The sequence below is a fragment of the Podarcis erhardii genome (genome assembly GCF_964252035.2).
Source record: "Podarcis erhardii genome assembly, chromosome: 12".
NCBI lineage: Eukaryota > Metazoa > Chordata > Lepidosauria > Squamata > Lacertidae > Podarcis > Podarcis erhardii.
The window spans coordinates 24,283,463-24,427,641 of NC_138513.1; the positions used below are offsets into that span (position 1 = coordinate 24,283,463).

At 45.7% G+C, this 144,179-nt stretch overlaps 2 protein-coding genes and 1 long non-coding RNA gene across 4 annotated transcripts; 1 reads left to right on the forward strand and 2 right to left on the reverse strand.

Annotated features, from left to right (window-relative positions):
• Positions 1-36,194: 36,194 nt before the first annotated feature.
• On the reverse strand, positions 36,195-102,558 carry LOC309325762. 2 transcript variants are annotated; one of them, XR_014149973.1, is made up of 3 exons: positions 102,362-102,558; positions 41,707-41,925; positions 36,195-36,828 (listed from the first exon to the last, which is right to left on the reverse strand). It is a non-coding gene; the product is annotated as an uncharacterized lncRNA (long non-coding RNA). The 2 variants fall into 2 exon arrangements; XR_014149974.1 differs by lacking the exon at positions 102,362-102,558 and adding an exon at positions 92,652-92,861.
• DLX6 (distal-less homeobox 6) lies at positions 94,514-100,487 on the forward strand. The gene is made up of 3 exons (XM_081834685.1): positions 94,514-95,625; positions 97,550-97,743; positions 99,935-100,487. Exons 1-3 carry the CDS (start codon positions 95,031-95,033, stop codon positions 100,184-100,186), a joined length of 1,041 nt encoding a protein of 346 aa, XP_081690811.1. The 5' UTR covers positions 94,514-95,030; the 3' UTR covers positions 100,187-100,487.
• Positions 102,559-112,346: 9,788 nt separating the features above from the next.
• On the reverse strand, positions 112,347-117,393 carry DLX5 (distal-less homeobox 5). Its single transcript, XM_081834699.1, has 3 exons — positions 116,893-117,393; positions 114,870-115,054; positions 112,347-113,232 (listed from the first exon to the last, which is right to left on the reverse strand). The coding sequence occupies exons 1-3, from the start codon at positions 117,251-117,253 to the stop codon at positions 112,906-112,908; spliced, it is 873 nt and encodes a 290-aa protein (XP_081690825.1). The 5' UTR covers positions 117,254-117,393; the 3' UTR covers positions 112,347-112,905.
• Between the last annotated feature and the right edge of the window lie 26,786 nt (positions 117,394-144,179).

Consider the following 144,179-nt stretch of genomic DNA (forward strand, 5'->3'; position numbering starts at 1 on the left):
TTTTTGAAGCTGCTGTTGATAAATAACTGATTATCGAAAAGCTGCTGACTTTTCTTACTGCCATTCTTCCCATAGATCCCATTCTTCTGCCCTTCTGACTCTGCAGCGCTTTCTGCTTAATCTGACATCTCAGGAGCTAAATCTGACATTTTCACCTAGTATGTCAATTGATCTTCTTGCAGATCATTTAAAGGTACTTACTTCAGTGAGCTAGATAGGTACCTGAGTATCAGTGATAAAGTATGTACTAACAAATTATACAGTGGTACCTCGGGTTACAAACACTTCAGGTTACAGGCTCCACTAACCCGGAAGTAGTACCTCGGGTTAAGAAATGTACCTCAGGATGAGAACAGAAATCGCGCGGTGGCAACGGGAGGCCCCATTAGCTAAAGTGGTACTTCAGGTTAAGAACAGTTTCAGATTAAGAATGGACTTCCGGAACGAATTAAGTTCGTAACCAGAGGTATCACTGTACATATTATATATATATATATATATATATATATATATATATATATATATATATATATATTCATATGTGAGTCCCAGTGAGTTACTCCCAGGTAAGTAGCTACAATCCTAAATCCACTTATGGGGAAATTAAGCCCCATTGAACTCAACATGGACTTCCACTGAGTAAATATGTATTGGATTGCGCTGTCAGTTAACCTGCACTTTAAACTTAACTGGGCATATGTTATTCTAAGACCCTGTTTTCCCAACTGACTATCTCAGTGAAGCATTTTAATATCTGTTGCCAAAGGTCAGAATGAAAATCTGCAACAGACCTGAAACGAAGTACAGATTTGCTAAGATGTCAAGTGCCTGGATGGACCACAAGGGAGTTGAGTGAAAATATTGGGTGCCATCCAGAGCCATCAAAATCAAGGGAAGTTTTGCCATTGATTTCAAAGCATAGTTTCCAGTCATTATGTTTGGTACTTCCTGGATTTCTGAGCTTTTGTTTTCATACTTGCATTTAGCATTAATAGGGTGATATCCACACATGATATGTACACATTACTGGCTTAAAACTCAATGAGGTCATTCTGTACCTCAATTTGGATTGAAGCTCATTTTAAGGAAGGAAACACATCAAAAAACAGTACTTCATATGAAATGATGGGATAGATATAGAGTGTGGCTAACATTGTGTGCACATTGCAAAGTAAATGGGAGTGTGCACACAGCCCAATTCATGCTCAGAGCAGACCCATTCAAATAAATGGATTTAATTTACTTAAATTGGGTTCAATGTGTATGACTTAATTGGATATATTTCCAATTTCAATACTGAAAAAGGCAAAACTCAGAAGAGGTTGAGGAATAAGTGTTTCAGGATCAGCCCACAAAGAATTCAGCAGTACATTTATATATAATCCATAATGATACAATCCTTGCAAAGTTATGTTAGGAGAATCCAGCAGCACATCTTATAATAAAACCATCCTACTGATATTCTTATAGGGCCGCCACATACTTTATGGATCATATTGTAAGACTGCCATGTTTCCACTGCTTTTCCTTAAACTATTTTACAGTTAGCCCAGACATAGTAGGTTTTTGATGGTACAGACACACAATGTTACATTAAATTGTAAAAATCGTGTCACACATTCACAGAGAATAAAAAGGAGTATGGAGGCAAGATGTGTTTCCTAAAATGAGGGGTTAAACAAGATGGATGTTCATAATTCCATATAATATACCATTATTCAGTGCTAATTTAATCCGCCCTCAAAGCTCAGAGAAGATTAGTAGCTTCGTGAAGCTTAATGGGCCAACTTGGGACCAGAATGCATCACTAATATTGCACACACACACAGAGAGAGAGGGAGAAAGATATAAATAAAATAGAGCAACAAGAAAAGCAACAAAAACTACTAGTTGCACAATTTGATATGGAAGTGCAAAACTTGATAAACACAATACTGAGGTGACAGGTACTGGTTTATGCTGCTTCTTGACAAGATGTTAAATCATGGAAATCAACAAAGAAGCTGTTAACAACGAGGAAAGTAAATGTATGTTGCTTGCAAGAACCCCCCCCCCCAAATACTTAAATGTTAGGTTTTAATGAAAAGCGGTGAAGTGCATTGAGGGAGAAGGGAATTTGGAGATGTGGACACCCAGAGCATTAAGAGGATGACAAGAAGAGAAAAATAAAGAAGGAAAAGGTAACATCCAAGAAAGATGCTTAGGACAGCAGCCTTAAGGCACGAACTAGCATTTCTGGCTTGGCTGAAGGTTATAACATTTGCTGATAATCTAGAGCCTGAATCTATATATGAGCGACATACACACGTTTCTCACTAGCACAGTGTGGATCAGGACAGGTCAGGTGGTAAGGCTCTAAACTGACAAAAATTGATCAAGGTACACTGTTGGCTACATTAACATTTTGCTTTGCTGATTTAGAGCACAATCCCCCTCTCCTCCCGATGCTAATGACTGGAGGGAGTCAGGGTTGATACACTGGCTTCTTGTCAACAAAGAGAAGATCGTCTGGGGAAGCGAGACTTTACCATAGTGGAGACCACTGTTGTACTCAGGAGTGCAGAATGATACCATCAATGCTTATTCCACCAGTAGAAACAGATGAACTACAGTCCAACAATATATTGAGGGCACCATCTTGGTACCCCTTATTATTCATGGTAAAATCACTTTTCTTTTCATGATCTCACAATTTACACTACCACACATTTGCATAGTCTGAGGCAAATGAAGAAGTTGCCCAAAAATCAAGCATCTACAGGAGAGAAAGTGGCTGGCTGGAGATATCTAGAAATCTACAGTTGGGTACCTCTCAGCTCGCCCAACACCAATCAGAAACACTTATTACCACTATTTTTCAATCCCCACCCCAAATAAGCAGGTATTTTTAGATTTGCCAGTGTGCCTTTGTAGTTTGGGGTTAGCCACAAGACACAGATACTCAAAGGAGTTGATTAAAACCACACTTACAGTTCTGGTCCCCTCATCGCAAGGAGGATATTGTAAATCTAGAAAAGGTTCAGGAGAAGTTTTTCTCCCTCTTGTACAATACCAGAACCCAGCACCATCCAATAAAATTGAATGTTGGAATATTAAAAAAAAGAAAAAGAAAAAAAAAAGGTACACTGTTGGCAAGAGTGGTTGGCTTGGTTTATTGTTCCCAAATGTTTTTAGGCAAGATAAATGTGAAGCCCGCAATGGTTGTGTTCAGCCCTTGCTGAAGGCATGGGTGGAAGAATGGAAGTAACCTCAGGCCCAGGGATGGAGGAATTCACGTTTTCACTCTCCACAATTCACCCTATTAACAAACAAAAGCCAAGTGTCAGAAGGAGAAGGCAGCTCAGCACTGCCCTTTACAAAACATTTGCATAATGAGCTTTTGTTCAGCCTTAAATGGCCACATACAGTGCTTTGTGCACAAGGTACAAAAGGTGTCTGAGGTAAAAGGTTCATACTTTTTTCTTTTTTAAAAAATGTAGCTCTTACCTTTACCAGAGGCTTCTTCCGTTGGCATGTGGGGAGCTGCGGAGAGAGAGAGAGACTTATCAAGGCTGGCGTCAAATGAAGATTTGAATTTTCAAACCCACACAAACGATCCCATCCATTGCATTTATATGCTGACCATCCAGCTATGGTCAATAATGTATTGCATGAAGGAGAAAAGTGTATGTTTGTGGCTCTTTCCATTCCATGACAGCTCCATTCTGTTTCTACTGTCAGAAGGAGCCTGCCTTTGAATTGCCAGTTCCTGGACTAGTTAAAACTTCTTCTTCTTCTTTTTTTAAAAAAACAAGACTTTTTTAGTCACTGTGCCCCCCCCCCTGTATTTTGACTGCTGTATTATGTTGCTTATGTTGTTCTACTGTTTTTAAAAATATGCCACTCAGATCTCTTTGAGGTGGAATACCAGGGTATAAATGCAGATAGATATATTGATAAATAGACATGCCTTCATGGTGGGGGGGGGAGGGAGAAGGAAATAAAGAAAACACTAGAGTATTTTTCATTTAAATGCTCATAGATGCTTATCGGGCTGATGAGCTGCTGCAGGGTTAATGCCTAGCCCTGCCCAAGCTTTGATGCAGGACACCCACTGTGACCCAAGCCTTCCTACCTCTTGGGTCTTCCAACAGACCCCGCTGGGAAAACATTATACAGCAGGGATAGGGATGGGGATGGCATACCCTCCAACATTTCTCCAATGAAAATAGGGGCGTCCTATTCCATAATGATAATTTTACTATTTATACCCCACACATCTTACTGGGTTGCCTCAGCCACTCTGGGCAGCTTCCAACATATATAAAAACATCATTAAACATTAAACATTTTAAGAAAACTTCCCTATAAAGGATTGCCTTCAGACAGCTCAAGGGTTGGATAATTCCATACCCTCCAACATTTCTCTAAGGAAAAGTGGGCCGTTCTGGGAACAAATAAGAAACCGGGACAGCTTCTCTAAATAAGCAATGTCCTTGGAAAATAGGGACACTTGAAGGATCTAGGATGGGGAGACTGTTTTAAGGGATTCTAGCTTTTTTAAAATGCTCAACGTGCAACTGCAAGGAGATACATACATTTTTTTGTACGCCTCTTTGAAGCCACTGCTGTGCTGACCAAAGAATTCAACGGTTCTGCAGCACCATTTGATCAATTTATCATCCTCCGGTTTCTCCACAGAACACTTTTGTTTTGCCAGTGTTCTTCCTTGAAGTCTGATGCCCAGAATGTACATCGGTTTGTTTCTGCAGTCCTTTTTGGATTCCCACTCAGCTGATTTAATATATATATATATATATATATATATCCCAGAGCTTTCTTCACACAATTTCACGTTATACACGTTGCAGGTGTATCACACTGGGGGCTTTGCAGGCTGTGAATAAGAGGATGGTGGCAATTCTGCTCTGCTCTCTATGGGACAAACGTATTGAATAGGCTTTTTGGTTGGCGACTGATATCTCCATCTGGCTGGCCCCTCCAGTTTTCTTAGGCAGGTAAACAGAATAGCTTATTTATTGCATTTATATCCCATCTTTTTCTCCAAGGAGTGCATGGTTCATCCCTTCCTGTTAATCCCTACAATGACCCTGCAAGGTAGATTAAGAGGTTGTGATCGGCCCAAGGTCACCCAGTGAGCTTCAAGTCTGAGTGGGGATTTGAACCCTGATCTCCAGGGTCCTAGTCTGACACTCTAACCACTACACCATGCTGGATTTTCCTAGAGTACTTCTGCTATGGGGCAGCTAAATAAATTAAGTAGGTAAATAAATAAGGGGCAAGCACAATGTCACGTAGAGAAGGATCTGAATTTTTTCCTTGAAGCTTGAATTTGCTTTATTCTGTATTGTTTCCTTTGATGTTTTAATGTGTTGTAAACAGCTTTGAGATTTTTTTCTTTAAAATATAGATGTGCTCTACATGGGGCTACCTTTGAAGGTGACCCGGAAGCTGCAACTAATCCAGAATGCGGCAGCTAGACTGGTGACAGGGAGTGGCCGCCGAGACCATATAACACCGGTCCTGAAAGACCTACATTGGCTCCCAGTACGTTTCTGAGCACAATTCAAAGTGTTGGTGCTGACCTTCAAAGCCCTAAACGGCCTTGGTCCTGTATACCTGAAGGAACGTCTCCACCCCCATCATTCTGCCCTGACACTGAGGTCCAGCGTCGAGGGCCTTCTGGCAGTTCCCTCACTGCGAGAAGCAAAGCTACAGGGAACCAGGCAGAGGGCCTTCTCCGTAGTAGCACCCGCCCTGTGGAACGTCCTCCCATCAGATGTCAAGGAAAGAAACAACTACCTGACTTTTAGAAGACATCTGAAGGCAGCCCTGTTTGGGGAAGTTTTTGATGTCTGATGTTTTATTGTGCTTTTAATTCTATTGGGAGCCGTCCAGAGTGGCTGGGGAAGCACCTAGACATTCCATGATGACGACTGTAACATAGGTTTAAGGTGCCATTTTGCTATTAGCTCATATATCTGAGTTTCTAACACTGCTCCTTTGTACAGCCGAGAAACCTGAACTGATCAAGGGATTTGTCCTGCGATGCTGGAGGCTGTCATTCTTACGTGGTTTGGACTTGATGTGAACAAGGCTGCAGTAATCTCTATTCTACATATGGTCAAGTGATGCTTAGGCAGCCAGTATATTACCTTAGACCACCCAAAAAGTTGAAGACTACACAAAAATATGAAAATAGGGCCTACATCTAATCTGTCTAGTACAGTGGTTACCAAACTCTCTCCCTGCTCCAGGAACAACTTGCAAGTTGTTGAGGATCTTGTTAAACCACTTAATGGTTTATCTTACTGCAGCAGCAATTGTGCTGTGCTGTGCTAGATGCTGTCTGATTTTACTTGTGCTATAGGAAATGAAAGAAGCAATAATATACAGTTAAAACCAATACATATATTTAAAGCAATCAGTGTGCTGCTGCCTTCCATCTTCAGCCCCAAATCCACAGGCCCACCATGGACCACTTGAAAGAAGCTTGTGGAACATTAGTGATCTGCAGACCACAGTTTGGAACCTCCGATCTAGCAGATTCCACTATTTTCCAGCCCTTACTATGTATGCAAATAAAGGTTCTGCTAACTAACCTCAAGGTTTTCAATGCACAAAGCAAAAGCTTGTGGTAATTGTTTGGGTTACGCAAGTCATTTTATTAAGTGCTAGGGAAGTAGAAGACATGAATTACCCTGTTGTTTATGGAACATCTTGATATCAAAAATTAATGGTGTCTCCACCGTTTCCCACAATGCCACCCTGACCCTATCTCAATCGCATTCCCATATATACATATGCGAACATTTTGCTTGGGAGGACGCTGCAAATAACTAAAACATTTGTAACCGGTATGTATATATATTCAAAGACAAAGAGCATTCGGTAATAGCAGCTCTCTCTCTTTCTTTTGTTTGAACCCCTTAATTATTTTAGCCCTAGGGCAAGATAATATAATAATTTCTATCTCTTGGTGGCAGCTTTTTAAAAAATAAAATCAAACCAAGAACTTTCTTCCTCTCACCCGTTTCCCTCCCCTCCAGTTTTCTATTCCTTTATTTTGAACAGAGATATGAAATGTTAGCCTAGTTAATTTTCCCCCGTCTGATTGCCAGACCTCTCAAAGCCTTTGTTTTTCCCCAACATGTGTGCAATTTTCACTATTTTTGTCCAACAGTGACCTTTGGAATTCCAGAATAATTTTCCCTCCCCTTCCTGGTGCCCTCACGTGACCCAGGAAAACAAACATCTGAGAGACCTCTGGGCATCTCCTCACATCTGCTGGGGGATATGATGAAGGCCATTGTGTGATGTGTTTTGAACAGCAGGTGTTGGGCTAGGGAAAGGGTGGGTTGGTTTTGGAGGGGTTGGGCTGGATCTGTACTTAATTCTTAGTTCCCAGGCTATTTAGGAAACGGCTTAAAACACACTTAATCTGTTTGTACAAATTTAACATGGCAAAACCCACAATCAGGAATGGCTGAGCGAATGCCCAGCCATATTCAGTTTCCAAGTGGCTAAATTTTGAATTGTTTGCTGTCTGCAAATAGAGTAAAAATGCAACTCCACATTTAAATCTGAACCTTGTCCCCAAGAAATAGCACTGACTGGTTAGTTTAAGACCCTTGATTTTCATTTAGGCATAGTTTTCAACCAGAACAAAAGAGGAATGGTTTTCTTACTTGCCTAGTGACACAATTGTAAACATGGTTGCTTGCAAGATGAACATTTATTATATAATTACTGTTTGTAAATTTACTTATACTTCTAACTTTCCAGGGACAGCTCTGATTTTCTGGTACCCATCCTTGATAAATCTCTATCTCCATTTTATCTCTTGTGGAGATTTCTGACTGTTTCTTTCAAACTGTTTATTATATATTGTGAATTCCTAGAGGTGCCATTCTTCAGCTTTCAGCCCCCCGCCCCCTCAATGCACCACATAGTTTGCCACTTATCTTCCTGGGATGGAGGCTTGTTGGAGGGAAGGGCCCTAGCTCATTGTAGAGCACTTGCTTTGCATGAAAAGGCCTGATTTTTTAAAGGATTATCTCCCAAACTTCTAGTTTGGTACTAAAAGGCAGGAACACAGACATTTCCTGGACCATGTTATTACGGTACATCTGGGTTGTGGCTATGGATGTGAAAATGGTACAAGAATGGTTACTTCTGGAGGTGCTTCCAGTCAGCCATTGAATGCGCAGGGAGGCTGGTCCTCCTCTTTACCTGACCTTGTTGCAAGGGAGCTTTTCTCCTAGCACTTCCACTTCACTTTGGGGAGGCCTCAGGGTAGAGGCTCCGCCATGGAGGACTCGGAGAGGGAGGTCGACGTCTCGGAGCTACAGCGCCTGGTGGCTGCCAAGCAGCAACAAGCCCACCTCACCACCCATGTTCACAACTTCATGGAGGTCTGCTGGGAAAAACATGTTGACAAGCCAGGTTCCAAGCTGGACTCCAGAACAGAAACCTGTCTCACCAACTGCATCAACGGCTTCATAGACACAACACTGTCCATCATCACCAATTGCTTTGCAGATAGTACAGAAAGGAGGCCATTGATTACCGCATGGAGGAGGTCCGCTTTGGTCAATGGAGTGAACAATACTCAGGTCTCTCACTGGGCCCCTACTCTGTTGGTTGTTCTACCTCAGTGTAGAAATGCTTGAAGAGCCATTTGTGCAAGATTGTTTGGGCCTAAGTAGCATTAGCCTGGGTCATGCAGAACAGAATCTTGGCTACTTATAAGCTTATAAGACAATCAAGACTTGTCTCAAGAAGTTGACTAAAAAAAAAGAAAGGATGGTTACTTCTCTCTCTCCCATGTGTGTGTGTGTGAGAGAGAGAGAGAGAGAGAAAGCATAATACTTTAGAATGGACCTTTATTTTATTTTGCACTAGTAGTAGGTATAAAGCTGCAGTGTTTTTCCATAAATATCATTGAAATCCTATTTCTATAGAATCTTTCTATTTCCTATCAAATTTTGTCAGGCAAGTACAGAGCGTTGCTGGGTGTTCACACTTATCTGCCAGACATAAATGCTATAAATGGATGATTACTTTAAATACATCTACTTTAAGAAGAGAGTTATGGGACTGCACAAAAGCATCATGCTGTGTCTACTTGCGGCGAAGCACCTGGAAATAAATAAGTTGATGTAATAGTTGTTAGCAAACCCACAAAATACTCATTACCTCTTTAGCCAGATATGTTACCTCTCCTTGAACTGAGTTCAAATTGCATTTCCTTTGGTTGTCACAAGAGGTGGGTCACACTTATGAGAGGCAGAAGGATGCATGAAATGGTGCATTTGGATTGTTGCCATGCGTATCTTTCCTCCTAAACCTTCTCTTGATACACATATTCTGGAAAACATGGGGGGGGGGGCACTGACAGTGAATCCCTCAAAAACCTCAGTGACCCAGCAGAGATATAAGGGATTAGGTGGTCCTTGAGGTATCCTGGACCCAAACGGTTAAGGGTCTCATAGATTGACTGGCAGTGGCTCTCCAAGGTTTCAGATAGGGGACTCTCTTCCAGTCGTACCTGGAGGTGCTGAAGATTGAAGCTAAAGCAGATTCTATGGCCCTTCACTTAACAATCCGACCCAGTATAGATCTGATGATATCACACATATCTAAACTCTTTTGTTCCATAATGTGCCAGTTTTTTCACCTTAAAAGTACCGGTAATAAACAGTTTGGAGGAAATGTTAATGCTTGCCAAAAACCAGCACTGGCTTTTTTTGTGGGAGACGGAGAACAAAACAAATTCTTGCAGCAGCCGCTAGATCCCTTCTTCTTGTCAGACAAAACTCAAGAGTGTTATTGTTGCGGTTTTCTCAGTACCAACTTGTGGAAAAGTCACAGAAGTGGATGGGCTGAATATTCCTACCCACCCATGGATTGTAAATAGAACAGTAGCTGCAAAGAACCTGTTAATAGGTTCCCTATTGCTGAATATTCCCGCTGTCACCTTGAAATGGAAAATTAGAACCTGAAACTGGAACCGGTGCTATGAAAAGACAAGTCAATCCTCCTATTTGCTTTGAACATTTTTGCCACTCTTTATTAGTATAATGAGATCCATTCGGCACATTAACAATCATATGTCTCCTTAATAAAGACCGAGGAGTGTGGGCTCTCTCTTCTTGAGTATCACATTCATTTAAAATCAAGTAGGAAACTCAAAGGTTAAGAGGCTTAATAGTCCCGAACTCTACAATTGAAGCTCTGTATGGTCCACTTTATTGTTATTAATTATTCAGGAGGCTGATGGGCTCCATTAGAAACTTCACATAGTTGGAAGAAAATCCCAAACACCTTTTTTGGCCTGCTTCACAATGAGACTGTTTAATATTGATGCGTAAAACCCCACACTTGATCTTAGCCAAAAGGCCGAGAAGCGATTGATGTGTAAAACCCAGTCTCCCAAGGGGGAGAGACTTCAGGGATGCCTGCACCTTTCAACAGCTCAGTTTCCTTGGAATGGAGAGTGTGGGTGTATGGTGGTTGGTTGGCTTTTAACACATATATACAACCTGAGCACAGGATGGAGGGGCTCATAGCATTAACCCTCCAGCAGATCTTGCTTCCCCATTAGGTTTCCAGGGAAGCTCCAAGCTACAACTTTGGGACCAGCACAGAGCAAGACAGGTCCCTGAATCTTCAGTTTCCAGCATCAGCCCAAACTCTCTCACACACCCAGCCCCCCTTGAAGCATTGTTCTCCATCCTAGCATGACATGGCATCCAGCCAGGTGAGATAGTAAAAGATCCACCCATTTGTCTTTATGACAGCCCCACAGTTATCGCTCATTTGTTTCCTTTCTGTGCAAACCAATATTTTTAGTGTTGCGGCGCCAGTTCTTTGGAATACTGTTCCTTCTGAAATCAGTCAGATGTCTACCATTTTGATATTTCATTGCCTGCTGATCTTGTTTCTGTTTCACCAAGCATATTTAGAGAATTAACTTGACACAGTGTTGGTCATTTGTTTAGTGTGTAATTATTTACGGTACTCTTGCATCACCTTTTTATTTATTTTTTAATGAGTTGGCGGTTTAAAAATCTTCTTATAAGTAAATACAATAAATACAGTGGCACCTCTGGTTACGAACTTAATTCGTTCCGGAGGTCCATTTGTAACCCAAAACCACTCGTAACATGAGGCATGCTTTCGCTAATGGGGTCTCCCGCTGCTGGCACACGACTTCCACTTCCATCCTGGGGCAAAGTTTGCAACAAGGGGCATCTACTTCCAGGTTAGAGTCAGTGTGGTGTAGTGGTTAAGAGTGGTTGACTCGTAATCTGGTGAACCAGGTTTGCTTCCCCGCTCCTCCATATGCAGCTGCTGGGTGACCTTGAGCTAGTCACACTTCTCTGAAGTCTCTCAACCCCACTCACCTCACACTGTGTTTGTTGTGGGAAAGGAAGGGAAAGGAGAATGTTACCCGCTTTGAGACTCCTTCGGGTAGTGATAAAGTGGGATATCAAATCCAAACTCTTCAAACTCTTCTTCGTAACCCGCAGTGTTCGCAAGGAGGACGGTACGTAACAGAAGGTTCCACTGTAAATCAGAAGCAAAGAAAATCAGTAGGTACAGACTTAGTCCCTGGAAGTCCTCCAAGGCAAGAAGAAAAAAGAAAAAGTGGGGGGAGCTATAGAAAGAATGTGGTTGGTCAAGGGAGCTGTGGACTCAAAAAGGTTGAAAACCTCTGCTCTGACTACTCTGTTTGAGATGAAGTCAACACCCACCAAAGAACTGCCAAGGGATGGCAAAGACAATTTTTAAGGATGTTGCTAATACAGACATTAAATACAAATATGCTTCAACTGAAAGCAGGTGCGGAGAATGGGGTAGTGATAATTATTTGGTGAGAAGGATGCTCACAACTCCTTACTATTGTTTTGAGTTATCAATGTTTTGTGGTATCTGATGTACAGAGGATTTTGCCTCAGCACATAGGTGGCTCTGAAAGAAGATGTTCAAGTCTCTCCAGTCCTCGACATTCTTATGTTTAGAAAGAAAGCCCCAATTAATTGTAGTTAATAATCTCAACTCTCCTGCTGCCACTATAGGACCTAATTGGCTCTTGTGCGTCTCTCTGTGTGTGCTGAGATTACTACAGTAATTCATTTCAAAATGATTCATTAATTCATTATTACAACAGAATTAGTTGACACTCTGAGAATCTAATTAATTTCCAGTTTGAAAGTGCATTATGTGCTCATCTCTGCCTTATTATCTTCCCTTTCTTTCCTTCTCTCTCTCTCCCCCCCATCCCCCCAGCTCCCCTTTCTTCCAGAAGTATTTTGTTTTACCTCTTCTGGACAGGATTTGAATGTTGCAAGAGGATGTTGGGGGCCAACATTTCAAAACTAAGGGGCATGGCAGAGACGTGGCCTCTTATCTTGTAGCACTCCATGAAGCTGTAATGTTTCCAAACATTACACCAGCCTTTGCCAACCTGGTGCCCACCAGATGCTTTGGACTGCAAATCTGGTTAGCTGCAGCTCAGAGCTGATGGAAGTGGTATTGCTAAACATCTATAGCAGGGGTCAGCAAGGTTTACCTTGTCTGGGCCGGTTCACTGCAGTGGAGATCCCTCTGCGGGCTGGATTGTGAGCGTGCGAGTGTGCGCACCCACAGTTTCCGACGTCTGTGTCTGCGCAGATGCGATTTCCAGTGTCTGCGTCTGTGCAGATGCGATTATCAGCATCTGCGCATGCACAGACATGATTTTCGGCACAGCAGAAGTGAGTCCCTGCACTGCGCTACACAGGTTTAGCGCAGTGCGCAGGGACTCGCCAAGCGGACGGCTTGGTTTGGGGTGGCTCATGAGCCGGTTAAATGACCCCCATGGGCCAACTGTGGCCCATGGGCCTTAGGTTGCCTACCTCTGATCTAGATGGTGCCAGGTTGTCTTAAGCTGCATTACTGCTTCATGGTATATTGGAGTAAGAATCAATGTGATGTATTTGCCGTCCTGGCTGCATAACCATCCCACTTGTTGGTTTCAACTCCTCAATAACACCTCAAGTAGCATGCCAAAGACAGCCCTTTCCCCCTGCTGCACCTTCTTCTTAGGCTGTGGCAGCAGCAGTGGCAGCAGCAGGAGTGGCAGCAGTAGCAGCAAGGATGCTCTCCTCTCTTTCATGCCTTCATCCTCCAGTGATGCTGCTCCTGCCCTGGAAAGGGAGGCAGATGTGTGATGCTGAAGGAGAAAGGGTCAAAGTGGAACCCTGACTCCCTGTTGAGGGGTAGCCAAAGAGAAGGACAAAGGAGCAGAAAAACTGGCCCAGCACCAGTCACCTCCTATACAGTCTTGCTGCCTAGCCATACAATATACACGCTGACCTAGGGTGCTTTGCAGTGACTTCCAGAAGGTCCAGGATGGTTGCTTAATCCAGTCTTAGGAGAACTTCTCTCCTTCTCCATGAAAAAAAAACACACTGTGTTTCTCCAAGGTCTCCCATTCTTATTGCCAGTGAAAAGTACCAGAGGACACATAGCAATAACATTTTATGCAAAACAGTTTGAGAGAAGCAAGCTGCTGTTTGTAATTCGAAATTGAAAGTCAGAAGGGGTGTAGCCTTGTTCGTGAGCTCATTAGAGAGGCCTGAAAGACCACATTCAGGTCCCAGGCCTGAGGTTCCACACCCCTGGCTTTTCTTATCTTCCTATATACATAAAAAGGTAAGGTTGTCATCGCTCAGACCCCATTGGAGGATTTGTAGTGCCACGTCACTGGATTTGCATGATGTCGGTGGGGGAGGGGAGCACAAGAGAAGGAAAAGGAGGCTCCATAATAGGAGTGAGAATCAGACATGGAAATGGTGGGTGGTCTGTTTGCAAGGGACAGATGAGAAAAGTAAAGAGGAGGGTGGAGGGGGAAAGGGAGTGAAGGTGAAAATTGGAGTGCAAAGGGGGTTGCAAAAAAGGAGGGAGTAGGAGGCATGGGATTTTGACCAAATTGCGGAAGGCAGTGGAAGACAGGAGTCCCTGGCGTGTTCTGGTCCATGGGGTCACGAAGAGTTGGACACGACTAAACGACTAAACAACAACAAGGAGGCATGGGATTGGGTTTGAAGATGGAAGCAGAGGAATGAAAGGGTTTGAAGAATTGGAGGGGAAAGTGGCTTTGTTACTGGGCAGAAGATGAAAAGGGTGCTTAGTAGAGCCAACGTTGGGGGAGGGGCAAGATTCAGGAAGTTTGTGTGCAAGGGGGCATTCCACCGAAGGAGTGAGAGAGGCAAGGCCATGGGAGTGAAGGTGAAAACAGGGGTCTAAAGACTCTAGTGCCATAATATTTGCATTAGTCTTTAAGGTGCTACAAGCCTCTTCCTTGCTTCTACAAAGCAACAAGAGTTGGCTGGAAATTATCACAGATGGCGAGATCCTAAAGCAGGAATACTGGTTTGCTTAAAGCCAGCCTGGTATTCAAAAAGTGCAAATACGTAGTTTGTTCTTCAAAAGCAAAATAAAATTTCTCCTCCATCCCTACCAACAGATTGTGCCTTTTAGCTACTATCTAATGCAGGCTTCACCTCTGTACTGTTTTTCTGTGAAACCAGCGGCCGTTCAGCAAAGGGTTAATTATATGCTCCCACTTTTACTTTCCTCTCCTCCATTTCTTACAGTGCCTGGCAACAACCTTCTGCAAAGGCGGTGGCTGTGAAAGCCCCACCCATCATCTTCATAGTCCTTTCCCTTTTCTCAGAAGCACAGCCGCACCAGAGTGTCTCCAGAGAGACTGCTGTGCATAACATTGTGCCCCAGAGGAGTAATTTATATAAAGCTCTAAATGATATTTAGTCAAGTTCCCACAACGTTTTAAGAGCAATTTGGCCTTCATAGATGGTGGCACAGAAGAGGTTAGACTCAAGTCCAAAACACACCAACCTAACCACTTGGTGAGGCACTCAAAGCAAATGATCATGAGATTAAAATTCTGCTGTGAAATGGTGGGAAGTCACCGGGATGGTCAAAAGTATAGTGGCAATAGCTAGAAAATGTGTACTAGGTACGCCTGTTGGGTGCTGTCACCCCCTGGTTTAAAGACCAGCCTTGACTCCTGCTGTTACTTCAGGCAACCTATTTACTGAGCATTCATTCTGATCTGCTTGCACAACGCTTATGTGGAGATTACGGTATATTATGTCCTGTTTTTACTGAACATTTGTTTTAATTTGTTTTCAGGGTGGTTATACAACAACAAGCATTCAACCTACACTCTTCCTGATTTGCTTGAAGGATGTTTATATCTCTTTCTATTAATCATTCATTAAGCCCACATTTTTCAATGCATTTCCCAGTCACTTTCTGAAGGTTGTTTTTTTTTAAAGGCCACCCCCATTTCTTCTTAGAATGGATTTGTTGTGCTAGGGTAGCAGAGTAGACAGCTTTAATCCACTTTGATTTAAAGTTCTGGTTTGCCCTTGAATCCCTCTTGCAAAATAGTCCGAAGGCTTCCCTGGCCTAACTCAGCCTTGGTGATAGTCAATGGGTAATTTTATGCATGTCTATATGCTGACTGGTTCAGAAATGGGCAAGGGCTCTTTTCGGGGGGGGAGGGGGCGTAGCCCTCCTCCCATGAATGTAAATATTTAGGCTCTGTAGCCCAATGAGTTGCTTATTATATATAGTATGGGGGGAGGCAACAACATTGGGGGTGGAGAGTGGAATTGCAAATGTAAATAGATGTATGTATTCACTCCTAAGAAGCTACCTTGTGCCAGGCAATTTAGCCAGCTGACTCACCATTGCATACTCTGGCCACAAGGGACCTGATCAAAAGTCTTCTCCATCGCTAACTGCTTGGTCCTTTAAACTGGATCCACTAGGGGTTGGCCCTGGGGCCTTCTGTCTGCAGAGTTCTCCATCTCTCCTTTACCATCCCTTCAGAGGAAGGGCGAAATATGCATTTAATAAATAAATAACAGTGATGATTTTTGTGAGCTAGTGACTTTTTGGAGCATTTTTAGAAGGCTGACTTAAACGCTTCATCCTTTAATTCTGCTGCACCAATGAAAAATTGAGTCCTATGTATCTGCATATGCATATATATATATATATATATATCTCCAGTCATCGATCTTGGGCAGCAGATGGGCCCTAAGAGACAGATCGACAGATTGGGACATCCCTTGTTTGAATCTCACTCCCATCATAGTAAATGCAGGAAGTCCTCTCCTGTATAACACAATTGTTGATTGGGTATATAAAGGGTGAGATGAACAGTCTTTAATGAGCTATATACAAGCTAAATGTGCATTACACGCTAAGCATTGGATGGTGTTTGCTTGTTATTTACGGTAAGTTTCATTGTTTTCAGTATGCCTTATTCCCAGGTAAGTGTTCATAGGGCCTCTGTCATCCTGTTTCAAAAAAGCCATCATGATTCATCTTAGTTTAGTCCCTGGGTAAAATTCAGATGAGCCTACAATTAAATTTATGTACTGAGTTGTGTTGGATACTGATTACATTTATTTATATGTGGTATGTATAACAGATAATAGCATGCTATTATGTCTTTGCTGTATGTATGTTGTGGATTATGCACATTTCATCATGAAGAGAGACTCCAATTTATGTGTAAACAAATGGAGGAATAGTAAAGATTTATAGTTAATATACTTCATCACGCTTTTAACAAGTTACACATTGCTTAGTGCTGCAGCAGATGTGATATTGTGAGGCTTTCTGTCATATGCAGACTGGAGCCGTTTGGGGTTATTCGGCTTCAGTCACCAAAGTGTCTTGCCAAATGGTGAGGCAAATGTGACCTCATCCCTGCTCGCCCCACATTTCCATTTGGTTGCAAAAGCGTGGTATGAATCGCTTTGCTGTATGACTGGATGCTGCAGATTACCAGCTCTTTGAGTCATTACATCTGTCCCACAGTGAGTTTGTAAGCAGCTCCCTTCTGGTAAATACCCCTTTTATATGTGAGGCCCGGGGCAGCTGCTCCCCTACTTTAAAAGTACTGAATCTTAGTCCATGCCCTTATTTAACTCCCATCCCTTTCAATATGGCTCAAGTACGGTGAGTGCCTGCAAAACTGGGCCCAAGATGTCCACTGTCTTTGCTATCAACACAGACAAAGTTTTCTCCAAAACAAACGAAAGAAAATCCCCACAACACTGACAGGTTCACACAGTCCATGCTTAAAGCATGGAAGGGAAAAGCAGGCTAACTATCCCCATCTCCACTAACCCCCCAGGCCTATCACCCACTATTTCAACATGCAGCACAAAACTTCTAGATAAAAATCTGGCATGGCCAAGGCCTATACTGTCAAAAAGACTTCTGCAAAAACAACAAACCCATGCCAACACAAGAAATGCAAGACAACCAAGGGACACCCAAATACCTAGGCTAACACACCATCAACTACATGCCTTTTTAAACAATCCAGCAGTAAAATCAGCAGCCACTAGGCCCTTGACCACCTTTAAAAACCTTCTCCTGACAGCAGAGTGACACGGCAAAGGGATAACATCCACAATATACAAAATACTGCTCCAAAGTCCCACAGAGCCCTTGACGCAATCAAAGAACAATGGGAGCATGGTATAGGCTATGAAATTAACCCCACCCAATGGACTAGAATGTGGTCTAAACCTCCCTTTAAGTCCATATCTTCCAAAAGAAGGGAACTCACAATGAAACTCACCTACAGGTGGTACTTAACACCACAGAAACTGGCACTGATATGCCCAGGAACCTCACCAAGATGTTGGAGAGGCTGCACCTTCACAGGCACATACCTCCACATGTGGTGGGAATGCTCTAAAATATAACCCTTCTGGACAGCAGTCCTACAAGAGATAGGCAAAATAACTAAACAGGTATTAGAACTCATCCCAGAACTGGCCCTACTGAACATCTTCCAAGTTCATAATGACTTCTCAAATTATTCAGAGCTTATAACCCACCTACTCTCAGCAGCCAGAAGCTTCATAGCTAGACACTGGAGAGACCTGTCAGGAGTAGACATGGACCAATGGTATCCAATTGTATGGGAGACAGCCTTACTAGAAAAGCTAACCAATAAACTGAAACGGGGACAAATAGAAGAGGACGCCTTCACCCCAGTATGGCTCCCCTTTATCACATACACAGCCCAACAGGACAACAACAAGAATCCACCAACAGCATACAAATCAATCTGGTTTACCTCACCCAACAAGCCCTCCCCCCCCCCACAAATGCAAACAAACCCCACTGCAGCCAACCAGCCACACCCTGCCCTCCAACACCTCTCACTACCAAGGCAATGTAATAAATGAATAGAAATGGTTGACCTACCCAGTCGATGCTGACACAAAACCCCACCCGTACACTATACAAAAGAATATAAGGCTCACCATCCATACCCTTCCTCTCCCCTTTCTTCTTCCCCAACCCTATACTGTACTCAACACTAATGTCTCACAACAAATGCAACTGTTTTGTAAGGAAGACTGTACAGCCTGAAAAAAGAGACAAGGCATGTACTTTTGTAAACCAAGAAAATCTTTATTTTTTATTTTTTTTAAAAACCCATAGACGCAGTTTTGCTGAGCTCTGCATTCTAGCCACGTTCTACCAAATGAGAATTTCCAGAACAGCTCTACCCATCCTGTTCCAACTCCCTTAGGGAATATTACATGCTTGAAGGATGTTCTTAGAGGAAACACCCTTCGAGATTTATAATTATAACATACATTAACTCTTTTTACAAGGCAGAAATATGCAGCAAAGCGGGGAGGGGGGAATAGAGGTGGAGGTATAGAAGTAACGCTGCAATCCATCCATGGAGATATTGTTCTGGATGTCATAAAGTTTAGTAGGAGAGAATAAAATTTACAAATGGCCATGGTTGCTGATCCCTGCCTCAGCTGTCCTTGTTGAGGCCGCAAGCAGGTTGCAGCCTGCGAGAACACGTGGGTGTGAACTTCCAAAAAGCTTTAAACAAAGTACCTCACTAAAGACTTCCAAGTAAGCTTAGCAACCAAGAAATAAGAGGAGAGGTCTTCTTGGGAATCAGGAACTGGTTAAGTAACAGGAAGCAGAGAGCTGGAATAAATGGAACATTTTCCCAGTTGACAGATTTGTTCATCCCAGGTCTTGTCAAGAAGAATTCACAACAGCTTTCCACAGCAAGCATCTACAACATACATCTGGAGGGGATGGATACCATAGACATAGAAGGTCAAAAGATAGTCAAATCTGATCTGCTGAGAACTTAAATGAGCATCAGATAATCTTTCCCCATGTGGTGGATGAAAACATCAGGGTCTTTTATAGGGTTTTATTTTTAATTTTTTTTACCAATTATGGGATCTCTAAGATATTAAGATTGGAATACTTCATCCTTGCCTCAGTAACAGGGACATGAAGACACTTTTGCAGAACACTGTATCTTACAAATGCACATTGACAAGTAAGGCTAGACTATCCTTGGCCAGGAACAGCTGTAGCAGGTGACTCATATGCAGTGCAAACAACCAATCTATCATTTATTATATGGACATTGACCTGTTAACGTGATGCAACCCTATCTCATTCATTCGCCTGAGTCTTACTCAAGGGCACGGTGCCAATAACATAATATACACTATTACACATGCATGCAGATAAGATCTACTTCTCTATCATCTTGTGAGTTGTTTTAAACTGTTTTCAATATTGTAATAGCTATTATTTCAGTATTAAATATGTTTTAATGTTTCATCCCACCCTGGGACCTTTGTGTGAAGGGCAAGCTATAACTAAATAAAGAATACCCGTCTGTCTATGGGTGCAGCATTGCAAGTAGAGCTTCCTCACCTTCCTTGAGGGTAGTTGGGTGCATTCTCCTTTTCACTCTAGGTGGGACTGGGAAGGCCTCCTGCCTGAAACCGTGCACAGCCACTGCCAGTCAGTGTAGACAATGCAGACCTAGATGGACCAATAGCCTGGTTCTGTTTAAGGCAGTTTCCTATTTTACTTTGGCTTAGTGGTGAAGAAGCTGAGGCCCAGGGAGCACGTATGGCCCTCCAGGCCTCTTGGGACTTTCCAGAACCCCCCAAAAGTTGCCCTGCTCCTGCTATAGGTGGAACAAGAGGAGCGAGTGAACATGTGATCTGTGCATCCACATACAGTCATGCAAAATGCTTGAAGACACCCTGACTCTTGCTTAGCATAATCAGTTGTGGTCAAAGAAAAGGCAACCTGAGTGGTACACAGTGGCGTAGCTAGGTGCTTGGGTGCCTGGTGCAGGGGCATGTCCTGCAGCCGGGGGCAGGGTGATCCACCCATGGGGGCGGGGCAAGCCTCTCCAATGTTTGGAGCTTCTCCACCACCTCCCCCTCAGCTGTAGGGCAACTGAGGGAGAGGTAGTAGGCAGACGCAAGTCCCATGCTGTCATTTCAGGCAGCGCGGAACCTGCAGGCACCTAAGCCACCACGTCACTCCTAAAAAGTTTAGTGAGCCCTTTTTAAAAAAAAACAAACTCATTTTGCCAAACCCCCCTCAGTAATGATACCCAAGGTGGACCGCACCCCCCCCACACACCACACACCACTTCCTCTGTCACTGCATATGCAGAGGTTCTCAGCCATGCTCTTGGACAGGGGGAAGCTACAAACATTTTGCTGAAAGACCATGAACCAGCCCACCTTTTGCATCTGTCCCATTCAGCAGACAAAAGGGAGAGAGGCAAGCAAGGAACTGCGATACCAGCCACGCACAAAATGTTCTAGACTTTTAAGTGTGCAGTTGGCGCACAAAACAGGCTTGCAACATTTTCACTGCCTGAGTGACTAGAATAGGATTGGCTTGGCTGGGTATCTTGCCTTTAAAGTGCAGTGAAATCCTACGGCTTTTATTTTCTTGGCGAACACATGTAAGGACTCTCCTATTTTTGACCCCATATGGAGTCCTATAATCTAGTCTCGCCTGGGGCACCAGAACCTTTTAGGCCATCACTGCTGAAATTGGTACTGGAAGGGAAAATAACATCTCTTGGAAGAGTCAGAAGAGACTACGAGGAAATTCACCGAGGGGAATGTTATAAAAGAAAAGGGGAGGCTAGTTTCCTCTCTTTTTTATTCCCTTTCTGAGTTTAACTCTTTCCCATTTATAGTAATGTAATCAGTTTAGTCTTGACTACAATTTTGCCTAAATTGAATCGCTGTCGGTATACAGCTACGCGTTCACTGGAAAATAAATTCTAAGTCACTTTTAGAGTGCCTGAAAGAGAAACAAGCTTTTGTACAAAAGTCTGATAGAACTAGGAGAGGCAATTGGTTGGTTTGGGATGACCTGGAAATTGATGTTCTTTTTTTGTGATCGTTTAAGCGATTTAGTTTTAATTCATTTCTGCATTTAGAGCCTTTAATGAATTTGGCACTGATGGTGCAAAGAATGGCAAGGAGATAGAACAGTGACTTTCATTTATGTACATCTACTCAATTATCTCTTTACTCCATTCAGATTCTGCTGATAGGAAGCATTAGGAAAATGGTGGCTTCATCAGGGTTTGGGCAGTCTTACTTGAAATGGGGATTAACCTGTGATTTCTAACTTACTTTTGTGTTTGCTTTTAGACAAGAGCATTCATGGGCATACTTTCCCTAATATCAGAAAAGCATGCCCTAGCTTTATTTCATGTTTAGCATTATACTCTTGCAACATCTGATCTTGCAACGGTAATGTGGGAGTTGGCCTTTCTGGGGAAGAGTAATATTTCTGCAATGGGAAATCCATGCCTCTGCTTGCAATTTTTTCTTTCTTTCTTTTAAACAAAATATAGGACATGGTGAGCGCTCTTTGTTGATTTTGCAGTGATGGAAGATAAGCTACAGAAACCTAGCATTCTTATAGGGTTTTGTGTACTTATCTCTGAGTTGTTACCAAACCTGTAAAGTAGAACAGCATTGTTATTATTCCCATATTGCAGATGGGGAAGTTGAGGCTGAAAGAGAGAGTGACTTGCATAAGGATTTCTGGTAAGTTCATCTCTGAGGAGGTGGCGTTTGGGCCTCTGGGTTCCTAGCTAACATTCTTAGCCATTCACTGGGTTCTGAGTTATGGATAGGAGGCTTTCAGCAATAGAATGGAATACCTCATAAAGTGGTTGACTTCACTGGAGGTTTTTAAACAGACGTTGGATGACCATCTCTCAGGGATTCTTCAGCTGTGATTCCTACATTGTAGGGGGTTGGACTAGAATGAACATTGGAGTCCCTTACAACTCTGTGATTCTATGACTCAAAGGTGTAAATTGTCGTATCTATAGCTGTATCTGGAGATTTGTTTGCCCTGTGAAAGAGAAAAATAATGATTGCATCTCAGTTTCTCAGTTCTTGTATTTTTAATAATTATGCAAGTCTGCATGCATGCAACACTACCTAAGATACTGTCCTCCGGGAATTTATTCTGCCCAAGAAAAGTGGCACAGTGCTTTTTCATGCAAATGTACAGCTACCTTTTATTTCAGTAGCTGGTATATTACAATGATTGTTAGGGAAGATTTCAGTTCTAGCCATTGTTGCTCTGATACCCCAAATCCTGTGTAAAACTATGCATGAATTTTAGCAAGAAGACAGAGAGGCAGAAAAGTAGCTTCCTTCAGCATTTTGCTATTTATTCTGGGCCTTTACTGCTTCAAAAAAAGGGGTCAGAGTGACCTTTTACTCATCAAAAAGGCATGTACAGTGCTCTCTGAATTTTTTTTTTCAAAGCCACTGCCTCATTTGACCCAACAGTGTGGTCTGTGAGGGACATACAGAGGCGATCCTGTAGTCTCTGCTATGCTGATCACATTCCCCAAACTTAGGAGAAGAGACTGAAATTCCACAACTGGATGCTCTTCTTTCAAAGAATCAGTTATCACACACACACCATGCTGGATACATGTACCCCATGATTGAAATTAAGAGTTATCATCTCAGCTTGTTCACACGTTTCCAATATAGCAAAAAATTAGACTTAAGATTGGGGTGCAGTGATATCACCCAGTCCAGCTTCTGCCAATATGACACTTTACAAAACTACAGTAGAACCTCTGATAAACCAGACATCACTTTAAGTCTCCCTCCCCACTCTGGAACTAGTACCATTGTCTGGTAGACAAAAGCAATGGCAAAGGGTTCCGTCATCATGATCCAGCAATAATCATGGATGATGGGATGTTGTGTGTGATGATCATCACATGAGGAACAGCTGCTTGCAGTGACATCAGTCAAAGTTTATAGGCACATTCTCTCAGCTGTGGGATAAACTCACTAACATCTGTGTCACTGTATTGTACTTGTTGGGTGTACATGAAAATGGCCATGTGCATGGTAATCTGCATGCGTATTTACGCCAGTGGATAGGCACCCACATCAATGCACAGGTGTCTGTTGTCCTATCCTCATATAGCAGCAATCAAGGCTCTCCTACACACATGTAAGGTGGGTCTTTGAATGTGACTTCACTCTGTCTAACGGTAGGGCTGGCCTTGCTTTCATTGTATTGGCTTGCTTAAGAACGCTTTCTAAAATAAATTGGTGCTTCAGTATGGAGCCAAATGCCCGGTATAATATAGTAGTACAAATAATCAGAAGCAAAATATAAGTGGACAGCCATCTGTAATGGAAGGTTTAAAATTAAGAGCATTGGAACATAAGAGCTCTTACAGATCAGACCAGTCCATCATCCCATTCTCACAGAGGCAAGCAGGAATGCTTCCAAACGCACTGTTTTGAGGGTGAGATTCAGTCACATGCCAGCAAATTAAGTTATTTTTCATTCTGCTAAAAAAAAAATAATGATAGTTTTTCCAGATAACTGAAGATTGTTGGATCCCTTGTGTTAAGTATATTTTCCACTTTCATCTCTGCTAAGCAAATTTTGCAGACTTTCATGTTGTTTCAAAAACTTACAATGTTAGACTATACAGTACACCGTTAGGTGTGGCTTCCGTCCAAAATATTCACCTCTTAAAAAGCAATTGCCTGTCTCTAACCTTCATCTTTGGCACAAATCCACTATCCTGAGGGACTAGTAGCTTGCTTTTGTGAAAGCTGGGAAAGTGAAAGTTGGAATTGTTAGGGCTCTGCTAAGTGACTACGAGTTGCACAGAAGCGGTTCAATACCTTGCCTACCTCAGGACTTCTAAATCACTGCCTCTCTCATTTAGTTCAGTGAGCATTTTGTCTCTGCGAAGGACCGAGTGCCAGTTCCTATATAAGCCCTTAGTAGTCATTTATGTGCAGATTCCCACCAGGAGTACTCAAAAGCCTAAGGGTTTGTGAGAGCGAGCCAGAAAAAAGACTTGCAAGATTTAGTCTTCCTGTCGTTTTTCCAATAAAAATATATGTAGAGAAATCTAGAATTATATGTAAGTCCATTTACTTTTTGATATTACCACATCATTTCCACTTCTGGCAAAGGGGACTTTGCTGAGGTTAGTTTTGGGCACGGCCTCCCCGAGCACATTGGCACCCTTCTGCAATTTCGATAGAGGCCTCATTCACGGGAATCGCCATGGCGACCTCGCTGCCCTCCATTTCTTCTCACAGAGTTATTTGTTGAGTCTCTCATGCCGCTGTCTGAGGACATAAACATGTTACACAGGCAGCGCATTAGATGGAGGTGAAATACAGATGATGATATTTAAGGGCTTACAATAGTCATTAAGAGCTCTTTAACCACAGGGCCAGGCTGGGCAGAAGCCAGGGCCCTGACTGCATGTTTTGGCTACTTTCTTCTTCAGATTTATCTGCTTCTTTCTACCACTGAAACCTGGCCAATTATGTCAGCCCGGTGGCAACGAGAGCAGGGAGGTGCAGAGGAGGACCCAACGAAAACATCCAACCCCTGTTAATAGGATTATAAGATTTGAGGACTATAATATTGTTGCAGCTGATGTATTTTGAAAGTTGGTTTTGTTTTAGTGAAAAACAAGCCCTGACTGACACCCATGGGAGTTAGAGCCACGTTGCCAAATACAATCATTTCTGGTTTGAAAGATGTGATTGCTTTTTAATGTGGAAATTTCACAAGGTTACGTTGGGGTGGGGGGAAGGTGAGACTAAACGCCTTTTTTATAACAAAGTCACTTTGAGATATGCACTACAACACCCTGACAGTGTCCAGATACTGCCCGGCAACTTTTTTCCTTTCCTTTTTTTTTTTTTTTGGTATCAAAACAGATGGGAAGCACAAACTTCACTACTTCTGAAATGCAACTTCTGTTATGGCTCTTTTTTAAAAGGGGGGAGGGAGAAAGGAGGTGTGTGAAAGAAGGGGGATTAAGCGCGTGATTTAAAAAGAAAGAAGGAAAGAAAAATAAATAAAGAGAGACTTCAACTGCAAGCCACACACACAAATACACCCAAAGGGGCAGCGGAAAGGGGATATAGGAGAGAAGAATGCAGTCAATCCAATCAAGCAATCGGGACAAAATAATCTCGCTCATTCTCTTTGATAGCTCCGGCGGCCAAACTTGACAGCCCACAATTTGGCATATTCAAAAGGAGTTTGGTTTTTGAGGCTACAAGACATCCTTCTTCAAATTGGTCAGGAAAATAAGCGATATTAATAATAACCATAATAAAGAGGCCTGTCATTTTAAAAAGCAATCTTCCTAAGGACATAAAGAGGATGCAAGAAAGGGTAGAGAAGCCCTCTTTCATTCTCCTTTTAACAAATGTCTGCTCCCGGCTCTGGGGGAAAAAACCCCTCCACAGTAGACCTAACTATTATTGGCAGAGAGGGAAAGTTCAGCATTTGTCAGATTTCTTCATCTTCTTCTTTAGCACGGACCAATTTTTCATGGATGAAATCCGGTACAGTCACAAAACGCTCATTGCTTAATATGACCTCAAGAGATTGAGTTTTTAAATTTCATTTCTACAAGGGTAAGAAGGACTCACAACTTCCATGGTAATTTTCTCGCCCCCAATATTGCTTGCTTACAGAGGACACCCCCCTGTGTATTATATATATCTGAACTTTTATCTAAGTCTGTAGGAAGCTGTCTCGTATCAGGTCAAAACCATTCACCCATCTACAGCTCCTCAGAGTTTTAGGTAGACGTCTTTCCCATCCTAACCAGAGACCGAAATGTCCGTGTGCAAAGCTCTGCCACCAACACACTGTATCCACTAAAGAAGCTCCAGCTGGGGCCTTGGGCAAGGATAGGACAGGTTATCACATAGTCTTGGTAGGGTCAGGGTGCCAGGAAGTCTTTGCAGATAGTTAAGAAGTGCATTCTGAGATGACTGCATCTTTGGTATTTCTTCTTCAAAGGAAAAATGGGGTGGACTCAGTGCCGGATTTATGAATAAGCTAAACAAGTTATAGCTTAGGGCCCCACTCTCTTGGGGCCCCCCAAAAAATTAAAGGGAAAAAACTGGATATACATTTCCAAAATATAAGATAAAAAACAAATAAAATAAAACCTGCATACAGCAACAGTGTTTTGTGTTGTGTAGGCTCCTGTGATGTAAGTAATGGGCCCCACCTGCTAGCCTGCTCCCTAAAATATCACATATAAAGGGCCCCATTACCTTCAGTAGCTTAGGGCCTCATCAAACCTAAATCCAGCCCTGGGTGGACTAGTTAGGCCACTGGGCTGGAGGTTCCCCACCATAGCACAGAAAGCAAGGCTGGGGAGAAGTCATAGGGTGGATCTGCATTTGCTAGCCTAGGTGTGTCAAAATGCTGGGCTTGTGTCAAGTACGGGAGTTCCCCTCTCCCTTCGGGTGGCTCACCGATAAGGATTAAAGCACATCTGGCAGATTTATAGTCCTTTTATTCCAGCATTATGTTACAAGCACACACACAGGCAACTCTCCACAAGGATATCAGTTGCCTACTCTGACTCCTCCCCACTTCTGTAGCCAAGAAGTGCACCAACAGGAAGTTCCTCCCCCTGCATCTCCTTTGTTTCCTGACACGCCCCCCTCTCAATTATGTATCGCCCAGCTGCTCCCTCCCTTCTGGTTGCCTAGCTACTATCTCATAGCTGAGTAGCTCCTCTCTCAACTGTGCAGCTTCTGTGTCTGCCCATCTTTCTGCTTCTGGAAACGCTTGACTGGTGGGGGCGCGCGCGAATATTTCCCCTCCTCTTCTGTTAGGAGCTGATCTCCCTGTGATTGCATTCCCCAATCTTCCGATCCAAACCAGCCCCTGACAGTTGGAGGCAGCCTGAAAACAAAACTGGGTCAACGTCAGAGGTTGGCTTCACCGGGCATATGCCAAGGCCCACACCTTAGCAGGGGACCCACAACTGCCCACAAGTTGCTCCTCATGCTCACCCCCTCTTGCCCTTACCAACTGTTTGCCATTACTGACTGCTTGATGCTGACCTCAGGTCCTTTTATGGTGCATTCATGTCAATTTGTGCCCATGATGGTATTGGTGTGTTATACATAATTCCACTTTCAAGACTGTTTGCTCCTGCAAAAATTCAGGGCTGGCATACTGCTTCATTTCCAATCAGTGCATGTCCCATTCCTTCTTTCTGTAACTTTTTATACCAGGGGCATTCTGGTTTATTTATTGTCCTACAGTGTATGAGCACTCATCAAGATGGCAATAATGTGGTAGCACTGGGGAAGCATCCCAGAATAAAGGGAAATGATATGCGGACAGCCCAGTATAAATCCACCACAAATGCACTATTATTGTATCAATGGTTTGTTGTGGAATGCACACACACACACACACACACACACACCAGTCCGGAGAGGTTGCTTGCTTCTCTTTTATCCCTAGTGGCTATTTTCTGGGGCAAAGCACAAGTGGTAGGGGACCCACCATGGACATCTGGCTTGAGGCCTCACAGAACTGGCACTGTAGGTAGAGAACAGAAGGTACAAAGTCCCTGGGACCACGACCAGAGAGGCAGGCAGGGAAAGATGCACCAGGGATAACAGACCCAAGCAAGCTCAAGGTTAACAGTTGCTGAAGCAAAGCTCATTCCTGAACTGGAAGCTTTTATAGTCCTTCCAGGTCAAGGGAAGCCAGGTGGCCCTCTGGATAGGTGGATCCACCCTGGAGGCTGGGCTGAGAGAGGCCATCATACTCCTGCAAGCTTTCCCATCCACAGCTGCCCATAATCGCTCCTTATAAGCAGCGTCAGAGTTCAGTTCCACACAGTTCCTGATTCTTGCTGTGCTGGTTCCTGACAACAAAACAGTAGCGCACAAGGAATGTTTGCCAAAGATGCAAATGCTTGTGACTCTTGGTTTTGTTTTGCCTCTCTATTTTGTTGTGAGATGTTTTATTGTATTGTAATTTTTAAAGGAAATCTTAAGGAAATCAGCCCTGAGTGCTCACTGGAAGGACAGATCGTGAAGTTGAGGCTCCAGTACTTTGGCCACCTCATGAGAAGAGAAGACTCCCTGGAAAAGACCCTGATGTTGGGAAAGATGGAGGGCACAAGGAGAAGGGGACGACAGAGGATGAGATGGTTGGACAGTGTTCTTGAAGCTACCAGCATGAGCCTGACCAAACTGCGGGAGGCAGTCCATGGGGTCACAAAGAGTCGGACACGGCTAAACGACTAAACAACAACAATTTTTTTTTAATGTACATTGTCCTGCAACCCTTGGTCATCTTAATAATTAAATAAGTAACATTGTGTGGACTAGATTTTTATTGTTTATTTACAAATGGGACTGAGAGGGTTTCTTACCTCTGGCTAATTCAGCTACTTGGACTGAAGAATAAGGATGAAACAAAAAATACGGAACCGTCAGGCATTTACACTGAATGATGGCTCCCCAGACACAGTCCCAGGTTTGAAACGCTGGCAATAACTATATTGTACTTAAAAACCATCTGTGTGTGTGTGTTTTTTAAAAATTATTTATATAGTGGAAAGTGTCTTAAAGGTTTGTTTAACATAATTTGATTGGTAGCATACCTGAATTCCAGGTTCTGTCTTTCATCAGTATACAAACATAAAGGAATCACACTGTAAAATAATATTTAGAGGGGTTACCTAATACTCTGAGGATTAAAGAGGAAATCCTACATTTACTCAGATGTATGTCCCTTTATGTTCAACGGAGCTTATTCTCAAGCAGGTGTGCACAGGATTGCAGCCTAAGTACCACTCTGGGGAATTGCTGAGGAATACATGGTCAGCTTCGTACATTGATGCATACATGATGGGAGGGATGCCTTAAAATCAAGTCTTGATGAAAAGGTGTGTTGAAAATAAAATATATAACCATCCATCAGCTTTATAAAGATCCCACTGTTTTAGACCTAGAGAATGTTAGGTTAACAGTAAAGAAAAGGAGTGGATATATTGTTTACTAATTGCAATCTTGTTTCACTATTTTTACTGTATGCTTAGATCCTTGCCTTCGGTTACTTTTTGGATCAGTAGTGTCAGATTTCTGTAGAACTGATTTCAAACTTTTATCAAACACTGAAGGCATACCACAAAAGATTAACTTTTAAAAATATGGGTGTCTTTTAGTAGATAGTTCAACAACAACAACAGCAACAACAACAACAACAAAAACAACAACAGGATTTGTGTTGCCCATTCTGAATATGCTTTTGGAGAAATGGCTTGCCATTCTGTCCATTATTGCAAAAATGAAGGAAATGATGGTGACTATTCCTCCCCCCCCCCCAATTTAAATAAAGCCTAGTTGCTGTGTCAATGAATATGAGTTTATTTAAAACACACACAGAGAGGACCTTTTGTGTAAGTCAAAAGTGGTCCAATTCCAAATGTGTTTAGGGTTCTTTGCAATTTATGCCATGCCTCAGGCATCTGACTTGCATCCATAGGAGCTACAAATAGGGTTGGAGGTGATGGCATCACTTATAGTGTGGGGTTTCTGTGGCTCATCCTGTGTGACCTATAGCATATACTATTATACTACTGTATCTGCTAACAGTCCACAGGGGAGACACAATATTATGACCTACTGTATTTGCTCATTGTTATTCCACCATAGGCATCAGGGTGGAGCTGGATTCACATCTAGGATGAGCATGAGAACTGCTCTTGAATGACTTCAGAACTGGAAACTCTGGCTTTCAGAAATGTCCCTTCAGTTAGTGGTTGGCAAGCATCCTTTGCATCTAGCACAGCGTCTGCACCACGTGATGCTGCTTGCCAAGAATTTCATGAAAGATCAGCATGTATGTTGCATACTTTCCAATATCTGGCAGCCCCAAACTGGGATGCTTACTTTTGGGTCTGGGGCTCTGCACGAGCCAGCTGATTCCCACCAGAGCACTGGACCAAAAGATGGGACATTCCAGGATCCAATCAGAAGCTGGGATGGCTTCTTTAATTCCAGAATATCCAACTTAAATTGGAGCAGTTGATATTGGTGAAGGGCCCTGAGGCTCCTGCCCCCTGTTAGGAGCAGATTAAATAAGTTTGCCCCAATACAGAGTGACAAGATGACACATTGCATGGTCAGGAAGAAGAGAAGGACAGAGGAATTTGAACCCGTAGAATCGTAAGAGACCCCAAGGGCCATACACATGTGGCCTCCCATCCAATTTGAAACCATCCCAGACCCTGCTCAGCTTTGCAAATGTGCTAGCAGTTTTATTGCTGCACCACTAGGAATGGTTCCAAAAGCTATCCATACTTCTCACATTCACTCTTAATCTGGTAAAAAATAATATTAGCCCTGTGGGTGAAATGTGCATACACAGAATAATTGCACCTGGTACCTGCTTTTCATGGCCTTCCATCAGAGGTTCTCCTACTGACCTGCTGTGCCAAACTGGTCATTTCAAAGGGAGGCACAAGAGGAACACAAATGACGCTGCTCAAACGCTTCCTTGTCAGAGTGGATTGAAATAACACGGATGCCATGGAACCTTTTACTTTCCCATGTAATCATTGCTATCATTACACTGGTATGGTGCATTCGGAATGCATGTCAGCCTGTTCTCTTTTTAACTCAGAGGAGAGGAGAAGGTGCTGTTATTGCAGGGTGCCTTGTGAAAAGCTCAGCAGACGGTGTTATTATTATATCTGCTGGGCGCAGCACAGAGAGCACACAATAATGCATGCTTATTAAGAGGCAGAGGAAGCATGGAGGAAATGCATTCGGCTGTTGTCAGGGAAGCCGGGGGCCTGGAGGCACCGGAGGAGAGTTTAGTACTGTAAAAAAAGAAAGGGGAAAGAGAGGATGGATTCACTTTTTCCAGCTAACACCACCCAGTGGTACCATTGGAAATGGTGCAGTGGAAGGCAGGGAGGCCGGCAGTACATAGAGACAGTGCCAATAGCAGCTGGAGCCAATTAATTCTAGTCTTGTTCCCATCGACCTCCCTGCTGAGTTCTACAAGGGGCAACACTGAGACTAAGAAGGAGGAAGGTGACAGGCAGAGCTACCTCCTGCAATGGATGTAAGGTAAAGTAAAAAAGTAAAGGACCCCTGGACCGTTAAGTCCAGTCAAAGGCGACTATGGGGTTGTGGCGCTCATCTCGCTTTCAGGCCGAGGGAGCCGGCATTTGTCCACAGACAGCTTTCTGGGTCATGTGGCCAGCATGACCAAACAGCTTCAGGCGCAATGGAACACCGTGACGGAAACCAGAGCGCATGGGAATGCTGTTTACCTTCCCGCCACAGTGGTACCTATTTATCTACTTGCACTGTTGTGCTTTTGAACTGCTAGGTTGACAGGAGCTGGGACAGAGCAATGGGAGCTCACTCCGTCATGGGGATTTGAACCGCTGACCTTCTGATTAGCAAGCCCAAGAGGCTCAGTGGTTTAGACCACAGTGCCACCCGCTCCCTCTAATGGATGTAAGACGGCAGGCAGGCAGGGGCTGGCTCAGGGTGGACTGAGGTTTGTGAGGCAGTGCCCCAATCATCCTAAGGAGTGAGTCTCTACTACTGAAATCCAAGGTGCTAGCCAACTCTGAAATCAGTAAGAATGAAGAAGCCTCACTATCAAAACCATTGCTTGGTATGATGGCCTCAGGGGGTAGGCACCTATAATCAGGGAGGAAATGTGGACATAAGAGGTAGAGTTTTATAACTAATTCAAATCAGACTTGCACAAATTCTTTCAAAGAGCTTAAAGGCACATTGGGGCAAGTAGCAGTTTCCTAAGGAGCTTTAATGTGTCAGAAATGGTGCTCTGGTGGGTTCTGGTAGCTAGGGGAGAGGAAGGCCACTTCTAGCCTCTGGGTCTGCAGTTCCCTACCCCAGTATAGACACACTGCTGAAGGCCCAAATGGTCTGGCTTGGTACTAGCTAGCAGTTTATGCTCCAATTCCCCTCGCAAGCCCAGGCCAGCTAGGATGGCGTTTGGAAAGGGAGGACAGAATTTGCTGCTCTGTGGTTTGTCATGCTATCCTGAAAGAGGGGTGTGTGTGTGTGTGTGTGTGTGTGTGTGTGTGTAATCTTCTGCTCTCCTTCTCTGCTCTCTCCCCTCCTTCCACCCCCTCTCACTTGCTTCTGTACAGAAGCCCTAACTAGCCTAATGAAAAACGCAGCCTGGAAGGGAGACCGCAGCTCACACAGGTCTCTCTTGGCATGACAGACTATCTCGGAGGCCTAATGTCAGCAAGGGGCTGGACGAGAAGCAGCCTTTCATTGGGTTTGTCTTACTGAGAGGAAAAACAGCTTTGTGTAATAACTTTATGGCAACTGTTGGCAGAGGATTTTGCGCTGCATACTGAAAAGGGAGACATTTCTGACCGCAACCCGACGAACCGCACTTGTTTACTCTGGCTCCCGGCCATTAGTTGTTCATAGGCTTTCTGTCTCTGCTCAACATGTTCCAGTCTTGGGGGCTAAAAGTTATTGCCAGCAGTTTCCAGGACATTCCGCTAGGCTAAGCAAATTTGCCCTGAGCAATAGTCAGAAACCACGGGGGTAGTACTTTTTAAACATAGGCCATTTTCGGAAGAAGGAGGAAGAAGGAAGGAAGGGGGGAGGGCAGTGAAATGAAAGATACTGAACATCCTCCCTGCCTGGCTTGTGGTCTCTCTCTGTGTGTTTTAGAATACCACGTAGGAGGAGAGATTAACACCCTCCATCTGAACAATATGCAGATATGTCTATGTCACACAGAGTGGCATCCACTCATGCCACTGCGAAAGCCTTGTGGACGGAGGCAACAAGGGAGAAGATTGTTTGGTTACTTTCAGCTCCATCATAGCAGATGAGTGCCACATGTCTGGCAGGCTTGCCTGTGCGGGGAGAGATGGCTTCATGTGGTGCCTGAAATGCTGTGTATGTACATGATTCATCCCTGTGTCAGTTGCAGTTGGCTATTTCATCACAGTAGGCCTGTGTTGCCCTTAGGAACTTCATGCCAGAGATGGGGAAGCCTGAGGCCCTTCTAGATGCTGCTAGGCAACAACTGCCATCATCCCTGACTACTGCAGGCATCTGATGGGAGTTGGAGTCCAACAACTTCTGGAGGACCTGTACACCTCTGAATACCTGTAAGGATGTTGCCTAGTGGAACTTGGAAGGAGTATTCATGGAGGAGAAAGCTATTGGTGGCTACTAGCCACAATGGCTGTGCTCTGTCTTCGCTGTCGGGGGCTTTAAGCCTTGGAGTACTGGATGCCTGGAATTGCAAGGAGGCAGAGTATGTTGCACTCAGACCCAGATTGCAGGCTTCCCATCAGCATTTGGTTGGTCCTTGTGAGAACAGGGTGCTGCATTAGATGGGCCTTTGGTCGATCCAGCAGGACTCTCCTTATGCTCTCATGACCTGAGGTTCCTTACTTTATGATTCAGCTCCCACCTAAATTAGCATAAGTTGTCACAGAAAGGGCAGGGGGCGTGTCAGGGATGTACTATAGCTCTAAGGGCTTTTTTGCACAATCACAGGAGCATAGGGCCTTAGACCAGGCCGGAATGTTATGTTAATAAAATATATGCAAATTTGAAAAGAATGACTAAGGCCCCCTCCAGACATATTTTTCTTTTTCATACATTTATTAGGATCTGTACTCATGACACTTGGGGGGGGCAGTTACGTGCAATCCAACTTTCAATACTGTTTGTGTCTGCAAATATTTTGGGGCGGTCACACAGCTTCCTGTCTAATTGGTGCATATCCCATAACTTCCTGCTGAAACCCCATCCCTTTTTATACCACAGATGTTCAAGTTTCTTTCGGCCCTGCTTTTGTTGTGCTTTAGCCTCTCTGGACAGCAATCCTGTGGTAGCACTGGGGACTCATCAATGAACTATTATACACTATTATCGTATCCAGAAAATGTTACAGAATGCACCGTCAATAAAACTCCACTCTGGAAGGGCCCTGTAATTGAAACAGAAGTGTACTACACTGTGGCAGAGAATACTGAAGTAACCTGTGTGCTTTCTCAGTCTGCTGACTGTTGGCGGGCAACTTCAAGAGCCCTCCTGCTCTCCCTCAGTATGGTTCTTCATCTCCAAAATGGACTTTGGCTGGGCAGCCCTTCAAATAGAGGAATGTCCACTGCATGGTAGGACACTCTAATAGGCAATACAGGACCAGGTGAATAAATGATCTGATTTGGTGTGCTGATAGCTTTTCAGTGGCACCCAGCCACTGGCGTAGCGTGGGTTGTCAGCACCCGGGGCAAGGCAAGTAATTTGCGCCCCCTAACCCATGGATTTGCGCCCCCTAACCCTAACCCCCAGATGTTGCGGCCGGTGCGGCCGGCCCCCCCTGCACCCCCCACGCTACGCCACTGCACCCAGCTGAAGTCTCTCCCCCAAGTGTTAAGAGTGAACAGGCCCAAAGTATGTCTTGTTTATGCTTTGAACCTCTATGTCTTTCAAAACCCACCCCAGCCCTATTCATTGATTGGTCTCTTCCACATTGGTTGCCATCTGCTTAATGCAGCTGTCTTTTGAAGTAAAGGAAAAGAGGCTTCTCTGGAAAAGGAGAGCCAAGGCAGGGGAAATTCACCAAAAGTTTGTAGCTATTTGTGGGCTTCAGAGAAAACTGTGGAGTCTAAGCCAGGTTTCTGCAACTCGGTGCCCTCCAGATATTATATGACTACAACTTCCATCACCCCTGACCATTCGGACTGGGGCTGGTGGGGGGTGGAGATCAAAACATCTGGATCACCAGACCGAAGAAAGTTGACATTTCATTTCTTCCTTTCCTTGAATGTACTGCAATCAACTGATAATAACACACCAATTAAAATGTGTGTGCACCCCCCCACTGTCCCTCCTGCAATTTTTATTGACGTTGGACATTTTAGCTTTCAAAAGTAGACAGCAGCCAAGGAGGAAAGGTAGACAGGTGGGGGGGTTTGAGGGAAAGCAAGTGGTCACATCAAACTGGAGGCGAGGAGAAACATTTGACACCTCCTCCAGCTCTGCTCTCTGTTTTTCATTCCCCTAAATCACTCCCGGCTGGGGATTGTATATTTTCAGTGGCCTCTCCCTGAGATGTGGAGATGGCAGGGCTCCGAACACCAGCTAAACCCATCTGAGGTGCTGCTACATATTTATAGGACATCGGTCCATACCAAGCTTTGGGGGACTCAGATCTGGAAACTCAAGGTCGCCGTCCCCTGTTCCACCTCCCACCTCCCTGATATCCTTTCTGATTGTATTTGTGATGATTTGTGCTCAATATATTTTTATTTATTATGTTCATGTCCCACCTTTTTCTCCAAAGAGCTCAAGGTGGCATACATTGTTCTTCCCCTCCTCATTTAATCCCCACAACAACCCTGTGAGGTAGGTTAGGCTGAGAGGCACCCAGTGAGCTTCATGGCCGTTGGGGGAATTTGAACCCTGGTCTCCCAGGACCTGGCTCTTATAACAAGGTGGTTATATACCTTCAATTCTCTTTTCACCTGCAAAAGTTTCCGAGTGGACATGTTGTTTCCTATTGCTGTGGGTGCATGCCCCATAGCTTCCTGCAAAAATCCTGGGACATTTCACTTCACAAATGCTACAGTTGGAACTGTGTGTGTGTGTGTGTGTGTGTGTGTGTGTGTGTTTCTCCTGCTTTTGTGGTACTATAATGCAATAATATCCCTCTTTGCTATCTGTTTATTTGTTGTGTGTGTGTTGTTTATTAATTGAGGTTTCTTTTATTTTGTTTGGTGGTAATTGTTTTTCTTGTTTGTTGCAAGCCGCTTTCAGAAGCCCAAACTGTAAAAGTGAGATGTAAGCAATTTTAATAGTAATAATAGTAATAATAATAATAATAATAATAATAATAATAATAATAATAATATCCCCCTCCCTTTTCACATTTAAAGGATTTTAGTTCATACTATGAATTTATGAATGCACATTGTTAATCTGGTTTTACAGTAGCTATAATCCAGCACTAATTGCAGTGGCTTCAGTCACAGAATATAACAACTGAAAGCTTGAATGGTGCAACCAAATCTGTCCTTCATTTGCACAAACTGGTGTCTGGATTCCATTTCTCTCTGCTCTGTGTGGGCTTCCGTCTTACTGGAAGAATTATGAATGGGTGTACAACTGTTTGCAGTTACATAAATAAAGCAGACACTGTTCATTACCATTGCTGTCATCCATTTGTTGCCACATTCTCAGCAGATGTCGGTGGGTAGCATGTTTACTTTCAAATAAGCAAATAAACAAAGTTCCATGTTTTAGCTGGTGAAAATAATGTATTTATTATGAATCGTGCCTATTAATTAGCATGGTGCTAATGATGAAGTCCGGGTAGATTAGCAGGCACCCCACAAGAAAGAGACATATTTACACAGAAGCCTGCTGATTGATATAATGTCATAGAGTATCAGAAGGTTACAGTTGTGATTTAGCATTTCTGCATTATTTATTGCATGTTAAAACATACATATTTGTGCATCTCCAACTTGCTTTCAATCGGCGTGAACTTCCCTCATGGCTCTGCCTTGGGAAGAGAGAAGAAGAAAACATGGATTATTGTACAAAATTCTGGTACACATTGGACCTGAGGATTTCCCTGAAGTGACCCTGCTCTTCTAATGCCCAATTCTGTGTCCTGTTCTATATATGAAGCCTTTCACTTTGTGGAACGAAAAGGGGGAAATTATTTGGTGCATGGCTGTTGCAGTTTAGGGCAGGAGCTGCCAACCTGGTGCTCAGGGTCCCACAGAGACACCCTTGGCACCCACAAAGTCTTCTCCGACTGCTGAAATTAGGCTTGAATGAAGGATTGCATCTCAGGCAACAGAACAGGCTGTGGTGTGTGCCTGACTGTTGCATGTGTGTGGTGATCACAGCACACACACACACACACACACACACACACACACAACAACAACAACAACTAATCAACAATGTGGCAGCCAGACTGGTGACTGGGAGTGGCCACTGAGACCATATAACACCGGTCCTGAAAGACCTACATTGGCTCCCAGTATGTTTCCAAGCACAATTCAAAGTGTTGATGCTGCCCTTTAAAGCCCCAAACAACCTTGACCCTGTATACCTGAAGGAGCGTCTCCACCCCCATCGTTCAGCCCGGACACTGAGGTCCAGCTCTGAGGGCCTTCTGGCAGTTCCCTCACTGCAAGAAGTGAGGTTACGGGGACCAGGCAGAGGGCCTTCTCGGTAGTGGTGCCCGCCCTGTGGAACACCCTTCCATCAGATATTAAGGAAATAAACAACTATCTGACTTTTAGAAGACATCTGAAGGCAGCCCTGTTTAGGGAAGTTTTTAATATTTGATGTTTTGTCATGTTTTTAATATTCCATTGGGAGCCACCCAGAGTGGCTGGGGAAACCCAGCCAGATGGGCGGGGGGTGTGTGTGTCTGTGTGTGTGTGTGTGTGTGTGTGTAGTATGTAGTATGTAGTATGTAGTATGTATATGTAACTGTAAATGTAAATCTAACCCAGTTTTGAATACGCTGGCTGGCTGGGAGTGACTCTCCAAAGATACCGGAGAACCATTGGCAATATTAGTAATGATGGACCAGTGATTTTACTCCAATATAACGCAGCCACATCTATTTAATTCCCATATATATTTTCCGAGGACAGTGTCATAGACACAGTCTAGTAGGAATGCAAATGCTTATTCCAGAAGGTCCCTTTTGAGAAAAAGTATGTGTATAACCAGTTAGAATATCATCCCGCCCCCATGTATGTATTCTGGGATCATCTCCAAATGTCATCCCGTAGGTGCCAAGCATTACAGCAGCGTTAATTCTCCCTGCGGTTCTATCACTGTGGGATATGGGATTCAGAAGCATTGGGGATTGGGAATGTTACAGATTTTGGCTACCCAGAGATTACTTGGTGTCCAGTGCAGTGTTAGCAGACAGAAGAAAATTTCTGGCATTCAAGCATTATGACCTTCATCTTGAAAGGACTGAGTGGGGGATATGATGCCAGTATATGATGCAGAAAGGTGGTGAATGGAGAAAAAGGCATATTTGTGGTGAAGAAGACAGGGGAAGCTATCAAGAACATGATTATCCTCCCGCCATAGCCTAGTCTAGAATGTTGATCGTATAACAGAAAAAGTTTGCCCACTGCTGGTCTAGACATGTCACTGAGATACAATGATTGAAGCATTGAACTAGGGCCTGAGGAACCAGGTTTCAAATCCCCACTGGATGGCCTTGGGCCAATCACTATCTTTCAGCCTAACCTACTTCACAGGGTTGGTGTGCAGTTAAAATGGAAGAGTGGAATCATGTCCATTTAGGAAATGTGAGTTATAAATGCCATAAATATACAGACAAACAAATGGGGATATAAGTGTCCTTAGGGTATAAGAGGTCCTGACTTCTGTGGGGTGTGAAACACAGAGCAGTTAAATACAACATTCCTAGAGTGGACATGTTTAGACATGAAGAGGGATGTTTGTCCAGCCAGTAGATAAACTTCCTGTTTCCTCCTGTGCCTGGACAAACTTCCTCTACATGTGACCAGAGGTGAGTGTGACTTTACCTGTGCAGGTAACAAAAGCACAGGACTGGCCACCACATCTCTCTCTTCTCCATTTTTGCTTTCATCGAAGAAGCATCAGCCTGAGATGCTCTCTTAGCCAAAGAGGACAAAGGAACTATCTCCTTATGGGATGGATTCCAAGTGTATATATTTTGTAACTTAAGCCTGCCTTCAGGGATCCTTTTGTGAACTGAATGAAACTGTGAGTAAACTATTTTATACAAGACTGTGTTGCGTCTATCTTTTTAGGAGGGAATAAAAAGGGAATTACCAGGAAACTTATTTTAGAGGCTTAAACAAGCCTGGCAAAAACATTATCCGCTGTGTAAGTTTTAAATTGGGAATGTTACTCTGCTAAATTGTAGAACTTGTTAACACAAATTGGGAAGGATATAATTAAACAATATATCCTCTCCTGCCTCCCTGAACATTCCCACAACTTCAAATTCAGCTAGGGGGATAAAATGGCTGTATTTTTGTAGTTGGGGCCCAGAGCTGTGTGGCAGAGCACATATGTTACATAGAAATCATGCCAACGTTCAATCCCTTGGCAAGGAGCAGGAGGTAAGAATGACTTCTACTCTACCTGAGTCTCTGAGGAGACTCTGGATGATAGACAATACAGGGCTAGATGGACCTGTTGCTCAGTTTAGCAGATTCCTATGTCCAGTCTGAACTGAGGATTCCTGGCTGATATGTGACTGAGATAACTCTATCTCATAACCTACATGAATGTGAGTGTCCTGACTCTCCCTACCATCCCAAGAATCCTATGATCTGTAGTTTGGCAATTCCCTGCTCTTTCATAACTCTAGGGAGAGGTAATGGATGTTAAACCAGTCTGAACTGTAGTGTGGTCTCACCACCCAAACCAATCCCAGGTCAAAGTCAAACACTCTGCCTGTTAATAAATGCTGGCTCTGAATCAGCTCCCTGTCACATCTGGGAAAAACTTGGTCCTTTCACAGCTGCTGACAGATGGTTTTGTCCAAAAGAGTTAAACCATAGCAAAGAAGAAGAAACTTCTTCAGCCAGTTAGCTGGGCCCAAGAGAAGAGTTAAACAGGCCCAACTCCGAGAACACACAAGATATATAAAGGAATCGCCAGCAGGGAAGGAATGTGTGCACATTCTCTGCCAAAACCAATCCCACCATGGGAAGGAGAACAAACCGATGGCTTCTTTTGCAAAGGCAGATTCTAGAACCTTCTAGACCACAGTGGTCTCTTCAGGCATGGACTTGTGTCAACCCAGCTATGCTGACAGAATGAAAGAGCTCAGTTCCCCTGCTGAAGGGGAGCATGGGGGATGGTGTTGTCATCAGACAAACATTTTTCCAGGGGTGTTCTCCACATAGATTCATTTATGGTCTGAGTCACTGGAATTGCTTCACATGGATCTCCATTGCCTCATCCAGTGACCCAGTTTAAACATGGACTATATGCACACAGTACACTTAAAATACAGTCAAAGCATGTGGATTTCCCCCCAAGAACCCTGGGAACTGTAGTTTACCCCTCACACCACTACAGTTCCCAGCACCCTTAACAAACCACAGCTCCGAGGGTTCATTGGTGGGAGCTATGTGTTTTAACTGTGTTTTAAATATATGGTGTGTACACAGCTTAAATGCTGTTATACAAAAAGCAGTTATCTGTATTGGCATCTGTCAGAGTTGCCTCTAGGTCCCAGCTCACAGAGGACCAACGCTAGTCAGTAATAACTTATAAAAGTCTTTATTGAAGATTAGTTTCCATTTCCAAACCGCAGCGTGCAACTCCATGTCTTAGAACCTAGACCGGCGAAGCTCCATCTGAGTCTCTGCCTCCTAGACACCAGTTTAAGACTCTAGCCTTACTCCACCTCTTCCGTTGTTCTTTCCTCCTCTGGGTCCTTCTGCCCCCTGGGGTTTCCTCCTTTCTGGACTCTTCTGACGCTGACCCCCCTGAGTCTTGCCCCTCCTTCCGGCGGGCTTTAGGACCTGGCTCCCTATCCGGGCTACCTGCTGTGCCGCTCGCCTGTACATTTGAACTTGGCGCGCGCGCCCAGCCGGTAACTTTCCTCTTGACCGTTTCCCCACTCTCCGATGGAGGCGTGGTCAATCCTGACTCATCTCCTCTCGCTGGTGGTGAGAACACTGGTCCCGATGCCTGGGACTCCTCCCCCCCACTGCGCTCTGGTGGGGAAGCTGGTCCTGATTTCCAACTGCTGCTCTGGGAGTCCCCGCTGGCCCCTTCCTTCTGGTGTTTCCCCCTTGGCACCCCCCTTGCCCTGGCCATCGGCGCTCCCTTCTGTGAATCTTCCGATTCGCTGGAGAGGCTCATGGAATCACTCTGACCACTGTCACCGCCTACGCTCCCCTCGGATTCCTCCCCCTCGCTCTCCATTTCCTCCCTCTCCTGTGCCTCTGCGCCTGAGCCCCTGACAGCATCTTATGTAGCCACACCAGGGCTATTGCTAGAAGTGCTTAAAAGGCTTGGGGCACAGGCCCATGATACAAATTTGCATAATATTTGCATATGTTGATGTCCCCCTGAGGCTCCCCTTAACAATGCCCCTGACCCACACCATGGGTAAAAGGCACTTCTCACATGAAGCAGCCCATGCTATGCAGCATTATTTGCACTTCAAAGATCCATGGCCCAAAGGAATGCACTGACTGCGCACAAATCCTTCCCATGTATATGATACTCCAGTTACCCTGATAAGTGATGTCGGCAAGGCAGCATCAATCATGTTTGAATCAGGACATAAGATATATTGACATTTCAAATTGCATGGCCCATTTCATTTCAGGTGACTTGCGCAAGCATCAAGGTGGGTATTTTGAAATCAATGCAGTTACGGTACCTTGGCCGACACATTAGATGCACAATGAATGAATGCAGCTTTGCTGAAAGAAATTGGAGTCCAACACACTCCTCATTACTTAGAGGACTTTAAAATATCCAAGGAATTGACTTTCCTCTGCTGAGACACTGGGAGCAGCAGATAAAAAGAACATGACGGAAGGATGCTCAAAGATTAAGGATGTGCTGTCCAGGAACGGCAATTTCTTCTTCAGCAGCTCTAAAATAAAATAATAATAATAATAAAACGAATTTGAGATGAATCTGTTATTGGTGAGTGCAATTCAGAGAGCTTGATACATTTGCAAGCTAATTCACCCATTGTGTTAAATTAGTTTTTTAATTCTTACTCTGTCCTGATGTGAATGTTTGAAACCCATTGGTTATTACAGGTAGATCAAAATACTTGGTCCAATCAGATTGCCTTTCAAAAAAAATTAATGCTCTTTAATGGATCTTCTGTTTTTCTGTCATCTGACTTGTAGATTTTTAATGGTGCAAGTACAGTGTAATGGTTAGAGTAGGGATGAAGGAACTGTGACTCTCCAGGTGTTATCATAGTACAGCTCCAATCATCCCTGGCCCCTGCTCTCATTCAATTCCCAGTCATCTGAAGCGACTTCTGCTGAAGATTGTACCTTTGGTCTGTTGCTTTTGCACACAAGAAGCAGATATCCCTCCCTGCTGGACACACCAGTGCCAGCAAAAGGAGCACTGTGGATGACATGGCCTGTCACTCATAGAAGCCTTGTCATGGGGCAGCAGAAGATCAGAGGAGGCTGATACCAGATGATGTGCTATATAAGCGCATTGGTTACTCAAAATAACTCCGATATAGGCTTCCCCTACAAGGTGTTATCAGCACTTCCAGGTGTATTTCTCAGTCCCCATCCCACTTTAAGGCACCATGTTTGGTACAGGATTCACCATCCAGAGAATCATTTGCCTGGTCTACATGAGCAGAAGACAAGATGTTGAAAGAGTTTGTGGACATTCCTAGGCTAGAATGCATTTCTACATAATATAAAACTACCTGCATGTACAAAACTAGGTGTCAGGGACAAAGATTTTGATATAGATTTCTCCTGGAGAGGCTAATTTTCTGGCCTGTGTGTGTGATTTTTTGAAAATGAGACTCTACTCCCACCCCACCACGACATGATGTGATAAAAGACTTAAGCTGTCACAATTTGTCCTCCTACACGCTGTTTACATAGACCAGGTATAATGAGCCTGAGTTTGTTTGACAAGGCTACTGCCATTTTTCTTGTGATGGGCACTCTGATACCCTGGAGAGCTATGCCCAACATTTTTAGACAATGCTGTGTTTGAAGGACCAGTGACACGACTCTGTGTCAAGCTGCACCCTGTCATTCTAAATCTCAGAAGTTAGGGTACAGGAGAGGTTGCTTGGCCTATAGCAAAGGCTCCCTCTGCCATGCAAAATCATTTCTGCAAACCAAGACAACACACACACACTTGATTTTTTTGCAGAATGTATACAGGTTACAGAATTCATCATGGCATGGGGATCTTTTGTAAGCACAAAGTTTCCATTGGTCTGATTACAGCTGAAATGGGAGGAATACACGAAGCTACCAACCACCAAGTCAGAGTTTTGGTCCATCTAGCTGAGCCTTGACAACTCTTGGCTGACAGAGGCTCTCCAGAGTTCCAAAGAGAAGTCTTCCCCAACTTCAACCAGAGATAAGAAGAGCCTGTTCAATTTGATGCCTGTGGGAAACCCACAAGCAGGACCTGAGAACAAGAGCACTTTCTTCTCCTGTGGCTTCCAGCAACTGGTATTCAAAAGAATTACTGCCTTGGATCATAGAGGCAGAGCATAGCTATCATGACTAGTAGCCATCGACAAGCTTTTCCTCCATGAATTCGTCCAATCCCTTTTAAAGCCATCAGTTTAACCATGTGCTGTGTGAAGATGCCAAGGAACTGATCTGGGACCTTCTACCTGTGCAGAAAGTGCTCTCCCATTGAGCGAGGACCTATTCCCTGAATGCCTATGTTATGTGGACCAGCCCTTTGCCAATAGGAGCTACAGCACAAGGGCACAAGTGTCTTGTGGTGCTGTCTCCATAACTGACCCTAACTGCAGTGTGTGGTTCAAGAGCACAGCAGGAAGCTTGTAGTATCTGAGACTTGCTGCTGCTATAGATGCAGCACCAAATGAAGGAGCCTCAGGGGTTTCTTGCTCTTCTTTTTTTGCAAAAGCAGCCTCTCTCTGCTTGGTCTTTTGAAGAATATCCCCTGTCTCACAAATAAAGGAGCACATTACATTGTTGATGTCAACACTGATTGGTGAAGACACCAATAAGAAGGGTGCTGCTAAGGAAAGAGAAATATTAACTGACACAGACTCTGAATCGATGGCATCTCTCTTCCTGCTGGAGGGATTTCACCTCATTTAAAAGCAGCAGGCTTTGATGAAATAATGTATTCCTCCTCACCTCTTCCTCAGCTGTGCACCCAAATGAGAAGCTATCAGCTGCACGATCTTTTCAAAGCAACTTTTAAGTCAAATTACATTCAACTGGCAAAACCTTTCACTCACAAAGATCCTTCAGATGGCTGATGTCTTCTGACCTCCCCAAGTCAATGTAGGAGCCACTGTGCACATGGTACATCCTTTAAGAGCTACCAAGGGGTGGAAGTCTCAGGCATCTTGGCTATCATATCAGAGTTGCATTTGGGCAAGGAGGACAACATAACTTATGAATATATTTATTTCGCAAGTTTTCCATACTGCCTGACAGCATTTCAGACACAACTGCCTGTGAGTCATTGAGGACTGAATATTGAACAATTGATGGCTGAGACATGTGCATGTGTGAATCAGTCAGTGGGTTTTTAAAAGAAGTAAAGTAAAGTTATTGCTGTAAGCCCCGATAATTTGGCTTAGAAAGAGTACTGTAAGTCTCAGGGGAAGCCCCACAAGAGCCCATTGAAGTAGTCATGAGTTACAGTGGCCAAGCTATCCATGTCCTGGAAAGGTCAGAGGCAGAGTATCAGCCTATGTTGATCATAGGCATTCTTCACCACAGAGGCTTCTTAACCCTCCAGTGAAGAGAAGGTTCTAGGTAGAAACTTCCCAAAATCATATACCTGATATGCCTGGAAGAGCACAATGATTTTGAGCATTTTCAGTCTGGATTCAGGTCCTGTCTAGGGACAGAACTGGCCTTGGTCACTCCTTTTTCTGGAGAAGGGCGGAAGTGCAACCTTGTTGCTCTTGCTCGATCTCTCAGCAGCTTTCAATACAATGGACCATTATAACCTCCTAGGACTGTTGCCATGAGGGCACTGTTTTACAGTGGTCCTATTCCTTCTTGTAGGGACACGGGTGGCGCTGTGGGTAAAACTTCAGTGCCTAGGACTTGCCGATCGTATGGTCGGCAGTTCGAATCCCCGCGGCGGGGTGAGCTCCCGTCTTATGGTCCCAGCTCCTGCCCACCTAGCAGTTCGAAAGCACCCCTAAGTGCAAGTAGATAAATAGGTACCGCTTTATAGCGGGAAGGTAAACGGTGTTTCCGTGTGCTGCGCTAGTGCTGGCTCGCCAGAGCAGCTTCATCACGCTGGCCACGTGACCCGGAAGTGTCTCCGGACAGCGCTGGCCCCCGGCCTCTTAAGTGAGATGGGCGCACAACCCTAGAGTCGGACACGACTGGCCCGTATGGGCAGGGGTACCTTTACCTTTATTCCTTCTTGTAGGGCTGTATCCAGTAATGGCTGCGAAGCATTATGTGTCTGGTTTCCAGATCCAGGAGCTGAGGAGTTTATCAGTTCTGGAAAGAGCTGCACTGAGGAGTGACCAAGGCCAGTTCTGTTCCTAGACAGGACCTGAATCCAGACTTAAAATGCTCAGTCATTGTGCTCCAGGCATGTCTGCAACTGAACCGCCACTGCTCTCTTTAACACCTTACCCAGAAAATGGAAATATTTATGTTCAGGGGACAGCTGTCAAATACCTCAAGGTCTAGGAAGGCTTATTTTAGGAGGGTCTGTATTATTGCCTCCTTCAATGTGGCCACACTGCTCCCTCATGCAGAGATGTGTTGACCACTCCCTGGACCCACCCAGCCAACCCCATCAGCTAGTTTGAAGAAGCCGTGATGGGCAAAAAACAAGAGCATGTCATGAGTTCAGCTGCTATAAGCACCTCATCCACATCCTCAGACCTCATCAGCTGAAACTGGTCCCTCAAAATCAGGTTAGATGTTATACAAGACATCTCACCTGACTCCGTAATAACAGCAGCATTCAAGTCAGCATGGAGAAAAGCAATTTTGCCCTCAAATAAGGCGTCCACTTACACCCAAAAAAGTGGGCAAATATATGCATACACGTTGCATAATTTATATGTACAGGTGCAAATTTAGAAGTAATTAATTTAAATAGAAATGCAGTATGTCTCATCATAATGGAGAAAACTGGGATTACTGGGATCAGGTGACCCATGCCTGCTCAATCTAATGTCCAGCTTCTAATTGTTGGTGGTCCACTTCAAACTCTCCTGCTCTTCCTTCTTGCAATTTTTATTATTATCTTAAACCGGACTTGAACCACACCTTTCTTCAACTAGAGGACTGTATTCTGACACTCCCTTGAAAGAGAGAACTGTTCTTTGTAAAATAAGAAACATGGCCACCCTATCCTCAAACTGCCTGGCAAATTATTTCCAGCAAAGCTCTAATAGTTCCAACACTCCATTGTTTTATCTGCCTAGATATATGCTGTCAGAGAAGATCATGTGTAGCTGGCATTGCTGCGTTGTAGATGACCTGGAAGCACATGCAGTACCTTGGCACCTGAGATAAACAAGCTGTTTTATGTGGACTCAAACTCTGCTCACATGTAGGTTCTGCCTCTAAGGTGTGTGTGACACAACCTCTGGCCCTAGACCCTACCCAGGTACCAAGATTTTCATTCCAAGATGTTATGTACTGAGTTGAATAGGATCCAAAAGGCAGCAGTCTGATTGGTCCACAGGAGCCACCCAATCCAGCTCCAGGTGGAAGTGAATCCGCAACCTGATTGGCCTACAGGTGAATCCCAGAATTAGCCAATCACGTGGGGCCCATTGTGTAAATAATCTATATAAAGCAGACATTCTGGGGGAACTTCCATTCCTCCTCACCAATATGAGCTGAATAAAGAGCATGAAATCCACTCTCGACTCTGAGTATATTTCACAAGAGTTGGCAACTTGTCCACATCACCACATGAACCCCTTGCCTTCCATTCTTTGCTTAACATCAGATAGAGGAACCTGATGTTTTCGGACTCCTCCTTCCCAGCTGGCATAACCAATGGTCAGAGCTGATGGGGGTTGTAGTTTAGCAACAGTTGGAGGGTCACAGGAAGTGCTGGCCCAATACATTTTGCTGCCTGAGGTAAAGAACAAAATGGTGCCCACCTTCCATGTCCAGAAGGTGGTTGGCTTGAGAGCTGACTCAAACTTCAAAGCTGGCAACAGAATAGCAGAATCCCCCTGCACATCTGAGGGCTGTGGTCGAGTTTAGGAGGTGCAGGGCACTCCTGCTTCTGCCCTCCAACATAGGGGAACAGCCAAGGAGGTGGTGCTGCAGCCACTCCTCAGCTTCTGCCACCTGAGGCAGTTGCATCCCTTTGCCCAATAGTTGCACCAACCCTAGTCAAAGGTTCGCCACCCCTGCTCAACAATATGGAACAGGAATGGCCAAATGTCCAGCATGAAGATGTCAGAGTACCAGATACGTTCTACTACATGAAGCCACTATAAATGTCTACAAATATGAGGTCGCTGTCAGTCCCTCATGCCATCATTTCTTCACTGTGTGCTCTCTTTCAAAGTAGTAACCAAAACTATTGTACCCGATCAGTGGTAGGTAATCACTGCTAAATTATAGTCTGTTAATAGAGATTCTTCACATTACAAGAATGCGTAACAAGTACTTAAAAGTATAATTTAATCTTAGAAATGATTAATGATAAGATATTTTCCTCTCTTGTCAAAACAAATGACTTGCTGAAAGTGAGACGGTGGTTCATCAACTTTTTTCGCAGGATAGTCGCAGATTTAGCCTACACATTTGGTTCTACACAATCACTCACTCAAATCTGCTTTCAAGAGGGAGGAGGGTTTTCTCAGTATAATCTCACCCGGAGGGGGTCAGTGGAAATAAGCAGGTTTTTCAGGCGCTTAAAAAGGCAACAACGGTATACAGTATAAAAGAGTGAGAAGCGTCTAATTCATTTTCGTCTTCAAAACTATAGATATATAATTTAAGTGGAAGGAATCAATATTAATTTAGAAAATAATGAATATGCTCTCTTTCTAGCCTGTTCCACCCCCTCCTCCTCCGCTTTTTTCTGGCTGTGTGTCTGTTGCCATGGCAATGGGGTTTGCTCACTAAGGGGAACAGCGCTGGGGTTAATTCTGCCAGTACTTGCCACTTGTCTTTGCTTACCCTGGTTTGCTTCTCTTGTGTTTTGGCTGGGTCCACCAGGGTCAGTGGTGGTTGGGTAATTTAAGACTCTGGGCCTCGCATTCTCAAAGAGAGCAGTACCTCTTTAGATGGCATTGTGCATTCTGATGACATTCTCCAGGCAAATGCATCTCTGGGGATGATCAGAAAGCTTCCTGCACACAATGGTGGCTGGTGCCCATTGGGAATGGTGATACCAGTGGTGGACTTTGGGTGCTCAAATTTCAGCGGTGCTCTGGGTGATGCTCAAGTTCAGCACCACCCCCACTGCTCATGCTCCATTCTACAGCATGATTGATTGATTGATTGATTTTATATACCGCCCTAAAGCCACCTGGACAGGATGTAAGACGACAGACAGATGGAACTGACTGAGGACAGATGGAAGTTAAGAACATAAGAATAGCCCATCTAATCCAGCATCTGGTTCTCACTGGCTAACCAGATGTCTATGGGAAGCCAGCGAGCAGAACATTAGCCCAAGAGCCCTCTCTCCTCCTCTGCTTTCCAGCAACTGGTATTCAGAAGCATTACTGTGGAGGTAGAGCATAGCCATCAGAGTTAGTAGCTGCTGAGTAGGGCAGTGTCCCTTTCATCCTAATGAATGCTCCTCCACTACACCTCAGATAAATTCAGAACATAAACTAGGCCTTGAAGGCCTACCTTAGAACATCATAGCTCTGGACGATCAGTGATGATGACTTTGAAACTTAGCAATGTGTTGGGTACAACCAGTGCTTTTTTCTAGGGGTATGCAGGGGTACACATCCCCCTAAACATTTTGTGACTCTTTGTACTTTTGTCCATTTATTGTATTTATTTTTCCCAGTTTGAACCATAAAATGGTGATTTTTCTTGAGTCAAAATGAGAGTACCCCTCCCCTAAACATTTTTTTAAAGGAAAAAAGCACTGGGTACAACATCAGGCCAGCCTGAAGGGCCAAGGGGACCTGTGTGGTGCCATTGTCCATGCTGCTACCATCTCTGTTTCCAAGAAGCCTCTTAATTTAGGATGGGCTTAGAGGATTTGCATCTGGTATTGGGCCACAGAGACAGATTGGGGATACTGCTGGACAGGCACAGGGTTGGGCATATCTATATGTACTTCTGCGTGCACCTTTTTTAAACAAAAAGACAGTACAATTGTACAATAGAAAGATTAAAATATCACACCCAAATTCCATGGCCATTCCTCTTGCAATCCTTGCACATTGCCTCTGTTGTTGAAATTCTATATCAAGGTATTGCCAGCTGTACTCTATTAAACAATAACGCCTATCTTTTTGAGTCTTCATAGGCCATTTACATGGCTGGTGAAAGCAATTATCCACCTCTCTTTTGTAATTTGGGGGATTCTGTTTACTTCCAAACAGATAGCTGCAATTTTCCTCTTGGTCATACTGGCTGGTGACTGAGAGAAGGTTAAGAGGAGTCGGTCTGCCACTGAGAAGTAAGTTTTATACTGTAGATATCGAGGTTCCCCCATAATCCTTCCAGAAAAAACATTTCAGATTTCATTCTGAGAGTATGGAAACTCGCAAAGATTCATTGAAGCCCTAAGGCCCACTGTGGAAACATTTGAGACTGCAAAAGCAAAGTATTCTTAGAAGAATTATTGTGGTTGTTTTTTGTTGGTTTTAACATAGGGCATATATGCTACCTTTTATTCTTCTTCTTTTATTAAAGGAAAGGGTTTATATCTTTGAAAATCATACTATAAACACAAACTCCTTAAATCTGTGCACCAGCCAGATCTATAGCATGCCTGTGGCAGAAACCCACTTCTAAATCTCCAGCTTGCTATGGGAGAGGAAGACCTCTATCATGTGACTTTGCTGAACATAGAGATCTCCCCAAGCTAGATAACTTCTACATTCCATTCTGGAACTACAGCCTTGTTGTTTTATGAATGGACACAACACACATTTGATGACTGTCCTCCAGAAGCAAACGGGTGCTATGAGTGAGAATAAGGTTGGGGCCCTAAGCACACTTGCTAGGGAGGAAGCCCTGTTGAACAAAGTGGGAATTACTTCTGAGTAATGCACAATTGTGCTGTAGCTCAGTGCCCTGGTTATACCTCAGTCTATCAGCAAATCAAGAGATGTGTTCAGAGAAGAATTGAATCACTAACAATCCAGGAAGTTTGCTTTTATCTCACAGCATCTTAGGCCTAGAACATATATGAAAACATTATTTTGAGATAATGAAATTAAATAGTAATATCTGATCTTCTTGGGCTGCCGCAATTTTAGCTCCCAGAGTTTTCCCTTCCTTTTGCCTTTGTCGATTGCATATGAAAGGGGGCGTTTAGTCTCCTTCAAACGTACAGCCACAGAATTGTGTGATCTCTTCTTCCCTTGAAATACAAAAGGGTGGGCATCTTGACGTGACATTTAAAAAACCTGTCCGTGGCTCTTAGCATGTTACGTTCCCTCTCCCAAGTCAAGCTTGTCACAGAGAATGTAGAACAGCAGCTAAATGATAATGATTATTTTGAAGTGTCAGATTCTGATCTTTCCCACATTGTGCCCCATGTAGGATAAGATTTTCCTAATGCATAAACAATAACTATGATTATGATTTTTGACAATGAAGGTGTTGGGGAAATGCTATTCTTGTGTAAAACCTGCCATTTTGGGGAGGGAGAGAGAGAGTAACACCCAGGACTATATGTTTTTCATTCCCCCCCCCAAAAAATAGAAATCTGTGGCATCTCTAGCATCAAATGAAAAGACTTATGGTATATTTTAATAGTCCAACACTGCATTATGATTATGATGATGACTAGCAAACCTAGATCCCACTGGGGGGGAGGGAGTTGCCCACAGTGGTCTCCCCCAGCAGCATGCTGTCCCCCTTGCCAGATTCTAGTTGGTAGGGTGGGCTACATTACCAAGTGGCGTTTCAGGCTCACTTTACATGAGTATATGCAGACACTCCAAGTTTTCCTATTTTCCAGGGACAGCCCCAGATTTACAGAAATCATCTCACTTTCTGATTTGATCCCAGAATGTCCCACTTTTCCTTCGGACATCCTTATTTTCATCAGAGAAATGTTGGAGGGTGTGGAGTTATGTTACCCCCTGATCCAAGGAGATAAGTGACTATGCAACCTTTGGAAGATATCTGAAGGCAGCCCTTTATAGGGAAGTTTTAAAATGTCTAGTTTTTTTTGTTATGTTTTTATATGTGTTGGAAGCCGCCCAGAATGGCTGGGGCAACCCAGCCTTCTGGTGGTTCCCTCACTGCAAGAAGTGAAGTTACAGAGAACCAGGCAGAGGGCCTTCTCAATAGTGGTGCCCACCCTGTAGAACACCCTCCCATCAAATGCCAAGGAGATAAAGAGCTACACAACTTTTAGAAGACATCAGAAGGCAGCCCTGTATCGGGAAGGTTTTAAGGTCTGATGTTTTATTATGTTTTTATACATGCTGGAAGCCGCCCAGAGTGACTGGGGCGATCCAGCCAGATGGGTGGGGTGTAAATAGTAAAATTATTATTATTATAACCCAGTCAGATGGGCAGGGAGTAGTAGTACTGTAGTAGTAGTAGTAGTAGAGGATGTCCCTATTTTCACCAGAGAAATGTTGGAGGGTATGTATATGGGCAAGTGCACCCCAGTATTGGTTCAGACCCTGACCTAGGTATGTTGTTGTGAAGTTGGGATTCTCCAAAGGGTAGCGTCTGCCAGAGCACATGCATTGGGATGGGACCTCCAGGGCCACTTGGAAAACATTTAATGGCCAGCACCACCCTGTTCATGATGCTGTCCCTGCCCCCAGTGTATGCATGTTGGGGGCAGGACTGGCATTATTAACAGGGTGATGCTCATCACTACGCACATGCCAAGTGGGCTTTGAGCTCCATGCAGTGCAGCTGCCACTCAGCTGAGCCACATCAGCTGTAGGGGCAGCTCTGGCAGTGGGGACATGGGGTCCTGCTGGGGACTTGGCATTTGCCCCACCCTGCAGGGTGCTGGCACCAGGTCTAATTGCTGTATGTGGTTTTCAGGGATCAGATAACAGGACTGAATGCAACTGCTCCTCTCATACTAATAATTCTTCTGCTGATGTGTCCTGGGACTCTGTACCCTGAGCTACATCGCATAATTTACATGTTATTTTATTGGGGATTTAACCATGATAAGGAACACAGATAGATAGGGTATATCTTGATTTCTATCTGAAGGTAACAGGCAGTTCTGATTGCTGTATCATCTCACCCAGGATGTCTGGAACACAGTGGAGAGAACTCATTGGGTGCCAGGGAATTTGTAGCTTAGAGTTCTTCTGATACTGCATAAGCTCTTGCCTGCTATAAAATTACATGGAAAATGAAAACCAGGTGCATTGAGAAATAAAGGGGAAAATGAGCAAGGGTTGTGTCACATTAAGGAGCATCCTAGCCAGCAAAGATGGTCCACTTGTGGCAGGACATCAATTTCACAAGCCAAGATCCTTTGTCCTTCCCTGCAGGCACAGTACAAATAAATGTGTTTCCTTTTCTTCCTGGAATGTTGGTGCTAAGCAATACATAGCTTTTATTACCGCACCACTCTAGTGCTTTGAAAAGAGGGCAGGGGCTCATTGAAGAAATATAAAAATGAAATAGTGGAGCAATGGGATCTAAAAGTTAAGGAAATTGCTTTCTGCAAGCTGTGTAAACTTCAATTAGGAGACAAAGAGCTCTGTTCTCTTCTCAGTGCTGTGCATGCTTAGCTTGCAGTGCAGGAACAAGGGAAGGGCCAGAGCTCAGAGGTAGAGCATCTGCTTTGCATGCAGAAGAACATGGATCCACTCCCTGGCATCCTCTAGGTAGGACAGAGAGAGAGAGAGGGAGAGAGAGGGAGGGAGGGAGACTCAAAACCCTGGAAAGCCATTGTCTGTCAGCATGCTCCAACTGCATGCTCTGTCAGTGTCGTTAGACTCCAACTCCCATCAGCCCCAGTCAGCATGGCTAATGGTCAGGGGTGATGGGAGTTGGAGTCCAGGGACATATGAAGCATTGCCTGCTCCTGCTGTAAACAATACATAGCTTGATGAATCAAATGGTCTGACTTGGTATAAGGCATCTTCTTCCTATGTGTCTAACCACCTACTAGGGATGTGCAAAGCCCCCCACCCACCAGTGATGATGATGATGATGATCTTATTTGTAGTCCGTGTCTCTGACTGGTTTGCCCCAGCCACTCTGGGCAGCTTCCAACAGATATAAAAGCAAAATAAAACATCAAACATTTAAAACTTCCCAATGCGGGGCTGCCTTCAGATGTCTTCTAAAAGTTGTATAGTTATTTATCTCATTGACACCTGATGGGAGGGTGTTCCACAGGGTGGGCGCCATGACCGAGAAGGCCCTCTGCCTGGTTCCCTGTAACTTCACTTTTTGCCTTGAGGGAACCTCCAGAAGGCCCTCAGAACTGGATCTCAGCATCTAGGCTTCACAAGGGGGGTGGAGATGCTCCTTCAGGTATACTGAGCCGAGGCCACTTAGGGCTTTAAATGTCAACACCAACACTTTGAATTGTGTTCGGCATTTGGTTTTATGATAACATGTTATTGTTTCGTTGCCCTGCTTTCTTTGGATTGTTTTTATGTATGTGAATAATCAACAGTATGGAAATGTCTTGAATCACATTAAAATAAAGAAAGTACTGTAAACACCAGGAACAAAGGATGCAGAGGCTAAGTGGGACTGACAAATGAATCTGAAATTAAATTCCAGTGACTTTGCATGGGCCCCTTTGGTAGGTTTGCACTCTAATTACTGGTTCAGACAATGCCTGTAGTTGTACAACTCTGTTTATAACAAGGCATGGTGGTAACCTGGCTAGGATCCTGCTCCCTCTTGAATCCTTGTCTTTCCCCAAGCTCAGCACAGTCAACTTCCCCTCTTCTGCTCATGAAGCCTGTCACTAAAAATTAAGCTCAGTGATTTTGCCAGTCGAAAGAGGGAAATATTGGTTGGTCATCAAGTGAGCTTCATTCTCTTCTCTAAGAATGATAAAATGGATCATCCAGGCAGTGGCGGAGGAAGGGGGTGGGGGGTGCAGTATGCCCCAGGTGTCGTCACTGAGCGGGGGTTGACAAAATGAGGTTTTTTTTAAAAAAAAATGGGCTCACAAAACTTTTTAGGAGTGACGTGGTGGCTTAGGCGCCTGCAGGTTCTGCGCTGCCTGAAACAGCAGCATGGGACTTGTGTCTGCCTACTGCTTCTCCCTCAGCCGCCCTACAGCTGAAGGGGAGGCAGCAGAGAGGCTCCAAGCGTCGGAGAGGCTCGCCCCGCCCCTGGCTGCAGGACACGCCCTCGTACCAGGCACCCGAGCGACCAGCTACATTGCTACATCCAGGTGTGGTGCATAAATATCGGCTCCAAGCAAGCCTCGAGGTTTTTATAGAGAACTTGACTAGGGGACAACTGATTAGTCCAAGGGAAATGCCAAAAGAACCCATAATGAATCCGTTCCCACTCTGTCAACTGGAGCATTCATCAAAGTGTGTTTTAGGTTATATCATTGCCTTGAAATGTATGCTCATAATGGAAATGCCATTTGATCTTTCCAAGTAAAACATGACTATTAAAGTCAGCGCCCAACTCTCGCCACATGATTAAACTCGAGGTTCCATAAAACCCACCTTCTCCTACTCCCTGTTTTAGATGGTATGGGGTTGTATTTCATGACCATTTCTCTCTGGCGTCCATGTTGGTTCTGAGTACAGTGGTACCTCGGGTTAAGTACTTAATTCGTTCTGGAGGTCCGTTCTCAACCTGAAACTGTTCTTAACCTGAAGCACCACTTTAGCTAATGGGGCCTCCTGCTGCTGCCGCACCGCCGGAGCACAATTTCTGTTCTCATCCTGAAGCAAAGTTCTTAACCGAGGTACTATTTCTGGGTTAGCAGAGTCTGTAACCTGAAGCATATGTAACCTGAAGCGTATGTAACCTGAGGTACCACTGTATTGACTACACAGAAAACAATAGCAGCAAACCTACCTCTTTCTTTCACAATTCCACGATAAATTATTTGAGATTTTGCTCACTTCGCTGACTGTCCCTATCACCATTGCACTGAAATTTAAATTGTGTACCTGTTAATAATATTTGAGGAAAGTGCATGCATTATTTTCAGGAATAAAAGCAAACTGTGCTTAATAAAAAATAATGCGTGTGACAGATATCATCTGGCTTTATTGCATGTCTAAATAATTTGCCCTCTGGTGGCTACTGGAAATGGAGGGGAAGATATATAGGGTCCATCTCTACTTCATTGCATACAGGTATTAACTGGAAGTGATATGTTACAATGCTTCACAGGAATAAATATGTCACTATTATATGTCCCTATTAAAATCCTACCCTTTCCCATTACATACTGCTAAATGTTCTAATCCTCCTGCTGTACACTGCATTCATTTACACTGTGGTAACCTATGCAACACTGTATTTTTAAAAAAAACAAAAACAAAAACAAGTAGTTGCTTATCTTCAAGTTAAAGCAGGGATGGGGAACCTGTGGCTCCAAGTGTTATTAGACTACAGTTCCCATCATCCCTGACCACTGGCCATGCTGGCTGGAGCTGATGGGAACTGGAGTCCAGAAGGCCACAGATTTCCCATCCCTGGGCTGAAGATATGCTGGTGAAAGACAACAGTCCTGCAGTTTGTTATTAACTGCTGAAAATGAACTTGACTGGTGTGTGACTTGGCAGGCTGTGCATTACATGGTGCATTAGTAGTCATTCATCTGCATTTTGCATGTACCATAGCTAAAGAATGGGACGTGGGTGGCACTGTGGTCTAAACCACAGAGCCTAGGGCTTGCCAATCAGAAGGTCAGCGGTTTGAATCTCCGCGACGGGGTGAGCTCCCGTTGCTCAGTCCCTGCTCCTGCCAACCTAGCAGTTCAAAAGCACAACAGTGCAAGTAGATAAATAGGTATGGCTGCAGTGGGATGGTAAACGGCGTTTCTGTGTGCTGCTCTGGTTCGCCAGAAGTGGCTTAGTCATGCTGGCCACATGACCCAGAAGCTGTATGCCAGCTCCCTCGGCCAATAAAGCGAGATGAGTGCCGCAACCCCAGAGTCATCCGCGATTGGACCTAACCGTCAGGGGTCCCTTTACCTTTACCTAGATAAATAATATTTATCTCCCCTCCTCCACAGCTTTAACTTCTGTAAAACTAGGTAAGGGTAAAACTAGGTAACGTGAAGGATAGTAAATCTAGCAACAAAATAAAAGCAAGCCATTCTCAATGGCCAAAACAGGGAGAGTTAGAGTATTTACAATGAGAATTTAATTCTAGTCCTGGTTTTTTCACCTTCTGTACACTTCACCTCAGTTCTGTATACCTGAAGGAGCTTCTCCACCCCCAGTGGCGTAGCATGGGGGGGTGCAGGGGGGGCCGGCCGCACCGGGCGCAACATCTGGGGGTTAGGGTTAGGGGGCGCAAATCCACGGGTTAGGGGGCACAAATCCACGGGTTAGGGGGCGCAAATTACTTGCCTTGCCCCGGGTGCTGACAACCCACGCTACGCCACTGTCCACCCCCACCGTTCAGCCCAGACACTGAGATCCAGCACTGAGGTCCTTCAGCCGGTTCCCTCACCAGGGGCAGAGGAAGGGGGGTGCTGCGGGTGTGGCCCCCCCGGGTGTCACCAAAGGGGGGAGTGACAAAATGCATAGAATCGTAAAAGTTGGAAGGGACCTAAGGGTCCTCTAGTCCAGCCCCCTGCAATGCAGGAATCTCAGCTGAAGCATCCATGACAGATGGCCATCCATGAAGGGAGAAACTTCCATAAACAGCCCAGTGGGAACTGAGCATGTTCAGTGATGACAGAACGCTGACTGTTGCCAGTAGGGATAAGAACAGAAAGAGGAGAAATGGAAGTGAGTAGCCTAAATGCTGAACAGCAGCAGTCTACACTGCAACATTTTATTGCAGCTCCCCCTGCTTTGTCCTAATTTCTATGCACTTCCACATCAGTTTGCCAGTTTTGTGCACTGCTTCACGGGCAGTTTATAAAACAAAACTTGTTATGTTAATATTTCTGTTGTTTGTTTGTTTCATTGATGAATCACTTCCCATGAGGCACCCTGAAGTGATTTACAGTGTAACAGCATATATATTCGAGAGTTACTTATATAAAAACAGACCTACGGTTCCCAGAGTGGATTAACAATCAATCCCACAGGGAACTCTGGGAACTGTAGCTCTGGGAGGAGACTGGGGTTCTTTTAATTACTCTCAGAACCCTTAACAAGCTACAGCTATAGCTCCCAGAATTTTGGTAGCAAGCCATGACTGTTTTAACTGGCATCACGGTGCTTTAAGTGAATGTGGTCTACATTTCTAACATATTATAGAGTATATTAAGGAGGGGTACATTTTAAAATGTCCTGAGGAACCCGTGCACAAATGTAGGATGCTAACATTGCATTTAATGTGTAGATACACACATGTGCATGCACACACACACACACACAGAGGGGGAGCTAGTAAACCTATTTCATGTTGGGTGAGTGCAAGGTGCAGTCACAATGCCCTTCATCCATAGGCTAATAGTCTATGCTTTGACCATGGTCCGCTTTAATCTCTCATTGCAAATGACCAGTTATTCCTCTATGCTGACATTTCCCCAGTTACCACCTGGCAATGGAGGCCCTGGAAAACAAGGGTTAGAGCTCACCAAAAGCTTATTTCCCTGCAGCGTGGTGACCGGATTACTGCTGTGATCACCCTTTGCAGATCAAAGAAGGACTGGGGTAATTTGTGTGTGTGTTTCCCTGGTGCATTGCAAACCTCTAGAAATAGAATGGAAATGAAGAGCAGCACACACAATACATCTCTGAGAGCCTTTGCTGAGAACAGACAAAGAATACATGTTGAAATGTATCTCCCATCAGCAGAATAATTCCCAGCGATGTTTAGAAATGCATATAGCTGAATTTGTTTTAGACAAACTGACTAACAAAGCAATATTCTGGAAGCCAATTTGATATGTTCAAATAGCCTTAAGCTTGTTGTCCAGCCTCCAGGACTGGGATAATATGGCACAACTTGCTTCTAGTGACTCTTTGCCTAGTTTGCCACCTAAAATTTTTCCCAGGATTGCTAATGAAAAGACACTCATGCTTTCCATCACTTCGACTCTCCAGCTTATGAAAGAGCAGGATTTCAATGAGCCCTGAAGATGGATCTTAAATAATGGCTTTTATATTTTCAAAAGGAGAGCCTAGGCATTGCTTCCTTGACTCACTTTGGAGATCTTCTTGCACCAGCACAAACTAGGTACCAATCTCATACACACTAAGCCCCACTGAATACAGTGAGGCTTACTTCTGAGTAAACATGCATAGAGTTCTGCTGTTTGGCTGAAATCCTATGTACATTTACCTGGGAGGAAGCCCTACTTACTTCCAAGCAAATTTGTGTGCAGCAAGTCTAAGTGACAGTTCTCCTTCACTCCGTATGGATAACTCAGCTGGTTAGAGCAGGAGGCTGATAAAGCCAAGGTTTCAGGTCTGATCCCCAAAAGGGACAGCTGCATATTCCTACATTGCAGGGGGTTGGACTAGATGATCCTCAGGGTCCCTTCCAACTCTATGATTCTGTGACCATGACATGTAGCAGTTTAGTTTAGTGGAACTTTTTAATCATGCTACCTTTCCCAGTATAGGGGAGACTACATTTCCAACAAGTGTGTGCCCTGTAGCTACCTGAATAAATCTTTGTATACCACAAATGTTCTGTTTGGGGGGCTTTTTTGTCCCACTTGTGTTTTGCTCTAATGCAAGAGTGTCCCTTCAAAGCAAAACAATCCTCTTCGTTCTTCTGGTGCCACATTGCATCCCACTAACTCCCTGTGCCCTGGAGTCAGAGGGAAAAATGCCTTATAGTATTTCTAACACCAGCCTATCCCATGGCAAGAAAGGGGAGGAGGTTACTTGAACAGTCATAAGAGTGGGAGGCAAAATCTCCCATTAAAGCCCCCCAAATCCAATGGTTGGGGTTTTCTAGTCTCCCACATAAGAGACCTCAAGCAAATGTCAACAGTGCAACTTTTGCTTTTCTTCCAGCAAAAGGAGAACAGCTGTTTGTTTTACCAAGGTGGAAGACTTTCAGGCTGCAGTCTCATACCCATTGACTGGGGAAGATGAGGAGCAAAGCCCATTGACACTGATGAACTTCTGGCACCAACTGAAAACAATTCTCTTAGGCCTTTGAATTGGGTGGGGGAGACAAGGGGAGTGGCTGACCTGGCCTGGAGATGGTGGAAGGAGGGAGGCATGCATCTGTTCCAAAATGGAACCAAACAAAAGACAGGTTCCTTCTTCTAAGTGCAATGAAAAAGATGTTCATTCCAAAACCGTGTGTGTGTGTGTGTGTGTGTGTGTGTGTGTGTGTGTGTGAAGTGCCTTTCCCCTTTTCATCTCTCCACCACAGTAAGAGGAGCTGGGGGGAAATTATTGTGGGACGCGCTCCACCTAAAGCTGTGGTTGCTGTAGTCAGTTTCACTGAGCTGTGGGTGCAAACCACATCCTGCTGCAATCCATGGCTCATCTCCCACTGAGGTTGGAAGCTTCTGCAGCATTATCACCTCGTTGTGATATTTCAAGATGGGTCACCTCTAACCTAAGAGAGACATGGTGCGGATGCATAGTATTATGCATGGTTTGGAGGAAGTGGACAGAGGGAAGTTGTTACACCTCTCTTATAACCCTAGAACGCATGGATATTCAATGAAGCTGAATATTTGAAAATTCAGGACAGGTAAAAGAACATACTACTTCCCATAGGGCTCATCCATCCATACTCCCTTTTGTACTATGTTTCTAGAAACAGGTCTTGCTCCGATTCAAATGAGGGTTTTCCCGGGGAAAGCAGCAGGACAAAAAAAGAAAACGAAAACCCAACCTGATCTGGAAAGCCTAGAACAGGCATATCCAACAGGTAGACTGTGATCTACTGATAGATTGATGGGTGTTCCTGGTAGATCCTGGTTGACATCTGGCCCCTCAGTGATCTCCTTATAAAAAAGCAAAAAAAGCACACACACACAAAACAACCCAACTTTGGCTTCCTAAAAAAAGCTCCACAACCTTGGGTAGATCACTGCCAGTCTTTTTACGACAATGGGTAGATCACTGCCAGTTTTTTTATACTGTGAGTAGATCGCAGTCTATTGAGAGTTGGACATCCCTGGCCTAGAGGAAAAGTGTGACTGAACCCTTAGTTAAGCTATAGAACAGGCATGTCCACCTCCCAAGAAACTGCAATCTACTCCCACTATAACAAAAAATTGGCAGTGATCAACCCATTGGATTGACTAAACTCCTGTTGAGCCTTTTTGGGTGAGCCAAAGTTCTTGAGCTTTTTTTTGGGGGGGGGAGCGCTTAATCAGGATCATGCAATCGACAAGGGAGGCCTCATGCTAGGAATAGCAGCTGCTGGGAATCACAGGTGGGCAGAGTGCTTTTGTGCTCAGGTCCAGCTTGCAGACTTCCCACAGGAATCTGCTTGGCCACTGTGAGAACAGCATGCTGGACTGGACGGGCCATTGGCCTGATCCAGCAAGCTCACCTTATGTTCTTATGTTCAATTCTAGCAGGGGCAAACAGCATCGGCAGTGGAGTAGCCTGTAACCACCTGGATGCCATCATGACCACAAATCACCACAAATGCACAGTTTAAAAGGATGTCAGGGGGGAGGGTCTTACAGTTACTAGTTGGTCCTTATGTTTCTTATACAAGATAAGAGCCTCAAGAGCAACACAAGCCGCTGTATCTCTGCATCCTAAAGTAAACTTCGAATCACCCCAAATCCTACATCCCCGTGACCAGGAGTCTAACCCCCTTGGATGCCCCAGCACTGACTCTGGTTGAAAGCATTGGTTTCACCCAACACACTTTAATATATTATTCCTACAGCCACATAGGAATAAAGACCTGGGCTTTGCACCCACAAATAAGCTTTTGGCTACCCTAGATCATACACCCCTCCCCACTACTCCAAAATTTGCCCCACATTAGATCACCTAAATTGGCATCTTAAAAAGTATTGGTGGGCACACAAGTGCATTTCTTGGGTGGAAGAGTCCCATCATGTCAAATTTATGAAAAAGAAAAAATTATATACTCCTCTAGAATGCTCCTATCCAAAACTTGTCTTCCTTAAAACAAATTCCTCTTGATTTTGACTTTGAGCTAACTTTCAAGAGACTATGTTTAGGACTGCTGCTGTCTTTTACTTTCCTTTTCATTATTCAGTTCTAATTTCCAGGAGCTGACAGCCGTGGGTGGTTGTTGTTGATGTTCTGGTTAGGATTTGCAAATCCCCTGTTCCTCATTCCCACTATTACACACAGGTGCATTCAGCACCCAGAACATGCTCAGAGTCATTTTGGCCTCATGGCACAAATTCCAAACCCCCCTGCAGGTTCTTTGAGCCCAAGCTCTCGCCATAGTGCATGCACTTTTGGAAAAAATGTCTTTGGTTATTTAAATATTGTACTACTTCTCCATTTCCCTACCAATTGCTCTAAACAGGTAACAAAAACCTTAAATCAAAAAAGCAGCAATGAAGTATCAGTAGAGAATTCATTGGGTATTTTTTTTTGTAATACTCAAATAAACCAGAATAAAAATGAATAAATCTATAGCAAGATGTTCCAGCTTTAAAGGAAGGGCCTCGGATTAAAGGGTCCAGCTCAGTTCATGAACTGATGAACAGAAGGGGTCCCCAAAATACAGCAGGACTGGCTTGTCACATTTTGAAATAAGTTAGCCCCCCCCCCCATAAAGACTAGAGTCTACAATTGCCTACTGGGGAAGGACCTGTGCAAAAAAAATGGGCCAAGCCACGCCTCTTCCTTTCTGCTCCCTCTTCTCTCTCTCTCTCTCTCTCTCTCTCTCTCTCTCTCTCTCTCTCTCTCTCACACACACACACACACACACACACACACACACTTTACTAGGGGACATGGTTCCAACTTGAAAAAATATATGGGGGGGGACAGGTAAGCCCCGCCCTGCAGAATCGATCACATGACACTGTGCATCAACACCATTTGAATGGCAATGCCCATCAACTTGGGGGGGGGGCTCTCAAATATTTTATTGGGGGGAGAAGACATACACACCCCGCTGCCCGTGAGTAAACATGCATAGAACTGCGATCTAAGGTTGAGATTTTGTGCAGGCTTACTTTCTTGGACTCTAAACGTGCAGTCGATGAAGCTTACCTCCAAGCAAAGCTGCCTTGATTGGGTCAGAGCCATTCACACGTTATGCTCAGAACGCGCGGCTGGGTGCGGGGGAGGGGGGAGGCAAGTTTCACAATTACCAACCGACAGGAAAGATTCCACCCTTTTGGGGTGCTGGGTGCGCTTTGTGAGTTGCTGGAAGCCTAGAGCCCCGTGCTAATGTGGAGATTGTGAGAAGGCAATATCTGGTCCATTTTCCTTCCGCGCTACAGACTGAAAACAACCTCCCTTATGTGTTTATCGGGGTTTACTCTTGGGAGGGGCTTTTTTCTGGGGGGGACGCGTACCCCTAAATATTTTGTGAATCTTTGTACTTTTGTCCATTTACTGCATTTATTTTTCCCGATGTGAACTGTAAAATGGTGATTTTCTTGAGTCAAAATGAGAGTACCCCTAAACATTTTTTTTGGGGGGGAGCACTGCTCTTGGGTAAGTGCGCGTAGAATTGCAGCCTTCTGCAGGCATCCACAACCCACGTAAGCCGGGAGGCTTCAGAGCTGCTGATTCACATGTCGATCTTGTGGGAATGTTCTGGGGTGCAGGAGAGGATATATTGACTAATTATATCCTTATCCAACTTGTGCTAACAAGTTCCCAAAATATCAGCAGAGTTTATAGACATTCCCCTTTAAGTTCGCAACGGTAACGCTTGCACAGGTTCGCTAGAACCTCTATAATAATTACTCTGGTAATTTCCCCTTTTGTTCCCTCTTAAAATACAAGACACGACACAGTCTTTATAAAAGTATAAAAGAGTTTACTCACGTTCTGTTCACAATATGATCCCAGAAGGTAGGCAGGCTTAAAAAGGTTACATGCACTTAGAATCTATCTTGTAGCAAGATAGTACTGTCCTCTCTTGGCTGGGAGCCAAGAGGGCATGTTGCTCCTTCAGAAGATGAAGATGGCAGAGAGGCAAGAGGCAAGAGAGGCAAGAGGCAAGAGAGAGAGTGGCTGCCTGCCCTGTGCTTTTATCATTACCTGCACAGGTGAGGCCACACCCACCTCTGGTCACATGCGGAGGAAGTCCGTCCCCAGGAAGTTTACCTGCTTGCTGGACAGACATCCCTCCCCATGTTCTAACATGTACACTCTAGGAATGTTGTCATTGACTGCTCCTGTGTTTACATCCCACATACCCCTTCTCAGGCAATACAACATACACAAAACATAAACAACTTTATTCAACCACCCAGAGTCCCAGCTTGACACGTAGATTCTGGAAACTCTCTCTTGGTAGGGGTTTCGTCAGGATGTCAGCAGTCATCTCTTGGGTGCTGCAGTAGGATAGTTCCACAAGTCCATCCTGGATCATCTGGCGTATGTAGTGGTATTTAACCCCAATGTGTTTTGTTCTGGCCAGGAACTTCTCACTCTGCGTCAGCTTCAGGCAACTTTGATTGTCCTCTAGCAAGCTGACAGGCCCTTTTCTCACCAACCCAAAGTCCTTTATGAGTTGATCAAGCCAGGCGATCTCTCTGCAGGCTTCTGTTGCTGCAACGTATTCTGATTCTGTGGAAGATAATGCTACACAGCTCTGTTTATAACTGCCCCATGAAACAGGTCCATCACCAAACATGAAAACATGACCACTTGTTGATTTATAATCAGCATTATCCCCAGCCCAATCCGCATCAGTATACCCAACCAACTTAGGGTCTCTGACGGCTGGTAACCTTAATTTACAATTCATGGTACCCTTCAAATATCGCACCACCCTCTTTACACCTGCCCAATCATGCTCAGTGGGAGAATTCACTTTTCTGCTAAGAATCCCCACAGCATTTGCTAAGTCAGGTCTACATGTGGTAACTAAATACAAAAGTTTACCAATCGCCGACCTGTAGTCATTGTTGTCTGGCAACTGCTTCGAATCCTGCTGATTCTTCAGGAAGTCAGTAGCCATCGGTGTAGCGACTGGATGTGCGTCTTGCATCTGCATGTGCTCAATTAGCTCGTGGATCTTCTGTCTTTGGCTGAGAAGAAATGAGCCGTCCTCTTCTCTTTCCACCTGGATCCCGAGGTAGTACTGGACATCTCCTAGCTCCTTGACCTCCACCTCTTTGCTAAGGTGTTTTACTATCTGTGTATAGTCTTTCTCACTTGCTGTGGCAATAATCAGGTCATCAACAAAAGCTAAGATATATGAGAATTGTCCATTATTTGACTTACTGTACAAGCACTTATCAGCGTCGCCTTGCTTGTACCCAAGTTGCATCAGCATTTTATGCAACTTCTGGTTCCAGGCTCTAGCAGCCTGTTTAAGTCCATAAAGTCCTTTCTGCAGTTTGCACACTAAATGTGCCTCATGTGGTTTCACAAAACCTTTGGGCTGTTTCATATAGATTTCTTCAGAAATCTGCCCGTGTAGAAAAGCGGTAGCAATGTCTATGTGTTTCACTCTCATTTTCTTGGAGGCTGCAATGCTTAAAAGCATTCTTACGCTGCTGTACCTCACAGTTGGTGCAAAAACTTCATCATAATCTTCACCAAAACGCTGTGAAAATCCCTGTGCTACAAGTCTAGCTTTGTAGCGCTGCACTTCTCCTTCTGACCCCTTCTTAACCTTGAAAACCCATTTACTGCCAATGGCCTTCTTACCGGGAGGCAGCTCAGTGAGTGTCCAGGTCTTGTTCTGATGCAGTGCATCCATTTCCTCCTGCGCGGCCTTCCTCCAGAGACTGGCTTCTGCAGCTGGCATCTCCTGTATCTCTTCCCAAGTGGAAGGTTCTTGTGGAAACGCCGACCCTGCAAAGTAGGACAACCGTAATGGTGGGACACCTTTGTTGGTTCTGGACGAGCGCCTGACCTCTGGTTCTGCGACCGCATCAGCTTCCTCATCCTCCTCCAACGCAGGCATGTCCCCATCTGAGTCCTCATCTTCGTCTCTGGTGCCGCCAGGGTTCTGGTCCTCTGCGTCTTCTGGTGCGTCGCCTGTAGGGGGCGCTGTAACACTCGAAGGCAGATTAGTACTTTGTGGAGTCTCAAAAGGGAAATATACAAACTCTTGAGTCCTTTCTGACTCATCTGAAGAATCCACAACAGTGTTCTTAGTGTCTACCTTTCCATATTCATCAACATAAACCGCATGGTATGCATTTGTCTTACCAGTTTGTAAGTCCATAATTCTATATCCTTTGCCTCCAGAGGCGTATCCCACCAGGATACCTGCTTTTGCCCTGGAGTCAAGCTTGTGTCTGTGTTCCTTGGGCACGTGGAAGTAACACGGACTTCCAAACACACGTATGTGCGACAGATTGGGAGCTTTCCCATGCCAAAGTTCAAATGGTGTGCGCTCTGCACCTCTAGTTGGCAGTCTATTCTGCAAATACACCGACGTGTATACTCCTTCAGCCCACAGCTTCTGTGGCAAACATGCATCCTTTAGCATGCACCTTGTCATGTCCATAATGGACCTAAACTTTCTCTCAGCAATGGCATTCTGCTGTGGTGTGTAAGGAATTGTGGTTACGTGTGCAATTCCTTCCTTGGCCAGGAGAGCCTGCATTTCATTTGAGCAGTACTCACCTCCATTGTCGCTCATTAGCACAGCTGGAGCTCTCTGGAATTTGTTCTTGACCATGGCAATGTATTCCTGGAGCTTGTCCACTGTCTCACTCTTCTCTTTGAGAAAATATACAACACAAAATCTTGAAAAGTCATCCAGAAATATTAAAATATATCTATTCTTTCCCAGTGAGGGAACATTCATGGGTCCACATATGTCAGTGTGCACTATGTCAAGCACTTTGTTGCTTCTTTGTTCTGCACAACGTGGAAATGAAGGTTTTACAGCCTTCTCAGTAATACAGCTTATGCACTTTGCTGGAGCTTTGTTGCTCTGCTTTACCTGCAAACCTCTTACAAGATCTCTTTTCTGTAGATCCAGAATGACGTTGGTGTCTCTATGTCCAAGCCTTCTGTGCCACAGGTCCAGATCTGCTTCATCCTTCTGGCTGGAATGTGCCACTTTTGCAGACTGATTCTCTGAAAGATCAAGCTCATATACACCATTGATTAGCTCTGCTTGAGCAAACACTTTGCCATTTCTAGTCACCTTGCATTCTCCATTTCCAAATGTGATCTGGAAACCTTTCTTGTCCAATGTGGACACGCTGATTAAATTGCAGCTCAGCTCTGGAACATACAAAACTCTAGAGATTGTGTTCTCAATGCATTCATTGTTTATATTGCATTTCAGACTCATGGAACCTGCACCTTTTGCTTTAACAATGTTGCCATCTGCAATTTCAATTTCAGATCCTTCTTCATCATTTATCTCATTAAAATAGTCCTTTTTATATGAAAAATGCGAACTGGCACCTGAATCTAAAATCCATTTATTACGTCTATTTTCACGATTCTGGACAGTTAAATTCCTTTCTTGCAGTAGCCATGTGCATTCACATTTCCCCTTCTTTTCTCCTTTTGGCTGAAAGGGGTGGGGTTTCTTGGCTTTAGGAGCCCTGCAATTCTTTGCAATGTGTCCTTCTTTGTTACAGTTGAAACAAATCACTTTCTTAGGCATCTCTTTGGACTTTGTACATTGCCTAGATGCATAACTGCTGTCCTTGCTTCTAGCATTTCTCACTGGAGATTCAGCTCTATCTCTGCATTCTTCTTTTAAATAACCAATCAAGTCTTTAAAAGTCAGACCTTGTCTATGATCCATCAAACTTACAAATGCGCTAAAGCGTGGTCCAAGTGATGATAACAAAAATGCTATCTTTGTGTCTTCATCAAAAGCTTTGGGAGTCAGATCAATTCTTTGAATAATCTCAGTAAACTTGTTGATGTGCTCTGTGAATTCCTCTTTTGAATTCATCCTCACTCTGGTTAATTTACACACCAAGTTTCTGAAGCAGTTTATGCTAGATTCTCCATACACGCGCTCTATATCTCTTAAGATTTGAGATGCATCATCTGTAGTATTTATTAATGATAGCTGCTCATCGCGAAGTCCACTCAAAATTATGTGTCTAGCTTCGCTGTTCATGCGTTTCCAAGCACTTATCTTGGCTAAAGCTTCCTCAGACGATCCCGTAGGTTGAGGGTTTAAAGCTTCCAAAATGTGCTTATAATCTAAACATGCTATCAAGCGCTGCTTCCAGTGTATGAAATTGTGTTCATTCAGCACAGGCATTCCTAGCTTTGCATCACTATCAAAAGCTGCTCTAGCCATCTTAAAATCCAAAAATTTGAAAATTCTTCAAAATTTCAAAATTTCTCAAAATTTTAAAATCAAAATCTCAAAAATCTAAAAATGCAAAACAATTCTTCACTGCCTTGGGTCACTGTGAACTCTGAGGGAAGGGGGGGGTTGCTTAATCCCCACTGCACAATGGAACAAAGGACCATGTGCTTACCAGGAAGTTAACTCAGAAAAATACTACTCAATTCAAAATCACAATCCAATGCAATCCTTCAAAAATACGCAGAAATATGCAATACTGGGGCCAATAACCCTTTGTGGGAATGTTCTGGGGTGCAGGAGAGGATATATTGACTAATTATATCCTTATCCAACTTGTGCTAACAAGTTCCCAAAATATCAGCAGAGTTTATAGACATTCCCCTTTAAGTTCGCAACGGTAACGCTTGCACAGGTTCGCTAGAACCTCTATAATAATTACTCTGGTAATTTCCCCTTTTGTTCCCTCTTAAAATACAAGACACGACACAGTCTTTATAAAAGTATAAAAGAGTTTACTCACGTTCTGTTCACAATATGATCCCAGAAGGTAGGCAGGCTTAAAAAGGTTACATGCACTTAGAATCTATCTTGTAGCAAGATAGTACTGTCCTCTCTTGGCTGGGAGCCAAGAGGGCATGTTGCTCCTTCAGAAGATGAAGATGGCAGAGAGGCAAGAGGCAAGAGAGGCAAGAGGCAAGAGAGAGAGTGGCTGCCTGCCCTGTGCTTTTATCATTACCTGCACAGGTGAGGCCACACCCACCTCTGGTCACATGCGGAGGAAGTCCGTCCCCAGGAAGTTTACCTGCTTGCTGGACAGACATCCCTCCCCATGTTCTAACATGTACACTCTAGGAATGTTGTCATTGACTGCTCCTGTGTTTACATCCCACAGATCTATGGGGATCACTGGGTCAATTAGCTTTTGGAAGCCCTTTAGGCTACAGAGCCAGAATCTCTTCTGCAAGCTTAGTTGCGCCCGAATTTCCAACACGATCCACACAGCTCAGTTAAGGCTAAACAACGTTAAGGAGACCCTCTCCGCACAAGAACACAAGCATCGTTTTCAAACCCCTGCGTATGCAAGAACCTGTTTCCTCGGAAGTAAATCCCACTGGTTTTTAGGGGACTGGAGAGCAGGCAAGGCTGCAATCCTAACCCACATTGGGGGACCTGACTCAAACCAAAAGGGTCTTTATTCTCACCATTTCAAAAAACCAAAACGGTGGGCCAAGCAGTCCAAAACTTAAATTTAACTGGATTGCAGATATTTCCAACATCGACAAGAAAGCGTTCGGCGCAGTTGATTTATAAACCAAGTATACTTCCCCTTCCCTCGGTCACAACGCGTGTTAAACTGATTTCTGCAATGAAACTGACTAAAGAAAGAAGGACCGTAGCCTGGATATGGTATTACTGTATACGTGTATGGAACAAACAGGGGGAAACTGAGTGTCGGCACAAGCATACCCCAATCGTGTATTTTATTTTTATTTGTTAAGCTTGGAAGCCCCTCCTCCTTGAAGAATTTCACCTCTGATGTATATGGGATATCCTCCTATTTTTCCAACGCGGGTGACAAAAACCCTCTAAGGTGCATAAGGAAACAATGCAAACCGCCGCCCCCATAAGACACACACACGTAGGGGGGGGGGACCAAATTTAAAAATGGAAGTGGAGAGAGGAGAGGGGACCTCGATTTTTCTCCTCCTCTCATTTGTTTATCTCTGGATTTCCAAACCAGCGACCCCCCCCCCTTTCTTCTTCTTCTTTTTCTTTTCCTAGGAATTCATTTGAATAGCTTTCAAGCTGCAAAATGGAAATGTAGCGCCTGCCCTCTATTTCAGCAGCAGCAGCAGCGTCCTGGCAACAGAGCAATTTTCTATCATCAAGGATAAATGGCATCGAACAGAACATTCTGATAAAAAAAAGAGAGGGGGGGAGAGGAGGGGAGAGCGAGCGGGGAGGAGGGGGAGCTTTAGCCCGAGAAGACCATGATTGCTGCCCTTCCTGTCCGTCATCCCTTTACAAAACCCTCTCCTCCAAACCTGAGCCGCATGCTGTCAGAGCTAATAATGTCTTCGAAAGAAGGGGGGCGGTGGGGGAGAGCGAGAGAGAAATAGCATTCAGGCACAATGTTCCCATTTATGACATAGAGCTCCTTCCCACCCCCCACCCCTCTACCCCTCCCCAGCTCCTTTCTCCTTTCAAAAGAAAGGGACACAAATTTTGCAAATATATATACTGTATACAGTATAGCCTTCTTTGGTTGGCTTGGAAATTTAAAAAAAAAAACCAACGGAGGAAGTTGCAAGATGCGCCCACCCACAGCAAAACATCAAGCCCTCCACAACGGACTTTCAGGCTCAGGCTGTAAAAAAAAAAATCTATAGAATAATAATAATAATAATAATAATAATAATAATAATAATAATAATAATGGTGGTGGCTGTTTAAATGCATCAGGGAAATGCATGGGGAAATAAATGTGGAGGGAAAAGGTTGCGAGTGCCCTTAGGATAAGATGATCCTCTGCCCCGGTTTTTGCTGGTGCGCAATTGGTCGGGGCCTCTCACAGCGCGCAAGGTGAGCGTCCATAAGGATAGTCCAGGATTCCATACTAATTCGGTAATGGACTGTTTCAATGTCCCTAAAGCAGATTCTCCGCAGTTCCTGGGCCCTAAACCCCGTTGGACTGATGTATATACTTAGATAGTCGTGCTGGAGACCCATTCGCCAAGCGTTTAGTCCGGGATGTTCCGGAATGAAACATACCGGTAACTCGATTGTGTGGAGTGCAAGTGGAAAGGCGGAAACCGGTCTTAGTTGGATTCTTGCTCCCGAGTAAAGTGTAGGATTCCAGGCAAGCGCCTCCAGGCAAGTTATTGGCACGTTCCAGAGGAATCAGTCGAGCTTAGCACTTCCTCGCTGGATGGGACCCGGGTATTAATGAAAAAGGGTCGGTCCAACTAACAGTTCTGTAGACCAGGCTGCTAGTCTCATTCATTTCACGTGGGTCTAACAACATTCCCCCATGGATGGGATGCTAGTGTTTTTCCCAATGGGACTCATTCTCAAAAATGCATACTAAGGCAGTTCAGGGTTGTTATGCGAGTTCCACTGAAATTAATGTTCGCTGGTAATTTTATGCTGGGGAGGGCGTCTCCATCCAACTGGACTTCAAATTTAAACAATAAAGAGGTCTTTAAAAAATAAAAGTTGGTCCATAAATGGGGGAGTGAGGGGACATAGGGACCCATCAAAATGACACAAAAGTGTGTCCAGCTGCCAAGTTATCAACACAAAAAGTTGTGGCTGGAGCGCAAATTTGGTGAAGAGTAGTCTACAGATAAAGTTGAGATAAAATATGTCACAGGTTATGCTCTCCAGCCCAAATAATGGCAAGATGCAAGGAGAATCTACGACTGCATTCTTAATAACCCATAGAAGTGAATGGAGAGAGGAGGGATTCCCAGTGTCTTCACACAAGCCAGGACTAAGCATGTTACAAATTAAGCATGTTGCAACTTAGAATAAAAGATCCAACTTGTTTAACTTCACTGGCCTCAATGACTTTCATTAAAGAGGAGAAGCGGTATTAGCATATTGCAGAAGAAAAAACAACAATGCACACACGCACACACCATGTGTGGCCAGATGAGCATGAAATGCCACTGAATTTTCTTTTCAGAGCTCCTATGTATACAAAGCAAGCACAGACTCCTCGGCAGATAACACATTCTCCCAAGCTTTGCTATGCTAATGTAACACCTAGGGTGCAAGAGTTTAAGTTGCATGGAATCCTTTTGTTTCCATTTGTTTAGGGCGCCTGCTGTAGCTGACATAAGAGCAACCTTCTGGAGTTAAGGTTTCCAAGAGAGGTGGCTGAGTTAGTCTATTGCAAGGAGAACAATAGAGAGTCTTGTGGAACCTTAAGCTAAAGTCCACTTCATCCAATGCAGTTGGCGCTGGAGACATGAGCAAGTTGGAGTTCAATGGCAGTGAAATGCAAATCCTACCATCTGTGGCAATTCAATTAGTGCTTAAATGCATGCAGAACAATCAATTCAACTAGAGCTTCAGTGAATGCAAAATAAGGACAGTGGCCTCTCACAAAAGCCGTGGTTGACACAGTCGCCTTAGCATTGCCTCTGTCTGGGCCTCAAATAATAATAATTTATTAAATTTGTATATCACCCTTCATCCAAAGATCACAGCATAAAACTACAAGATCAAAACACAAAATACTTAATACAGTGGTACCTCAGGTTACAGACTCTGCTAACCCAGAAATAGTGCTTCAGGTTAAGAACTTTGCTTCAGGATGAGAACAGAAATCATGCTCCGGTGCTGCGGCAGCGGCAGGAGGCCCCATTAGCTAAAGTGGTGCTTCAGGTTAAGAACAGTTTCAGGTTAAGTACGGACCTCCGGAACTAATTAAGTACTTAACCCAAGATACCACTGTATAGCAAGAACAAGAACAAACCAATAACACACCCCAACACATTTAAAGGGATATAGGGTGCTAATCAGCCACAGGCCTGGTTGGAGAGAAACTTTTTTTTCCCGCCTGGTGCCTAAAGATATTTAATGAAGGTGCCAGGTAAGCCTCCCTGGGGAGAGCATTCCACAAGCAGGGAGCCACTGCAGAAAAAGCCTGTTTTGGTGTTGCCACCCTCTGGACCTCTCATGGATGAGGCACATGAAGAAGGGCCTCCAGTGATGATCACAAGTTCCAGCTCAGTTCATATGGGGAAATAAATGAACTAAACTTATTGATAAGGAGTTTTGTTCCGCTGTTGGAATGGAAGGTGGTTTGTTGGTTTGTTGGGGGGGGCTGTTCTTGTTTTTATTATGTATTTTGTGCTTTTTAATATTGTATTTTTGTGTTGTGAACAGCCCTGAGGTCTACGGATGAAGGGAGGTGTACAAATTTAATAAATAAACAAAATTTTAAAACGATGCTTTTGACTATGAAACCTGAATACTTAGTCTTGGCTCTCAATTTAATTCACTTGGTAAACCAGAAATACAGTTGACTGTCTTAATGCCTCTAACTCTTGAAAAGTAAAACAATTGTTTTCTGGGACTGGATTATTATCTAATATAGCTAACTAGGATCTCCAGTTCTATGCAAAACACGTATATATGTATACATTTATTTCACACCCTTTTCCCTAAGAAGGAATCAAGGTAGATTACACACACAAAAATAACACATAATAAACAATCAACAAGCCAGCAACTGAATAAAACAACAATTATGCAGTAAACAAACACTGCGATAATCCAATCATTATTTCAACTGCTCAAATGCAAGTTCAGTTTATTTCAGCAGGACTCCCAAGTAAGTAGGAATCCTGTAGTCCCATCACATCTATGTGTGAGCAAACGCCAATGAAATCAATGGAATCTACTTTTGAGATAACACATTCAATCTAGCTGCTAGTCCCTTTGAAGTCAATAGGACACGGTTCAGCTTCAACCAAATCTACAGAATTTGTGACCTGTCAATTCAAACACACCCTCCTAGAGACTCAATAAGTAGGGTATGTGTTTTTTGTTACCTGCTTGGAATTGCAGGGGGGGAAGGGAGAAGGACAAGTGCCCATCAGGCCAGGATGCATGGCTAGTGAGCTGTGTGGAAGAAGTTATGCAAGCCTCAGTTGCAGACCATGTCTGTGAACTGGAAGATTTCTAGTCCTTACATTTCACCCTGCTCTTCTGCAGAGGAGCTTGGGACATCCGTGTCCAGTGGTGTAGCGTGGGTTGTCAGCACCCGGGGCAAGGCAAGTAATTTGCGCCCCCTAACCCTAACCCCCAGATGTTGCGCCCGGTGCGGCCAGCCCCCCCTGCACCCCCCACACTACGCCACTGTCCATGTCTCCCCCTTTGTGCTCATAACAGCTCTGTGAAGTAGGATAGGTGGACAGCTAGTGACTGGCCCAATAACACATAGGAACAGCTGGGCACGAATAGGGATTTGAAACTAGGTTTTCCCAGACACTCTGGAAACTATACCACACTGGCTCTCAGAGGCTTGCTGTGAGGACCAGTGAAGTGGGAGTTACAGGGCATTTTAATAATAATAATAATAATAATAATAATAATAATAATAATTTATTATTTATACCCCGCCCATCTGGCTGAGTTTCCCCAGCCACTCTGGGCAGCTCCCTCCATTAAAATTCACCAAAAATTAAACACCAGCATCTGAAGCACATTTTCTAGGACAGAGTTCTAGTGAGATCTTAGTGAGAATTTGCTTTGCCAGTTTTCCAAGTGAGAAAAGCTGCATAGACACAAGGGCCTATTGTTTTTTAATGTGTATATGATTGCTCCAACTTTTATGATTTATTAGAATGAGGAAATCTATATATGAAGTATGGTAATTCTTCACACTTCATGGGAGGAAGCCCACCAAAAGTGTGCAATATTTCAGCACGCATATTCTTAAATGCCATTTGCCAAGATTCCAAGACTATAGAAGTGATGGGAGGTTTCATTTTATATTATTCCCCCAGAGAATGCACAGAAGTCATGTGGCACACTTATGTTACTCAAGCTAAGCAAGGGTAGCCTTGGTTATTCCTGAATGGGGAGACTACCAGGGAACCACACACATACACAATGCTCTGAGCTCCTTGGATGATGAAGAATATGGTACCAATGTAGTAACAAGAAGTACTGTTCTTTATTAAATTTATATACTGCCCTTTGTCCAAGGATCGCAGGGCAGTTAACCATATAAAAACAGAAAAATGCACAACATTGTTGTGGTTTTAAAGGCATTTTTGAAGTCCACCCAGATCTTACCACCACCAAGAAACCCAGAGGCCAATTAACAGTGTGATCCTATGCATGTGTCCCATAGAGTTTATTCCCAAGTCTCAGTGCTCCCCAGGATGGAGGCTGCAGGGACTTAGGGACTAGCTGTGAAGGAGGTCTGCTGGTGGAACGACACATGGAAAACTACTGGGGGAAGCTAGGCATGAAGCGAAGGGCTCAGTGACAGAGCACATGCTTTGCATGCAAAAGGTCCATGTTCAATTCCTGGTATCCTCAGGTGGGTCTGGGAGAGACTCATGCCTGAAACCCTGGAGAGCTACTGTCAGTCTGTATTGGCAGTGGTGGGCTATAGATGGACCAAAGGTCTCTCTCGGTATATGATAACTTCCTATGTCAACGGTGAATTGGAAGCATGTCAGGGTGTAGGCATGGTTCCACCAGGTTCAAAGCTCCCCCCACCCCCATACATTCCCTGGACATGCCCAATGGATCAGCAGAAAGGTATGACAAAATGGCAGGGCAATGGATACAGCAATAAAAAAATAAGGTTGGGTTGCTCTCCCCTAGCACTATTGCCTATTGCTGTAAGCAGAATTACTTGCCTGGTCTAACTTTGGTAGTGGCTCAGCAGCGACAATGCTGAGTGATTTGCTCCGACAGAATAGATGCTTTTTCAAAGAGCCACCAATCTGGACATTTGTAGTCACACTGCATTCCCTCTCCGTTTGTTCATGGAGCTCTACCTATTTCTCTTTCTTTAACCTAACCATTATACTTGAGAAACGAAGACCACCCTGTTATGCTATTCTATATTAAAGGTGAAAAGATACTCCCACTTCCAAAATAATATACAACCCTGAGCCCTGGGGAAAGGTTGTAGCTTAACAGCAGAGCACATGCAGAATGTACCAAATTCAGTTCCTGGCATCTCCAGGAAAGGCTGAGAAATATTTCCTGTTGGAAGAGCCACGGTCTGTCGGTGTAGACCACCTTTTCAGACTCAGGACCCACTTTTCATGCAAACATGTACCCTTTTCTCAACCTTTTACCATATATTTGCATGGTGGTAGAGCTCCTGTTGCGACCCACCTTGGATCAGGCTGAGACCCACCAGTTGAAGACCAGTGATGTGGACAGTACGGAGCTTAGATGGATTGATGGTCTGAATCAGCATAAGGCCTATATTTCTGGGTGTCATCTGGGTCCAGGGATCAAATGAATGACACGATGCCATCCACAAAGTGTTCAGGGAAATTCTTGATGGGTTGCAACCCTAACCTATTTTCAAGTAAGGGCTTAGCATCACAGCTTTAATTTATTGACAGTTTTGGCTAGGCAGCTGCTGTTCTTCAAAAGCACAAAGACGACTGCTTTGTATTCTTTTGTTTTGTTTCCTAAAACAAAGTGACCTCTTGAATGTTCAAGTGCTATTGCCCTGGTCTACGCATTTGTAGCAGAACGAGATGGCACCATGCTGGGGTGGTAGGATGGAGAGCTTGACATAAGGAAGTATGCAGAAACCTGACCCCCCACCACCACACAAACACACCTGCAGTCTGAAATAGTAGAGCAGCCCACTCTACCATCTCAGCATTATCCCCCCTGTTCTCCTGCATGTTACTGCACTGAGTTAAACATTGCCTCCTGTGATGAGCTCATGCATAGGGTCAAAGAATTGTAGAGTTAGGAGGGACCACGAGGGTTATCTTAGTCCAACCCTCTGCAGCAAAGAAATGTTTTGCCCAATGTTGGGCTAAAACCCATGGCCCTGAGATTAAGTCTCATGCTCTACTGACTGAGCTATAGATCTTAGGGAATTGTCCATGAATGCCTCACCAAACACACACACAAACATAAACACAAAACCACAATCAGTCAGTGAGGAACATATTGCTACTAACCTGACAGGAAATAATTCCTAATTCAGGGATGGCGAACCTTGGACTCAGAGGCCAGATGTGGCCCTCCAGTTCTTTCTCTCTGGCCCTTGGGACATTTCCCATGCTTTCACCTGTCTGAAATATATCTTTAAACTGTCTTGTCTGGATGGAGCCTAGTGAGAGCTGTGTGAGTGTCTACCGCGCAGACAACTTTGCATTTATTACTCCTTCTGCTTTTACCTATGGCACCATCATAGGAGCCAACTCCTAGGGGGTGGAGCCGAAAGGTCTTCACACACACCCATAAAATATTTGAGGGGTCTCTCCCCCCCCCCAGTTGATGAGCAGTGCCATTCAAATGGTTCTGTGCACTGTGTCGTGTGATTGGTTACGTAGGGCAGGGCTTACTTGGGCCCACCCCAATATTTTATTCATCCACTACTGGCACATGGACCCCAGAAGAGGAAGTGTCCCCACTCTGGTCCTCTTTGCCTGCCTTAACCCACCCCAGGACTCATCTGCTCCCTTTTCTCACTTTCTCTCAGCTGCTGCAGCAGGCAGGTACTAACGTGTGGAAGCTATGGCTGCTTTCTAGAGATGAAGTGGTTGCTGTTTTGGTCCCTGCTGCTTTTTAAATGCATTTTTTTTAGTAGTTAAAGTATATCTAGGCCTGAGAGGGGTTCCCCCTGAAATTACTGATTGTACTGCTGAGATCAGGGGTCAGCAAACTTTTTCAGCATGGGGCCGGTCCGCTGTCCCTCAGACCTTGTGGGGGGCCGGACTATATTTTGGGGAAAAAATAATGAATGAATTCCTATGTCCCACAAACAACCCAGAAATGCATTTTAAATAAAAGCACACATTCTACTCATGTAAAAATATGCTGATTCCCGGACCGTCCACGGGCCAGATTTAGAAGGCGATTGGGCCGGATCCAGCCCCCAGGCCTTAGTTTGCCTACCCATGGCTGAGATGTTCAAACTGTGGGGTGTTCTCACATGGTAAGGATGCTGGCCAACTGCAGGAGGACTGGGGAGGGTCAAGGGTATTGGGATTCTACTAGAAGTGACCCTGTGCTAGTGGGAGACAAATACGAAAGGGGTGGAAGGAATACTCCTGGGAGCATCTCTGTCTCTCTTGCATAACTTTGCAATGTATCATTTGGAGCAGTGCCGGCAGAAGCCAGGCTCTTGCCTCTTTCTCGATGGGGGAAGCACCATAAGGTCAGTGGCAGAGCATCTGCTATGCATGCAGAAGGTCCCAGACTCAATCCCAAGCATCTCTTGATAGGACAGAAAGAGAGTCCCTTGCCTGAGGCCCTGGAGAGTCACCACCAGTCAGTTTACTGTAGACAATACTAAGCCAGATTGGCCAATGATCTTAGTTGGAAAAAGGCAACTTCCTATGCACCTGTGTTCTCACCTTGCCCTCCTCCTCCTCCTCCTCCTCCTCTTCCTCCTCCTTCTTCCAGCCCTGCCATTTTTCTCTTCGCTGGCTGGACTTGAGGAACTCTTAACTTTCCACACAGCAGTCCCTCTTGAACAACAGGCATTGCTAAGTGACTCCCTACATATCCCCTGATTCCCCTTCCTATTTTCAATGGTTATCACAAGTTGTTCTAAGGAATGGGTTCTATCCTTTGGATCAGACACCTTGCTAGCCACTTTATAAGGCTTGTCTTCTAGTATCTGAAGGGTCCTCATGCAAAAGATGGAGCTGGTTTGCTCCTTGCTGCTTCGGAGGGCAGGAACGGAATCAGTAGGTGAGGAAGTGCAGGGAGGCAGCTTTTGCCTAAACATTAGGAGAAACTTCCCTAAGGTTAGGTTAGAGCTGTTCGACCGTAGAACAGGCTGTGGAGGAGACTCTCCTTTGCTGGGGACATTTAAGCACCTGCCAGGGATGCTGTCGTGCCAACCCTAGACCACTGCTTGAGTTACGGGAAAGGGGATCAGAACCTTGAACCATCCAACTCCATGTTTTCTGCACTGACGGGTAGCGTCTCTCCAGAGCCTGAGACCAAAATGAACCTGGGGTCTTTACATGCTGAGCTACAAGTCCTTCCCCAAAGGCACAGCTTGGGAGAGCAATTTTGCTATTCTCTGTTGTTATTGACTTATTTGCCTGGTTGGAAATCCCTCGCCAAGTTCGCTCGCTCGCTGGTCTTCTCTCCTCCGCATCCAACCTCTGCGCTTGGAAGATTGATAGGCCTTTTCCAGCGTGGCTTCTCTCTCATTCTCTCTCTCTCTCTCTCTCTCTCTCTCTCTCTCTCTCTCTCTCTCTCTCTCTCCCTCCCTCCCTCCCTCCCTCCCTCCCTCCTGAAGCTGTCGACACCGGCAAATTAATACTACTAATTACCCCTTGGTGGAGACTAACCAGATCCTTCTTGATTGGATTTTGACTGCTGTAATTTGGAGCTGCGGCGGTAAGGACGGGACCCGGCCGGCGTCTGCGCAACATAAACCCGCTGGTGGTGACGACTGCCTGCTTTTCACGCTTTTTAAAAGAACAGGGTGTGGAGAAGGAGATTTGTCAATTTTCGTGCAACCTCGCTCGAGCAGCGCCGCTGGGTTAGGGCGGTTTGCGGAAATCAGGCGAAAGGCGGCTTAAACCCGCGATCACCGTCGCTCATTCTAGCCCACGGAAAGGCTTGGAAGATGCTTTCTACACAACTCGACGGGGGTGGGGTGAACCCTACAGAAGGAGGAAGAGATGAAGATACAGAACTTGGGGGCTGTGGTTGTTGAATTCTCCTGAGTACTGTCCTAGGACTAAACCCCATAGGAGCCAGTGGGGTGGACTTAATTCCGGGGTAGCCAACGTGGTATAGGAGCCAACTCCTAGGGCCCCAGGTCCCTTCGGTCCCCCCAATAAAATATTTGAGGGGTCCAGCCCCCCCTAAGTTGATGGGCATTGTCATTCAAATGGTGTGTGCCGTGTCTTGTGATAGATTTTGAGGAGCGGGGCTTAAACCCCCCCCCCTTATATTTTATTCAAGTTGGCACCCTTGCAACGTTGTGCCCTCCATATGCTGTTGGATTAAAACTCTCATCAGCCCCAACCAGCCGCCAGGACTGCTGGGAATCGTAGTTCAACAACAACATGACTATCTCCACTTTCATGATTTATAGGATCGGGACACAAGATTAGATTAGATTAGATTAGATTAGATTAGATTAGATTAGATTAGATTAGATTAGATTAGATTATTTAGATTAGAAAAGGCAGGTCATTGGTCTGCCTAGTTCTGAATTGTGGGTCCTGGCTGGAAAATGGCTCTTAATTAAGAGTTTCAGGCAGGAGCCTGGTGATTGAACCCGGGGACCCTTTTGGCACTCAGAGCACGTGCTCTGCCCCTTTCTCTTGAACTGCACATCGGGGCGTCGTCACGGCCACGTGGGCTTGCGTGCTAAGGCCATGCTCGGCTATGCATTTCTATCTGGTGGCAAGGGTTCAAACTTGAATAAAATATTGGGGGGGGGGAGTTAAGCCCCACCCCGCATAATCAATCACACGACGCGGTGCATGCACACCTTGTAAATAGCGATGCCAAACAAGTTTGGGGTGGTTCGGCTCCCACAAATATTTTATGGAGTTGGCTCCTATGTCTGTTGGCAAGTTCCAACGGGGAATATTACGTAGGATCACTCCGCACAAATTCGCGGTAGAATTGAGCGGCTCCCTTTCCAGAGAATCGCAAGGAAACAGTGCTATAAATTCGCTTCGAAATGAGACAGATCACAGCCTTGCGCTAGATTTCCCCTGTTGCCCTTTAAAGCACAAACTTCCGCCCCAAACCAATCCCTTGGCAGGTTCGTCAATCCTCGATTATAGTCTTTCTTTCTTTCTTTTTTAGGGGGAGAACCGCACTGACACAGGAATGTCACATAAAACAGACCTCCCCAGCTAAGGAGCTCATGAGTCGGATTTACAACGCTAGCTGAGATTATAATCTCGACAGATCAGCCGTTTCTAAATGCTTGCGTCCAGTCAGATGTCGATGCATTTGGGTCTTGAGAAAGAGACAGGGAGCCTCGACTAATGAATAAAATAATTAAGGCTGCAACCCCAACCCCTCTTGCCTGCGAGTAAGCCCCACTGACTTCAGTAGGACTGACTTCTGAGTAGACATGGGACTGACGCGGGGATAGAATATGAGATCTTTAAACGGGTCCGCCACGTCTTCTGTGGTTTGGGAAGAAGAGTGCTGTGTAAGTCGCAAGTCTACGCAGCTCTATATATTTACACCAACCCCTACCTGGCCCTGTAGTTGTCGTCTACATTTATCCGGCAGATCCATGTCTTCTATTATTATTATTATTATTATTATTATTATTATTATTATTATTATTATTATTATTATTATTATTATTATTATTATTACTGAACGACATTGACCAGGCACTTTCTTAAGTTCATTACACCCTTCCTTACCTCCCAGGAACTGGAGCTGACTTACACAGACTTCTAGGGCGGCCTCCCACCCCGCGCTGACCAGACCCAAGCTCAGAATTCCTCCTGGAAGTGACCGGAAGTTCGAAACAAGTCGCTATCAGAGTGGCTGCAAAAGGGCCGGCAGGCAGATCTGCGGAGGGAAACGGGGCGCAGGGACAGACCTTGACTGTCGCCGTCCGTAACGTGTGGCTTTAATTACACGCCTTCCGGCTTAGCACAGTTACAGAAGAGGACGTAGCGCAAAATGTATTCCCGCGTGGTACACATGGAAAGCTACTCCTTTCTTCTTTGCATTTGTGGGGGGAAAGAGGGGGACGATTTCATCACCATCGACTGCTCTATGTGTCACCCCAATTCTGCGACTGGCTTCATGGGGTCTAGGGGTGGGGTTGGAGCTGTTCATTAGCAATACGTAAAAGGATAACCCCTCGCTCATTGCACGTGTCAGACACGACTGTCTATGTGACCTTGGAGGCGTTACTACGCTTGGGCCTCAGTTTCCTATTCATTTGCCATAAAAGAAGGAAGAATGAATAGATGGACGGACGGACGGACAATCAGACCAGGAATAAATTATTCTGCCATCAAAATGAAATAGTTCCCTAGAAGAGGAATTAAACCCATCAGTGTAACTAAAGCCAACGCGATAGGTTGAGTCCTGTTGAAGTCATTGGAGGCGGAATGGTCCTTCATTGAATTATGGAGCGGCTCTATTAATTTGCAATTTTTTAATTAAATGTGCGTGACAGAAAGATGCTACTTTCAACATAGTGGTAGGCCTCCCTCCCGCCTCCCTCCCTCTCTGTGTGTGTATCTGTCTGTGTCTTACGTCTCTCCCCAGAGTTAATAGATAATGGATCTCTCAGTGGATCGCTTATACGTAATTAATTTTCACTTATGTTTCGTTGTCTACCGAGAACTTGATGAAGAAGCCGCTCAGTTTATAGGGACGGAAGCCGCCAGGGAGGGGAAAGCCAGCGAGTTTTGTCCAGTATAGTTAGATAATTAGAATTTCCTGGGTAAAGAAATGCAGGGGCGAAAGTGGGGGGAGAAGCCAGGGCAACTTCGTTAATTAAATCAACTCCAACAGAAACAGGAAAACTTCTGCCTCTGTCTCTGTCTCGTGTGTTTACTACCAGCTCATGCCACGCTTGGTAAATGTATTCTTTGAAGGTAAGAGTAAATAATTGCCTTTAGCGCAACAAGGGGAAGCGACGCGGAGGCTTTTTGAAGCTCGCTAAAAATAAGCTACAAGAGAAAGCGAAAAAGCTGAAGGTGGAGGAGAAAGAGGGAAGGAGGCCATCGCGATAATTTGATGCAATTAAAGTGTCTGCCTTCATTTGCCGAGGCGATCCTCGCTCTCTCTGGCTCTCGGAAATGCTCTTGGAGATGTGACGAGAGAGAGAGAAGATCCGGCCGGTGGGTCGGTTCCTTGCAGCGAGAAGGAGTTCGCTGCTGGACCGTCTGAAATATTGATGGACGGGGCTGCAACTCGATCGGAGATACAGGCAGGAGAGCGCCGCGTCTCTGCTTAAGGAGCCAGCTCTGATAAATTGCAGCCTTTGCTCGCCGCCCCGCTTTAGAAGGGATTAGAAAACGAAATACGGAAGAAAAGTCCATGGGTGCTGGTTGTTGCGCTTTTGCGCGCGGACGCAATTCTCTGGCTAGGGCCGGGGCGCTAGATCCGAGGTCTTTTCCCCCCCTCAGAAGTAAACCCCACAGGTTCCGATGGGGTTGTAGGTTGAATCGACCCCGCCGCCCCCACTCCACTTCCTCCTCTCCTCTTTCCCTTTCTCATTTCAGCAAAGCCAAAGCAAACTTGTGGGCAGACAGGAATCCACCCAAGCGCCTGATCCCCCTGGCACATTCCGAACTTGGAAACGGGCCGACTTTCTCCCATATAAAATAAGAGGAATAAGACAAGATTTGTAAAAGCACATCAAGAAGGGAGAATAGTACGACACAGCCAGAATAATGGGGCCAATAAATCATCGTGGAAAACGTCTTGTTGGTGAATTGGCCTCTGAATTGCTGCTGCGGTCCTGATTTTAATTTCCGCGGAGTCCTGAGTTCCAACGTGGGCTCAGAGGGAGACTTTGGTCCAGACGCTCCCTCTGGGTTCCAACCCACCTCGCAGGGTTGTTGTGAGGGCATAATGGAGGAATGCCAGGCACACAATCACAGCGGTTAAAGGCAGGATTAAAATATAAATACAGTTGGTGGTAGTGATTTATTAGTAGCAGTATTTAATGTTTAGTAGCAGTGTTTAATATTATCAACAGAAGAGCAGCAGCAGCAGCAGCCATCGCCCTTGGAGCGATCCGTAACTTGGAGAAGCTAAAATGTTTGGAATTAAAACTGATGTGGAGGAGAGCAGCAGCCGAAAAACTGATCCGTGGAGGGAGAAGGGGTGCTGCGTGACTGCATTGGATTTGAACCACATCCTGAGCACACTCCTAGAAAGTCAGCCCTCATAAGTAGGAGGAGGAGAAAGAGGAGTGTGGATCCCGGCCAGAGACTATTGAGGTTTGGAGTAAAGATTGGAAGGTACCAAACAGTCCCCAGTTAAGGAATCGCTCAGCTTTGAAGGCGTTTGCCTCTGAAGCCAGAAGAAACCGTTCTGAAACAGTATCTCGAATTAAGACAAGGTGGTGGTGGTTTAAATAGTAGCAAGGAAAGCGAGGATCTTAACAGGCTGTTATCCTAAGCAGCACTGCAACGGGGGGAATAAGGCCAATTGATTTCTTAGAGAGTATGCTGAGGATTGGGGGCGGCCTTAGGTGCCTTCAGGATCCAGATGAAGGGCAGCAGCACCGTGCTTGGCAGATGTTGTGAGGAGAGGACGCGTTCACACGGGGAAGCTGCTGCCTCGGATTCCACCAGAACATGCGCATCAAAACAATCCACCACCTACTGCTAAACTCCCGAGACTCTGCACCCTGATCATCCCACATCCCCAGTTTAGTTCCTCACCCACCGGCTTTTACACCCCCACCCCAGGGAAAGTCATTGTTCCTAACCCCGCCCGCCTCTCCCGCAGGGCTTTGAAAGCGCTGGATCGCCTCCCCAGCAGCACACATTGAACCCATCTGGAAGAAGGATCCGGTTTAAATTACAGGACAAATCTGTACAAGAGACAGTGGCTGGGTCTCTGTGGATCGTTCCCGTCTGCCTTCCATTATTTTGACCCAGGGTCCTGTGCAGCAAACGCTGCGTGTGTGATCCATCTGTGTAGGCTTCCCTCCCCGCTCCCTTCCCCGCTTGCTCTCCCCCCCCCCCCCCGCACGCTCTCCGCCACTTCCTTCACACTAGCGGTATGGAAAGCCCTTGACGCCTGCCAGTCTGTTATAATGCTCGTGGGTTTACAATCCAGAAAGCGAGGAAGGAGGAGGAGGGGGAGGAGGAGGAGAAAAGAAAGTGTGTGTGCCGCGGGGGTGCGGGGGGGGTGCGCGCGGTGGAGAGCGTCTTCTCCCCTCCATCCATTCTCGGACTGGCAGCGTTTAACTCCCTGGCTTCTCCTTAAAATAGCTCGCTTTCATCTAGAGGAGGTGACCTCTTTTTGTGGGATCCTTTGCTTCCCACTCGCTCGCTATTAAGGAGATGACAATATGACATCCCGGCAGAAGACGAAGAGCAAATGTGTTTGGGGGTAAACAGGGTTGGGGGAAGCGCTGGAAATGTGATCAGCAGATGGAGAGGGGGGTTTGGGGGGCGGGAGGTTAGCCTGAGAGGGAGGGAAGGAAGGAAGGAAGGAAGGAAGAAGAAAAACTTTTAAGCAAATGCTTATATTTGAGAATAGTGTCAAATTTTAGGAGGTGGGCAAAATAATAATAATAATAATAATAACGATGATGACGACGACGAAGGATTTAGGCAGGTGCCTTTTCATTCAGTTCGCCCTTCTCATTCACTCCTAATTAGCTCTCTCCTACTGATGTCAAGACAGTGGCTTGCTCCGGTGGATACTAAAGGTTGGTAAAGGGAGCGCTGCCTTTCTAGACCATCGCGCCAGAAGGACTTGCGATTCCAGCGCTTTTTCTCCGCAGGACAGAGAGATGTCTCTGAGGCATCTCAGAAGCTGGGCACGGGTTAAGAAAGACACACACCTTCAGGGATCTTGCGCCTAACAAGTGAGCTGTACACGTGCACTGCGATCCTATAGAGGTCTGCTGAGATGGAAGTCCCGTTGGGATCGATGGGACTTAGGAGATGGCGCAAGTTTTGCTATATAATCCCAAGCACTGAGAAGTGTGTATCCTGGTAAAGCACTCTTACTATGAAGTAAGCTCCACTGAGTACTGTACTACAGGAATTACTCCTGAGTGAACGTCCTTAGGATGGCGGAGCAAATACACCATGCATACGTTAATATCCCCAGAAGTATATCCATCCATCCATCCTTATCTCTCTATCAACCTACCTACAGAGTGGGCTATGTCCCAGGAATCGCGTCTTTGTGTGTGAATTGACTTATATTATCCGTTCCCCCCAAACCTGTCTCCAACTCAGACTGGGACTCTTCCAGATTCAATGGATTCTGAAGAGATTTTAGGTGATACCCATTTCGTTATTTCCCTGCGTTTGAGGTCTGACTCTTTAGGGGATTTTTCCTTGAGAACAAGACATTGTGTCACAATCTTATCGGCTCTGAGCCTGTGGCATAGGGCGAGCTGTAAATCAAACGAAGGAAGGGAGAAAACAGATATCAGTTATCTGTGTACACACAAGCCAAACTTTAGGGGTCAGCTTAAAGGGATCAGTTTCATGTATTCGCGCGCGCTCTCCCTCGCTCTTTCTCACGCATATAACGGATTAAATCAGAATAAGATCAGAAAGCATAGAGTTCCTTACTCCCCCTCTCTCATTATTTTAAAGGAAAACAAAAGAAACTTTTCCTCTTTTTGAGCCCATTTTAACATGGTGTGCGTGTGTGTGTGCTGTGTATATTCTATATCCCTAAATACAAATATATATATATATATATATATATATATATATATATATAAACAATCCTGCACATGTCTTAATCAGAAGTAAATTCCAGTGAGTTCATAGAGGACAGCAGTTTAAGCCTCTTTTCTCTCTTTCTTCCAGACACTGGGGCTCCCAGCCTGTTACCTGGAAGTAACCTCAGGGGACTTACATATGAGTAAGAGCGCAAAGGACTGCTGTCTCACAGCCCAGTCCTATCCGTGTTTATTGCGAGTCCCGTTCAACATAAGCCATGTTTCATTCCCATCAAATATGACCGGGCTCAGTTTACAAAGCGCTCAAATACTCAAGTAAACTGTTTGCTTGTTCATGTCGAGATTTTTTTGGGGGGTGGGTGCTGTCACGAGGGGCTGGATAGATCCACTGTAGACAGTGCCAGCTGTTCTAAAAATTCGTGAACAAGACTTTGGTAGCAGCCCTGCAACCCCTACTTTCCCGGTGCATACACACACACACACACACACACACACACACACACACACACAACCTTGAAATGTTTTCAAACATATTTTGCTTGGTTTTAAATTGACACACACACACCCAAAACTAAAAAGTTAAATACATAACTACATTGCACGCATGGGTTTCTGAAAAGCCACCACCATCACCAGGAATCTGGTGGAACCGTTAAGGAGGAACAAATGATTTCTATATTGAAAACGCTCTTTCTAACCCGCCTCTCAGGGCGCATTGCCTTGCAAGGCGGTGTACAAAATTGTCTTAACAAAGCAGAACGCTGTCGCAGTAAAAACCATACCACAGGCCCTCAGAAAATAGGCAGTAGCAATTAATGCATAGAAGTCAACAACAATGTGGGGGCCACACATATTTTTTTGCGGGAGTGAATCTGCCAGATGTGAAGCCATGACTGAAAAAACCCTATCCCGTGTATCTCTTGGTAGTACCTACAGTGTAAGCTTCCGTGAACCATATGTCCACATCAACATTATTCTAGCCCATGAAGCTTTTATCATAATACAATTTGGGATATTTGAAGCCTCGCAAGACTTCATTGTTTTTGCAGTACCCTGTTACCTTTTAAAGAATATATGTATAGATGCCCTCAAAGAATGCAGAGCGCCATCCGCGCTGCAGGGATTTATTTATTTGCTTATTTCACTTTACACCCCGCCTTTCCACAATCGGTCCCCAGGGCGGCTAACAACAATTCAACATAAAATAATGCGATCAAGTTGCATGCAAAAGGAGCTGCTTCCATTTATTTCAGGACGCACGTTTTGGTGGGTTTCTCATCCTCCACCACCCCATGCCCAAAAAAACCTTATATGAGATAAGCTCAAGCGTCCCCCTCCCCCCAAACTCTGGTCTATAAACCCTTTAAGCAAAGGAATAAAATATACTGTGTAAGATGTCGCGTTTGACAGTGGAATGAATTATATGAGCGACCCAGTCGATGCTACCAGGCGTTTTGGAAGTGTGTCTGATTGACTTTCTACCGACTCCGCATAAATCACTCTAAAAATAGGACCCCCGTTTCCTGTTGTTCTCGGAATGTATCTATTAACAAAAACTCGGGAAGGGGAGGAGGCGGAGAAAAGGGAACACAGACCGTCCCTACTACCGAGTGTTCACACGCGACAGTATGTGCGCAAGTGGTTTCGGTGCTGCGCCTACTTTTCCTAAGTACAAAGCGGTCTCTCCGGGGTTAGGAAAATGCGTTCGGGTCCGAGTTGCATCAGGAGCTAGGCTGGTTTGGAAAGGTCCTTCCATTGGCATCAGTGGGACCCATTAAATAGAGCTTTGTGGTCGGCGGCTGCCAGGCAGATTCTGTTCAAAGACACTCTCATTTCCCTGGGTTGCAGATCGGGACATTTATTTACTTCCAAATTTCGCGGCCATCGAGGTCGATTTCTTCGTCATCAAATACTTCCAACCCTCTCTCTTTCTCTCATTCAGGATCCACGGGGTCTTAAGCTCCCGGTATGAAATATGCTATGCGCAGGAGAAATAAATAACTTAAAAAGACCCACTGATTGCATCTGTCAATATCCTGCGCGCATCTGGCGGGGGACAAGGGGAAGGGCGGAAATATATTGTTTCTCTTCCAACAAATTCACTCTTAGGAGTTGGGGAAGAAGCCTTTTCTCGGTAGCTCCTCGCAGTATCAGGAGCGAGCGGGATATGTGCGCGAGAGTGACTCTCTGTGTGTGCTTTAATACACCCTAGGTGAAAAATTCATGGCGAACGTTTGCGTGGAAGGGAGGCCCATCACTGGTTTCAAAGAGCGCAGTGTGCGTGGATCACAACAGTTTTACAGCCTCGATCTGACGCACATCACGTAGACCTTTCCCATTTTTCACTGGGTTGTGTGTGTGTGTGTGTGTGTGTGTGTGTGTGTGCAGTCCCACTCTTTGAAACCGACTGTTGCTCCCAAGATAAATGCTTTCGCGATGTACTGGACCCGCTGCGAAAGTTCCATCCGGACCCACCAGGAGAGCCGCGCAGCGCGATCCTAACCACTTTTCATCCAAAATAAGTCCTAAGAGAGTTACTTACTCCCGAGGAGAGAAAGTGTGCTTTGGATTGCGGCCCTAAGAAGCCCCTTGCTGCATCCAGCACCGGGCTGCTTAAATATAAGGGAGCCAGAGGATTTGGCTGCGGTAGGAGGTCCGTAACCCAAAGCAAACACCGTTCGGCCTTGATTCCGGATTTTCTACAAGGGAAAGGGGGACAACTCTGTTAATTACAGAGAGACGAGAGGAAGAAACCACGGCTGTCTTTGTGTGCATGTGTTTTAAGCGGGGTTCTACTGGTTTGGAGACTACTCCTACGAAACGGCCTCTCCCGCTTCATTATCTTAATTCTAGAGGAATCTCATTTGAAGGACCGCGAAGCAAATTTTTTTTGGGGGGGGGGAGCCACCGAGATGTTGAATCAATTTCCACAAAACAAGAAAGGCCTGTAGAAGTAACTTTGCCACACCATTTTAATACATGGTTTCCCGTAGAGCCTGCCAGCTTTGACTATAAGGAGCTCAATGGACTAATAGCCTCTCTCCAACTTAAAGAATATTCTTGCGTCCTTAAAGCCAGAAAGACCTTCCAAGCAAATGTGCAAGGGGGGGGGGATTGTGTGTGTGTGTGTGTGTGTGTGTGTGTGTGTGTGTGTGTGTGTAGATCTTATATTTTACAGGTTTGAGGGCCTCGCTTTTGACAGTTTATGTTCAGTTCCTTACAGCCACTACCCCTCAAAAAAAAAAAAAAAAAAAAAATCCACGGGAGAGAAAGTTGCCGGCTTTCTCACACGGTGCGATTTATTTCGAGACCCGTGTAAACGAACACCAAGTTATTCCTGCGGATTCAAAGGCTACTTATACAGGTCTAATTTCCTTAGAATGAACCTTGTAACTGAGCTCGTCTTAGCAACCAAACACCCTCCCCAAGTCAGGCTTTTCCTTGCAATGAGGCCTGAGGAAAGCCGCTGAGGAAGCCAAGGCCATGAGCTTTTCGTAGTGATGGGATGAGCGGAGAAGGCAAGGAAATGGTTTAGAATAGTATCTCTGTCCTTATTCTGTGTGCAGTTTCGCTTAATGGCTTTATCTCTACAACTTCGCTGAACTAGCTAGTGGTTCGCAACTAAGTTTTACTCAGCTTAGACCCAGCGAGGTGAGTGAACATGCCTAAGTTGTGTCCAGGAAATTCTGTAGGTCTACTCTGAAGTAAAAACTTAATTGAATGCCATCCAACGGGTCTGAATGTAACAGAACCACAGGCCAATCTCACCCAGTGAAAGTGCAGTGCTTGTGGGGCCATATCCTGAACAAGTACAGGATCTGAAATAAGTCCCCGCCGCGGTGGGGGCTCTCCCCTAGTAACCGGACTTTAAAGGGTCATAGCCTCGATTGGGAAACAAACCCTTATTTATTTAGGAAGCGCTTACTTCCAAGGAAGCTTGAGTATCTCATACTAAATCCTTGATTTCAGGTGGGGAAGACAGAGAATCTCTCGGCTTCGGATTATCGTTCTGGGCCCTTTACATTCTGGCCTGCTAAACCGAAACGTTTCCCTTCGGATCTGGCTAGAACGGAAAGACGGAAATTAAGGAACGGGGTGGGGGGAGGAGGAGATAAGAAGTAACAGGGAAACGTTGCTTTCTGTATAGGCCATAAATGCACAGCGTGCGTCTTTTGTGGAAAAATCGCGGTTTTCCATGTGGGTGAAGAAGGAGGGGAGGGGGAAACCACCCACCCACCCCTCGCTGTCACTACTTCACCCCCCCACGGCTAGGCCCGGGGTTCCTCAACTTCGGGACCAGCGAGGACAGCTCCACCTACCGCCACATCTCCCCGAGAACGACCTCGCCTTCAGATTCCCCAGGGGCTTCCTCCGCACCCTCCCTGGAAGGTAACGAGAGGTTGAACCAGGTATGCCTCCGGGATAGGCCTCGCCCTTCCTTCTCCGCTGGAGAACTGGCACCCTGTGGGAAGCGGGGACTAAGGGATCGATCCGAGGGTGGCTGGGGAGATCGGCAGCAAGAGATCTCCCACACAGGCTAGGGGAATTGAAGTTCGAAACGGGCAGGAGGCACATTTTAGCTGCGTCCCCCCAAGCGCCGCTCCCTAAAGGTGTGAGAGCCTCTTTCCCAACAGGATCCTGAAAACAATAAATATTTACGAGCAGCAGCGAGGCTCCTCGAAGTCAAGAGCCATTCAGACCAGCCAATGGGAGCCTCGGAAAGTTACCGCCAGCCTGATGGATTTGGATAATGGAGCAATTGCCAGGATGAGACCCGGGGAGTTCAACCAGTTAGGGGTGGCGAGAGGAAAACCCCGGTGAGAAAAATCGTTCGGGGAGTTTGTCGCTCTATCATTTATCCATCCATCCTAGACACATTAAAGAGAGGTCGGCGCCACCTGTGCGGATGTATTAAAAATCGCCAGGCAGATTTTGCTAAGAGTTGTGTTTGTCTATAGGTAGAGCTGCGTAATGTTAACAAGAGAACCGAAACATCAACATCAATAATAGCAACCGGTCTGCTTTGAGGTAAGAGATTCGTGCTTACAACCATGCTAGGTGTGCCTCGACACCTTGATGCTGTAGTCTGGGTGCCAAAGAAGCTCAGAACAGGGATAGCAACATAGGTAGAATGATATCTTGTATTTGGGGCAATTCCACCGCAGGTGGGTGGGTATGCAAGCTTTCGAGCTGCACCGAGTTCTTCCGCCTGGTGTGTAGCTTAGAAGTTGGCGTATTTCTATATCAACAGAGTTGGACCAATAAAAGAGATCACCTTACTATGTGTATGTGTGTGCATAGCGCGTGTATGTGTCTGTTACGTCAGTGATGGAACAGAACAGATAAAGGATATACATCTTGCCGAGCATTTTAGAACAAATACAGAAAGGTCCCCATTCAAAAGAGGCGAATGAATAGATGGATACAAACGATAATTCTATACACATTTCTACATAGGGATTCGTTCCCTTGGATATCGCAAACTCTCAAAGAAAGGGGGGGCAGTTTACCCACCAACATATTTGCCTGGTGAGCTGCTTATGGATCTCGCAGCCTCTTCCCCCGCCCCGCTCCACGCGCGCGCGTTTCTCTCCTGATTTTATTTCCTTGAAAATAAAACCGCTTGACGATTTCACTCTCATATCATCTGCTTTAACGGAGGTTCGTGTGGCAGGACACAAACACATATATAGGCACAGACGGATCCTGTGCGAGTTCACTCCGAATTCATTGCCAGTGAGTTCAAATGCGGACTTACCCTCAGGTAAGCGTGCATAGGAATTGCAATCCTAGAAACGCACCGGGCAGAGCTTTTCAGAGAGAGAGAGAGAGAGAGAGAAAGAAAAATAAATAACACCTACAACAGAAACTCTCCCTAACCTAGTCCTCTCTCCACTCCCCAGTGTTTTCCGAAAAGCAAAAGAGAAACGCGACTGTTCTTGGCACCTGCAGAAAACCGCTTCCCCGACGGTTGTTAACAAGAAGCTGGAGGGTATAAAGCAATAAACCTGCCAAATCTACCTGCGCGTTAGTTACACCCTAGGAAGAAAGTCTCTCAGGAAACTGGCAGCAGAACGCTAGTTGGACCTTCGCTCAGCTCTCTTAAATAATAAAAATCGCGCCACTCCACAGCCCCCTCTCTCTTTCTCTCCACCACCACCCCAGTTCTTCCATAGGACTAGGAACATTTTTTTATTTTATTTTTTTAAAAAGGGCATTGGAGATTTGTAAATGCCCGTCTCGGGTTACCCTATTCGAGTGTCGGAGTATGACTCTTGTTAAGAACTCCGCGAACAAGGCAAGACACTTAGAGCTGCATTCAGAGTTACTGAACCGACTCCAGAGGCTCCAGGAGTTAAACGCCGAGAAAGAGGGGGGAGGGGGTAAAGAGCCCATCATCTCTGAAAGAGGCACACATTCCCCCCCCCCACACACACACCGCACACACTCCCTGTCCCGTGAACAAGTTACCCAACAACAGAGCGGTGATCTCTCTGCCTTACCCATCTCAAAGCGCAACCAAACCTTTTGAACGCAAAGCGCAACGCGCAAAATGGCAAGATCCGTGGGATTCTTAAGAGCCAACTATTTGCTTAAGGTTTGTCAAGACCTGGCTAGAAGGAGGGCGGGGGGGGGAGAGGGGGGAAGGAGAGGGAGAAAGAGAGAGAGAGAACATCTTCTTGATCCTTCTCAATGCCAGGCCTTATTTTTAAAAAATAAATACTTGCCAGATCTGCAACAAACAAATCTCGTAGCAATGTCATATCACACGTCCCCTTGGTCTGGATAAATCCCCCCCCCCCCACCTCCAGGAGAAAAGTTGCCAATGTAGGGAAAGCCGGCAGGTTTATCAGCCTCTCCAACTTTCTCTAGCTTCTTCTCTCCCCCACCCTTGAAAGCGGTCTGGTTTTTCCCCCCTACCTGACTCCTCTTCCGTAAATCTCCAAAGATCCTAATGTTTCCCTGCTCAGTGGAAGACAGATTTTTTTTGCCTAAAAAAAGAATGCACAGGCTGACTTGTCCCCCAGAATGAGAACGAGATAGATCCGCTGGCGTGTTGGTTCCAACTTAATGTCTTTCCCCAGTCCATCTTTGCGAGAGATGTGGCGATACCACCTGGATGTTCTGTTATAAATCCCCTAGCAAATAATAAATGGATTAATAATAACAAGGTATGAGGTTCTTTTTATAGAAAAAAATGGGAGAGAATTGAAACTAAATGCGGCAGTTAGACAACCATTTTGATAAGAGGATAATTGAGGCGACACTGGTGTATAATTAGAGGATAATTTATGCTATATCCACTTTTATTCCACCTCCCAAAATAAACCCAGTCCATAATCATTACAGGCAAATTGTTCTGAATTTTATAGCTGCAATTTGAACAAAGTAGTGCAGTTAATCATGGGAGATTTTTCTCTCTCTCCTTTTTGTGTATTCCTGATTAGAAGTCTAATTGCCTCCTTTCGGAAAGTAAAAATAACTGCGAAGCGACTCTATTTTTATCATTAACAATGTTGACAATAAAATAAAATCAACTGGAATTGTAATCGAAAGGCAAATTTAGGGTGAAGGCACTTTTCCTCGGGTAGTTTATATTGCAATCAAGATTTGCCAAACCACTAACCGCATGTCTCATTTGCATATATTTGAAAGCATTACAGGAGCTTCTGTTTTCAATGGGGGGGGGGGAATGTATTACTGACAGATCTCTGAGGATTCGCCCTCGGAGCAGGATGCTGAAAAAGCAGACACTATTGTACTGATCCAAGGACAGCGCTCCGAAAAAGGAGTTCGCGCGCGCGCGCGTAGTGGGTGTTTGTGTGTTTTAAATGAATCCTTCCCCTGGGCACATTGCATCACCAGGAAAATACCTCAGGAAGGAACCCTGCTAATTTTGTCCAGAAGAACTCTGAGTTACCATCCAGGATTCTAGACCATAATTTACAGTTCTTTACTGGGCACCGCTTTGGCTCTGAATGCCAAGGCTGCACAGTGTTGTTGTGAATCCTAACCGACACGTGCGAGGCAGCGATAGCCTGCGATGCAACGACAGTACGGAAAATAAATGCACATTCTTCTTTTTAATTGGGAACCCCCCCCCATAGCTCATTGGAAGGGTGCTTGGCTTTGTAAAAGAGAGGGTGCTACTTCAGAGCGCAGCTTTGTTGTGGTTGTGTGCGGCGCAAAACACGCGCGCGCACGCCCGCGCGCACACACACACACATGCACCCCAAGCGCCTGCCTAGCTAGCTGGCTGGCTGGCTGGCTGCTTCTCGCTCGCTGCGAGCTCTGAAGTTGTGCAGAAGGTGGGCTCGCGCTGACGCCAGTAGAAGTGCCCGGGCTGGGTGACGTCACGGGCGGAGTGACCAATGGAGAGGCGCTGCCCTTTGGAGACCAACCATTCGACTTGTGGCGTTTTCTCTCTTTCCACCTCACCCCCCCCTTCCCGCTCCCGCTGTTGTTGTGTGTTGTCGTGCGCCTTCCCCTCCCCCTGCTGCCTCAAGTCGAAAAGCAGAAGCACAACTTTATGAAAGAGAATCCACCTTAAAGAGAAAGGGGGTTATCTCTCTCTCTCTCTCTCTCTCTCTCTCTCTCTCTCTGCTTTTGCCTTCAACTCCCTCAAGGTCCCCCCCCCCCCTTAATGAGGGGGAAAGAAATTACCAAACCAAAAACCTAATAACAAACCCCAACCGGAGAGAGGGAGAGAGAGAGAGAAGGGGAGGGTGCGAGAGAGAAAGAGGGAACGTGTGTGTCTGAGGTATATAAAAAAAAGCAAAAGCCCCCAAATGGAGGGAAAGAAGAAGCTTGAGGGGAAAAGCCCCGGGAAGGACTAAGTCTGCCGTTCTCTTTCTCTCTCTCTTTCTGGCCCCCCCCTCCTCCTCCTTCCTTTCCCCTCTCTCTCTCTCCCTCCCCAGCGCCTCTCACACTCCTCCCCTCCACCCCTCCCTCAGTTAACAAGGCCCCTCTCCCCCTATTGCTCCCTCTCTCTCTCTCTCTTTCTCTCTCTCTCTTTCTCCCCCTCTCTCTTTTCCCCCTCTCCCACCTCTCTCTCTCTCTCTCTCTTTCTCTCCCCCCCCCCTCAGCTTTCGCTAAAGAAGAAGAAGAAGAAGAAGAAGAAGAAAAAGCGCGCCCGGGGGGGGGGGGAATAGCGCGCGAGCCCCGTCGCTAATTCCCGCCCGGCGCAGGCTAATAGGCTCCCTCGAAGGTGGCGGGAGCGCGAGGGGGGCGACGACGACGACGACGACGACGACGCCGAGTAGCCGGGCTGAGGCGCTCGTCGCTGGCTGCCCAACTTGGATGATGACCATGACTACGATGGCTGACGGGCTGGAGGCGCCGGACTCGTCCAAATCCGCCTTCATGGAGTTCGGGCAGCAGCAGCAGCCGCCGCCTCCGCCGCCGGCGCCTCAGCAGCCGCCTCAGCCGCCGCCGCCTCAGCCGCCGCCTCCTCCAGGGGCTCAGGCGCCCGGCGGCGGCGGCGGCGGCGGCGGCGGCGGCTCTTCGCACTCGGCGCAGCAGCAGCAGCAGCAGCAGCAGCAGCAGAGCTCGCCGGCGGCGGCCATGGCGGGCGCGCACTACCCGCTGCACTGCCTGCACTCGGCGGCGCCCGCCTCGCACTCGCACCCGCACCACCAGCACCCGCACCACCATCACCACCACCACCACCACCACGCCGCGCCCTACCCGGCCGGCCCCGCCGCCGCCGCCGCCAACTCGTACAGCCACCGCTCGCTGGCCGCCGCCGCCGCCGCCGCCGCCGCCTACCCCTACGTGAGCCACGCGCAGCACAGCCCCTACCTGCAGCCCTACCACGCCGGCGGCGGCGGAGGAGGAGGAGGAGGAGGCGGAGGAGGAGGAGGCGCGGGCGGGACGGCGAGGCCGGACGACGCAGGTGGGTGACACGGGAGGCAACGCGTGACGGAGCGTTCCCACGAGACGGGCGCGGAGATGCCCGGGCCGAGCCCCCGCGGCCGGCCCGCTGGCTCCCGGCTTCCTTTGTCTCTCTTTCCCGCATACCCTTCCTCTCCCTTTGTCTCCTTTTCCTGCTGCACTTCCCTCGCTTTCCCTCCATCGCCTGCCTCTTCTTCCTCCTTCTCTCGCCACTTTTAACCTTCCCTCGGAAGTAAGTTTACAAATCAATACGCAGGATTTCTTGGGGGGGGGGGGGTTGCTACTTTGCATGGGGATCCCTTGGCTCTCTCCCGCTCAGATCTCTGTTTGAAATGACATCTCCTCACCCCGATCCCGTGCAGGTTTCATTGGGATGGTAACACCCCCCCCCCCAAAAAAAAATAATAATAACAACAACAATTCGCTTCCAGAGGACTTGCTTTTCTGTAAGCGTGACTCGGATTTCGACAACTCTTTCCTGCCTTCCCTTTGCGTGCTCCGGATCCTGAGTTTCCCTCTGGGATCCATCCACACGCGTGCCTGGACGCAGGCCGCCGGCCGACGCGCGTGGGGATGCTCAGGCACGTGTGTCGTGTTTCGGGGACTCCGAGGCGCTGCCCTCCACTTGGAAGCTGCCCATGGACTGTGTGGATTGAAAACCTTAAGCAAAGACCGTGCTGGCTTTCTTCTGCGATAATGTAGCCGTCCAGAGGAACAGGAGTGATTTTGCTTCTTCCTAGGATGTTGTTTGCCTAGCCCGCGGCGGATGCCCTCGCCACGACGGTGGTCTGTGCAGGACGAAGAAATGCGCTTAGAAAGAGCGCCCAGGCCGTAGCCCATCTCCTGCTACGGCCATAGCACTGCAGGCTGCTTTGGGGAAGGAATTGCTCTGCCACGATTATTCCCTCTTTGTTGCTTTTGACGCAGGGTGATCAGAGAGAGAAAAAAGAGAGTCCAAAGCAGGGATAGCGCCCGAGAGAGCCAGGTCAGACGCTGGTGACTCTTGTGTTTTGTTGTGTTGGGCATATACTACAGAGGAGAGGTGTGTGGTGTGTTTTGTTTTGTTTTTGCCTGCGCGATTTTATCACATCTTTAGCCCCCTGCCACTGTGCCTAGAAAATGACATTATAAATCCCGTCCGTGCACCCATCGGATGGCTAATCTGCAGTAAACGTCTCGAGAAACAAATGGAAAAGTCGCCGAGGGAAGACGCAGCTCCGCGTCCCTTCGTAAAATCATTTGCACCTGCACGTTGGCTGTGGAGATACGTCTACAGATCCGAAGCAGAAATGCTCCCCTGCTTGTTTGCTTATTCCTTGAGAAAATGCTGAGATTGGAGATAGATTCATATTTAGGAGATAGAAATTGTGTGTGCAGTTCGAACACATTCCAATATTAAATGAGACGCTCAGGTAGCATGAACTCTGCGCGCGTCTTTGTGTGTAAAAAAAGGACGACAGGTTTTGGTAAGAGAGATCAATACAGTAGCCACAAACTAGGCAACAGGGTGCATTTCAGGTTCTCGGTTAAAACGAAGCAGTTTTGCCATGGGCCAGGGATTTCTGGAAATAGCAGTAGTTTTTGTTTGAGCGAAGTACTGCTTGTATTAAGAGAGCGTCATGAATTTCCTAGCACGCCTGGGTAGCAAAACTGTCAGGAAAGCGGGTAGATCTTGCAGGTCAAAGTGAATCATCCGCCACAGAAGGTTGCCTGGAGGATTTGTCGGCGGCCTGACCTTCTTATGTATCACCCCGTGCATTTTCTACTCTGTTAGTAATGGCATGGAAATGGCTTTGTCTCTGATTTCCCATCCCACCCCCACCTCCCCAACATGAAAAGCACCCAAAACAAAATCCGGGGTGTCTCATAGAAGGGCTTCGCTGTGCTGGACATCCCCCTTCAAATGTGCTTTCTTTTTATTGCAGATCAACAGAAAACCACAGTTATCGAAAACGGGGAGATAAGATTTAATGGGAAAGGGAAGAAGATCCGGAAGCCCCGAACCATTTACTCGAGTCTCCAGCTGCAGGCTTTAAACCACCGCTTCCAGCAGACCCAGTACTTGGCGCTTCCTGAGAGAGCAGAGCTGGCGGCATCATTAGGACTAACTCAGACACAGGTAATTCCCGGGGAAGTCCAGAGAGATCCCTGAGATCCTGGGCTCCGAGAGAAGGCCAGGCCAGGCCAGGCCAAAATCAAGCAGACAAATCACTATTTCCATTCGCCAAAGGCTAGGAATAAAAGCGAAGCTCAGCTACCCAGGTCGGTGGACTGCAAAAACATGGCCAAGTATGCGTTGGTGAAATATCATTCTCTCTATTATTATTATTTTTCAAATTCAGTCTGTTTTGATGGTGCATTGAGAAAGGTTTGAGTTCACCACTCCAGAATCTGGGCATGCATCTACTTAGTTACAGCCCAAATCTGAAGCGGATAATAAGCACTGAGGTGGAAATAAATTTATACATAAAACAAAAAAGGTTGTTGGGGGCCCAGAGAAACCTCCTCCCCATCCTTTGCTGATAGAAATGGAAATCTATTTCATACGGTGCACAGCCTCTAGGCCCGAAGAAAGCGCACCTTCCCTAGTAATATTCAATAGTAAATTATCCTGGATGAGTAACTGAAATTCAGTGCTTGCCCTTAGGCGAAATGTACAAAAGGTGATGATAGAGCTGACGATCAAAGGGAAGCGTGTACAAAATTAGAGCGAGTTAAGCCACAGTTAAATGTGGTTGGTGCATTCTGGCTTTCCCTGCAGATTTAAACCTGAATGACACACGAGGTTAGAAGGAAAACGATTAATTTGAATTCATGAATGCAGAAAGGAATAATAATTTTTAAAAAAACAAACATTTTTTGTGGCAGTTTGTAATCTTCCAGACAGAAAAAAACAAAAACAACAGGGATAAACCATGTTCATTGGATCCGCTGGTGGTTGCCAGGAATGTAGGCAAAGAGGGGCATTTTGGATTTGGTGCCTTATTGTGATATAGGGGCGACCTTGAAGGCAAAAGAAGACAGGAGGTGTCTTAAAAGAGCAGCATATTACCACCACCACCACCACCACCACACATATTGAATGGCAATCCGAGCTTTTAGAGCACCCAAAGTGTGGTACAGAGAAAGGACACTGTCACCTTCCCAGCTGGAATGTTTGCAAAACGCTCTTATTTGAATGACACCTAGCTCTCTTACATTGCTGCAGAAGGCTTGTTGTTCTTGTTCTTCTTGTTGCTGCTGCTGCTTCTTTTTTTGTTTTGTTCTTTTAAACTTTCATCTACTGTTTTTGCTTTATTAAATTTTCAATGTATGTAAGGCTCAGTTTTGTTGGTTTTACGCCACTGGGATGATTTCCGCGATAAGCTACAGATCACCATCTTGCTCAGGGAAATAGATCTACTCTACTGGCCCTCTCCTCTCCCCCCCACCCCCACCCTCACTCTACGAATTGGGCTGCTCTCTCTCTCTTCCTTTTTCTTTTGACTCACGTATTACTTCTTTGTAGGCCAAGCTGGAATCCAACAAAACTGACGCGTTTTGGGATTTAAGCCAATTTAGACCCCCCTTGAAGGTGCAGCTGCAGACGGTTTTAGAGCCTGATCTTAAAACTCGTAAAAGTGGAAGTGGCACCCCTTCCTAAGCACATTTACTTGGAAGTAAGTCCAACTGATTTCGGTGAAAAACTTCTGAGTATGTGTGGTTAGGATCTCGCCTCGGTCCCATCGAGATCAGTGGCGCCGGTGATGGCTCAGGGCTTTAGCGTTGTGGCCCTCTCCAAAAGGACGGGGGGTGGAGGGGGGGTCTCATAATACAGAGGGAGGCTATGGGTAGGATAGATTGCCTCCTCTGCCCTGGTTCCCCTCCCCACTCGGGGTCCTAAAACGGTAGCCGCGTCTTGACAATTATGCAGTAATACATTATATAGGCCGACGATGGGTATCATATCCATACACGCACGCAGGTTCTCAGTCTGCGTAGGTTGCCTTCAATCGACGCGTGAAGAAGGAAAAATGAACTAGACTCACGCATTGTAACTGTCCCCCCAGAAGGAAATGGCCTTTCCAAACAGTCTCAGCGCAGTTTACTTAAGCAAGTCCTAATTGTGGGTGATTCAAACAATGGCCATGGAAGCGGGGAGGGGAGATCATGAAGTTCATGCCACGGAGGGAGAAGAAGGAAGGAAGATTGGATAGACAGACAGATATAGATACATGGATGGATTTGAAACTATTTGCCTTAAGTCCCCCACCTCACCCCACCCCTCCTCCCCCAGCAGACCTCTCATGCCTTCTGCCTTTCGGTTGCAGGTGAAGATCTGGTTCCAGAACAAGCGCTCCAAGTTCAAGAAACTGCTCAAGCAAGGCGGCAACCCTCACGAGAGCGACCCCCTGCCGGGCTCTGCCACCCTGTCTCCGCGGTCTCCAGGTTTGCCTCCTGTCTGGGACGTTTCAGCCTCTGCCAAAGGAGTCAACATGCCTCCCAATAGCTACATGCCTGGTTATTCTCACTGGTACTCTTCTCCACATCAAGACACAATGCAGAGACCACAAATGATGTGAACGGGGCCAAGAGAAACAGCTCGCCGGAGGAGCCGCTGTCTCCAGCGCGGCCTTGCCAAGCTGGGCGGGGGTGGGGGGAGCAGCGCAGCTCGCGGGGCTCTGGGTGAATCTGGAGTGTGTGGCAAAGGAAGACAGACTTGGGGCGGCTTCGCCTTCGCCTTCTCTTTAAACCTCAGCGATTGATCTTGAGCAGAAAGAGACCATTTGCGTCCTGGCCCACGTCAGATGCTCCTCTTTGGGATATTTCCTTTGGGACTCGGAGGCACCAAACCTCTCTGGGAGTACAAGTCGAAAAGCAAAACATTTTTACAGACTTTTCCGACCAAGTCCACGCAGCAACTTTAAAACAACAGCACACGACAAAAATAACAAAACTTATTCAATGAAAAAGAAGCGATCCTATTTTTATTCACTAAACCGAGATTGACAACAACAACAACAAAAAGATTGGAAAGGGAGGGGCGGAGAAAGGGATTTTGTTTTTTTAAGGTACCGTTTGGGGCGGGGGCGGGCGGGCGGAAAAACTTTTTTTTCTAGTTTAATTAGGACACTTCCACGAAGTAAAATCTGCATGCTTTCTCGGAGTGGAACCGGCAGCTGTGAGGGCGAATCCACTATATTCTCTCCCACATCCATAAGTCATTTGAAACTAAGAAAGCACCTGAAAACTGACCAGAAGTTCTCCTGCGCATGCCCCGCTGTAACGAATTGGAGATGTGCCCTCATTCATTTCGGTGGAGCTTGCAGAAGAAAACTCCCCACCCCCTATGTATTATTGCCGCAGGAGAAAGAGAATTTGAGGGGGGGAGTAACATACATACAAAACCCCCCAAACAAACCCCAAAACCGCACCCCATCCTAAGGCTTAAATCTCTTTCACCCACCTGCCCTCCCTCCCTGGCTGGCAGCTCTCTCTTTCTCTCTCTCGGTCTCTCAGCTGCCTACCCAGCAACCTTGTTGTACATATTGTTGAATTTTAGTTGTATATATACTTTGTATGTTTTGTCTCCTTTCATATATAGAGTAAAAGCCACAAAATGTCAAAAGAGTCCTGCGTTACTCTACAGCTTTGGAAAGATTATCTTCCCCCGCCTTCCCAGGAACCCCCCATGTTTTAAATCCTAAATGCAGTCGTTTGAGATTTATTACTCGGCGGAACTGTCCTCCTCAATAATCGTGCTTAGGATGGCAAGCCTTGTATAGTTCACATACAGAGTACCACTGACTTTAGCAGGGCTGTTCTAGAGTAGACGTGTTCTGCATGGCCTGCCTGCCTAAGATTTATACAGACAGAATATAATATAATATAGTAATGGTCAGAGATGTGTGCCCATGTAGTTATCTATGCCATAGATGTATCACTTCAGTAGCTAGATAGATGCTTAAGACATAACATACGCGCGGGCACCAGTCGTAACATCGCATCTGTTTTGTGACCTACCTATCTGCCCGGCTAACCAGTAAAAATTATTTTGTGCAAAGGAGACTTGCTTTGGATCTGCAAGCCAATTTGCACCCTCTGAAACCAACAGCATCAAACTGGCTTCCTCTTAATCGACTTGGGTCCCTTCCGGATTCTCTGCCTCGCAGAGAGAATTCGTGGATTTCCAGAATCCCGCGGAATTTTCTTTTCCGTTTTCAACCCTGGCGGCGTGAAAGCTGCCCTCGAACTGCCTTTTGGAAGATTTGGTAAAAAGTCAAGAGGTTGCCTGCTTTTGTAGGTGGCAGAGGGTGATGGTCTCTCCCCCCCCCCCCCGCAACCCCACCAGCTCTCTCACACGCTCCTCCGCCAAACAGACTACCTAACGCTGCGTAATAATGTTCCCCAGGTCTCTCTCTCTCTCTCTCTCTCTCTCTCTCTCTCTCTCTCTCTCTCTCATCGCTCCCTGGTCCCCATTGCCGAGTCCAGGACGAATCATATCCTTCTTAGGGTGGTGCAAAGGCGAGAAATCATGCACCACGAAAAGCCCCTTTCGTCACACAAGCAGGATGCCCCATACTGCGAGAATTAATGGCTAGAGCCCTGGGCATCCTTCAAATTATGAACCTTGAAACCACTGAGCCATTTATCAGAAGTCAATGGAGATCCTCAGAGTGCTCCGTATAATGACAGCTACATACAGTCGTGCAAAAGGACAGTCACTATAATTAGACACAAAAGCCAAGACTACTTACCAATATACCAGCGCCGGTTTTTTGTTGAGCAACTTCCACGCTCAGTCAGTCTTCAGAATGGCTTAAAACCGATCAAGTCTTGTCATTTTCTACCATTCGCATTGTTACATTAGGAGGAAAAAATGTTTTCTTTTCTTCCCCCCCCTCCTCGTTCCCACTGTGAAACTTTGGGTTCAGCTCTCCCCAGGATCAATTGTGAACAAAGCCCCCAGCTGCAGTGCCATCCAATTTGAGGCAGACATTGGGGACAATTTAAGGTTTTTATCCATAAGAAGGTTTTTCCCCCCATTCTCTTAAATGCAGCCATAATTAGAGTAATTTTTCATGTAGCCCGCTGATTACAGCGTTTTTACCGTCAAAGATAATTACCTGTAATTTTCTTCCACTTTTAATACTAAAAAGCCATCTTTATTTAGATTCAGGAACAGGAAAGGCGAAACAAAAGAGGGAAATTATTCTGTTATTCATACACAAATTGCAGAGACGTAGGACCTAAAATTGAAAATTAACCAAAATTATAATGCTATGAAGAATGGAAGAGGCTTCTGAGGTACAGCTGGTTGTGGGGTTCACTGAATTATTCAGATTCGTGTTAGGGAGTGAGAAAGCTATCATACATTTAAACCGAGAGGTAGCCCCTTCCCTTTGTAGGAAGAGCCCCCAAGACTTTCTGATGAAGGATAATCCTCCCCAAACCAGTGGAACCACAGGAAAAATGGGGATGCTGCGAGCGAAGCCACAAAGCCCGTCAGATAGGATTCAGATCCCAGTTCTCAGCAACGCTTCCTGGGAAGTGAGTACCATTGAGATGAATGCGGCCTTCAGTGCCAAGGGAGTAAATATGTTCAGGATCAGGGCAGAGTTAGAGGATGGCTGGGCTCACGCTGATGAAATCAGGGACAGAGCTGTCGTGATTTTGAGTATCTTGGACGGCAGTTTGAAATCCGCTGAATTTCTAGTATGTTGGCTTAACTGGAGGGGCTTGTTTCATTTATCCGGCCTTACGCATCACCTCTACCCCTGCACAGCACACATACATCTCTCAAACTCCCCACCCCCATACACACGAGCAGTGCATCCAGGATGACATGTTAACCTTTCTCGGGTTAGTTCCTCCCATTTCACTAGATCGAGGGCTTGGTCCACTTTTAGTCTACCATCAAAATCCGGTTCTTGGTGGGAGTTGATGAGAAGGGTCCTCATCTGTCTCGTCTTCCCCCTCCCCATTCTTCTGTCTGTTGTGTAGCAGCGCAATCCTCTAGCGGGCTCTACTCAGAAGTCAGTTCCCTCGCTTTCAAATGGGACTGTCTTTCAGGATTGGGACAATCGGTTCTCTCCGACTTCCTCTGAGCAGTGTATAAGGAATCGCGCGCGGCCTGTCTGTGTTAAGAGCCGGAAGGACGATTTGCTCGTTTTTCAAGGGACGTTTAGATAAAGCAGGGATCGTGGAAGGTGCTTGCAGGAAGGGCCTGGCTGGCGGCTAGCTGGGGAGCCAGAAAGGTTTACCTGTCTGCTGCTGAGGGTGAGGGACGCCGACGCCGAGGCGCTCGAGAAACAGCGTCATCTATAGATAAGAGTGGGACAATTGTGCCAGATTTGAGAAGGCTTCTCAAAAAGGGGTTCCTTTTAGGGCTTCACCAGAAAACTCTTTGCAGCTAAACAGAGGACACCCCCAGACCCGTAAAATCCCTTAAATTCCTCACATTTCTAATAGTAATGATCCCACTTCCAGATAAAGAGGAAGGGGTACCTGGGGAGGTAATATGGGGCGCGCGCACTGGCTTGTGCGTGTGGATAATCCCTCTTCCATTGAAATCCAAGCCAAAAGGCCCGTGTAGATCCGGATTGTTCCTGAGGAAGCGGAGCCTCAAAAGCAATAAACAACCCACGCAGAACTGGAGTGTTTGCTTGTGTGTGTGTAAATGTTCTGAAGTAGAACAGGGAAAGAAACTGGCGGAACTCAGCCAGGCCAAATTTACAGCCCCTTTAAACCGAGAAGAGGTTCTCGAGTCTGTTCAAGCAACCTGGATTTTAACCCCCTCACTCCCCCCCCCCCGGCAACACACATCCGATTCTCAGCTCCATTAGAATGAACGGGTTGCTTTGCGAGATGAGACCCTGAAAAGGCTCGCAGAGGAGGCCAAAGTAGAAGCAGGGCGGTGCGCCATTGAAATACGTGGGATTTCTTTCCCAGTTTGGTGTGTCTCGGATAAAGTAGGAGCGGAAAGTAGAATCGGTATTTCGGTAGCCTGATTGCTGGGCTGGGTGTCTAGCTAAGCTGTAATCGACATACCCCTCTTAAAAACAAAAGGGGAAAAAACACACACTTGCTTTTAAGAACATTTACCTAGGGGAAATCCCGAAGGGGGTTTCACAGCCCTATTCTTTACTTGTCTACTCCGAAACGTCCCACGAATGGGATTTACTTGTAAGTAAGCGTGCAATATCCTTTCAGACTTAGGGAAAATGGAGCACACACGCACACCAGCTAACACAGTGGATTAGACCACTTTCAAGCAATGGGACGACTCTGCATTAAACATGGAAACCCAGATTTCGAAGGGAAAACACCGTGGAGTATTTCTTTGTCATTCTCAACCGGGAGTTCCCAAATGGCACTTCACTGATGTTGACAACATAGCGAGTCCACCCCCCCCCCCGCCTCGCAACACACATTCACCGGTTCGTTTTCGAGACAACACCCCCTTCCAATATACACCCCCCCCTTATTTCTGAACCTCTACGTGAGTCACTGAAAATGTGGGAATCCTGAGCCGCCCACCCAAACCGCAGAGCGCCCCCCCCCCAATAAAAGCTACAATAAAAGCAGGCAAACAAACAAACAAGTAAATAAATAAATGTGCGTCCGTGTAACTCGCTTATCGAAAGGGCTAAGTAAGGAAAATCGAGAAATTAGAATGATCAGGGTTTCCTTTTTCTTTTCTTTTCTTTTTCTTTCTTTCTTTCTTTTTTGCAATAATAAAAATAATAATAATAAAAGTAACCATCATTAAAACGTGAAGAGGTACAGCTGATGGGATATGCGGCAGCAGTCGAGGAGGTTTAAAACCGAACAAAAAAAAACTTACCCCCGTGCAAAACCTGTTAAGCAGAGATGAGGGTCTAAGGAAATCTATAGTGGAGAGAGAAGCAGAGGAGAATATTTTTCTGAGTCTCAGGGCAGAAGCTCTTTCTCTATATTCTTGGTTGACTGAGCATATCCAGGTGTGAAATTGTTTGCACACCCCAGCACCTCTTATATTGCCAGCAAAATTAGCTGTTATTACTGTCACTGTTTAGTGATGGTTAGCTTGATAAAAAAAAAACACCGCTGTAATCAAGACCTGGCGCATCTTTGCAAATTACAGATAATTGTAAACGTCCAGATTATGATAATAGCATCCTAATCCAGCCTGCAATATAATTATTACAGAGTGTTACATCTGAAACTGTCCAGTAGGGCTAATTCGGCCATTATTTAGACCTCTCTCTCTCTCTCTTTTTCTCTCTCCTCCTTCTCTCCTCCACTACAAATGGGTTGCTGAGCTGAAAATGTACGATTGTAATTTCACGGGGCACTCAATGAGTAATGATAGAGGAAGAGGGGGGGAGAAATACAAAAGTGAAATGTGAACGGGAGCGATCAAATCAAAATCGGGAGGGGGAGGGGGGAAAGAGCGAGAAAGAGAGAGAGAGCGAGCCTGGGTTGATTCTGGTGGAGGGAGGGAAGGGGGGGGGAGGAGGAATAAGAAGAGCGGGAATTAAGAACAGAGCAAATCAGGGGACTGAGGCGAGCCAGAGGAGGCTTCGTTGTGTATTCAAGGGCTGCTGGTCCACCCCCCCCTTTGTGTGTTTGTGTGTAAGCGCGCGCGTGTGTGCATGAAATCCTCCTCCCCACATCTTCTCATCTCTCTCTATTTCGCTGCACCGCCCCCCCCTTTCTCTCCCCCGGACCCTACGCCGGTTAGCGAGAAGGAAAGGGAAGAGGGCGTACAAGTCCCATGCTGGAAATGGCACAGATTGAACCATACGTGGAGCCAAATGTCACTGGTTCCGTTTTTTGTTTAAAGAGAGAAAGATCCCTGCAGGATCAGACCAAGCGCTCATCAAGGCCACTATCCTGTTTCCAACAGCGGACGGCCAGACATGCCTCCGGGAAGCGCAGGAGCAGGCCGTGGAAGTATTCGCTTACCACGCCTGTTTGGCCTTCAAGACTTTGATTTCCAGAGGTATAGCTCTCTTTTTCCGGTTAGGCATCAGGGTTTGCTACAGACCACAAGGGAATTCCCTCAACCCACTGATTTTTATTTATTTATAACCAGATCCCAAGCACACTGGATTGTGGACCCATTTATTTGAAAAGGGACCTTTGCTTCCTAGAGAATATCCCTACGGAGATCGCAGGTTTACTCCGAGGGAAAGTGGCTAGGATCCGGCTGTGAACCTCTGAGGTTATGCTCTTTGTTTAAAAATAAAAGAGAGCAGTAGTAGCCATTGTTGCTGTTGTTCTTCTTAGAAGACCAAATTCGATTTCATTGCGCGCTGTCTCCACATAGTGAATGAATATTCCTTTATTTTCCTCGTTCGCATTTACTCATTGGACAAGCCCTTGGGAACCCCAAAGGCAATTAGCCGGGCAGGTTTTTAATTGCAATTAATTAAACCAAGCAGCCTGTCGCAGATTAATGCTCTCGTCTATTGTCTCTGGTGTCTGATAAATGCACAATGCAAACAGAATTTGCTTTGGCTGTTCCGTATTGGAACCATCAAAGGAGGTACTTGATACACGCGCTCTTATGCATATTCACACATACACAGCGATCCTGAGCCACTTAGACGTAGAAACGGTTGGAGAGAAATAAAGTGTGTGTGTGTGTGTGTGGGAGGGATTATTTAGAAATTTCTAATCGGGGCTGTAGACTCGCTTAGTGTTCCTGAACAGTTTCCTAGCGAGTAAAACGCATTTCGTATCTTATCTACTAAGGAAGCGAAACAAGGTTGAAATCAATAGGCCCCTTTCCAAGCAAATTGACCATCCTATCTATGCTCATTTCCCTGGGAGTAAGCCCCATGGAATCCAACGGGGCCTGCTCTGAGTAGACATGAGTGGGATTGCACGGCAGTTATAAACTGATGGCGATAGACGCAGGCGTGGCAGTAAAACGGGCAGAAGAAAGTGGATATATCACAGCATCGTGAGTCGTGGAACTGGTTTGTGGAAAGGTCAAAAGGCTAGGTTTGGGGAAAACGGGCAGAGGGTTCTGCCGGAGAATCGGTATCCCTCCCCGCAAAACTAGTTTTTGGGTTTGAACGTGGGCGATCGGTAGCCCGGGAGGTGAGGAACAAAACTGGCAATGACTACTAGGCCCTCCTTTGTGCTTCATGGACTCCAAATTCCCGGATCCGGGGAGTTTCCTTGTGTCCTTTCCCCCAACTGGCCCGCTCTTTGAGCTGCCTTCATTCTCGGATATCGGAGAGGAGGTTCCTCGGGATGCTGGAGTGTTTAGTGTAGAGAGAAGCGGCCTGCAATCCTGCGGAAGAAGGAAGAAGCGGTGCAGCTGCGGGAGATGGAGAAGCAGCGAGCCAACCTGTACTTGTCTTCTCAGGCGGAAGACCGGCTGAGTTCAGCCAGGACTTGCTCCCCAGCAAAGCGAGCGTGTACAGGATCACAGCCACAGAGAAGTCCCGGGGAGGCCAGAAAAATGAAACGCGCTTCTACTGCATTGATTTTCAAGAATGCCAGAGCTGGTGTGTTTCTTCTACTCCCACCATTAAAAAAAATACACCACCCAGTGATGTCGTCCCCCCCCCCCAGCACAATTTTGTCTCGCTTTTTCACCCCTCCTACTGTTCCTGCGATCAGGTTCGGGAGAACGAAGGGTTAAAAAGAAAACCCACCGCCCGCCAGAGAACCCACATATATTGCAGACCACGAAAGCTGGAGGAAGCTGGCAAAGGTTTGTGTGTGTGTGTAGAATGAGCCTCTCAGCACAGCAAAAGCATTAAAAGGCTCCGCGCTTGTTAAAGGTGTTTTCATTTGGTTAAAGGTCGTAATATCTGGCATTTGGCGGCTGGCAATAAAAAACGCGCCTCGGGATTGGGGATTGGACCCCCGAAGGCTTGCAGAGCTGGGAAATATGTTTTAGGCCCCAATAAACAAGCAAATAAATGCAAAATGATGATGATCTGCGGCGACAGTGGATTTTTCAAAATACGCGCCCGCGCACGATCCATCCACCTCTCCAGGAATGACCTATAAAAGCAGGTTGTTGCGTTCATACGGACTGGCTCTTTTTACACACGCACACGTGCACTGCTGCTCTGTGGAAATGTACCTTCGTGCTCTAATAGCACTCCTTCCATTTAACGCACCACCACTGCAACGTGATAGAGGGTTGTGCCAGATATTTACTTCTATATTGAGGGGCCCAATTGCCCACGCCAGAAAAAAAGAAGCAGAAGTGAAGCAGTGTGCGGGTCTATTCCAAAGACACAGAGCTCCGCGTTAGAGGTGAAGAAGGCAGGAGGAAGTTCCCGAGTGAAGCATCGCATCCAAACCGCAATTCAAAAGCTCTCACTTGAAGCTGAACCGATTTTAAATCTCCCAACCGAAGCAAATCCAGGGGTAACTCAACTGCTGCCAGCTTTCACCCGAAAACTTTTGCTTCAGTTGCGCTCCTGGGAGGAAACGGCTCGCGTTCGTCTGGCTGGGCTCTGTGCGGAGCTCTTTGGTTTAAATTAAAAGCAATGTTCGACGGAGACTACGCTTTCGCTGCGGGGTTATAGATGGGGTTTAATTAAGGTCTCCCGCGGAGGAGGTGGAGGGGGAAAGAAACAAACTGTGCAACAACAACAACAACAAAGCAAAAAAGAGTTTCTAAAGGAGAGTCACAGGTCAGGAAACTCATCCCCGCCATGCCAGCCTGAAAGCGCGCTAGGGTGGGAGACGTGACCGAGGGCGGAGGGTGGCAGAGAGAAATCGCAAAGCAAGCGCGCGCCCGCGTCTCAGAGAAAGAGGCAGAAGGACAAACAGCTTCTGCAGACCCGAAGGGGGAAAATTCTGTGTCTTGAGCTCCAAAGAGGTTCTCAAACTCCCATCGCCTCGGTCTTGCCCAGCTGCGCGGTGGGTCGCGCTGGTGGAGCGCGCCTGACCTTCCCTTGCCCAGAGAAGGGGAGGGAGAGAGCGAGCGAGGGTGGGTGCTCCTGTGGGTGGTTTGGTGGGTGAACCCCTGGGTGGAGCTGGAGCCCAGAGGAACCAGATCAAGGCAGGCGAAGTTTGCGGGCTGCTCTCTCTCTCCGGTCTGTGTCCCTCTCGTAGGTCCTTGCGGCGGAGCCCTGGAGCCATCCGGCACCCACAGGAATGCGTCTCCTTCTCGGCTCTCTCTCCCTCTCCGCCCGCCCCGCTGTGGCTCCCCAGCTCCACTTGGAAGCGAGGGCGAGGAAGGAGAAGGGAAGGGAAACTTCTTCAAAGGTTAAAAACTACCGAGGACACTTGATTATATCCTTGCCTTAGGGTGGGAAGGCTCGACGGAGCGATTCCTACTCTCCCAAAAAGTATATGTGGATATAGTGCGCACACACACACGTATATACAAGCCCACATATGCACGCCTGAGTGCAGTGCCCTACATGATTACGTTTGTGCCCACAGCAACAATAGATTATGAGGAGTCGACTTCCCCAGAGCTTGACCTTGGGGACTGGGAAGAGTTCAGTTTGTTCTAGATAGTCTCCACATCGTGACACCACTGTCTGCTCCAAGGAAAGAGGGGGAGAGAGATCATGAAGACTAGCGCCATTTTTAGACGTGAGGCGGTAATGAAATCCCATACTATTGAAACCGAGCGGCATAATGTCCACGAGGATCGAGGGCAAGATGGACCGGACCATAAAGAAAGAGAGAAAAGGTTTATCCGTTGTAAAAACCTCACCCCCCCCAAAAAAACCAGGAGACACAGCCAGATTTGTCTATAAAAAATCCTTCTGTCCCCTGAACCAGGGCTTAACGCATAGCAGGTTAATGAGCCAGGCACGTTGAGAGCAAAGGCAAACTCTGAGAGGAGAAGGTGATATTTGCAAGGGGGGTGGTTCTGTTGCAAAGGAAAGAAAAAGACTGCCGAGCCGTAGGAAGGGTTATTTTAATGGAAAGTAGGCCACAGAACAGGCCAGAGTTGAACAGTAGTAGAAACAGGGAAATCCCACACTGAATGCTGAACAGATCAAACGGTGCAGGAGATGTATATATATATATACCTGTTCTGCTAAAATAATACTCATGAAAAGCACTGCAAAAAGAGTGCGTGAGTGCATATTGAAAGAGATCTTTTTATGGGGGAGGGGAGGGTGATCTGGAACAAGCTCTCTTCTTCTCTCCCCCTCCCCCCCCAACAAGAAAGGAAAGGTTCGGCTGCGGAGGGGGGAGAACAATGGGGCAAGGCGCGTGTGGCTTGGAGCTCCGTTTACACGCGCACACACACCGAGTCGCGCGCGTTCCAAACGAACAAATATCTTATTCTAATATATATGTGCACAAGATAATGTTCCACAAAACCTATTACTGCCCCCCCTCCAAAAAAACGGCTTAGCTCTCTCTCTCTCTGTTTCCAAATTAAATTAGAAGGGGAGACCAAAACCGAAAGAGGAGAAAGGTGGGGGATGGGAGAGAAAGGCAAAGACAACCAGAGACAGGTAAATTCGCCCGAGGCTACAAAGCGTGCCTTTTCAGGTTTTTGTCTCCAAACCCTGGAACATCTCTTACTGAAATCAGCAGATGACAGGATGTAATTTTTATGGTGGTGTTTTGGTTTTTTTTTAAAAGTTCTAACCCTCTTTCTTTTTTAACAACAACAACATTAAAAAAATATACAACCCAACTGTTATTCTTCGGTGCTGTATCTCCTGATGTATTACTTTCTACTTACAGACGGGGTCAGGGTTCCCAATGCATTTCAAAATATTTTTAAAAACCCAAAGGTGCTTTTTCCAAGCCTGCTCTGAACCCTTTTCTGAATTTGCTCCTGGGCCAAGCGGAGATCCGGAAAGACAAAATAATTTTTGGGTGGGGAACCAGGGGGTTCGTTTTGTTTTCCAGTCCGTACGGGGGTTGGGGAGAGAAGCCAGCTATCTGGTCTCTCCCTTCGAGCATTTTGCTTCCATCCCGCAACGCGGGGACTCAGAGGGCTGCGATGCCACGTGTGAATGGCCACACGGGGTCCCTTTTCCTTTTCCTCCCCATTCTCCGGTCGCCCTCGGGTGGCTCGCCCAGAATTTAATTTCGGGATTGGGTTGGAGGAGGGTGCGGAGTATCGGCGAAGAGGAGGAGCGAAGGAAAGAGTCAGGAGCGAAGGAAAAGATAATGATCGCCTTCGCCTTTGAAAAGGCTCCTCGGCTAACAACCACCCAGGCCCGGTTTTGCAGATCGCCTTTGTGTTCCCAACCCGGAGAAAAAGAGAGAAGGAATCGAGATGGGAGGGGATGGTCCACATTTTAGTCTACTGCCCTGTTTAGCAGCTTAAAAAAAAAAGCAAATGTAATTTGTATAATTAGACGATGGGATGCTGGCTTTCTCCCAGATAATTGCTTTTATAGTAGAGAGAAGCACACAGAGCGATTTGCAACCCCCCCGCCACTTCCCAGCGCTTCTTTTCATCTCCAGATCATTTTCGTTCGAGGGTTAGTCGCTTTTTGTATAGCTGGGGTGAGGGGAGGGGGAGGTTATGATGGAGGCTTTAAAATAGGGATGTTATAGGGGGGGAGTTATTTTGTACGTGCCGGGTTCTATAAGCCCAGTCCAGCATGTTAAACGACTACCCAGCCTTACAGGTAAATTGGTAAGCCGAGGATCGGGCCATACGGGGCAATCTCCCCCCCCCCCCCACAAATAAAATGAATCTAAAAGATGGAGCAAGGAGTCTGAGATAACACACAACCCGCCCCCCCCCCCAGCTAGTCCCTTTCGACAAACGGAGAGAGGGGAAACGCGTCATATTTTTCCTCTTTCTCTTCTCCTGTTCTCATGGTGGAAATAATTTTATTTATTCAGAATATACAGTTTAATTCCTTCTATCTACACTTATGTACAGGGTTAAAATGACATTGTTGGGAAGGGAAAATGAAAGTCTCTGGGGGGAAAGGTTGAGGTCATCAGATTTCTCAAGGCACCTTTGAAAGTGTCCACAGTTGATGAAGTAAAAAATAAGCCACCATTCATTTCCCCCCTCCCCCCCCAAAACAACCCCAAAGTTCGTCTGTCTTTTTTTGTTTGTTTGTTAAAAAATCAAAATCAAAAAGAGGGCGGGAGAAAATTTCCTTTGAAATGCAATAAGTTACATGCAGGAGCTGTACACATTTCATCCTGTATAGTGTTTTTTCCCCCTTTCCCTGAAAAAAAGGAAAACCCGAAACAAAAAACAAAACAAAAAAGAGAGTCAACAATATGCATTTTTTCCTTTTATCAACAAAACGCCAAGTGTCCCAAAAAAAGTAAAGAGTTTTAAAACGAGGAAAGAGGATTTTTTTTTTTGTTTTAAAAAAAGAATCCTATTCTAGTAGATTGTCCCAGAAGCCAGAGCTAAGGGGTGCTGTAGAGAGCCGTGGGGCTGCAGGTGACCACTGAGAGCGTTACCGCTGGAATACCAGGACGAGGAGTTCTCCAGGTAAGTGGCGGCGGGCGACGGGTTGGAGTTGGCCCCGTGGGCGTGGGGATGGTGGCTCAGAGACCTGGCGCTGCCCTGCGGTTCCCACACGGCGGGAGACTGCGGGGAGTTGCAAGCCATGGGGTCGCTGGCGCTAGGGCTGTGCTCCGGGGGCATCTCGCCATTCTTCATGATCTTTTTGATCTTCGATCTTTTGTTCTGAAACCAGATTTTCACCTGAAGGAAGAGGGAGGGGGGGAAAGAAGAGGGAAGTGAAGGAAAGAAAGAAAAAGAGGGAAAGAAAATAAATAAATGGGTGACAAGAAAGAAGGAAATAAACCCTTTTTTAAAAACACAACCACCCACGGACGTTTATTTGGACGCCTTGATTTCATTCTCGTTTTTGCTTCAAAAGCACAAGGTCTCCCTCTAAATCTATGCATGCCCCATGCGCGCAGGTCAGTCCGGGGGGCTGCTATGTGTTGGATTCCCAAGGAAACGATTTCCATGGAAACGGCAGGGACGGTGAAACAGGCCCCGAGGATTCAAATGGCACTTGCAAGGCGATCCTAGAGGGGAGCCGCCAGCAATGGAATCAAGGAAGATCCCAGAGTCTAGTTGCCCCATCTACTTTAATATTTACAGTAGGGATCACCATGCGCTCACGTGCTAGATCGGGCCTCTCTCGGGCCATCAGAAAAGCAGGATCTGGACTCTGAGGATGCTAAAACCCAGACACTCCTTGGCCTCTGATTTTTTGGACACCAGGACTGCCTCCCTCCCCCCCAATCCTGCGGCAGCTGCCTAAGGGATTTCTTTTTTAAAAATGAATATTATTCTCAATTAAAGAAAAGCAAAAGGAACAAAGGCTAAAGCGGGGCGGGGAGCCTAGAAGACACGATGGCTGTCTTGATTATGGTCTGCCAAGGACCAGCAGCAGATCCTAACTCCTACATTACTCAGTGGGTGAGTGCGCGCACGAGTGCTTTTGTTCTCGCTGCAGTCGGTTTTGTGTTCCCAACGCAACAGCCTCCCCACACCCGCCCCAGCGCAACAATACCAGCCCAATCCCGAGATAACCTGCTTTCACACAAAAGACTCTTTCCCCCCTTTGCACCGAAATGGTCTGACAAGCAGCCCCTCCCGGGTCCAGCTGCACTTTGCAAGCTCCTAACGCAGGAGATCCACCCACGTGCGGTCCCCCCCCCCCGCTCCAATCTTTTGTGCGGCAAGATCGAGAGAGAGAGCGAGCGAGACACAAAACAAAAATACTGCGCGTCGTCAACAGGGCGAGATGCAAAGCAGGCTCACGGTCTTCTACGCCGCAAGCCGGTGCGCTTTCGCAATCTGCGAGGCTGGTGCGCACTTGAAGATCTCTCTCTCCCGATCCTCACCAAAACAACTGACCCCGCCACCCCACCCCGCCCAACCCGGCCCCATCGGATTCAATCTCATTAACTTTTCTAAAAAGTAAGCAAATGCTTGCGTGGAAGTTAAAGGCCATTGCAATCTTGCAAGCAAGATTTGGGGAGAGAGCTGAAGAGAAAGGCACCGCAGAGCAAAAAGGGAAGGAAGCAGCAGCGAAAAACTCCTGCGCGGTGCGCCCTCTTGGCCTTACCCCAAGGTACAAAAGGAGAAATAACCCGAATTTGAGTGTGAATATCTATACATTCTGTATACATGACCAGGGAAATAAAGGCCCCTCAGAAACATACTTTAGACTCTTCTTCCAGCAGGAATTCTTGCAAAGAATTTACATAGTATTTATGTCCAGTGAACGGGTGGATCCCGCTCAAGTAGGAATTATTGCGAAGGATCTGGATAGGTTTTTTTTTTATGTTCAGGGTCGCCCTTCCTTCCCACCGTGGCCTTACCTGCGTCTGCGTCAGGCCTAAAGACGCGGCCAGCTCGGCTCTTTCCGGCAGGGCTAAGTACTGGGTTTTCTGGAACCTCCTCTGCAAGGCCGCCAGCTGAAAACTGGAGTAAATAGTCCTTGGTTTGCGCACTTTCTTTGGTTTGCCGTTCACCATCCTCACCTCCGGCTCAGCCACCTCTTTTTCTAAACAATCGGAGCGGGGAGGAAATCAGAAAGGAAGCTTAGAACTGGGGCAGAGGACGCCAGCGGCAGAATACAGGAAGGAGCCCGCACCTAGGTGGACAGGCCAGGATCGCAGCCCTGACCCGGACGTGGCGGCCGCGAAGCTGACAAACAAGCGCGAGAGACCCCTGGAAAATTGGGACATGGGAGGGCGGGGGGAGAGGGAAACTGACATGGTAGGAACAGCCGTCGTGACTATTTCTTGCAAAGGGAAGACTGTATGTGTTTGGGAGTGAGTTTGAGAGAGGATATAAGCAGCACCCAGGTTTCCACCGAAATATTATTTTATATTTTATTTCCCCAAGGGGTATTTGGCTCCTCGGTTTTCGTAAAAGAGAGAAGAAGGGACCCAGGTTAGATTTTACCATTTTGTCTTCCCGTAATTAAAAAAAACCTAACAAGCAGCAAAGTTCCCGGGCGTTTTTAGGTCACAATCCAGTGTCTATTGATTTTTCATGCATGGAAACAAGCAGACAGTCTCCCTCTTCCTCTCTCCATTTGAATGGAAGCCTCATGAATTCAGCCCAGCCCAAGCTCTGCAGACTAGGGACACGCAATTTTGAGGTCTAGGGAGTTCAAAGGCCGCATCGCCACAAGAAAACGGTTCTCCTCCGTTTCAGCCGAAAGTAGCCAAATCCGGCCCAGACAGAGAGCCGATTATTCAGAATAATCTCGCCGCCGATCCGGGGTTGGTGGGAGAGAGAGAGAGAAGCGGCACAGATGCGTCTGGTTCCTTTTACAAATACTTAACGCGCCACTGGCATTTCCCCTCGCCTTTGATGGGAGCGACAAACAACGTATCTCAAGAAATGTACACTCACGCGCAAGTAGGAGAGGCAATAGGGCGAGGGGGTGGAAGCAAAAAACATTTCTCATTCATATATATTCAGACTATATATAAACATGAATTTGAGAGGCTTCGTGCATTCAGCTGAAATTGTTCCGGATCGCATTGGATAAGCGTGTTCCACAACGGTGTTTTTGTTTTGTTTTTTAAATGAAGGGGGGGCATGGAGGAGAGACGAGGATTTGAGCTGTTCCTGCCTAGCCCTAGATTTCCCTGAGTTTGCTTCTTGTGGAACCCACACGGAAACAGTTTAACCGCGCGTCTCCGTGTGTGGGATTAATCCCTCATTCCATTTTGGAAGCTAATATTAGCAAGACTCTTCGGGCGAGGGCTGTTTTGGTGGGGGAGGGGGTGGGGAGGAAGAAAGAAGGCACGAGATCAGATCCTTCCCCTTCCCTCTCCCCCACAAGTTTGCTGTGTGTCCCCCCCAAAACTCGGCCTGTCTTCGCGGGGTGCCGCCGACGTCGCCCAGTCCTTTGCAATAAAATCTTGTGTGCAGGAGGGTAGAAATCTTGCCAGTACCTACCCCCTTCCCGCCACAGCTACTTACCGTGGCTTTCTATTACACACACACACACACACACACACACACACACACACACACAATGTCGGAGCCCCTGTTCCCATTCCCCTCAATGTATTGCCTCCCAGTCCGGAGTCGGAGACAACAAAGAATCCAGATTGAATGGTTTCTCTTTCCGCCTCTCTCTGGCTTTTCAACCGGGAACGAGGCAATTTTTTTGCACGGCGGTGGAAGGAGAGGCTGTGAACCTCCTTCGTCGCCCCCCAGCCCAGATTGGGGAGAAAAAAATCGGGTGGGCTGGGGGTCAAACTGTCCGAGTAACCAAAAGGGTCCGCGGTGACCCCAGATCGCGAGGAGGAGACCCCTCCTCGGGCATCTTCCTAGTCCCCCGCCCCCGCTTCCAGCCCACTCCCCGTCGGCGCCTCTCACCTGGCTGGCTGGCTGCGCTCTGCGCCCGGTTGTACGCGCCGCCGTACTGGTGGTAAGGACTGGCGTAGCTGTAGTCTGCATAGGCTTTGGCTGGGTAGCTGGCGGCGGTTCCGTTCATGCCCTGGTACTGGTACTGGTAAGGATGGAGCGCTTTGCCGTAGGAAGCCGACGAAGGCGAGCAATAGCCGTGCGGGGCTCCTCCGGGGGAATTGTAATAGTCGGGGTCCGTGGCGGACGACTCGGGCAAAGTGGGCGACTCCTGCGGCGGGTGCCCGTGCATGGTGGCTGCAGCCGTCTGAAAAGGACCTTGGAAGTCTCCGGATCGGATGGCTGGCACTCTTCTGTCAAACACTCCGGTCATAGTAGTTGGCGAGGCAGCAAGCAGGCGGGCGGGCGGGCGGGCGGCTGGGTCTTCTAGGCAGCCATGGCGGGGGGGAGGGACCGAGGGAGGAGGCGGAGGAGGAGGCGGCGGCGGCGGCTGGGAGCTCTCTGGGGCTGGCTCTGGCTCTGGCAGACTGCTCGCAGGGAGCGGAGAGGCTTGGTTAAATCCTTAATTGCGCTCTTACGCACAGCGGGGTGGATTGGGTTCCATTGGCCAGAGCACTCCGGAGCAGCAGCGACACCCTAACTCGTCCAACTAGTTTAGCACAACAAAGCGCTCTGCTTTTTTCATTCTTTCCCTTTTTTTTAAAGTTCCATTCAAGCTCCTTAAAAAAAAAAAAAAAAAAGCAATACGAGCAGCACCATTATCTCGGGGTTCTCTTCTCCTAGCCAGCAAGGATGGGAATTTTGGGCGTTAGGGAAAAAGAAAAGAACCGTCGAAGTTTGTGCAATAGGAAGACGGTGGTGCACCAAGCGTCTTTATGTGTGAATGCGTGACGCTCGTGTTTCAAGATGCAGATGCAAAGGAAGGCTGAAAAAAGGTGGCTTAGTCCAGGAGTGGAAAGATGTCGGATGTTCTAGGAAAGTCCCAAACTTCTCAGACAACCAGCGTCCCCTGATCAGGGAATTTATGGTCAATTGTTAAATAGGAAGGTTGCAGCTTTTAAATAACGCATGTGCCAGGATATAATGGCTGTAGAATGCAAATAGGACTGAATCCTGGTTTGTACTCAGCCATGGATAGCACTGGTGAAAGCTTTTGAACCTGTCCCTCAGTTTTCCCGTCTGCAAAATGGGGATAAGAAACCTTGCATATCTCTTCCAGATCAAGGAGCTCTGTAGCCTACAAATGCTCAACAGACGACAGTTAGTGACAAATAATCATGACAACATACTGTGGATGCAGACCCCACTGTCTTTGGGACGAGTGCTCCGGATTTCCACTCCTTAATCCGGAGTGATCTTCATAAATACAGGGAAACTTCTGAAATAAAATCAAGGCTAGATGGAGACCGTGTTCTGAACAGAATGCTCTACTATACTAGTCTGTGCCTTAGAATACAACATGCGCGTTGTCTTGGAAGTAAGCACCATTTACTTAGGTGGGACTTATTTCTGAAGGAAGCAAGCATGGAACCTAGCAATATGTGATGTAACGTACTTCGGGATCCCTCCTCAAAATATACAAGCCCCGAATAGCTTACAGTGCTGGGAAGTGTGTGTATTGGCAGGCCAACTGATAACATGGGGCCCGTGAGGAAGTGGCTAAAAGCGACCCATATATGAAATACCCCCCTACAGTCCTTGAATCGCCCACTTTGACACAGTAATCGAACACCGGGAGAGGAAGGGAACCATTCAGGACCTTCTCAACCTTCTTCCAACAAGTGAAATGCACAAGACGACCCACAACATAACCATCCTTTCGCTATGGTTTAAGCAAGACTGCTGAACTATGAGGTGTGTCCCCCAGGAAACCTATGCGAGTGCGCCTGCGCATTCAGTGGGAAGGTTCCTTTGAGAAATATGTTGAACCGGGACTTCGGGCTAATTATCCCAATATTCTTTCTCTCCTCCAGCCCACCCCCCTCAGATTCATACTTTTTTTACTGCCTCCCGCACACCACACCGTGAACTGAATATCCCAGCAGGGCTGGATTTATCTCTGAAAAATACGTGTTAAACCCAGTGATGGGGAAATTGTGACCTTCTAAACGTCGGTGGACTCCAACTCCCATCAGCCCCAGCCAGTACGGCCAATGGTCAACGACGACGGGAGTTGGAGTCCATCAACATCTGGAGGGCCTCAGGATCCCCCACCTCCAATTCATGTTCATAGTCTCATTCATTCGTTTAGGACAGGGATGGCACGCTCAGGCCATTTGTTCGGCTGGAAGGGCCACATTCTCTCCTGGGCAACCCTTTGGGGGGCCGGATTCCAGTGTGACCAAGGTGGGCGTGGCCAAACACACAGCACTCTCCACCTGCCATCTAGCCTAGCTAGAGGGATCGTCATAATATAAAGACATAGGCCAGACAGGTAGGGTGCAGAAGCAGATCCAGTGAGGCTGAGTCCCAGGGCCGGATGGTGAGGTCTGGAGGGCCGCATCATGCTTCTCCCCGAGTTTCTCATCTCTGGAGGGGACAAACCCAAGGAGCATCTCTTTCCCCCAGAAATAACCCCGAACGCCTTTCAGAGTCTCTTGCGGAGGGGTGGGAGACAGAACGGATGAAGCTAGGAAGGGATGAGGGTTTTCTTTTTTTCCACTAGGCATCAGGCAGGCAGACAAATCCAAGGCTGTTTTTCAGTGGCCTGGAGTTGTCGCTTTTCCTCCAGGCTGTTTACCCTCCAGATTTAGACTGTTTGCTCACTCAAGATCTCGTAGCCAGCTGGGTAACTCTTGCGACTCTACCGTGTGTGTGTGTGAGAGTGTGTTGGCTTCCAGCGTGTCTGTTTGCTTTGGAAATGGCCGCAGCTCTTATAAAATCACATTAAGCAAATCCCTTACAGTTTAATTATAGGAATCACTTTACCCAAATCAATGGCAAATAACTTTTTTTTATAACACACACACACACTGATGGGTGGAAGCGGGGTCCATTCACGACTGGTTTGGTGGCGACGATGTTGTATGAAAATGCCCACTTGTCAGTGTTGAGTAGGAACGATGGTCTTTTGAAAGGGTGCGTGTAGGCAGGAGAAGGGTCAAGAAATTCGCCAAGGCCATAAATCAAGGCCGAGGAGGCCCCTTGCTAGACTCCAGCTTCCGCCATTCCTGTCACCTCTCCAAGTGATGTGTATTTGAAGAGGCCTGGAGGAGAGCTGCCATGGGAAGCCTGAGACAAGAGAGACAGATCGAAGAGACACCCACACCAAGAATCTACAGTTCCCCGGACCCTTAACAAACTACAATTCCCAGGATCATTGAGGTGGGATTGGACGTGCTTTAAATGCGCAGTGCGGGATAACAGCCTACATAGACCTGGGGAAAGTTACTGTTCTACCCGAGCTATAGGGCGTCTGCTGCGTTCGTCGTCTTTGCAAGATGTGCCTCGTTTAATCCAATCGATTCAAAGCACAGCATCTCTGGCTACTTCACTCCCAAGGACTGGAGCTTCGGTCCTGTCGATCGTTTCAATGCACCCCACCTTCAGACACATCTGCTTGGAGATAAGCCCCACCGATTTATGGTTTTAGCATGCCAGTCCCAAATCAATTTCAGATTAAACCTGTAACCTTACTGGAGCAGTAAACCCCAATTGATAAAAGAGGACTTTCTTCCACGTAAAACATTGTATTGAATCGTGTACCGATTCAGAATAGCGTGGTGCTTTGGTGACGCCGTAGAAGTAGGCTGCAATCCTGCACACACTTTCTTGGAAAGTAAACCCCGTTAAACTCGGTGGGGCTGAATTTTCGGCGAGAAGGAGCACGGTCTGGGAGTTTCATTAGGAGCTACTCCGGATTAAGTGTAGTCATTTGCCATAAATCACTTGGACGGGGATTCCTGTGTAAGGATTAGAAGTTTGATTTGGTTTTTAGATTGAATGAAAGCGGGGAGCCCATCAAGCGATGATGATGAGATGCTTGATTTGACACGTGTAAGCCACCCTTCCCTGTCCCAGTCTCTCTCCATCCTCCCCACCCGATTTCTGGACTTTCTCCTTCGCTGGTTTATATTCGGCACATCCGGAGCGGAGAGTCCAGGGAGCGTTCAGCAAGAAAGCCGGAGCCGGTTTGGTCCGTGCACAATCTGCTCATTGTTTAGGGCTCGGAGATCCGGGACCAGGGAGGTGGGGGTGGGGGCGGTCGGCTGGCTGGCTGAAGTGGTCACGGCAGGAGCCTGTGGCGGCGGCACTCGGGTTGGAAAAAGCCTTCAGCTCAACCCCAACCTCAACCTCGTGTTCTGCTGAGTTTGGAGTTTCTTGCAGCAGCCGCCTCTCCTTGCTACAAATAAGGATGCCGCGCGGGGCAGGAAGGAACCTCGGTGCCATCCCAGCGGCATGACACGTAGGAAGAATAGGAGTCATTCTTTTCCTTGGTCTTCTTTTTTTGGAGAACTTCTGATTTCCAGCATCACCAAAGGCAGCGAGGAGCGGCTGAAGTCTTTACTAGGAGTGCCATCTTGTGGCTCAGAGGCGCGCTGCTCCGCGAAGGGGTCTGGAGAAGGGACCGGAAGTTGGGGACTCAATCCGAGCGCAGGTTTAAAGTAGCCCAAGGAGACCCTCGCAGCCGTGCTCTGCGCGCAAGTGTTGCAGGTCGGATCCGCAGGACCCGGTGACGGCCTGGTCAGGTTAAACAGAACCTCGCGCAATTGCATGGACCAGCAGAGCCATAGGAAAGGCCACTTCAGCTTATCCTTCTTCTCTAGAAAGGCAGGACGCAAACCATCAACTCCCAGGAACAGCAACAACAATACATGGGACACCAGAGAAGATGCTGTAACGTGGAGCGAGGTTTCAGCCACTCCATTATGCCCCCTCTCTGGTCAGCTGCCTCCCCCATCTCTCACCCACCCGCACCAGTCAGTCAGCTTTCTGTAGTTTCTGAGCCTGCTCATTCTTCACGAAGCTGCTCCTGGTTTCAAGTCCCCCATCCTGGCAACACACACACACACACCTGCAAGCCATGGGCATTTCCAAGGCTGCTGCTGTCTGCCCGCAGTTGTGGGTGAGTAGTGCTATTTTGGCTACAGAAGCAACATCAGGGGTGCCAGCAGGGCCGGATTTAGGTCTGATGAGGCCCTAAGCGACTGAAGGTAATGGGGCCCTTTTTAGGTCCAGCTGTCCTTTGTCAGCAACAAATTGTTGCTGTTTTTTGTGTTGAATATGTGCTATATGGTAATTTATGGACCAAATAGGTATCTAAAGCCATTTGCACATAACAAACTATGTATTTTATCAAAGTAATTGTTGAACTGAAATACAATTAAGAAGTATATTAATTTGTTGTTTAGTCATTTAGTCATGTCCGACTCTTCGTGACCCCATGGACCAGAGCACGCCAGGCACTCCTGTCTTCCACTGCCTCCCGCAGTTTGGTCAAACTCATGCTGGTAGCTTTGAGAACACTGTCCGTCCTCTGTCGTCCCCTTCTCCTTGTGCCCTCCATCTTTCCCAACATCAGGGTCTTTTCCAGGGAGTCTTCTCTTCTCATGAGGTGGCCAATGTATTGGAGCCTCAGCTTCATGATCTGTCCTTCCAGTGAGCACTCAGGGCTGATTTCATTCAGAATGGATAGGTTTGATCTTCTTGCAGTCCATGGGACTCTCAAGAGTCTCCTCCAGCACCATAATTCAAAAGCATCAATTCTTTGGCGATCAGCCTTCTTTATGGTCCAGCTCTCACTTCCATACATCACTACTGGGAAAACCATAGCTTTAACTATACGGACCTTTGTTGGCAAGGTGATGTCTCTGTTTTTTAAGATGCTGTCTAGGTTTGCCATTGCTTTTCTCCCAAAAAGCAGGCGTCTTTTAATTTTGTGACTGCTGTCACCATCTGCATTGATCATGGAGCCCAAGAAAGTAAAATCTCTCACTGCCTCCATTTCTTCCCCTTCTATTTGCCAGGAGGTGATGGTCCCAGTGGCAATAAAGAAGTATAGTAATAGTGAAATACAGTGGTACCTCAGGTTACATACGCTTCAGGTTACATACACTTCAGGGTACAGACTCCGCTAATCCAGAAATAGTGCTTCAGGTTAAGAACTTTGCTTCAGGATGAGAACAGAAATCGTGCTCTGGCGGCACGGCAGCAGCAGGAGGCCCCATTAGCTAAAGTGGTGCTTTAGGTTAAGTACAATTTCAGGTTAAGTACAGACCTCTGGAACGAATTAAGTACTTAACCCGAGGTACCACTGTAATTATTAAGCTCTAACTGTATGTAGGTTTTATTTTATTTGTTTTTTATCTTATATTTTGGAAATGTACATCCAGTTTTTCCCCCTTTAATTTTTTTTGGGACCCCCCAAGAAAGTGGGGCCCTAAGCTATAGCTTGTTTAGCTTATATGTAAATCTGGCACTGGGTGCCAGCTTGAATAAAATATGGGGGGGCCGGGTAGGTAAGCTCCACCCCACATTACCACATGACATGGCATATTCACCCCATTTGAACGGCAATGCCTATCAACTTCGGGAGGCCCCAGGCTCCTCAAATATTTTATTGGGGAGAGGCCAAAGGGACCTCGGCCCCTCAGAGTTGGCTCCTCTGGCAACAACACTCGCCTGGACAGCTGGACATGGCACTTTTCCGGCACCCATCCTCTTGGCAGACCAACTCTGCATGTCAAAGATGTCTGTAACTGTGACGTGAAGGCTGGCAACATCAACCCTGTTATGTGGGAATCCCTTGCAGATGATTGCAGTACTTGGAGACAGGATCCATATCAGCGACCAGAGGAGGAATGACTGCTGGGAGAAGCGCAGAGAGAAGAAACTGCTGCCACAAAACATGTCTCTCCCGTATCGGTCTCGACAGCCACAGCAGGCACTGTAACCTTCCAACAGTTTGACTTCACCCCCAAAGGCGCACTCCTCCATTGTCTCCGGAGCACACAGATGCCAACAGACCAAGTTACATACTGGCCAAAAGTGGGCAGGTCCCTGCCTCCAAGGAGCTTACCATTTAAACTAGACAATGGGAGGGGGAAATGAGGCAAGGCAGGGAGGGGATACTGAGAAAGTTACATATGTACAGTTAAAGCACACTGTTGCCCTTCTGAAACAAAACTGCCTTTTTGTGGCAGGAAATGCATTGAAAAGTGTAGAATGAATGGATGATGAATGCAAAGATGTATAAGCACCCTGCCAGCAAAATCAGGGTGTGAATGCTCACCTAACCTCTCCACAAATGAACTGAAACACATGCTCAATAACGACCAGACCTAGAGGGCCTTCTCGGTGGTGGTGCCTGCCCTGTGGAACACCCTCCCATCAGATGTCAAGGAAATAAACAACTACCTAACTTTTATAAAACATCAGAAGGCAGCCCTGTTTAGGGAAGTTTTTAATGTTTGATATTTTATCACTTTATGATGATGATGTTGGGAGCTACCCACAGTGGCTGGGGAAACCCAGCCAGATGGGTGGAGTATAAATAAATTATTATTATTATTATTATTATTATTATTATTATTATTATTATTAATTTCTTACATTGGTTTGAGACACCCTAATTAGGCAATTTCTTGTTAAAATGCAAGCAGAAATGAATCTCTCTCCTGTCCCCAGGAGCCAGTGAATGTATAAACCAAAGGGAAGGGAAGAGAGGAGAGCCTGGTCACTGAGCGACAGGCTTCAGATGAGAGCTGGAGATACTAAGGCAAAGCAGGTGCTGGAGTGGAGACAAGCATAAAAACAGTAAAAGGCAAGTGACCCTTAAAGGAGCCCTCCCTTTGCTCAGCAATATTTAATTGGTAAAGAATGGGCATCCCTGGAAGTCACTTCTTTTTGAATTTGGTAGCCTTCCACACTCTAATGTGACAGACTATGGCTTTCAGGACAAGGATGGGCAGAAAAGGTGGAAATGGACATGCTGGTTGATCTCTGGATGATTTGCACTAGATCCACAAGGATTTCTGACTCCTGATAGTTTTAACAATTGCAAAAACAATTCCCCCTTTCACACTAACTTACCTTGCTGAAATGATGAAAACTTGGCAGTGGTTTGCCAGGTGACAGAACAAAGAGCTTCGTTCAATTCTGGTAAGGTAAAGGTACCCCTGACCGTTAGGTTCAGTCACAGACGACTCTGGGGTTGCGGCGCTCATCTCGCTCCTATAGGCAGAGGGAGCCGGCGTTTGTCTGCAGACAGCTTCCAGGTCATGTGACCAGCATGACTAAGCCGCTTTTGGCGAACCAGAGCAGCGCATGCCTTTTGCCTTCCCACTGGAAGGTAACTACTTGCACTTTGACGTGCTTTCAAACTGCTAGGTGGGCAGGAGCTGGGACCGAGCAACGGGAGCTCACCCTGTCGCAGGGATTCGAATTGCCGACCTTCTAAATTCCTAGGCTCACAATTCTCTAATTCTAAGCCTATGTACTTCACACCCAGCTCCAGTTGGTAGATCTTGGAGATGTGGGGGGGGGGGGAACCCAACGCAGATCCTGCAAACCTGATGTCTGCCCACCTCTTTTTAAGGGATAGTATCAGGTTCTGGGGTAAATCCTTAGTGCAAATTAAGGAACTCCCCCAGTCAGTGAGCTATGTGTTGTGCTCTTGCGTCTTTTGATTTGTGGGGATTTCCTATTCTGTTAGAGGGCGATATTTTTAAAGAGAAAAAACACACAAAAGGGGGAAAAGCTGAATAAAAGCAAAATAAAAAAAGCTCACATTTATAATACAGTACCCAATTTACACGTATAGTTGGATATATGCAATTCAAATGTCCAGATAGGATCCAAACTTAATTGATGGTGAGTACCTTTCCAGGCTCGAAGTGTAAGTTTCTTAGTGACCATAAGTAAAACCCATTTTTGTTGCCCAGCTGTTAGTCCCCACATTACTGTACATCAACACCCACAAATACCAAAGATTCTACCAAATCAAGATTAACACATACAACAACTTCAGACCAAAAAGGCGATACCAATAGATTCAAATGATATACAAGGTGGAGAATTACCCCAAATAAACTTCTGAAAATAACACACAAATATTTTGAAAATATGCTCAGGGAATGTGTAGTCAAATACGATTCAGTACATATATTACTTCTGGCAGTTCATTAATCTTAAGTGTGTTGACCTTAATACTAAGCTTAAGGAGGACGCACCTTTCCACATCAATGGAGATTCCTTTTATTAACTTATTTACTGTATATCTAATTTAATCATATGAGAAGTATTTGTAAATCTGTGAGTAAGTCCTTCATAGCCTGTGAACCTTCCACCCCATCGTAAATTAATACAGTGGTACCTCAGGTTAAAATTTTAAAAGAGGATGCTGTTAAGGTGCTACATTCAATATGCCAGCAAGTTTGGAAAACTCAGCAGTGGCCAGAGGATTGGAGAAGATCAGTCTACATGCCAATTCCAAAGAAGAGCAGTGCCAAAGAATGCTCCAACTACCGCACAATTGCACTCATTTCACACGCTAGCAAGGTTATGCTTAAAATTCTACAAGGCAGGCTCAAGCAGTATGTGGACCGAGAACTCCCAGATGTGCAAGCTGGATTTAGAAGAGGCAGAGGAACCAGAGACCAAATTGCAAACATGCCCTGGATTATGGAGAAAGCTAGAGAGTTCCAGAAAGACACCTACTTCTGCTTCATTGACTATGCAAAAGCCTTTGACTGTGTTGACCACAGCAAACTATGGCAAGTTCTTAAAGAAATGAGTGCCTGATCACCTCATCTGTCTTCTGAGAAATCTCTATGTGGGACAAGAAGCTACAGTTAGAACTGGATATGGAACAACTGATTGGTTGGAAATTGGGAAAGGAGTACGACAAGGCTGTATATTGTCTCCCTGCTTATTTAACTTATATGCAGAATTCATCATGTGAAAGGCTGGACTGGATGAATCACTAGCTGGAAGCTGGAATTAAGATTGCTGGAAGAAATATCAACAACCTCAGATATGCAGATGACACAACCTTGATGGCAGAAAGTGAGGAGGAATTAAAGAACCTTTTATTGAGGGTGAAAGAGGAGAGTGTAAAATATGGTCTGAAGCTCAACATCAAAAAAACGAAGATCATGGCCACTGGTCCCATCACTTCATGGCAGACAGAAGGGGAAGAAATGGAGGCAGTGACAGATTTTACTTTCTTGGGCTCCATGATCACTGCAGATGGTGACAGCAGCCACAAAATTAAAAGACACCTGCTTCTTGGGAGAAAAGCAATGACAAACCTAGACAGCATCTTAAAAAGTAGAGACATCACCTTGCCAACAAAGGTTCGTATAGTAAAAGCTATGGGTTTCCCAGTAGTGATGTATGGAAGTGAGAGCTGGACCATAAAGAAGGCTGATCGCTGAAGAATTGATGCTTTTGAATTATGGTGCTGGAGGAGACTCTTGAGAGTCCCATGGACTGCAAGAAGATCAAACGTATCCATTCTTAAGGAAATCAGCCCTGAGTGCTCACTGGAAGGACAGATCCTGAAGCTGAGACTCCAATACTTTGGCCACCTCATGAGAAGAGAAGACTCCCTGGAAAAGACCCTGATGTTGGGAAAGATGGAGGGCACAAGGAAAAGGGGACGACAGAGGACGAGATGGTTGGATAGTGTTCGTGAAGCTACCAGCATGAGTTTGACCAAACTGTGGGAGGCAGTGGAAGACAGAAGTGCCTGCTCTGGTCCATGGGGTCACGAAGAGTCGGACACGACTAAACGACTAAACAACAACACTTCAGGTTAAGTATTTAATTTGTTCCGGAGGTCCGTTCTTAACCTGAAACTGTTCTTAACCTGAAGCACCACTTTAGCTAATGGGGCCTCCTGCCGCTGCGCCGCCGTAGGAGCACGATTTGTGTTCTCATCCTGAAGCAAAGTTCTTAACCCGAGGTAGTATTTCTGGGTTAGCAGAGTCTGTAACCTGAAGCGTATGTAACCCGAGGTACCACTGTAATGCTACCTCTGGACTTTCGGTCAGCTTTAACCCAGTGATTTCTGTTATCTCCTTAATTACCCTTTGCCAGAAAAATTGAACATATTTGCACCCCCAGCACATGTGAACATAATTTCTGGTTTCCTGGCATCCCCTCCAACATAACACCAAATATTCCTTCTTTATTTGATTTAATCTGACTGGTGTTAAATACCATCTCCAAACTAATTTATAATAATTTTCTTTTATTCTTATAGAGGTTTTGAACTTTTTAACATTCTCCGCCAGACTGCTTCCTTCTCGGTCTCTATCACAGCACCCTTTTTATTTTCCTGACCTCATTCCTACATGGTATTTAGACTTCATTAGAATACCATAAGGCTCCATGAGGGCTCTGGGAAGCTTAACTATTTGGCTAAAAGAGTACCGGCACATTTTTATTCATGCCTACTCTGAAACCAGTCCTTTGATTCCAATAGAACTTGTAGAGGATTACAGGCCTACATTTGACTATTGGAGGTTGCTCTGTGTGCCTAGAAATGATCAGACCCTGTCTGGCTTGTGAAAAGAATAAGGAACATTCAATATGAATAGAACAGCAGCCTTATTTGGGTGTTCTTTTTCTTCACATGAAGGAGAGTGGGGCATGCTGGAGAGCCCCAACACTTTGGGTACATTGCTTTCCCCTTGTTTACATCACTCCACGAGTTGAAGGACCAGCTCCTTCAGTTCAGAGCCTTCGGTACTCACGGCAGCTCTCCAGGCAATTTCAAATCCTAATTTTCCAGGATTCTATATCCATAGCTGTCAACCGTCCCTTATTTGGGGGGAAACTCCCTTATCCCAGCGCCGTGTCCCGCTGCTGTCCCTTATTGATGATGTCCCTTAAATTTCCCGGGTTTCAAAGGAAGCAGCTCCTCTCCCTCCCTCCCTCCCTGCCAGCCAGGGAGGAGGGAGGCTCCAACTATTTTGCTTGGCTGCGTTGCTCACCCAATAAGGAGTCTAAGAATGACTGGGGGGGGGTGGAGCTTGCATGCCTCGTGCCGATCAAATCGGCAGCGTTGCCTGGGGACTCGGCTTTGCTCAGCGCTTCCAAGCAGAGAAGTGACTGTGGTTTTCCTTGCTGCATCCCCTTTGCCGGATTGCTGCGCTGTGGGAACTACTGCTTGAGGCTTCGTTTGGCTGCTGGCTGGGCTTTCTGCCTTTGGCTCGGAGGGGCTCAGAAGTTGAACATACCTGTGCTCAAAAGTGGATGGATACGTCATCGATGGCCCACTCACCCTTGCCGGGGAAATGTCTGTCTGGAGCGGGGGTACATGGTGGGAGAAAAGGAAAGGAGCTGATTGAGTACAATGGCGGGCGGCGATCTCATGGGAGTGGGGGCTTTTGGATTTGTTTTGGAGGCTCCTTCCATTGACTGTTATGGGGGAAAGGAAAGGAGCTGGTTGACTAAAATCCCTTATTTTGGCTGCTGATCCCTTATTTTCGAGGCTGCTGGTCCCTTATTTTCAAATCTGTAAGTTGACAGCTATGTCTATATCACCCACAGAAGCTATATGAGTAGGCCGGGCTTTCTGCTTCAGAAGCTATCCTCCAACTCATGGAGGGCTTTCGGGACAGGGGAGGAGAGCTAGTATGCTCATCCTCACTTTTCCTCATCACATAATGGGGGAACCTCAGGGCTGGGACCAAATGTGTCCTTTGGGATTTTCCACAGGCCCCAGCCCTCACCGGCCTATATTTGGCACCTTGAATGTTTTTGGGCTGCGATGCATCACTGAGCAATGCTTCTTGCTTGCTCTGTTGGACGGAGGACACAGAGGGGTGTGTACAACCAGACAGCTGTACAATTTTCATTCATTCATTCATCTGCTCACTTTTGTCTCCGACCAAGACCACCGCTGGCCTGTCTGTGTGTCCCTCAGAAGATAGCCCAGAAAGGAATTTGTCCCTCAGCCTGTAAATGGTTCCACACTCTTGATGTAAGGGATTTGGAACACCTGAGTAGGGCTGTAGAGTCTTCAGAATAGAAGGAAATATAAACATGAAGTGCAACATCATAATTATAAGAGAGCTCTTTCCATATTTTCTTTTACATTTTTGTTACATTATATAATTTGTTAAAGTGTGTGTGTGTGTGTGTGAGTGTGTGTGGTTTATTTTGACAAATCATCTTCCTCATTTTATGATGTGGCCTTTGCATAACTTACATGAGTTTGCCAGGCTTGATAGAGCATATTAGAATTTATTTGCAGTTTACTTTGCTTTCATAAAAGCATTTGGGTTGAGAATGTGATTTCTTTTCTCCTCAAAGTCTTTATTTTTATTTTTATTTTTATTTATTTTTATTATTATTAATATGGATTATAACAAGTTCCTTTGGGGGAGGAGAGAATAGATCATATTTTGTTTTAAAAATAATAGTGCAGAGAATAATTTGTCAGTTGAATCAATCACTGTGTGTTGCGAAAGATGTTCTTCCAGAATGAAATAGAGGAACAAATGCTGTCAAAAGAACAAGGGGATTGTTTAGCAGGTAGGATATATAATCTGAAATTAAATAAAAAGAATCTCTCTCTTCTCTCTCTTTTACACACACACACACACACACACACACACACACACACACGAGTCTGGCAGCAGCACACTGCAATATGTACTGTGGCCAGAAACTGAGGCTATAGTCATTTTACATCAAGTTTAAAACATCCACAAAGAGAGTGCAAAGAGAGTGACAGTGAGCTCAGCCACTCAGGTGCCATTTACCCCTTCTCCATTGGCGCCACAAACTGAAAGCCTGCATCTGAGTGGCTAAGCTTGCTGCCACTCTCATTACGCAACCCCTGCCCATAATCAGATTGGTACAGTGGTGGCTGATGCCCATTGGGGCAGGTAGGGTGGAGAGCAGGGAGCCCAACAGTAGGTGGAGCCAGAGACAATGTCGGACACAGCCAACTAATTCTAGTTCTGTCCCTGTCCTCAGTTTTATAAGGGCAACACTAAGACTAAGGAGAAGAAAGCTGACAGCTAGGGTCACCCCCAGGCTTGACATAGTAAGAAGACAGCCAGATGGGGTTGACTGAAGTTGGTGGGGCAGCACCCCATTTGCTCTAGTAGACCCAGCCTCCACTCAGCTGGTACATTCCTCATCCTGGTTGCCTTGCCTCAATCTGAAGTTGGCCAGGTACAAAAGAAATCCATTAATAGTTGTGTGTGAAGAGGAAATTCCAGTCGGCATAGCTTGGCATGCAAATCCTCTCTGCTAAAAAAGGTAAAGGACCCCTGGATGGTTAAGTCCACTCAAAGGCGACTATGGGGTTGTGGTGCTCATCTCACTTTCAGGCTGAGGGAGCCGGCATTTGTCCACAGACAGCTTTCCAGGTCATGTGGCAAGTATGACTAAACCACTTCTGGCGCAATGGGACAGAAAGCACGGAAACACTGTTTACCTTCCCGCCACAGCGGTACCTATTTATCTACTTGCACTGGTGTGCTTTCGAACTGCTAGGTTGGCAGGAGCTGGGACAGAGCAACAGGAGCTTACTCCATTGTGGGGATTCGAACCTCCCTGCTATACAACTATTAAAGGTACAGGAGTGCCTACTTCTGAGGAGACATGTGTGGACTACAATGGCAGAATCCTACGCAGGGGTCAGTCACACTGACCAGCATAGAATTGCAGCCATTAAAAAAAAAAACAATTTCAACTTCTGAACTGGCTGCTAAAACAAGTGGAGAATATGTGACTCTCCAGATGATGGGAGTTGTAGTCCAACAAAACCCTGAAAGGCCACAGGTTCCCCAACTCTGTTAGATTGGACTTACTGGGTGATATCCATCTATTGCCATACTTAGACTAAACCCTTTGAAATTAATAGATGCAAGTTACTTAAGTCCACTGATTTCGTTGGACCCACTCTGAGTGTGACTACTATTGGATATCAGCTATTGTCAGAGTCTGTATATAAGAATGTGTTTTGTATCTAGGTAATCTTCCCCAGCCCTCCCCATTTCTGCATTTGTATTATTTTTGGAGCATGGAAATGAAATGACAACAACAAATTCTTCTGCAGCTGTGTTTACTACCTTACATGTGCCTGTTTCTGAGCAGGGCAACCAGACTTTGATAAGAGGCATCCCTGCTGTGTAACACAGAATAATCAGTTGCGCAGGCAGGAATCACCTGGTGTATTCTTAAGCCCTGCAGAACGCAGAAGCTGCAGAATGGAAAAGTCAATAGTTTTTCCAAGAAGGGCCAACTAACAGGGCGACAGACACGCTTGTTTCTTTAAAGATATAAATGCACAAAAGACCTTGACGTGCCAGTTTTCTGTGGGAGTCTTGATTATACAGGAAATAAAGAAATGGGTGATCAACTCTTTAAAGAAATCATACCTGTTTCTTAATACATCTGTGACCTGAATAATAACGTCAGTCTTTGTTGTTACTTTGTATGAGAATTTGGCATTTGCAGAGTGGATGACTCAAGGCACCATATAATTCAACTTGGGAAATACGTTGTCATAACATTGACATTTTGAATATTTTGTGTTTTTTAAACATACCTTTTCTGTGCACAAGAAAAATCCTCAGCTACTTTTCTTGATGGAGGAGGGAGGGGGGAAATAAGATTTTTTAAAAAACCAGTTTCAATAAATACAGAGGTTAATGAACTAGTTTTAATGAGTTCCACACTGTGGACCTTTTTGACATTACTGACGTTTGGATCGTAAGGTGAAAGCAGAACACATTTCCTGGAAAGGGACCCCCCATTTTATTTTATTTTAAAGCCTGGTCTTTAACTCTCTCCTTTTGGTCCAAAAATCCTTCTTCCCAGCTTGTTTTTATTCCTTAGTGGTTCAGGCTAAAATTTTCAGAAGCCTCTAACAAATTACATGCTCATCCTTCACTGAAATTCTAGATGGGTTAGGAGCAAAACTTTCTTTCTTTCTTTCTTTCTTTCTTTCTTTCTTTCTTTCTTTCTTTCTTTCTTTCTACCCTACCTGCATAAATAATATTTCTTCATGATTTAAAGCTGACCCCTTTGGAAGAGAAATGGCTTGGAGCACAATAAGGAATTGCTTGTTCCAGAAAGCAGAAGTTCCAGAGATGAGCTTGGGAGTTGCAGGATCTGCTCTTGAGATGACAAAAGTGATGAAAGGTGGGATATAAACCTAAATAATAATAAAAAGCCTGATGGGCTTCAGATGAACAAGCTGCAATCTTACATTCACGTTTCTGGAACTCAGTCCCATTGAACTTAATTGCACTTACTTCTGAGTAGGGAGGGGATAGAAGGTCAATCCTGATCACATTAAAAGTGAATTTCCTTACTTAATGCTTTCTGAAACAATGCAGGAACCAGAACATTGCCAACCTTCAAAATTCTCAACTCTCTGAATTTTGCAATGCAGTTCTCCAGCCTGTTATGTGATTATTTAAATTGAGGATTATTTAAATTATTTAAATATTTAAATTGGGAAGGGAAGTTGAGAAAAGGCTCTGTTGTGTTAGCTTGTTAGTGCCAGCTTCTGTGTTGTACCCATCTCTGCTATTTCACCTTGTTTTTTATATATAAATATTTTTATTAAGCAATTTCAACATAACAAATTATCAAACCGTATAATCACATACATTATTTTTCTCCCCCTTCCCCCCCTTCCATCCCTCCCCCCCCCCGCCAGGGACTTTCTTCAGCTCCTCTCTCTGATTTCTCTACACATATTATTCTCTGCATGTTATAAAGTTATACATATCTTTACTCTATCTATCATCTATCTATCTATCTATCTATCTATCTATCTATCTATCTATCTATCATCTATCTATCTATCTATCATCTGTCTATCTATCTATCTATCATCTACCTCTATCTATCTATCTATCTATCTATCTATCTATCTATCTATCTATCTATCTATCATCTATCTATCTATCTATCTATCTATCTATCTATCTATCTATCATCTATATCTATCTATCTATCTATCTATCTATCTATCTATCTATCTATCTATCTATCTATCTATCTATGTCTATCTATCATCTATCTATCATCTATCTATCTATCTATCTATCTATCTATCTATCTATCTATCTATCTATCTATCTATCTATCTATCTCTATCATCTATCTATCTATCTATCTATCTATCTATCTATCTATCTATCTATCTATCTATCTATCTATCATCTATCTATCATCTATCTATCTATATCTATCCCTGCTTTACTCAAACATCTGTTGTTGTTTTTAAACCACAATTTTCACCTCCATGTCCTTCCCACCCCAGATTTAAGTCAACATCCACTGTTGTTTGAGTACAGCAAGAAGGGAGCAGCACTGAAAGAAACTTCACTTTCTTCTGTTCCTCAGTTGCCTCGTGTAAGATAAAGGATGCAGAGCCTCAAATATCCTATAGTACCTTTCTGCAGTGTATGTCACTCCTGGTACCACCTGTTGTATTCAACATGATGTTCCAGATTCAGTGTTGTAATTTAGAAGAAATATTTTATTAACAAGCAAACACCCATATATGCACAGCATCCATCAACTGAATTTTACCTTCTCTCATTGAATATGCTGACAGGCTTGCTCTTAAGATCCCATTCATCTTAAAGGTACGTCATTGGAGCTTCAGAATAGACGAGAGAAGTGACCTTAGAAATGGAGTTGAGAAATGGGAACAGTTGTGGAATATGGATATAAATTTTACAGCATGTTATGGTTTAAGGGGAAATTATATGAAAATGATATATCGATGGTATCTAACACCGAGGAAATTGGCAAAAATGTATAAATCTAAATCAAATAAGTGTTGGAAATGTAAAGAGAATGAAGGTTCTTTTTATCATATGTGGTGGTCTTGTAGTAAGGTTAAAGCTTATTGGGAAATGATATATAATGAAATGAAAAGGATGTTTAAAATAACCTTTGTAAAAAACAAACAAACCCAGAAGCTTTTTTGGGGGGAATTATAGGGACAGAACGACCTAAACTGTATAGAAACTTATTTATGTATGCTACTACAGCAGGAAGAATGTTACTTGCCCCCAAATGGAAAGAAGCAGAAGTCCCAGCAAAGGAAGAATGGATACAAAAACATACGGAATATGCAGAAATGGCGAAACCTACTGGAAGAATAAGAAATCAAGATAACAAAATTTTCATAAAAGAATGGAAATGGTTTATTGAATATTTACAGATAAATTGTAAACAGATAATAACATTGGCAGGATTATTGTAATAACCTGCAGTTTCATAAGAGTATATATTTAAAGAAGATGACTAAATGAGCAAATTAAGTTAATTTGGATATGCAGAAGATACTAAAAATAATTTTAAGGAACAGCAGAAAGAGGGGGAAGGAAGTCAAGTTTTGAAATGTCAAAATGATTGTAAAATTAGTGAAATGTATGGACTTGAGAAGTATAAATATTTTAAAAAATTAATTATGCCCCTCCCCAATGAAAAAAAGAAATGGGGTTGGGAAGCAGAAAAATGAGCTCAGTTGCATGGGGAAAGGGGGTTAAAGTGGGGGGAATGGTCGTGTGGTTGGTGAGCAGTGAGCAGAGATGCTGCCCCTAGTATTAGAATATCCCCAGGTTTTTACAGTAGACACTGTCTGAATAAACTGCCTTATTTCTGGCTGACCTGGGTAATGTGCTTTGGTCAAGGTAACAAAAGTAAATGAGCTCCCCTATTTCTCCCTTATCTGAATATAATTGAATATGGTTAGTCACAATTGACTAATTTGTAGAAAAGAGATTTAAATCACCCCCGAATCATTACATTACCTCCTAACAGGGAGACAATCTTTCTAACATGCCGTTCTCCATTCTCCTATGATGAGAACCCAGAAGGCTGAATTTCCAATTAGCAATGAAAGGGTCAACTCATGCTATTGTATATATAATGGCTGGAAATGGAAATAATCCAAGTGTGAAGTGAAGAGTCATATTTCAACAGAAAGTATCTTTCATCTGCAATCCACTCTCCCATTTCGTCCAGAGCAGCTTGTCTCTTCAACGGCTTTAATAAAACTATTCAGCAACAAATGGGTTGTGAATTGCAGATCATTTAGTGAAACACATTGCTAATCAATGCAAGAGAGTCTCGGACTGTTTGAACTGATCTCCTTGAGTGACACCAGGGGAGGCGGGTCCATTAGGGCAAATGGGGCGCTGCTCTGCCAGCCTCAGTCTGACCTCATCCAGCCCCATCTGCTTGCCTTCTGAAGGGTCCCAGGGGTGATGTTGCCTGCCAACTTCCTCCTTCTTAGCCTCCATGTCGCCCTTGTAGAACTCCACAGGAGGGAGAAGGGGACAGAACTCGAATTACCTGGCTTCCCCTGTCATTGGCCTCTGGCGCCACCTACTGTCGGGCTCCCTGCCTTCTACCCTACCAGCATGGAGTAACATCCTAGGTGACCCGCAGTCAGAACCTTTTTTGTTTCTTAGTCCTTTGATCATAGGTCTGGTTCTGAGTGGAACTGCTGGGTGGGGAATGTGGGAAGAGGATGCAGATAGTCTATAGCAGGGGTCAGCAAACTTTTTCTGCAGGGGGCCGGTTCACCGTCCCTCAGACCTTGTGGGGGGCCAGACTATATTTTGAAAAAAGAAGAAGAATGAATTCCTATGTCCCACAAATAACCCAGAGATGCATTTTAAATAAAAGGACACATTCTACTCATGTAAGAACATGCTGATTCCCAGACCGTCCATGGGCTAGATTTAGAAGGTGATTGGGCCGGATCCAGCCCCCGGTCCTTATTTGCCTACCCATGGTCTATAACTTAAGAACAAAACGCTGCATGCTGTACATATAGAAGTGTTAATAATATTAATAATATTTATATGCTGCCCATCTGGCTGGGTTGCCCCAGTGTCAGGGTGGCAGTGGAAACAACCCCCATTGCAGGTTACCAGGACCAGATAAGCACTGGCGAAGGAAGGGAGTGCAGTGGGTGCGTCCTGCCCTGGGTGTCATCCCTGAGGGGGGTGACATCATTGCCCCGCCCCCTTGGGACGCTAGTCCTGCCCCCGGGTGCACAGCATGTGCTCCACTCTGGGTGCCGGAGCGGCTAGCTCCGCCTCTGCGGATAAGTCAAGGAAAAGTCCTTACCATCTGCTTATTATTCACTATTTAGAGAGAGAGGCTTGGAATGTAACCTCTTGGAATAATGGCTTTGTCCTGAGTGACTCTCCACCCCTCCCACTTTCTCATTCGTTACCTTCTCCCCTATGGGTGGCGCTGAGGGCCCTTTGCTTCTGAGCCCTTTCTCCTCCTACTTTCAAGGCTCACTGGGTTCTGGGAGGGGGGGGCCTTGAATGTTTTCTGAAGACACTGTGTCCATCAGCTGTTGTCCTCCAGGTGCTTCTTCTTCTTCCTCCGCCTCCTCTCCCATTATTACCCAGCTTTCCCCCTCATCTGCCTCTGAGCTGTGATCTCCCTCAAACCCCTGTTGTAATTCTGAACTGTCTTCTTCTCCGGAAGGGTCAGGTTGGGGAGACAGTCTCCACTATTCCTCCTCTGACATCCAACCACTCTGGGCGGCTTCCAACAGAGTACAGTGGTACCTCGGGTTACATACGCTTCAGGTTACATACGCTTCAGGTTACAGACTCCGCTAACCCAGAAATAGTACCTCAGGCTAAGAACTTTGCTTCAGGATGAGAACAGAAATCATGCTTTGGAGGCGCGGCAACAGCAGGAGGCCCCATTAGCTAAAGTGGTGCTTCAGGTTAAGAACAGTTTCAGGTTAAGAACAGACCTCCGGAACGAATTAAGTACTTAACCCGAGGTACCACTGTATACAAAAACACAACAGCAGTAAGAGGGAAATAGAAAAAATTAAGGATAAGATGATGATGATGATGATAATAATAATAATAATAATAATAATAATAATAATAATAATAATAATAATTTATTTATACCCCACCCATCTGGCTGAGTTGCCTCAGCCACTCTGGGCAGCTCCCAATCGAGTGTTAAAAACAATACAGCATTAAATATTAAAACTTCCCTAAACATGCTAAAATATGTTAAGCTTTTTTTAAAAATGTAATTTGGAAATGTGTGTAATATTGAGCTGCAAATAAGGCTGGGTAACAAAGCATTGTGGCAGTAGGGTGGGAGGTCAACTGTTAAATTTGTACTAAATTCAAATTAATTTGATGTTAATTCATTTTATAAAAAAGGAAAAAGCAATAAAAAATAATTGTCAAAACAACACAACAGCATATATTAGGTACAAGCTCCCCAACTTCCTTTGCATCTGATCACCCCCAAGACTGCCTTCCAGATGTCAGACTACAACTCCCATCATCCTTAGCCATTGGCCAAGCTGGCTGGTGGTGATGGGGTTTGCAGTCCAGCAGCATCCAAAAGGCACCATGTTGGCTACCCTTGGTTTAGTGGAACATCTGGATGTGGCCAGTGTAATCCAAGGATAGCCACCCTGGTACCCTCCAAATGATGTTGTACTTCAACCACCCACCATCCCTGATCACCAGCAGTTATGGATGAGGATGAAGAGAGCTGCAAATCCACCTGGAGGACCTGGAGGACCACACCTGGAGGTCCTCAGCCTTGCTTTAGTGGGGATAGAACCCTTTCCAGAACAGACTGGACACCTCCTATTGACCTTATCCCTCCATCTTGCTGGAATTGAGCTTCAGTGTTTTGGGCCTTCACCCACCTCTCCTAGATACAGGCATATAAGCAACACGTCGTACTTAAACAACATTTTGTAAATGTTCATACTTTATCAAGGGAGTCAGAAGAATCGCATACGTGCGGCAAATAAAGTTGAACGATCCTATTGATTCTGATCTATTCAGCATGGTTTGGGAAACTTCTTGAAAGCAGATTGTTCTTCAAAAACTGAAGGCTACAACCCAACCCAACCCCCTTTAAACGATTTTGCAAGAGACACATAATTTTTATTCATTTTAGCATGTTTCCAAGGAGTTAGACCATTTAAATACACTGGGGAGGTTGAGGCTTCCGTATTTATAAATCATCCTGTCAGAATTCTTTTCTGCCGCTGAACAATACTGATCATCCATGATGTTCGGTATTGTGCTGAAATCTATAATTGGGTGATTGAAGCACACTGAGATTCCCCACCCCCCACCCCTCCGAGGGTGTCAGTTTTTCTAAGTATTTGTGAACACCAGTAAGGAGAACACTAGAGGAATGACAGGCGGAGATTGATCCTGCCAACAATGCCAATATCGTCTTTCGCTAAGGATAGAATGTCATTTTATCTCTGTGAAAGGCAACTTCCGCGCCTTTCACAGAAGAAACTGAATGTGGTGGGGCTTTTGCTTTATGCATCTTTTCATCTAGCCCCAAAGGAAAGGTGACCATTATCTTTAAAATGAATCACAGACCTTAAAAGGACATCTTGAGGAAGAAACAAAAAGGCATGAACAGGCTGAAAAGTGGGTGAGATATTCTTTAAGAAAATTTAAAAATGCACTCTACTGTCCTGTGCCAAAAAGTATAGCCATTTGAGATATGATTTTATTTTTTTTGATGGATCTATTTGCAAGGGGTGGGAAAGAGAACTATTTGGCTGCTGGAAAATGGCATTCTCTCTCTCTCTCTCTCTCTCTCTCTCTCTCTCTCTCTCTCTCGATGTTTGAGCATGTCTGTCATAACAAAGCAGTGCCCTAAATTGTGGAGCCTTTCCTATTTTTACAATTTGTTGAGTGGCTGTACAACACACATTGATATAATTCCCTTTCATTTCTGACACCCTTATGTCATCTTTATAGCTAGGCACTGACAGCGTTTCATCTTGACATCATTATATTACCTCGGTGAGGTTTTTTTGTGCACTGAGAATCCCAGGAGTGTGTTGTGATAGTAATACAGAAAGCACCAGTTGAAAAACATGGGCAATCATGATTACAGAACAGAATCTTGCAGAAATTAATGGTTCCCACATATTCAGTTTTCTGGAGTAGTTCAGACAACTTCTGAAACAACAACAACAACAATTACTATTGACCACTGGCAGTCAGGGTCACACTGGAAACATAACGTTGCATGCTACCCCAGTCTCTGAGCGGTGCAACATTTCGGAGGTCTGTGTTTCCTTTGGGAATGGTGCAGTGGAGACTGTGGTGTCTTTATAATATATAGTTTATTTACACATATATACAACCTGAGCCTATGATGGGGGGGGGGGGTTCACAGCATTAACACCTCAAGAAGTGTTATGTTAACACCCCCATAGCAGTAGCCTTGGAGTCAATCAGAAATTAAACATCTCTCTCTCTCTCTCTCTCTCTCTCTCTCTTCCTGGCTTACTGCTTTGCTTCTAGCCGTAGGAGCCAGAAAGTTGAATCATTTTATAAAACCTAAATCTGGGATTACTGCCAGGTGTTTGCTCTTGAGTCATCATACATTTCGACCTTCACCGAAATGGGTTAGATATATTATAAATACAATTATATACTGTATATTGGGAAAGCTATAACATTCTTTGAGATATGATCATGGGGAAAAATAATAATAAGAAACCCCTTCAACTTTCAAGCGTTCAGTAAAATTGCTTTAAAAACACACTTTAAATCATAACTTCTCAATAATCTTGATTAAAATGATGGCCATAAATTATTTTTCAAGGAAGTCTCATGGCAGTTCTATGACAGAGAGCTTTCCCCTTGACATTTCTTTTGGTTGTAATTGTTACTAATGGCAGTTTCTGGGTCATTATATTATATGATAGGTGGCTCAGTATTTGTTAAAATGAAGGACCATTTCAATTATTTGCGTCACTCTCATATGAGTCACTTGGGACGTTTCCTGGTGACTAGGAAAAACCTCCACATGCTCTATTTTGACTAAAGGGTGCCTCTGCCAGTGTTTTGTGAGGAGGCTCAAGAGCATACCAGAACTTTAGTTTTGTGGACCCAAGCTCTGTGTCACCCTAGCACAACAAATCTACTTAAAAACAAAAGCTTGGCCTTGTTACGGTTTTCAAACTGACAGAAAAACGCATCGATGTCCAAATGACTAATGGGAAGGTCTGTGGTGTAATGGTTAGACTGTGACCTTGGGCCAGCCTCTGCCTCTTAGTCTGATCTACCTCACAGGGTTGTTGTGGAGATTAAATGAGGAATGGGGAAACCATGTAGCTTTTTGGAGAAAAAGTTGGGATATTAATGCAATTATTAATAAGAATAAGGAGGAGGAGGAGGAGGAGGAGAAAGAATTGCCGAATGGCTGCCCTGTGAACAAATCAGAGCGGATGCACAACAAAAACCAGGTCTTATCTAACCACTGCATAAGCTTTGTGCACACAATGAGTGTTGACTAAACAGGCCATCTGGCAGAACTATAAGAGTACTCCTGAGAGTAACCCCCCCATTGGATTCTGTGAAGCAGGAAAACCTAGATATGCTAAGAGAAGAATACAGAAGATTCTGGCAGAAATCTTTATAGCAGCGGTTGAGTGCACGTCTAACAGTACTCATACATTTACTAACAGTAGCTGCAATCCATGCTGGGGTGGAATCCATCACCCCATCTAATTTCTTTTCAATCCATTGTCATTGAAATATATTTCCAAGGGTCTACGTGGCCTTTGGAATTGCTGCCTATACGTGGAGAAGTCAGCATCAGGGGCATAGGAAGGGGTGGGGGTGCGGTCCGCCCCAGGTGTCATCCCTGAGGGGGTGACAAAATAGCACACTACGGGAGCGGCACTTACTGTGGGGCCTGACCTGCAGCACACCTGAGCCACGCGTCTCTCCTGGGAGTGACGCGGTGGCTTTGGGCCCCGCGCTGCCAGAAATGGCAGCGTGGGGCCTGCATCTGCCAGGCAGATTTTGTTGGCAGCTCGCCACAGCACCCCCCCGGGCGGATCACCGCAGTGCCCCCATGGGTGGCTCACCCTGCCCCTGCCGCTCCAGGTGCCGGAGCAGCTAGCTACACCCCTTGGTAGCCATGTTTTACCCTTTTGTCTGATGTGTACAGAAATGGTAGGGCAGCAGGACAAAAGAAATGTACTGCGTAATGTTTCTCTCATAAGGCAACATGATTTTACTGTACAAAACCGTAAATACCAAACAGAAGAAGAAGAGTTTGGATTTGATATCCTGCTTTATCACTACCCGAAGGAGTCTCGAAGTGGCTAACAATCTCCTTTCCCTTCCTCCCCCACAAAAAACACTCTGAGGTGAGTGAGGCTGAGAGACTTCAGAGAAGTGTGACTAGCCCAAGGTCACCCAGCAGCCTCATGTGGAGGAGCGAGGAATCGAACCCGGTTCACCAGATTACAAGACTGCCACTCTGAACCACTACACCACACATAAGCAACATGGTGGCCTCTGCTGGGCAAAGTGGCAACATGACCTGTCTCCTTATGGTTCATAGTTTTGTGTAAATGGTAGGATCGTCATAGGGCAGGGATCTGGCCCCTTGATGCAGACCCTCCCTCTATGGCATATAACCCCCACCCAAGAGCAACAGTACACAGTATAAAACCTATTAGGATCAGCTGACAGCTATAGGAACCTAGGAAGCTGCCTTATACCGAGTCAGACCATTGGTCCATCTAGCTCAGTATTGTCCACATGGACTGGAAGCACCTCTCCATGCTTTCAGGTATGTGTGGGGGGGGGCATTCCCAGCCTTACCTGGAGATGCCAGGGATTGAACCTGAGACCTTCTGCATTCAAAGCAGATGCTCTATCACTGAACAATAACCCCTGCCCACCGTAGTATAAGGAGTTAGCAAAGGATGGTGCAAATATATTCCCTATGCCTGGCCCTGCATGTGAGGGTCCCTTCAGCCTCAGGCTTGGAACAGAACAGGAAATCCTGTTTGTAGCTGCAACAGCACAAACAGCTGGGAAAATGTGAATCCCTTCAAAGACGCTGAACACTCTGATTCCTTTACCAACTGCCTTCTGAAAGCTGCAGGAATGTGTGCATGCATGTATTCATTTGTGGGGGAGGGGAGAGGAACATGGCCTCTTGATATTTTGGTGTTGAATGGCTGTATTGTATGTCAGAGGATTGAATAAGCCTTCGCGGCCTGTCATATTCCAGAAATGTGGAAGGTTTTTTGGTTTTTTGGAAAGAACAAAAGTTAGGGGATAGGAATTCTCTCATGAAATACATGGCAGGCATGCCATGTGTTCAAAGACATCTGAAAGGATGAATGGTTTTTCCTTCCCCAATGTTCTGCAAAGAGTAGCACCAGGCAGGCGGCTGCTCATAGCCATTGTCCTGGAAACACAGAGTGGTACCCGAACAGAGGCAGATAGACACTTGGACTCACACCATCACAAATTTTTCAGCAACTCTGGGGAAAAAGGATGGAAACAGATGCAGTCGTACCTTGGAAGTCGAACAGCTTACAGTAAGTTCCCTAACGTTTTGGCTCCTGAATGTTGTAAAGTGACTGTTCCAGTTTGCGAACTATTTTTGGAAGCTGAACATCCAACAGGGCTCCTGCGACATCTGACTGGCTGCAGGAACTTCCTGCAACTCTGGAGGACAATGACATTCATCTGACGTGATGTACTGTGGCAGGACATGGGCCATCCAGTGTGGAATGTGGAAGACTCAAGGCTAAGTCCCCTTTCAGCCATGAAACTCACTCGGTGGCCTTGGAAAAATATGTTGCTCTTAGCCTGACCTTTCAGATGGTGACAGCCAATGCAGTGAACAAAGAAATAATCTCTTTCTGGTGTTCTGGCTGTGAGTGCCGTTCTTCTATGGCACCACCCACTCAGAGAAGGGAGGCTTGGGTGAGTAGGGCCTCTGATGTTTGCAGAAGTACAAAAATAGCATTGGGGGGTAACCGTAAAAGGAGAGGCAAAGAAAACAGCACAGCACAATAACGGCTGAGTGTGTGCAGTGGCCACAGAATGGTGTGTGTGAATGGGATGGAGTCTAGGGCAGGGAACACTCCTCAATGTAACATTTTGTTGCAGGTTCCAATGGTAAAATCCGAAGGGCCACTCCGTGCACTGAAGAATGCAAAAGAAACATGGCAGAATTATAGCCAAATTACAGAATCCACAGCTGGGAAATACCTTTATTGATTCCGCAAGGACACTTTGTAGATTGGAGGCTGACTGAGGACCTCCCAAATGCTGCGGATATCAGGCCACACATTAAAGGATTCTAGGACCAAGAAACAGTGGGCCCTCTCCGTCTCTGAGAAATTAAAGCCTAGTTTGTAAACCAGATTTGTCCCAAACTTTAAAAGCAAACACACATGCTCCAGAGAGATGAAGCAAAGACAAACACGACAGTCTTTAATTTAGCGAAGGACCCTGAGTGAGAGGCAGGGAAGCAAAGATCTCCCAGGGTGAGGG

What these genes read in the sequence shown, in the direction of transcription:
- DLX6 (XM_081834685.1), top strand. Translation starts at nt 95,031, where the DNA reads ATGATGACCATGACTACGATGGCTGACGGGCTGGAGGCGCCGGACTCG. An exon ending in GGCGAGGCCGGACGACGCAG is followed by an intron (nt 95,626 to 97,549) that starts GTGGGTGACACG and finishes TTTTTATTGCAG; the next exon opens with ATCAACAGAAAACCACAGTT. An exon ending in TAGGACTAACTCAGACACAG is followed by an intron (nt 97,744 to 99,934) that starts GTAATTCCCGGG and finishes TTTCGGTTGCAG; the next exon opens with GTGAAGATCTGGTTCCAGAA.
- DLX5 (XM_081834699.1), bottom strand. Translation starts at nt 117,253, where the DNA reads ATGACCGGAGTGTTTGACAGAAGAGTGCCAGCCATCCGATCCGGAGAC. An exon ending in GAGCGCAGCCAGCCAGCCAG is followed by an intron (nt 115,055 to 116,892) that starts GTGAGAGGCGCC and finishes CCGATTGTTTAG; the next exon opens with AAAAAGAGGTGGCTGAGCCG. An exon ending in TAGGCCTGACGCAGACGCAG is followed by an intron (nt 113,233 to 114,869) that starts GTAAGGCCACGG and finishes CTCTTCCTTCAG; the next exon opens with GTGAAAATCTGGTTTCAGAA.